This window comes from Diplotaxodon limnothrissa, linkage group LG20 (assembly GCF_057381915.1).
Source record: "Diplotaxodon limnothrissa isolate DT_005_m linkage group LG20, D_limnothrissa_male_GT1.1, whole genome shotgun sequence".
Classification (NCBI taxonomy): Eukaryota; Metazoa; Chordata; class Actinopteri; order Cichliformes; family Cichlidae; genus Diplotaxodon; species Diplotaxodon limnothrissa.
Genome location: NC_140615.1, coordinates 30,907,672 through 31,029,422, shown reverse-complemented (window position 1 = coordinate 31,029,422; position 121,751 = coordinate 30,907,672). Strand labels below are relative to the sequence as shown.

General features: G+C 41.5%; 3 protein-coding genes and 1 pseudogene across 4 annotated transcripts in view; 3 read left to right on the top strand and 1 right to left on the bottom strand.

Moving 5' to 3' along the window:
* The first annotated feature begins 13,516 nt into the window (after positions 1-13,516).
* vps13d (vacuolar protein sorting 13 homolog D) lies at positions 13,517-90,313 on the top strand. Of its 2 annotated transcripts, none has more exons than XM_085345290.1 (70): positions 13,517-14,009; positions 14,930-15,131; positions 15,544-15,621; positions 18,354-18,544; positions 18,943-19,023; positions 19,550-19,666; positions 22,415-22,519; positions 22,998-23,168; positions 24,390-24,490; positions 25,664-25,832; positions 26,248-26,349; positions 26,559-26,748; positions 26,906-27,088; positions 27,724-27,854; positions 27,963-28,017; positions 29,750-29,929; positions 30,114-30,244; positions 30,389-30,521; positions 30,627-32,918; positions 33,017-33,168; positions 34,928-35,980; positions 37,240-37,330; positions 37,456-37,582; positions 37,682-37,862; positions 38,379-38,561; positions 39,801-39,954; positions 40,609-40,825; positions 41,299-41,470; positions 41,810-41,925; positions 44,593-44,817; positions 44,904-45,202; positions 47,174-47,307; positions 49,878-50,033; positions 51,215-51,401; positions 51,960-52,034; positions 52,122-52,322; positions 52,684-52,773; positions 54,205-54,345; positions 54,445-54,570; positions 55,037-55,111; positions 56,596-56,698; positions 56,955-57,107; positions 57,487-57,622; positions 57,752-57,799; positions 58,254-58,404; positions 58,585-58,801; positions 58,886-59,136; positions 59,223-59,414; positions 59,508-59,634; positions 59,756-59,898; positions 60,265-60,395; positions 60,794-60,969; positions 62,825-62,948; positions 63,405-63,640; positions 63,724-63,826; positions 64,718-64,875; positions 64,994-65,102; positions 65,199-65,369; positions 70,795-70,899; positions 72,057-72,206; positions 74,252-74,401; positions 74,579-74,675; positions 74,754-74,902; positions 76,398-76,532; positions 81,662-81,829; positions 82,794-82,926; positions 84,002-84,197; positions 86,944-87,075; positions 87,158-87,398; positions 89,376-90,313. In XM_085345290.1, exons 2-70 carry the CDS (start codon positions 15,035-15,037, stop codon positions 89,505-89,507), a joined length of 13,179 nt encoding a protein of 4,392 aa, XP_085201416.1. In that variant the 5' UTR covers positions 13,517-14,009; positions 14,930-15,034; the 3' UTR covers positions 89,508-90,313. The 2 variants fall into 2 exon arrangements, with proteins under 2 accessions (XP_085201416.1, XP_085201415.1); XM_085345289.1 differs by having other exon boundaries at positions 38,379-38,603.
* Positions 90,314-93,861: 3,548 nt separating this feature from the next.
* Positions 93,862-99,449, top strand: LOC146611193 (E3 SUMO-protein ligase ZBED1-like). Its single transcript, XM_085345587.1, has 3 exons — positions 93,862-93,879; positions 98,009-98,610; positions 98,774-99,449. The coding sequence occupies exons 1-3, from the start codon at positions 93,862-93,864 to the stop codon at positions 99,447-99,449; spliced, it is 1,296 nt and encodes a 431-aa protein (XP_085201713.1).
* Positions 99,450-105,498: 6,049 nt separating this feature from the next.
* On the top strand, positions 105,499-106,838 carry LOC146611192 (18S ribosomal RNA; annotated as a pseudogene).
* Positions 106,839-112,068: 5,230 nt separating this feature from the next.
* LOC146611191 (immunoglobulin superfamily member 21-like) overlaps positions 112,069-121,751 on the bottom strand; it is a 24,972-nt gene continuing 15,289 nt past the window's right edge. The window contains exons 2-10 of the mRNA XM_085345586.1: positions 119,375-119,532; positions 116,054-116,175; positions 115,836-115,954; positions 115,361-115,476; positions 113,435-113,948; positions 113,227-113,327; positions 112,891-113,083; positions 112,774-112,812; positions 112,069-112,148 (exon numbers count right to left, since the gene is read on the bottom strand). Coding sequence (XP_085201712.1) covers positions 112,069-112,148; positions 112,774-112,812; positions 112,891-113,083; positions 113,227-113,327; positions 113,435-113,948; positions 115,361-115,476; positions 115,836-115,954; positions 116,054-116,175; positions 119,375-119,532 — 1,442 coding nt within the window. The remainder of the gene's footprint in view (positions 112,149-112,773; positions 112,813-112,890; positions 113,084-113,226; positions 113,328-113,434; positions 113,949-115,360; positions 115,477-115,835; positions 115,955-116,053; positions 116,176-119,374; positions 119,533-121,751) is intronic.

The window sequence follows — 121,751 nt, the reverse complement described above, 5'->3', positions numbered from 1 at the left end:
TTTTTCCTTTCCAGTCACCTTTCTCGCTCACTATGTATTAACAGACCTCTCTGCATTGAATCATATCTGTTATTAACCTCTGTCTCTCTTCCACAGCATGTCTTTATCCTGTCTTCCTTCTCTCACCCCAACCGGTCGCAGCAAATGGCTCCGCCCCTCCCTGAGCCTGGTTCTGCCGGAGGTTTCTTCCTGTTAAAAGGGAGTTTTTCCTTCCCACTGTCGCCAAAGTGCTTGCTCATAGGGGGTCATATGATTGTTGGGTTTTTCTCTGTATCTATGAAGCGCCTTGAGGCGACTTTTGTTGTGATTTGGCGCTATATAAATAAAATTGAATTGAATTCAGTTTTATTTACATTACCAGTCAAAAGTGTGGACACACCTCATTTAATATTTTTTCTTTATTTTCATGACTGTTTGTTTTGCAGATTGTTATTAAAGGCATCAAACTTATGAATAAACACATTAAATTATGTAGTAAATACAAAAGTGTGAAATAACTCAAAACATGTTTTATATTTTAGATTCTTAAAAACAGCCACCCTTTACTTTGATTACTGCTTTACACATTCTTGGCATTCTCTCCATGAGGTCGTCACCTGAAATGGTTTTCCAACAGTCTTGAAGGAGGTGCTGAGCCGCTTTCCCTTCACTCTGCGCTCCATCTCATCCCAAGCCATCTCCACTTGGTTTAGGTCAGGTGACTGTGGAGGCCAGACCATCTGGTCAGCACTCCATCACTCTCCTTCTTGGTCAAACAACCCTTCCACAGCCTGGAGGTGTGTTTGGGGTCATCGTCCTGTTGAAAAATAAATGATGGTCCAACTAAATGCAAACCAGATTGGATTGATTTTTGAAAATCCACAACAGTGTCACCAGCAAAGCCCCCCACACAATCACACCTCCTCCTCCATGCTTCACAGTGGGAACCATGCATGTAGAGACCATCCATTCATCTTTCTGGGTCACGGGTGGAACCAAACATCTCAGATTTGGACTAATCTGACCAAAGCACAGATTTCCACTGGTCTAATATCCATTCCTTGTGTTTCTTGGCCCAAACAAATCTCTTCTGCTTGTTGCTTTTCCTTAGTCGTGGTTTCTTAGCAGCTATTTGACCATAAAGGCCTGATTCACACAGTCTGCTCTGAACATGTAGAGCTGTGTCTGCTACTGGAGCTCTGTGTGGCATGTATCTGGGCTCTAATCTGAGCTGCTGTTAACTTGTGATTTCTGAGGCTGGTGACTTGGATGAATGTGTCCTCAGCAGCAGAGGTGACTCTGGGTCTTCCTTTCCTGGGGCGTCCTCATGTGAGACAGTTTCACATTCAAAGTTTTCTGGACTGACTGACTTTCCGTTCTTAAAGTAATGATGGACTGTTGTTTCTCTTTACTTAGTTGATTGGTTCTTGCCATAATATGAATTCTAACAGTTGTCAAATAGGGCTGTCAGCAGTGTACCAACCTGACTGCTGCACACACAACTGATGGTCCCAACCCCATTAAGAAGGCAACAAATGAACCCTGACAGACACACCTGTGAAGTGAAACCATTTCAGGTGACGACATCATGAAGCTAACTGTTATTTGACGGCTGTGTGCAGGCAGGAAAAGGACCCAAAGTGCAGACAACCGGAGACAAAAGATGAACTTAAATACAGCTTTAATGCTGAACTCCAAAAATGTAACAAAACTGAGACTCCAAGGTAAACCTACGCAAACAGAACACACAGCAAGATAAAGGTAGATCACGACACCAACAACCTGAAACACAGGGCTTAAATACATAGAGGGAGCAATCAGGGAATGAGTAACAGGAGGGAAACACAGCTGGGGCAAATCAGGCCTAACGAAACAGGGGAAGCAAAACCAGACACATTAACATAAGACATGCACCTCCAAAGTAAAACAGGAAACATAACACAGACTGAACTACAGACACAGGCTGTGTCCCAATTCAGGGTACACGCACTAAGCGTACTACGTACGGTGCGTACTATAAGTACAAGAAGGGTGGAAGTGAGAGGCTTGTGAAATGGGACGGTCTAGCCTTCGTCGCGCTGTTCAGGTTCCCTAGCAACCATGATACTAACCGCGAGAAACGTTACATACAGCATTGTTTGACAGAAATGAAGGAGAAACATGTTTTTTTGGTCATTAATTTTTGTCATGACATCCCTTTGATTAGTTGAGTATCTGAGGCTGAGACCACGGGACTGTAAAACATGATTGTTGGGCTTCATTTGTGTACTGAACAGTCATTTCAAGAGTAGTTAGTAAATAACAATTAGCTAATGTTGTTCATGAGACTAAAATTATCTCACTGTGGTAATGTAAATATGATATGGCCAATATTATAGTATTGTCAGATTATTCTGATATATATACAGTGGGGCAAAAAAGTATTTAGTCAGCCACCGATTGTGCAAGTTCCCCCACTTAAAATGATGACAGAAGTCAGTAATTTGCACCAGAGGTACACTTCAACTGTGAGAGACAGAATGTGAAAAAAAATCCATGAATCCACATGGTAGGATTTGTAAAGAATTTATTCGTAAATCAGGGTGGAAAATAAGTATTTAGTCACCTCAAACATGGAAAATCTCTGGCTCTCACAGACCTGTAACGTCTTCTGTAAGACACTTTTCTGTCCCCCACTCGTTACCTGTATGAATGGCACCTGTTTGAACTCATCATCTGTATAAAAGACACCTGTCCACAGCCGCAAACAGTCAGACTCCAAGCTCTGCCATGGCCAAGACCAAAGAGCTTTCGAAGGACACCAGGAAAAGTATTGTAGACCTGCACCAGACTGGGAAGAGTGAATCTACAATAGGCAAGCAGCTTGGTGTGAAAAAATCAACTGTGGGAGCAATCATCAGAAAATGGAAGACATACAAGACCACTGATAATCTCCCTCGATCTGGGGCTCCACGCAAGATCTCATCCCGTGGGGTCAAAATGATCATGAGAACGGTGAGCAAAGATCCCAGAACCACACGGGGGGACCTGGTGAATGACCTGCAGAGAGCTGGGACCAAAGTAACAAAGGTCACCATCAGTAACACACTACAACGGCAGGGAATCAAATCCCGCAGTGCGACAGCCCCAAAACATCACTGCTCTCGAGAAGATCTGCATGGAGGAATGGGCCAAAATACCAGCTACTGTGTGTGCAAACCTGGTAAAGACCTATAGTAAACGTTTGACCTCTGTTATTGCCAACAAAGGTTATGTTACAAAGTATTGAGTTGTATTTTTGTTATTGACCAAATACTTATTTTCCACCCTGATTTACGAATAAATTCTTTACAAATCCTACCATGTGGATTCATGGATTTTTTTTTTTCACATTCTGTCTCTCACAGATGAAGTGTACCTCTGGTGCAAATTACTGACCTCTGTCATCATTTTAAGTGGGGGAACTTGCACAATCGGTGGCTGACTAAATACTTTTTTGCCCCACTGTATATATATATTTTTTTGCCCCACTGTGTGTATGTGTGTGTATATATATATATATATATATATATATATATATATATATATATATATATATATATTAGGGGTGCAACGATACACAAAATTCACGGTTCAGTTCGGTTCGATACTTTGGTGTCACGGTTCGATATTTTTTCGATACAAAAAAAATGTTCATGCATTTTTAATTTGTCATTTATTAAAATTATAAATATATATTTTAACTCAAAAGTACAGTTTTTAAATTTAACCCTTGTGCGCATTTTTTATTTTGACAGCGAATGCGCACCTGCGGACCACTTATGTGCAGCCCTGGTTATTTAGCTCGTCATATTGTAGCCACAGAAATTCTTTTGTCCATGAAACCATAAAGCTGCACTTTCTTTTTGCCTTATAGTCTCATTTGTCATAACTTCTCCGTTTTGTGGTAAGCTTTTCTTTGGCTGTCACTTCTTCACCCTGACCTGTCTTATTTGGCTCAGCAGAACTAAAATATATATCAGAAATCAGAAAGGGTTTTATTGCCAAATGTTGAGCGGGTTTACAACATTAGGAAATTGCTGCGGTGCTTCAGTGCAAACATACTGTTATAAATACTGTTATAAATTAAGCTTAAATAGACATGAAAATAAAAATGAGAATAAGAATTAAAAGTGCTAAGTAGATAGATATATACATGATATATACATGAGTGCAGGTGGTGATCAGTGCTAAACATCCTGCTGCTTTTACACACGCACTCACATAAGCTCAGCGATTCTCTGCGCGATCAACCTCTCACATGTTTAAGCTTGCTGCGGGAGATTTCACTTGTCATGTTTGCGTAGTAAGCTAACGATTAATAAGACGATGTCAGAGGAATTGGTGCACAAATTATCATCACTCACAGATCAGTGCTGTCGCTCTCTATACACAGTTCGCACGATTGCAAAATGAAAGCAAAAAAACAAGCGCAAATTCAAACGCGATTTCAATATGTCACATATTGACAGTGTCTCACCGATGCCAATGACATAATTACCCAGCTACATTTCTGAAAGAATGCAAAAGCATTGACATATATTTTTCCTTCCTACAATAGCCTGACGGGCAGGGTAGCCCGTCTGAAAAAAATCGCTAGCCCCAGGACGTCGGGCTAGCGATTTTGCGAGCCCTGTATCTGATTGAAGAATCACTCATCTTTGGAAAAGAGAGTTTACTACAGAGAAATGTCTCTTTCCAAAATAAAAGCTATACTATCCGCTTCTTCTGGGCTATATTCTCAGCAGCATAAGTAGAATCATGTGCTAACAGCTGTCTAAATGACTCGGCTAAAGTTAGTAGCATGCTTGTTGTTTTTGTCTTTGCACTAGGATGATGTAAATGTGCAGTCATATTCGTTGTGTTCCCACTAGTGCTTTCAGGTTAATCTCGTTGAAATGACCTTAACGCCACAACACGGCAAATCTCCGTTAACGAGCTACCGCCGATCGCCCCGTGCATGGGGCTAGACGGCCAACACGTTAACGAGCTAACTGCGCTAACACACTAGTTCCCACCCATGTAATTGAGCATTGCATGGCACATCCAACATACTGTTTTACTTTAGTCTAGGGCTGCCACGATTTGTCGACTAGTCACGATTACGTCGACTATCAAAATCGTCGACGACTGATTTAATAGTCGACGCGTCGTTTGAAGCTTTGTAAGATCACAAAAGACGCAGGAATAAGTGGCAGGATTTAAGAGTGTAATAACGGACTGAAACAGAAGATGGCAGCATTGCATGTACAAGGATGCCAGCTACCGTTAAACCCCGAAGAAGAAGAAGAAGCAGCTGTGTCCCAGAATTCATAGCGTGGCCCAGCGCAGTTTCCAACAATGGCGGCAGCTAGTTAGTTTTAATGTTACTCTTATTATTCTTTCTGGGTCACAAAATAAACGTTTAACATATTTTCAGGCGAGAATGTAGCTGTGTAAACCTCAAATATCTGCTCAGTTTATCAGGACACCACATATTTTCAAAAGCGCTCAGACGTTTTCGGAGACATCTGTTACCCACTAGCTCGTTAGCGAGCCGGGGGCTAGGCTCACTAGCGCCGTGAGAACACCGGACTCCCCGCAAATCGTTTTCAAACCCACCGCCGTCTTTCGCTACTCAGGTTAAATATATATGAGTCACTTAGATAACTTAAAATGTTATTGTTTGGCTTTTTTTTTAAATATTTTATTTGTTCCTGAGTAAATCAGTTTGTCTGAGATTAAAGTTATAGTTTTTACACAGCTGGATAAACGTCAAGCAGACAACTGATTATCAGAAGTGTGAGATACTCGAGAATATACTCCAGTGTCCTGTTATATTTTAGATAGCAAGGAGTTTATTAAACTTCACCGAAACAATCTGCAAATTTCATTAAAATTTAATAAACTATCATCTTGTCTTTATTTTTAGTTAGCACAGACCTTAAACACTTAAAGCTGTAAGCTAATGATAGTTATATAAGAGCAGATGCTGCTGGTGCAATAAGCTGTAGTTTTACGTCCAATGGATGATGATCTGATTAGTCGACTAATCGCAAAAATAATCAGTGACTAGTCGACTATCAAAATAATCGTTTGTGGCAGCCCTACTTTAGTCCATGACTCGCTTACCTTCAGGGTCATACGTCACATGAAAACCAAAATAATTCCAAACGCCAGATCTGAATGAGAGTGGGGGAGGTCCATGTTGCAAGGAGAGCTTAACTTCTGTCTTGCTAGCTTGCCCTGCGCTCTTCCTTCTGACTATGCTGTCTGTGTTGAGCGCTCAGTGGATCTGCGCTCGACAGTGCAGCCTAGGCGGAGTAGTCGAACGCAGATTCACTGAGCGCTCAACACAGACAGCATCGTCAGAAGGAAAGTTGATAAAATAAATTACAAATGTTGTATTGTTCGATACATATGCGTACCGAACCGAAAGCACTGTATCGAACGGTTCAATATCGATACGAATATCGTTGCACCCCTAATATATATATATATATATATATATATATATATATATATATATATATTACAGCAGTGAGCTTGAACTCTGCGTCAAAGATTCAAGTTGCAGTTATTTATATTTCCTATCACCTTAAATCTTCACTCAAAGACAAGTATCTGTGACAGTGTATATACAGATGTATTATACATAAGAGACAAATATTGTTCGTTTAATATGTTGGAATTATTACATTTGGCTCAATGCTTACATATATGTGTAAAAAGGAAAATGTACGAGCTGTGAAAACTGTTTCTGATAGAATGAAGAGTAAACTGATATATGAAATATTCCTTTATTGGGTGAGAAAATCATACCATGTCATAACTGCTTTAAGTCATACAGAATAGATATCAGAGCCTTAAACAGGCTGACTTCTGCTAAATGGGTCAAACTGGGCAGAAAGTATACAAACACATAACATCCTTATAGAATATGATGTAACACTATAGATCAACTTACCTCAGGATATATAAAGCATATAAACAATTACAGCAATATGATGCAGCAAACACAGCAGTACTACTAACCGAAAATACTCAAAGCTTCATAGAACTGAAACAAACATTTATTTTTAGGTCCATTCTGCTGCTGATACATACTTTAGGTTTCTGAATATTAAACTTGTTTCTGCCTTTCATAGTGTTTAACTTGAAGGCCCTGAGTATTTTCTCCCACACTGAAAACACTGGAATGATAAAATTGTTTGAACATTACCTAATACGACTGATTCAGGACAGACAATTAGTTATTTTAAACTTTTCTAGCAGTCCTTCACAAACAGGGAACAGTTGTCACACATGGAAATCAAATGTGTGATAAACTGCAAGATTCAAACACAAGTGTAACTTATAAATACATGTTCATACTTTTATTCCACAATCAGAGAGAAAGAAACAGAGAGAGTGCAGGACAGACAGACAGGTGACAGTCTCAGATGTATACACTGCTACAAAACAGCACAAGAGAAGGAGGATTTAGTGTTTGTGTTATTACGAAACAAGAAGAGTTTCCAGATGGTACAGTGGACACATGTGTGACTCCTGTGATTAAAGCATCTTTCCTTCAGCTTAACGAGTGAACCGTCAGCTCGTTCAAACACACGTTAAAGTCCGTTTGGCTCGACACCACCGAACAGAGGCAGCAATATAACATAGCTAACATTAACAGTGCAGTGAATCCTGCTTGTGCCGTGATATTCAGGACTACAAACCAAGCAGTATCACAGACTTTCAGCTTGTTGTGTTTGTGGATATATGACTGACTTTAATTATCCATAAAATCATCACATTCTCTGTAAGATTAAGGTATAAAGGTTAAGATGGTTTAAGGTTTAAAACCAAGTTAATGCTGAAAGTACAAACATCACTAATGTCACACAACTTTGCCGACATGTGGTCAACTGTAATGTTTTAATGTTCTTCGTTATTAAACATTAGCACATAAATAAGTGACATCATATTCAGTACTTACTTTTGACAGTTCACTCTTCGGCCGCTCCCTTCTGCCGTATTCTTACGGCAAAATTATCCACACCCACCGCCGCGCTATGAATTGTGGGATATATGGAACCACGAAGCGTGCACCGGACCACGCTTGATATTTGGGGAAATCGAGCGCATTTGGAGTACACTTCGAATTGGGACAGCCGTCGTTGCGTGGCGGTGACGTAATCGCACTTAAAATGCGTACTTCAAGCGTGCAGAACCTGAATTGGGACACAGCCACAGACTCTGACTGGACACAGGGAGGCAGCAACTATGGAACAGAACAGAAACCAGAAGACACAACTCTGACAAAGAAACCAAAAAACTAGAAATGATAAATAATATAATAAACTCAAAACTCTGGGTCAACGACCCAGGCAGCCTAACACTCACTGAGAGAAGACCGAGGGTTTGCAGCACTGTCAACAAAGCAAAGGGTGGCTACTTTAAGGAATCTGTGATATAAAACATATTTATTCTTATTATGTTTATTCTTGTTATTTATTCTTTGCTACATAATTCCATATGTCTTGCTTCATATATTTGATTTTTTTCAGTATGTATCTACAATGTAGATGGTAGGGGTAGCTGTCATCTACTGATCAGGTTAGTGGTTTGATTCCTCGTTCCCCCAGTTTGCATGCCAAGTGGTTGCTCTCTGCTGCATCCATCAGAATATGAATGTGTGTGTGTGTGTTAGCTAGGAAGTCTTGATGCACGCTCAATCATCCAGGTAAGCTAGTTAGCTAGGAAGCACTGAAAAGCATAGAAGAAAGTGCTTGTGTGAATGGGTGAATATGGGATGTTGTATAAAGCGCTTTGAGTGCTCTGGGAGAGTAGAAAAGTGCTATAACAGTCCATTTACCATTTAGTAAAAATAAAGAAAAAATATTTATTGAGAAGGTATGTCAAAATTTTTGACTGGTAGTTTATATAGCGTCAAATTACAACAACAGTTGCCTCAAGGCGCTTTATACTGTAAGATAAATCCAACAACAGGGGATTTTTCTCGCTCTTAAGTAACTGAAGCCTTCCATTGAACTACCAAATAAACAAATTGGTACTCTCTTTCTGGCCAGACACGTGGCAGCACTTCTGCTATACTTTTGCTTTGTATTTAACAAAATAAAAATGCAGACATAAGTGTACACATTAGTTTTTGCCTGCGTGAAAATTGTTTTCTTTACAAATAACAATAATAATTTGTACTCTCTGCTCATATCACCTTCATATTAAATCATGTTTTGCTTTTAAAAAAAAAACATTTTAACATTGCACTCAACAACAACCAAATCCTCCCTAACAAAAAACGTAATTTCAAGGGTCAAATCGCATATTTCACCACGTCAATATACGGGGCGCAAATAGGGATGACGGGTTGGGCTCCAAGTTCGAGACCTACAATAATACAAAGAAAACCCAACAATCATATGACCCCCTACTTCCTACTGTCACTTTGGTGACAGTAGGAAGGTAAAACTCCCTTTTAACAGGAGGAAACCTCCAGCATAACTGACTCCTTATCAATTGTCATTGGCTCCACCTCCTCTAAGCAGCATATCAAAGACATTACATTCATGCAAATTAATTACGTGCTAAGTGGTCATATGTTTGTGCACGTTGAAGGTATTTCCCCTCTTTGTTGTGATCAATGTACCCCAACATTGATCACTCAAAAAAGTCATTATCACACAGAATGTTACACAGAACATTTTTCTTAAAGGTAATGTAGTGCGTTACTTATTTACACACAAGAAAAAGACATCTGTATCATTTGCGAGCATAGGTCTTGTAAACCAAACATTTCTAGTTCTCACAGTATGCTGGATCCCAGTACAGCTGCAAGAGATGTTTCTTTAATTGAGCTGTCCTCCAGAGCTAGCCAGCTGAATTTGGAAACAGCGCCATTCATCCCCCCAAACAAGCAATGGCCAATGTTTGTTGCCTAATAACAGAACAGAAAATTTGGACGGGATAGGCCGCCAATTTTGCGTTTCATGGTTGTTTTTTGTTCCATACAAACCGAGATACCTGGCTATTTAAGTTGATAAACAAGATTTTTTTAGGAAGATAGGGAGACATTGGAACAAGTACAGGACTTTAGGGAGTATGCACATTTTTAAAAAGTTGATCCTGCCTCCTAGAGCAGTGGTTGGCAACCTTTAACACCCAAAGAGCCATTTGGACCCGGTTTCCACAGAAAAGGAAACAGTGGGAGCTGCAAATACTTTTTGACAACTAAAATGAAGATAACACGATATATATTATTTGTTTGTTTTTTACCTTTACACTTTGTATAAACAACTATAGTGTGTTGCTTATGAAATCCATGAAGTGCTACAGAGAAAATTACATTATATTTATGTAATGAACACATTTTAAACATTTTGAACTCTTAAAAAAATAATAACAAAAAAGAAACACACCGAGTTGAAGGTGTCTTTCAAATGAATTAAAAAGCTGAACTCAAATTATCCATGTAGCAAACAAAAAAAAATTGTGAGCTGTCATCTTTATCACCTTTGGGCTTTCGAAATTAATTATGAAAAATAAATATTTGCTAAATATTTATTTTACCTGGCTAATGAGGCTTCTGCTCATGAACCTCTGCGCACAGCGTCTGCAAATCAGGGCTGTACGAAGTCACTTTCATCTTTTCACAGGACTGTAAGCTGTCGTCTGTGAGGCGTGAGCAGTGTTTGTTTTTAACATAGTTCATGGTGGAGAATAGCTGCTCACATACGTATGTGGATTCGAAGATCGACAGACATCGTGGCCCTCTGTAAATCCATCCATCCATCCATCTTCATCCGCTTTATCCGGGGCCGGGTCGCGGGGGCAGCAGCCTAAGCAAAGAGCCCTCTGTAAATCTCTGGCTAAAACTGTCAGTTTGTCAGCTCAAACACTAACGTGTTGCCTCCTCTCCCCTGAAGAGTTGTATTCAGCTTGTTCAGGTTTGCTGTCATGTCCACCATAAAGTGCAGCTTTCCAGCCACTCTGGCTGTTCCAGCTCAAAAAAGGTGAGCCCTCTGCTGCTCATGAAAGTTTTCACCTCTCCCAGACATGCAGCAAACCGTTTCAGCACCTCTCTTCTGGAAAGCCACTGGACTCTGTTATACAGCAGGAGATCAGAGTACGTGCTCTCCACCTCATCCAGTAACGTACGGAACTGACGGGGGTTTAAATCTTTTGCTATGATTTTATTGATAAGTTGTAGGGTCTACCTTACAATATAAAGCGCCATGAGGCGACTGCTGCTGTGATTTGGTGCTGTATAAATAAAACCAACTGGTTGGTGGTCCTCCACCAACCAAGTGGTGGAGGATAAGAAGAGGAAGGAAAATACCCTTTGAGCAATGGAGAATATGCAAAGATAAGGAATGGTGACAAATGGAATCCATGTGACAGTTTTTTTTCTAGGTCATGAGTAGTGTTTATAGAGCAAATATTAAGCTAACATTAAGTAGGACAGTGTTTTCCCAGGTCAGTAGCCAGGAGCAACAATCCTATGTCAAACCTGTGAAAATGTGACTCGCTACACTACAATATTCAAGCAAATAATCAAATGTCTTTTGAAAAAGGTGTACTCATTTCATCCCAGTAGTTCAGTTTGTTGGAATTGTTAGCTCGCTTGCCTATCGAGTCCATTAATCGGTTCCACTTGCACTACAATCAGCTGATTTTATTTTGTCTCAGAGGAGACAGTGGCACAGTCTCCTCCATAGATATGAACATTACTTTTATTTCAATTGCACAAAAGCTTGATGGCAAAGTGTATACTATATCCAGAACAGAAACAACCGCATTATGCTTGTAAAACAACTTTGGCTCTTTGCAAGTATCTGCACAAAGCCTCTGGTAATATGTTGTGCACAAAAAACAACTTCTCACCTGAGAGTTATTTTTAAAAGATTTTTAAATTCATTGAATGCAGTACCACAGCTCACTTAAAGAATGGTATTTTATTGGACTAAAAACTAAAACTGCTCATAAACAAAAAATGTAATGATTAATGTGTGATTACTTCTTGACAAAATCCTACCTTTGCCACTGCTCGGGAATCGCATTCACTCAATAAAATGTATCACACTTTGTTGGCGATAAACTAGTTTCCAAATCAGGCTGTGGGACAATGTCAGACTTGAAACAGAGTAAACTTTAACCCAATGCATTTAAACATAAAATGTTTTAACACTGATGAGCAGCTGTCAGATTAGAAACTGATGGCAGCACCTGGAGCACAGTGAGCAGAAAAACAGACTTATATAAATTTCACTTGCATCCCTCAAACCCCCACTTGCAATTAACAAAAAACAAGTTCTCTTTTGGATTAATATCAACACATTTGCTGCAACAGTGTTTCATTTTACTGTTTAATGCAACATTGTGAATTCATAAGGCCAATAAAGATTCACTTCATCTTTTCAATCAGAATGGTTATCAGTTCCGAATCTATATGCCATCTATAAAGTATGATGTGCGATTTATTTCGGGGGGTATCCCACCTGTCTATCCACGATATGCAATCCTTATGCAGACCTATGTAATTCCATCTTCTTCCTTCCCTATAGCATGATCACGAGTTGGAATTTCCATACTTTCTTTCATTATCAGTCAGTTCCCTATGTCCGCTCACTGCAACTTGGATGTCTCTTTTAGTGGCAGTAAATGAGCTCACCCAGTTGTCAGTGTTGCATGCTTTCCTCACCAGGTTTCTCTGCAGTTCCTCTCCAACACCTCCTCCTTTCATAAACGTCTCCACCATCTGTTTTGCTTGCTTTAACTCATACTCTTCTATGATGGGATCCAGGGCACCGAGGTAGCCCTCACATATTTTCCGTAGAGGAGGGACAGGTACCCTGGGAAGTCCCTTCTGGTGGTTCAAGTATCTGCCACGAACAAGAATCACTTGTACAGGCTTCAGAACCCCTCCATGAATCAGTTTGTGTACTTTATTTATTTTTTTGTTTGTGTTTTATTTTTTCTTCACACGTGCTTTATCAGTACTATCTGATTCCGTGTAATTATTAATGTACAAGTTGTTTTATTGCCTTCAGGAGGACTTTTACTTTGAAAGATATAAACGGAAGTTATGAGGTAGAAACGATTTCGTATGTGAAAACACGTCGTCATGTGCGGATGCTTGTGTTTAACTATGTTTTTATATTCCTGCACACGGGATTACACAGACTGTTGCATAAAGCATATTTCTTTCTTACGATATGAACCGGAAGTTCAGGTATTACTCCAGTATTGCCAACTTACCTAGTACCGGAAGTGCTCGTGTTGTGTTTATGGTCTCTTTCCTTTGTTAATGACAGCACACGGGATTTACATTTTTTATACGCCAACACTTTAAATGACAGCTAATATCAACGAAATACGGGAACAAGTGTGCTGTACGAAGATTAGTTTTTTGGCTGTACATCATTAACAAATACTTGTTTATCGAAATTAGTTTTGCGACGAGATATTAGTATCATTCATTTTCCCCGTGGTTCATCAACGCCACACGAGAAGAATTGTTTTTGTCATGTGACAGGAAGTATACGTGAAGTTCGACATTATTCGGAAGTGTGTTATTTACAATGTAGCGACACATAACTCTAACGCATTGAAATACGACAGTTACAGGTTGTTGTTTTTTTTTATTTTGAGAAGCTCAGCAGTGTTGCCATCAGTTGCTTATTAGATTAGCGGGTTGTGAGCTCTGTAACATGCTAGATTTAGCATTTAGCATACTGGCTACCTTGCTATCACCCGTCACTACAGCCATCTCGACTTGGGTGCTCTCTTTTGACGAATAACGCTTGTCAATAAGTCCGCTTTCAGTTTCACTTTTTCCCTTATTTAGCTAGTGCCCCTTCCTTAATGCCGGAACATATTTGACTACCTTGGGTTGCTGTTGCTGTCCCGCTAAATGTTTCTAAAGTCCTGTCCTGAGTGCTCTGACATGACATGGCCACCCACTGATAGTGGCAATAGGCTGGTACTGACAAGAACTCAAGGATGGATCGATAAGGCAGCTGTCGTCTTTGGCGGTGAGTCAGTGGCACTGCTGTCCGTGAGAGTAACATTTGACCGATGTTTGTTGTAACACGCATATGATAGCTAACTGCTGACTTTCCAGTTGAGGAATTTCCAGTTAGTCCTTCTGTGCTAACACTGGATAAATCAAAACATTGCCGCTAATCCCATATATATGACTATGTCGTTGCTTCATTAATAGTAGCCGTTTCTGACGACACGTGATTGGATAGCTTTAGCCTGGTGCCTGCCGTGAGTATTTCGGTGATGAAACCAGCTGCAAAACCGCTGATTTGTGAGGATACCAGTTTGCAGAGAAGGTTATCACAGCCTGGCTGCTACATTTGGCTAAAGAACAGCAAGCCTACACCCCCAAAACCGCACCGCAGTTGCTTATAAATAAATATGTGTGATTACGAAACGAATTTCGGGTCTCTTAGTGGGGCACTGCACAAGTGACACGTTAAAGGGCATTTCATGGAAAACCTGTGTTAGTAAAGTGTTCAGCCACCACATGCTGATAGAGTAGCTTCAGTCCTTGGATCTTACAGGAGGGCTAAACATAATTGCTCCAACAGACACCATACTTTAATGTTTTAATGGTGGTGTTGGAGAGCATTTTCTGACCCCTCAGGAAAAAATCTCCCATAGTAGTGGTATGATGATTGTGAAGGTTTTGGCATATGAATCACACAATTTTCATTCTCGTACAATTCAGTGTGTGCCCTATTGACCAAGTAGTTGAAATCCCACACGAAACCAGTCCCATTAAGACAAAATGTTTCATTTTAGAGTACAAGTGCTATCTCTGAACCACTACAGCTTGATTTCTTTAAGCTGTCATCTATCTGTATCTGACTTGTAGCAATTTACTAGAATTTTGTAGGAACATTATGCAAATGGTTAAAAGAAATTTGTTTGCTATGTTTATTAGACATTTAACGGCTCCCTCGTAAGACCTGCAATCAAGAGGGTCAATCTTTCATCATCACAATTTTCTCCCACCGCGGGTGGCTCTCATCACCCCCGAGCCATCAGGATGTTGGAGGGCCTTGTTGCCTGGGTGCTGAACACATACCTAGGAAAATATGTTAGCAACCTAAATACAGATCAACTTTCCATTGCTCTTCTGAAAGGTAATTACACATGCTGAAATTGTACAGGCGAGTAACTTCACTTCTTTCATATTTGCTTGTGTTTCTTCTTGTTGTCTTTGTCCATTTTCCTCTCACCCTAGTCTGTTGTACTAGATGGCTGCCACTCCACTTTAACCAGTTTATGAATATTAGTTCTAAGTAAAATTTATTTCAGGGGGATGAAGATTGGCACACCTCTGCTATGCCGGTGGACTAATAGTGGTTTGATCTGCTGCTGTTTTAATGATCTGCAGCTCAATGTTAACTGTGTGTGGTCAAAGGGAGTGTGCTTGGAAAATCATTTAAAGACAGTGTAAAAACTGTCAAGGTCAATCTGAATTCAGACACTTTTAAAGGAGTGTGCAGCAGCCCTAGTAAACATGGTGTTTATCTGTTTGTTGTTATTCCTCAGGTGCGGTGGAGTTAGAGAACCTCCCTCTGAGGAAGGATGCCCTTCGAGAGTTTGACTTACCATTCGAAGTCAAAGCAGGTGAAACACATTCACTGATATCTGCACATAGTGTAGAGACAACTACTTTGTTTAAACAGATCTGTATCTGTATGAATACACAGAACTACTAGTCACTTATTTGCTAAGTGAAATCACCAGCAGTCAACCAAGTAGTTTGTCAGACTGGCTACAGAATATTTTCAGAGTGCCTACATGTTTTCATAAAACAATTGATTTTGGGCATCAGTGTATCAAAAGAGGCAGTGGATATAATATATCTCTGTATCAATATTTCCTTCCACATTTATTTGGTACCAGAAGCCTTTTGTGTTGTGTTTGTAATCCAAGTAGTGTCATATAGAACTAAAGAAACGTAATCCTGATGCCATGCTCTATTGGCAATTGTTGCCATATTTTGAATTTGCCCTTTGTTAGGAAATTATTTTTAAAAAGTTGGAAAGTCAGTTCAGATCTTTATTATGCAAATGGCAGGTTTTTCACCCTTTTCAGTGGGATTTTCAAAAGCAGTACTCGACTTTTGGAGGTCTATAGTTATCTTTTGATAGCTTTCGATGCAGGGAACTGCTCTGGATTTTTTTTCTACAGTATCAGTCATTGATACTGTTTACCATAAATTCTTACCTAACATGCTTAAGGCTGTAGTGGATATCTTTGGCTCTGCATTAAATTATTTTTTTCCTATTTGTCTGATAGGACTTTCTCTGTTAGGTCAAACAAGTTTTTCTCTATCATTGCCTTTCTAACAGTGGGGTGTTATGCCGACCGTACCCTGCTACATACCTTCTGACCGGCCGGGAAGCCATCTAGCCCAGTCCAGCAGCAACATCTGCTGTCTGGGCCTGTGTGATACGTTTGTCACAATGAGGCAAGGATGGAATGGGTGAATTAGGCACTTCCAGTCCCAACCGATCTCTTTAACCAGGCTCACCAGAGAGGTGATTTAGCCTCTCTCCATTCTTTCAGGAGGTTGAGGTGATATATTTGTGTGGCACCCCCACTATCCAACCGTACCGTTGCATAGTGAACATCCCCTACTGGCTGTATGACAACAAAGGGCCATTGTCACTTGGCGAGTAACTTTGAGCTGAATGAAGGGAGCAATGAGTGAAAATTGTCTGCGCTGACATTCCTGAGCCTGGAGCGGATTTTCGTGAGATAACCTCACCAATGTGTGAAGTTCAGCTCTCAGGTCCAGAACGTATTGAATTTCGTTCTTAGCTGGGTTTGGACTTTTCTCCCAGTTTTTTTTAACCAGATCCAACACTCTGAGCGAACAGTAACTCAAAGGGAGAGTCTAACCAGGATTCTAATTGCGTTCATCCCTGTGAATGAACTTACAAAGCATGAACTTCAAGGTGTTATTCAGCTGCTCCACCAATGCCTCAGCAGATGGTAGACGCTGGTTCGAATAGACTTGATGCTTAGTAACTTGCGAAGCTCCTTTAACCCTCTGGGGACGACAGACACGCCAACAAATTGTTGTGGCTCTGTTGTGGCTTCTGCTATCTTTTATGGTGTGGTCTGCTGGGGCAGCAGCATCTCTGCTGGGGACAGGAAGAGACTGAACAGGGTGATCCGAAGGGCCAGCTCTGTTCTAGGATGCCCTCTGGACCCAGTGGAGGTGGTGAGTGACAGGAGAACGGCGGCTAAGCTGTCATCCCTGTTGGACAACATCTCCCACCCCATGCAGCAGACTGTGACAGCACTGAGCAGCTCCTTCAGTGGGAGACTGCGGCACCCACGGTGTGGGACGGAGAGATTTCGCAGGTCTTTCCTCCCCACTGCTGTCAGACTCCATAATAAAGACTTTAACTGATCAAGCACACACATCCATACATATGCAATAATACCAAGTGCAATAATCCTTTCTGTCATCGTTGTATTTTTACTCAGTTGTATATAGTATTTGTATTTGTATTCTATTTTTATCTTATTGTATATTTATTTTATTTTATTCTACTGTATATAGTATTTTATTTTATTCTATTCTGTACAGTTGTGTACTGTATTTATTCTTATTGTATTCTAATTTTTGCCTCATAACTTTTGCACTGTCCACTTCCTGCTGTGACAAAACAAATTTCCCACGTGTGGGACTAATAAAGGTTATCTTATCTTATCTTATCTTATCTTAAATCCAAATCACATGACCGATTTAAGATGACATAGCATCAAAATGCAGCCCCGCTAAGTCTCTATTTTTCCAGTTTGCAGTTATTTCATGATTCAGGCTTTAAAGGGTGGCGGCAAAAAATATGACAAAGGATACCTTTTGGATTCAAAACTGCAGCAATTACTCTCTTCAGTTTCAAAGCATTACAGCATTTTGGTAAAAGAAGAGGTTGTACAACACAGTGTGAATAATTTTTGTTGCAACTGTTTTTGAAAGGTGTTGCTGCAGTCAAGTGGAATAAGTACAAATGCTGTAAGGAGTCTTTGGTGGGTTGTGGTTTCTGGCTCAGCTGGGGATGGTTGGAGCAGTGGGTTCAGCGGTGGTGTCAGGGGAGGCATTGCTGGTCTCCATCGTCCAATCATGGCTTTCCGTTGGACCTTCTCAAATAGTGGGAAAAGCTGTGGTGAACAAAGTGCAACAAAATAAACTTCCACAGCACTGCAGTGCCTTATGTGTCAGGTTCTTTTTGTGTTACTGAGTGATTACTCAGTAGGGAGTTTAAAAGCCATTTCAAGCCTTGCAATGCATGATTAACAGACATGAATTTAAAAAGTACTTGTTCTGTTTCTTTTACTAGGCTTCATTGGAAAGATCACTCTCCAGATCCCTTTCTACCGGCCTCACAGTGACCCATGGGTCATCTCCATGTCCCAGCTCAACCTGATTGTTGGCCCTGCCCAGTTGCAGGAGTATGATAGGGAGAGGGACATAGACGAGGAGAGAGAACGCAAAAAACGCCTCCTCAAAGCTCTCGAGGACAAATTCAAAGTAAGTAGATCAAAAGTGTTTTGTTTTTTTCCCAGAAATGGTGGAAATAAAAAATAACAATGTAACAATAAGTTTGTCTTGCCATTTAATTGTCTGGTTACTAATGAACTTTGCCACGCAGTGAAAACACCGTTGTAAATTGTAGATGCAGGCCACTGCATCAGTTCTCGCCTAAACAATTTAAGGTTATCTCACCTAACTATTATTTTTGATTGTGATAAAATTATTTTCTGTCTTATATCCAGACGAGCTCATGACATGACAAGTTGTCTGTTCGTCTGTCCATCCAGAAGTCACAGGAATCGCTTTTATCTCATACAGTGATTTTATGATGTCTGGCTTTTCTACTAAGCACAGTTATCTTTAATGTATTTTTCGTATGTCTTTGGCTCTTTCAGAATGAGTGTGAACAGACAGGAGAGTCGTACTGGTACTCTGTGACTGCCTCATTAGTCACCAGAATTGTGGAAAATATTGAGGTAAGACATGAGATACCAGTTGAGATTATATCAAAAACAAATAATAATATAAATAATTATTACAAACAGCCCAACGGATAAACAGAATTTTTAGTAGATCTCAGCGGTGGTTTTGTCTTCAGCAGTTAAAAATAAATAAATAACCTCCTCTCTTCCATGAAGCAGCTTTTAAAAGAAATCTTCCTGAAAAGTCTCTGAAAATAGAAACGTGCATGCGTGTGCAGTCAGCTTGTGATCTTTTTTGAACAAGGAGCAGGCGGTGACCAGAGGGTCATTTTGGCCTGTTGAGAACACCTGACATGTGAATGAATGGGTTACAAACTACACAGAATACACACATCAGGCACAATTCTCTCAGGGTCACATTTACTGCAGACTTTGAATTTCTTCATTTATGAACAACGACACAGCTGGTTTGCTTCATTAAAAAGTTATCTTAACTCTTTGGTACTAAGGTAGTTCTCATTGTCTGACCTTGAGTTACAGATTGAACTGTGACTAAATGATGTTTTTTTTATATGTCTAGCTGAAGATCCAAAATGTGCATCTACGATTTGAGGATGACTTTTCCAACCCAGAGAAGCACTTTTCCTTTGGTGTTTGCATCAAAAATATATGTGCTCAGAACCCTTCCAGGGAATTGGTAAGTGTTAGTTGATTTCATAAAATCCAATCATTTGTTATATTCATGAGAACAGATGATACAGTAGTCCATTTGTTTTCTGTTCTTCTTGTAAGACTAGTTATTGCTACATAAAGATTTTCTGATCAAAGCAGTTCAAAAACACTGTGTGCATCATTGTAAACAAGTTCTTCCATTGCATACTGATTTATGTATTGACATTTTCACTTTATAGCTTAGCCCAGACCTGTAAACTTATTGCATCTCATACTATTGCTACTCTCAGTTTGGACTGGCAGCCATCATGACATTTTGCGGTTACAAACAGCAGCTGTAGCAATGAATGAGAACTAAGGAAATTGAAAAGACAAGAAGGAAATTACCTGTGTTTGTCTGAAAACAAGAACAACAAAAAAACATTACCATAAGACGTTCTTCTCATCTTCCTACAGCACCATAACCAACTCACCCCAACCAGTCATGACAGATGGCTGCCTTTGTCTGAGCCTGGTTCTGGTGGAGGTTTCTTCCTGATAAAAGGAAGTTTCTCCTTCCCACTGTCACCAAGTGCTTTTTCATAGAAGGTTATCACCCCATAGTTGGGGTTTTCTCTGTATTATTGTAGGGTCTTTAGCTTATAGTGTAAACATATATATTTGTATTAGAAAGTTTAACTGATGTGGATTAATATGTCATCTATTCTTGTTCTGATCATTCTCAGCCTCTTTCATGAAATGGGCAGTCATTACACAGGGATGTTCCTGGTGACTAGTCTGAAACTAAGAAACACTAAGATATTACTGCATTATTATATATACTCAGTTACATCTGAGAACCGTTTAATGGAAAATGTCAAAAACTAATAACAAAGGCATTTTAAACTATTAAGGACATTCTTAATAATAAATCATGTTGGTGGCAACATTACACACAGCGTAATGTTGATAATGCACGACATGAGGTTTTGCACCGTTAAGTAGCAGACGAAAAACAATTAAAATAAACCAACATGTTACTATAAAAGATATCACTTGGTATTACTAAAATGTGATCAATTAAATTGCAACTGAAAAGAGTGGAGCATTATGCCGTGCATTATGATTCATGCGGTTTGAAAATTCATGACAACCACTTCAATGTAGGTTAAAATCTAAAATAATAAATCAATAAATCATCCAACTATTTTCTTCCGCTTATCTGAAGTCGGGCCGCATGGCAGCAGGAAAGCCCAGACATCTCTCTCGCCAACTCCTCTAGCTTATCCAGGGAAACGTCGAGCTATTCGCAGGCCGGCTGATAGATGTAATCTCTCCATCTTGTCCTGGGTCTACCCCTGGACCTCCTTCCGGTAGGCCATACCTGGCCGAAGCACCTTACCCGGGAGGTGACGGCCTTAGGTGTCTCATTTCGATCCAGGATGAGTAGTGGCTCTACTCTGAAACCCTGCTGAATGATTGAACTCCTAACCCACCTTTTGGAGAAAGTTAATTTCCGGGTATATCCGTGATCTCAGTCTGATAGGGTTAGCAAAAACAACAGGCCTAGATTAACAGATTTACGCCATTTTTCAACAACAGTGTGCCATCTCGTGGCAGATGTCTGCCTAATATTTAGGACAATAACTTACCGGCATTGGGCATCAATTCAAATTTGAACTATTAGATTAAAAGACTATTATGTCTGTTACCGATAGAGGTGGGAATCACCATACATCCCACGATACGATATTATCACAATACTTAACGCACGATACGATATTATTGCAATTTTTTAAAAATATTTTGCGATATTCAGATTCTGTACATAAAGGTAAACTTTATCAATATTCATTTTATCTGATATCAAAGTCTCGCACTCAGTCTTTCTCTCATTTCAGTCAGTTTTATTGTTGACAAACTGAACGGTTTGTATTACAGTCTAGTCCAACTTAACTGAATGCAACCATCTGGTACAATTATAGCTATTCTGAACTATGCAATTTATGAAAACTATGCAGCCCATTCAGCAACTGAAGAATTTGAAAGTAAATTAAAACAAAATATAATTTTACATTAAATAAAAAAGTTTTAAACGTAATTAAAATAAAACATGTCTTAAATTAAAATAAGTAAACAGTCATGTTTATTGCTGCCAAAAATAAGTTAAACACATTTGGACAGTGAAGGAATGTCAGGATTCTTGCTCAGAAAAAGGATCAACATGCTCTGAAGTCAGAGCACAAGAACCTTTTGTGTAACAAAATATCGATTTCTGCTGTCCCTGTATCGATACATTATTAGCAAACAAAATATCATGATACTACACAGTATCGATTTTTTCCCCCACCCCTAGTTACCGACCAGTGACAACACTGACAATTAGTCGGCTAGTCAACTAGACGTGCAGATGCCTAATCACAAGTCATCCTCCTTAATGCTGTGTTACATTAATGCAAAATTTCCCTTGAAAGCACTAAATACTGTTAACTATTTAAGTATTAAGTATTACTGATGAGCAGCAGAGTATCACAAAAAGAGATTCTGTGTGCCTATTCATTTTTTTCTGTGGAAAATTAGAAGCATTATCAAACACTTCCATTAAGAGCCATCAGTCTGTTAATCTGTCAGCTAACCCTGAGACATGCCCTAAAATGACATCAGTCAATCAGTCAGTTAATATCAGATGTGCATCACATTTACAAAAGAGGTTAGAGGGTAAACTGCTCCTTTTATTGATTAAGGACTTGGTTTGGTCTTTGGATTTGAGGTTAGTGGTGGTTTTCTTTTGCAGGTCCAGAAGCTCTTCAGACAAAAGCAGTTGGAGATCGAAGACTTCAGTGTCTACTGGGACACTGAGTGTGAAATGCTGGGAAAGCTGCCCATTAACCAGATCCAGGTCAGTCATAAGGTGAACTTGGTGGCAAATCACTGGAGTATTACAGCTCAGTTCTGAAGACCACCTGGATGGCTTGTCTTTAAAATTCAGTTCACTAAAACGCTGATAGAATGAACAACAATCTTCCAAAATACATTCACTCTTTTGCTGTTTTGATGATGATGAAACGTGTTTGGGTTGTATCAAATAACTATAATTTCCATAGCATTACAACACATTCAAAAGACGTTTATTCTGATGACCATAGTCCTCTAGGGACCCAGATGATGCCCACAGCATCACAGGTCCACCTGATTGTTATACTGTGAGGATCAAGGGTTCATGATTTTCTTTTACTTTGCCACCCCTCTTTTTATAGTCCACCAGTTAGAAATCCTCTTGGATTCTGATCTGTGATTATACAAAGATAGATCAAAAGTAAAATTTTCTCAAAAGAGATACCCCATATGAGTAGGCTAATTGTTTTTCTAACTAACAGGATGCTATGAGCCAGTGTATGCAAAGCCGTGAGCATCAGTACATCTTTGAGCCGGTGTGTGCCTCTGTGCTGCTCCGAAGAAACACCTCCAAGGAGCCTTTGAGGTCCCGACACACCCCACGAATCGAAGGCCAGGTTCAGCTGGAGTCTATGTCTTTACGCCTTTCACAGGTCTGTATGAAAACCTAAGCCCTCTTTTTTTAAACAGTGACAACTGTTTTCGTAAAATTATATATGTGAGGGTTTCATATCCCCAAGGAATAATTTGAGGATCTCCATAATCCCACAGTCATGCTGTGGGGATGTATGATTGAAGCAGTGTCTGCCCATAACTGGGGCTGAGATAACTGATGTAGGTAAACAACTGTACAGTGGGCTCCTGGGATGGATAAGATTTGCCCTAAAAGTTCCTGAAGGCTCTGGATGTTGTAGGGCTGTCCTGGCTGACACGTTTCTGCAACGTTGTCTTGAGCGATACCTCTGGATTGGCATACTGGGTAGGTGGTTCCCCTGTTTCAGAAGAGGGACCAGAGGATGTGCTCGAACTAAGGGGATCATCTAGAGCTACCCTTTGTCACTGATTTTTCATAGTTTTTATATACAGAAAATCTAGGCATGGCCAGGTAGTGACCTCCAGCTTTTAGCGGAGTGATTTGAGGCTGAGCTTGAAGTGGTGGAAATGAGAATCAGCACCTCTTAAGTCTGAAACCATGGCTCTCAGCTGGAAAAGGATCAAGGAAAAGTTAGAACCCCAGGTGAAGGAGGTATCGGGGTCTTGTTCGCTAGTGAAGAGAGAGCAAAGCGTGAGATTGACAGATGGATTGGGGCTGTACAGATCTGTTCTGGTGAGGAAACAGCTGAGCATAAAAGAGCTGAGCTACTGGTCAATCTGCATTCCTCACCTGTGGCGCCAAGCTATGAGTAGTGACCAATGAGATCATGGATACAAGCGGCAGAAATGAGTTTCTGGGTAGCTGGGTTCTTCCTTAGACAAGAGCCGCTGCTCCTTCACCTCGAAATGAGCCAGTTGAGGTAGTTCGGGGGGGTCTGACTAGGATACCTACTAGACGGCTCCTAGGTGTCCTACAGGGAGGAGGCCCCAGGGCAGACCCAGGACTCACTGGAGAGAATGCATTTCTTGGCTGGCTTGGGTACGTCTCAGTGTCCCACTGGATGAGCTGGAAGAGGTGGACTAGGTGAGGGAAGTCTGGGCTTCTCTGCTCAGGCTACTTGCCCCACAATCTGACCCCTGATCACCAGTAGAAAATGGATGCATGGATTTTCCATTGAAGCATTCCTTGTATCCTTAGGAACTGAACCTAATCTAGAGCTTTCACAGACCAAGGCTAGAATTTTGGATGATGTTTGTTGTCTGTGTGTCTTGCCTCTTAGGTGCAGTACCAGCAGATCATGGCCTTCCTTAAAGAGCTGGATCGCAGGGAAAGGGAGATGTTTTACAGAAAGTGGAGACCAAAAGTACCTATTTCAGGAAAGTAAGTTCACACTTAAAGGTACAGTGTGGAAGATCTCACTGCTGGATGTCAGTAGATTGCAGACTGCAGTCAACTGAATTCCGTTTTCTTACCTCTCTTGATTGAACTCCATAACACTAGCGACTGTAACCAAAGACATTTTAGCTTTTGAGTTATAAACTATTACTTTCTCTTAAAAAGTTGATATTTGCGAATAGGAAATCAGGAGGTGAAATTAGTTTTTTATGACAAAAACATGAACCTTTGTAATCGGATTACTTTATCCCTATGCTGGTCACGTTGTCCCTTTCTTTCATGTTTTGCTTCTTTGGTGAAGGACACTTTGTTCGATGATAAAACATAGATGTGATTCTTGATAGCTTGATTTGAAGGTATATCTTGAAGGTGTACACTCAAATCAAATTTGCCCCCACAGCACACGAATGCCTACAAGTTCTTTTCTCCACCTGTGGTTTACTGTGTATCTGCCTGGCCCGTAGCTACATGCAGACACACAAACACTGATCACCAAACTTCCAGCCTCTGATCCAGCATCCACTCTGCTCCGCCTCAGTCTGCAGCTGCCTCTCCTCAGCTCTGCTGCTCAGACCTGAAACTATTTGGGTGGCTGTAGCTCAGGTGGCAGAGCAGGTCAGCCACTAATCAGAAGGTCGGTGGTTCGATCCCAGGCTGCCTCCTGGCTGCATGCCAAATATCCTTGGGCAAGATACTAACCCCATGTTTGCCTACTGGTGGTGGTCAGAGGGCCCGGTGGCGCCAGTGTCCGGCAGCCTCGCCTCTGTCAGTGCGCCCCAGGGCAGCTGTGGCTACAATGTAGCTGCCATCACCAGTGTGTGAATGTGTGTGTGAATGACTGAATGTAGTGTGAAGCGCTTTGGGGTCCTCAGGGACTAGAAAAGCACTATACAAATGCAGGCCATTTACCATTTGGCCATGGAATTTCCTCTTTATTTCCTCGGATTAGTTTTCCACACTCTAAAGTCTCTCCTGAGTTCAGCTACCGTAACCCCGCTGCTCAGAACAGTCAGTAACCCAAGTGTTCAGTCACATTCTCCCCGCTCTGCTACGGGTCAAAATAATGTCTGTTTTTTCCTTTACCAGTAGACTTGATAACATGCTGTACTGTATTTTAATACTCGGGTTGTTGTTTAATAAACCTTTGAAATCATGCAGCTGCCGACAGTGGTGGATGTTTGCCATCCAAGCCAACCTGAGTGACATAAACGAGCAACGGCGGCGAGGCAGTTGGGACTTTGCCCTGCAGCGCGCCCGGGACTCCCTAACCTACACCAGCCTCTACTTCAGAAGACTCAAAGGAGTTCCACTGAGTCCTCAGGAAGAGGTACTTCAGTAAGAGAAAGACGAGATGAATAATAAGCATTCAGTATAACATGTTGCTAATATGAAAAGAAAAAATCTATTACTAATAAAAACTGCCAAAAGTACACAGTGTTGAGTATTTTTGAATGATGGCTAGATCCCTTAACAGATACTCCTGTTGCCCACATCTGTACCATTTTCTATAGATAAGAAAGATATTTTTGTATACAATCCTGCTTAGCTGAACAGTGATGGCATGAAAAGTGTGTGAAATTGTTGGATTTGTTTCCAGCTAAAACACATTAACCTCATTATCTTCTTAGATTCACTCTTGTTGTCTGTCCAAGTGCATGGATAGGAAGGCAGTTAATTTGTACTGTACTGATCTTTCAAGATTATATTCTTCTGAGAACATTTCCCTGGACTTTTTCATCTAGAGTGAGCTGGAGCGGGTTGAGGAGGAGCAGACTTTTGAAGAGCTGCAGCTTCTCAGAGAAGTTGTCCATGAGTGGTTTCGAAAGCAGGAAGTAATCGCAGAGGTATTCTCAGGTTTTATTCATTTTAAACAAAAAACACATTATTGTGTCATTTCCCAGCCTTACGTAAATGCCTTTCAGATATTGTGTTGTCATTAATCACCCCCACCCTTAAACTAGTCAGCCTACAAGAAATGCAGCCATCACTCCTCAGACGGTCATTGATCGTTGTGAACGTTCCAGTCATCTTATTTCCGTGTCACCTCTGTCAGAATGCACGTGAGCCCAGCAGTGAGCCCCAGACGTGTTCATCTACAACATCTGTTCCAAAGAGCGGGAGTTCAGGAATGATCCAGTACCTACAATCGTGGTTCCCAGGCTGGGGGGGCTGGTATGGAGAGTCCCAGGATCCAGATAGGCCACAAGAACTCCTGCAAAGTCCATCCTCTTGGAATATTCTTGGTGAGCTAGGCGATCGTGGTACCTTTGACAAATGCCAGCTGCGAACAGTTTTACATCTATTTTTCATCTGTTTGTAAACTCTAGTTGTGGTAGTGCACACATGTCTTGTGAAACAATCTTCTGTTTAAAATAATGTAAACGTTTAATATTTTTCCAGCAGAAACAGAAGACTTGTTCGACCCCTTGGAGGACTCTCACACTTTGAACACTTTCACCAGGCGAGATCATCTGTTTGGCCGGTTGGAGTTCTTACTGGAGAAAGGTGGAGTCACCCTCTTCCACCAGGACAAGTGCGGAGACACGCTACATGAGAGTGGAGTCATACAGCTGGAATTCTCTGGTATATCAAAGCAGGAATTGTGTCTTTTAAATGTCTAAACTCAAGCATCTCAAGTGAAAAACCAGAGTATTTGCACGTCTAATCTGCTGTGTGTGGAAGAGTTGGATTGAGGAGGCCGTGCTTTGGTTAGATTTATTAGAGAACCATTAATACTCTCTCAATGATGGTAATTTTTCAACTTCTTCCACTCGGGCAGTTAATCAACCCTAAATGGACCCAGCAGCTCTGATAAACTGTAACATGTTTGTTCACTTGTTTTGTGGCTTCATTCACCTGCAGGATGCAGGATGGAAACATAGTTGAATACAGTCTGCATTGAATATCAAGAGAGGGGGGTACCCTGGGTGAACAAATTCAAGTCCCCCTAAAATATTTTAGTTGAGATGGATGATCTCACGTAAAACATTAATGTCCTAGCCTTACAGATAAGGACCTGTTAGAGAGAAACCAGGCAGTTAAGAGTCACATGACTGATGCCATCAAAGTCTTTGTTCCAACAAGTGACTGATGTTCACAATCTAGCTGTAGTTTAATCTACCTACAGCTGTTTTTCCCATAGACTGATGGGAAAATGTAATAAACTCAAAACCTGTGCACGTCTGTTAAAATCCAAATGACTGTAACTGTTTCCACAGGGGTGAAAGTGATGGTGGAGTCTCTCCCTCGCTCAGAGTCCTCCTTATTGTCTGTAAAGCTGGGAAGTTTGTTCCTTCGAGACTTGACCACTCAGGGCACCATCTTTCCTGTCCTGGTGTCGCCCAAAACGGTAAGCAGTGATGGCAGAGCAGGGAGTTCATCACATAAAAATATTGAAAAAGTGGATTGCAGTTCCTCAAACACACAGTTAATTATATTTTGCTGTTACATGTTATAGGGGAACGTTGTTGTTGTAGCTAACCAGTCATCGAGCCAGTCCAGCACTACTTCTGGTAAGATTTTTGTTTTGTGTTAATGTTAATGACCAATTACAGTTATGAAGTAAAGTTTTATGGAAACGGAATAAAATAATTGGTTCGCTGAGCTTGTGGCCATGCTGTATGTGGGTGAGTATTAAATTGTGCACAAATGGTTGGGGGAAGTTTTTAAATTCAGTGTGTCGATATTTGTGTCCTGCCAGTGGATTAATTTAGACCATCTCATAATTTAGTCCGGAAAAATAGTTTGCTGCTTTTATTAAAAAAGCCCTTTGTAAAGGTAGAACGTCTTACTTTTCATCACTAATTGAAGAAAATAAAAGCAACCCTAGGTTCCTCTTCAGCACTGTAGCCAGGTTGACAAAAGGTCAAAGCTCTGTTGTGCCAAGCATTCCTTTAACCTTAACTAGTAATGACTTCATGAACTTCGTCAGTCTTTTGCAGTCTTCTTCCTAGAAGTCCTACTATTAATTAATGTTTCAATCTTAAATATGATCAACCTATTTCGATTAATCCGCTGTGTACCAAATGTACCAAAGATCTTCAAGCTGGCAGTATTTAAACTGTTACTAAAAAACCCATCACTTGACCCTTCTCTCTTAGCTAATTACATTCCAATCTCCAACCTTCCCGATCATCTGCAGAGGAAAGGTTTATTTGAGTTTCAGTCAGGTTTCAGTACAGAATGTGGTCTCTGGGTGTGGATTCATCGTTGTGCTTATTAGAGCATACTGTAGGTATTACAGGAACTGTGCTATAGTGGTTTGAATCATATATGTCTTCTACTTTGATAAAGTGTATAGTTAGAACTGGATCAAGTGACCCTGAACCCCCTCTTAGTTACACTGCAATAGGTCTAGGATGATGGATTGATTGATGATATTTATCCCGAGGGAAATGCTGAGGGATTCCCACAATGCATTGAGTGTTTCTTCTTCATTCACCTTTTTCACTCACTGTGTTTATACACCACTCTGCATTAATTATTATTAATCTCTGGCTCTCTTCCAGAGTGTGTCTTTGTCCTGTCATTCATTGCCCCAACCGATCATGGCAGATGGCTGCCCCTCCCCGAGGCTGGTTCTGGAGGTTTCTTCCTGTTAAAAGGGAGATTTTCCTTCTCACTGTAACCAAAGCATTTGGTTGTATTAATTTAACTAATCTCTTTAAATTACAGTATTAAGCACCTCAAGGCGGCTGTTGTTTTGATTTGATTTGGTGCCATATAAATAAAATTGAACTGAATTGAATGTCGTCTGTGAGATGGTTATGAGTAACTTCTTCTCCAAAGAGCAAAATTTTGTTTGTGGATAAATTCATAAAGCTGTTGCTATTTAAGGTTGCTAGTTAAGATTTAAAGGATTGATTGGTTCAACAGAGCTCTTATTTTTTTGTGAGCATGGCAACCGTGCAGAGAGAAACCTAGGGTTGTTCTCCTTTACACAGTATCCAGAGTCATATGCAGTGAAGATGTAAAGCTGAGATAATCAGCCTACATGTGAGAGCAGAGTTCAGGTTGCTGTTCTGTTCTGTGTTGGCTCATGGCAGTGAAGAAAATAACAGTAGAGGAATTGTATTCTTAAACTTAGTTGCAGCACTTTCAGAAAGACACCTGCTGTGATGAAACTTATCACCCACTGCTGTGTAATGGAATTGTGCTTTTATTGCATACTACCAGATTTGAGTGACTATTTCCTTTTTTAACATAACACACTTGAGAACACTTTGTTTGTTATGTTTCTGTCAGGATGCAATGTGGAATGCGTTTCATGCCCAGTGTTTGAGATGATTTACGAGCGTAACCCTGTGAGGTGCAAGTTTGAGAGAAGACTGGAAGTAAACACTAGTCCACTGAACATAATCTACAACCCACAAGCAATAAAAGAAGTGATTGAATTCTTTTATAAGGGAAGAATTCACACCTCGGGTAAGTATATTTAAAGTGGATTTTATACCTTGCTGGTTTTCCTCTGTAGCATGTTTTGCAAGCACTGAGACCAGAAATGTGTTCTGCGTGAGTGGTCATGTGATATGCAATTACAAGCAGAGTTGACTGAATTGAGACTGTTTAAAAACAGTTTACTGTTTAAATAAATGTCTTTCAAACCCAGGTTTTGGGTATCAGTCAGAACTGGAGCTGAGAGTGGCAGAAGCTGCAAGGAGGCAGTACAACAAGCTGAAAATGCAGACCAAGGCAGAAATCCGACAAACCATCGATCAGCTGCTTGTGGGAGAGTTCATTGTAAGAAACAGACTCTGAATTCAATTATATTTTTCAGTCAATTCAGTTTATAGTGTCAAATCACAACAACAATTGCCTCATGTTGCTCATGGTGGTATGAAAAAGTTAAATCACCATTAAATCTTACTCATGTCTGATTCGTAGGAGAACAGTAAGCGCTGGACAATGAAATTGGACATCTCTGCACCCCAGGTGATTTTTCCTGATGACTTCCAGTCAGGAGACCCAATGCTTGTTGTTGTTGATTTAGGCAGGATTCTACTGACAAACTCTCAAGGTAAATTAGCCATTTCACTAATATGCCTCAGTGTCTTTGTTATTTTTCCCACTGTTAAGAGTGATATCTGACTTACCCCTGCTATTGTATCCATTGTTTTTCAAGATGACAATAAGTCCAACTCAGTGGCTACTCAGCCAGAAAGAGAAAACATAAGTGATGATGAGTACCAGACTCCTCTTGCAACCCCACCAGAATCTCCCCCACCTGAACTCGATGTGCCTTTGAAAGCACAGGTGAAATACCCTGAGTTTACAAGCTTCAGGTCTCTGGAAGGTACTCAGGCCTACAGACAAAAGCTTTATGAAAAATATTCCTTGTCCTTTAAAGACCTCCAGATAATGGTTGGTCGCTATAAAGACAACTGGAAGCATCTTCAGGAGAGTGAGGTAGGGCCTACACACGTGGTGGAGAAATTCAATGTGCTCTTGCAGCTTGAGCAGAGACTGCGCTACACATCTGACCCCCAGCTCCCCGGTGCTGTGCTGTCAGGAACCCTACCAGACCTCAAGATCCATATGAACCTTGAGAAGATGACTGCTCTCAGGAGTTGTCTGGCTAGACTAAACAGTCCAGCTGTAAATGAAGGAAACAAAGGCCAAGAGAAGAGTCAGACTGTCAGACCTTCTGATCCTCTTACCCTCCGCCATGAAAAGATATTTCAAAGAGAAGAGAGCTCATGGAAGCTGCAGGGTTCAGCCAAAAATCTTACTCAGAGCGTGATGACATTGGAGCAGCATACACGTGAAGTCTTGGTGGAATCCCGTCTACTGTTAGCTGAATTCAACATTAACTACATGCAGCTTGGTGTAGAGAGTGATGGGCGGTACATATCTGTTCTTAAAGTGTTTGGCACAAATGCTCATTTTGTCAAGCGACCATATGATGCAGAAGTTGCTCTAACTGTCCATGGTCTTCTGCTGGTGGACACCCTACAAACTTACGGCTCAGACTTTGACCTCCTTGTTGCTTCTCATAAGCATCTCAGTTTTGACATACCCACAGGCAGCCTAAAAGAAAGCCAGCCATCGTCTCCTGTTTCAGCTAATGGCAGTTCTCCTCCACATCAGCAAAGCTATACTGAGCAGTCTTCTCACCTGCCCTCAGATGGACTCTCCCCCTTCAGTTCCTTTTTCAAAGACCAAGAAGCCCTGATTAAGCTTGAGTACCAGTTTGTCAGCTCAGACTGCCCCTCCATGAATTTGGAAAGCTCCCTTCAGGTTACAAGCATGCAGGTTAATAACCTGGATATCATTCTCAACCCTGAGACTATGGTAGAACTGCTCAAGTTCCTACAGAAGTCTTTCCCCAAAGAAGAAGGCACCTGGACGTCACCAGTGCAACACGATAAAGCACAACAACATACAGAACAGGACTGTGGTGAGGAACAAGATGGGATATATCAGTCCACCTATGACCAGAACAAAGAACTGACTGTGGAGATCCATCGCCTCAACCTGCTTCTCCTCCGTACAGAGTCTACCAGCACTGTTTTAGGTACTGAGAAGAAGGGTTTGAAGATTGCCACTGCCAGCATTACTGGTACCAAGGTCAATGTGTCCATGGGTAGCCGGTTGGACATTAATGGTTCACTTGGATGCATGCAGCTGGTGGACCTAACCCAGGAGGGAGGCCGAAGCCAGTTTGTGGTCAGCATCGGTAGTGTTGAAGACTGCTCCCCAAGTCTTGATGGATTAACATTCCTTCCCAATACAGGAGAACGTTCTCCTGCAGAAGCTTTGAATTTCCGCCTTATGGAGAAATCCCAAGGAGAGTGTTCTTTGAAACTTCAAATGGCATCATTGCACTACAACCACTCAGCTAAGTTCTTAAAGGAACTCAGTCTGTCAGCCAATGAAGTAGAAGACAATTTCCGCTCCATGTTGAAAAGAGCTGCCACGAAAGTGTCAACAGTTTTAGCTAACAAAACAGCAGAGTATAGTGGGATGGTGTCACTCTTTGAGACGCCGTCACGGAAAATGCGATCTTTGAGTCAGAGCTGGGCCTATCCGTTTGAGGATGAAGAGGACGTTCCCATGGAGGAACCTGAATCCACTTTAGATACATTCTTAGTAAAACTGACCCTCAACATTAGCATTGAATCACCAGTTGTGTCCATTCCCCGTAAACCTGGTCACCCAGAACTCTTGGTTGGTCACCTGGGAAGCATAACAATCCAGAATTTTGTTGCTGGGCAAGACTCAGAAAAAGAAAAGTTGCAGGTGTTGGTGAAGGACATTTGCCTCTATTCACTCAACATGAGTAATTTAGTTGTGAAGAGGCTAGGCAAGGGGGTTAATGCTGGCAGCGTGTCACCAACTCGCAACAGGAGCAACACTCAGGATGGACCACAGTTCACACGTCATGACTTCTTTGAATCCTTAAATGATGGAAAAGGTGAGCACGCTTAAAATTTCTAGGATAGTTGTATTTCGGATGGCAGATTCTCTCCATGGTAATGCAAGTATGTTCATATAATTTCTTTCTTTCATTAGCTTTCCATATACTGAAAGACACCACTATACAGTTCACCCTGGAGAAAGTTCCTGTTGATGGAGATGCACAGTTTACTCTCCTCACCACAGAGGAATCCTTCAAGAGCACAGGACTACTGAGAATTGAGGGCAAATTTGTTAATCCTGTTAAGGTATATAACATAACTATATATGCATTCTAAATATAAGTCACTATTCGTGAATGAAGGACTGGTTACTATGGGGTGGCTGTAGCTCAGGTGGCAGAGCAGGTCAGCCACTAATCAGAAGGTCGGTGGTTCGATCCCAGGCTGCCTCCTGGCTGCATTGCCAAATATCCTTGGGCAAGATACTAACCCCATGTTTGCCTACTGGTGGTGGTCAGAGGGCCCGGTGGCGCCAGTGTCCGGCAGCCTCGCCTCTGTCAGTGCGCCCCAGGGCAGCTGTGGCTACAATGTAGCTTGCCATCGCCAGTGTGTGAATGTGTGTGTGAATGGGTGAATGACTGAATGTAGTGTGAAGCGCTTTGGGGTCCTTAGGGACTAGAAAAGCGCTATACAAATGCAGGCCATTTACCATTTACTTCTAAACACATAAATAGAAAACACAGACTGGTGGTTTTTGCCTTTACAGATCACATAGTACATTAAGGAAAGCACAACAGTGCTTGCACATCAGTATTACAACAGAGCTGGGCCCAATTTCACTTTTTAACATAAATGCTGTCCTTACAACAATTCAAACCTGTACTTTACCTTTCTTTCTTTAAACTACTGTCAGTAGATGTTTCTGTAAAGTGTCCTTCACATCAATACTGAACAAAGAACCATGAAGTAGAACATTTTGAATTCCTTATAGTTGGAAAAATCTGTATTTCTATAAAAGAAAAATTCTAAACAACAGTAGTCTGACAATTACTGAATATTAATGTGTGAGAAGTGTAAACTATATTTAAACTAAATTTATAAACAAGATTACAAAAATAACACAGATAGCTTGATTTCCTCCATTAGTTTCTGAGCTGGTCTGTAACATGTAGTAAGTCATGTAATTTATCATATACAAAAGTTGCACCAACACAGAAAATGTTGGTCTAAAGGTCTAGTTCAGAGACCTGAGCTAAAAGCTGTGGACATCTATGAAGCAGTATTATGACCACAATAAGAAACAAATATAGCATTGATCATTTTAAAATTAAAGTGAAAGTGGAAGTTTGCCTAGAAACAGCTGTAATCTCCACATTTTGAGTTTTTTCTTAAAATAGAATTTCAACTTTATTCTCAAATTGATCTGTATTTGTTTTTTTTCTTAATGTGGCCATAATACTCTGTCGTAGACACCAGATTCCCCAAACAACTGATTTAAAAAATTCACCGCCCATGCATGTTTTTAATATAGAGAAAACTATACATAGAGACAAAAAACATTTTTTATTGTAGGCTATAACACGCTGCTGTAGAGTTGTGCATTTTAAGATAAAAATGGAATTCAGCTGCCAGCCACTCGTGTAACTGCAGTTTGTGGCACATCTGCATCATTTATATTTTTCAGAGGTGGAAAGGTGGAGAGTATTTTGGATTAATCTTCCTAAAATATACTTGTAAAAAGTTAGGAAGTAAGACTTTTGTAATTAAAAGCAATAATTTAAAAACCACAGTTTTTGTTTAGATGTAACTACCTCTCTTTTTTTCTAGATTTTAAAGATACAAATTTTAAACTGACTCTATTACTTTAATAATTTTGGCTTATCACAACATCACATGGTTACACCAAGACTAGCTTGACTGGCTTCACCTTTCTCTTTTGAGAATACTTTATTCCAACACAGCTGCACCATCTTCTGCTTGAGATGAAGTCTGATATAACATGCGATGGCTGTGCAAGTCTTACTGCTGGGTTATTAATTGCTTTAACATTTCATTCTGGTGACAGGTGTTCCTGTGCAAGCCTGTGTATGAACAAGTCCTCCAGACACTGGACAATTTGTCTCTGACTGAAGAGCAACATGTTACACCGAGCCAGCCGCCCACACCCCCACCACCAACACCTTCCTGCACCAAACCTCACCGCTTTCCCGACCCCCAGGGAGGAATGTTTGCAAGGGACCCTCCTCACTTCAGCTTCTCTCACATGTCACTTTCATCTCCTTTGCCTCTACAGTCAAACAAACATACAATTGACTCTTCCTCGTTCACTCAGCTAAAAGTCACCTTACATGTGGCAGAATTGCAGGTTCATCTCAGTGCTGATCTAACACAGGGGTCCCAGGGCTTAGTCAGTTTGCGCTTCCAAGATTTGGAGGGAGACTTTACCAAGGATCACCCTCATTTACTGGAAATCCAGCTGGCTCTTCGTTCCCTGCTCATGGAAGACCTTTTGGAGCAGAATCCCGAGTCCAAGTACAAACATTTGATGGTGTCGCGTGGAGCTCCCAAACCTTCCACCTTTAGTCCAAAGGAGTACCTTTCTCAAAGCTGTCCGTCAGCATCTAATGCTCTGTACCCAGTCATGCCTCGGTCACTGCCCGCTCACATGGAGGAGGCTCAGAATGTCTTCCAGCTGTACCAGAGGCACCCCAGCAACCCTTCATCTAGCAGTCGCAAATCCAAGAGGGGCCCGGACTGTCCCTGCACTCCTCCTCCTTCTCCGAACCACCACACACCCTCTCCTAACCCACCACCAGATTTTGATGAGTCATTAGTCCATATCAGTGTACAGCTGGTTGACCAGAACCATCCAGAGTTCAGAACGCGTTATGGGAGCGTAGGCCGAAGTGTGGACGTTGACTTTAACTGCCTGGACGTCTTGATCACGCTGCAGACCTGGGTGGTTATTCTGGACTTTTTTGGTGTTGGCTCTACTGCCAATAATCATGCAGTCAAGGTGCCTGTGACACCCCAGCCCGCGCCAGGAGAGCCTCTCTATGAGCCAGACAGCAGTGAGAAAGACAAAAGAGAGCCTGTCAACACCAAAGTCGACCTAAAGGTATGTCACATAGCCTGCTAAAAGTTATCAGACCTTATGCTGAATGCATATGGATTCAATAATTAAGAGATCCTGTATGAAAATATAGTCTGTTTATCATTGATGCAGGCTACATTGCTCTAAGGATAGCAATGTAAGGCTGTCAGATACAATTTTAGTGGTTTGTCCTTTAATTGGGCTCACCTGCCAAACGAATGATCATAGGTATCCGAGATTAATTTCAGTGATACAAAGAGCCCTGAGACACAATTCCATCCAAGAGTTTAATTGAAAAACAACTTATTTGATCTTTATGCCACTTAAACACAATTTGCATAATAATTTGGAATGTGGTGTACAGCATGTAGTCAAGTCAAGAACGTACTTAACAGGTAGGTGTATTATTTTCAAAGTCTGCAATCAAGAGATAGCATAATAATTCAAGAACATAAACTTCTGTCACGCTGCTAGAAATAAAAAAAACAGAAGGAAAAGAAGGACTTTGTAGCACAATGATAATAGGCGAGGGGGTTGCTGGGGAAAAACAGGGCTTATGATCTAAAGCATACCATGTCATTTGCTAATCATCTAGTAAACATACTAGCAAATTCATCAAGTGTTGGTTCATAACAGTCAGTCATGCTGTGAACCAACCGGAGAGACCTCCACAGTGGAGAGATTACACCTGGAACATATAGCCTTGCTGCAACCCTGATAATCACACATGAATACATGGGAGTGAACTAGTCGCATAGGCTAAAGCAGCAGAAGACCATGCTGGGTGCCACTCCTGTCAGCTAAGTAGGGGGTTAAAAACTGAGGCCGCAGTTTACAAGGGCTCTCCAAAAATGGTCAGAAGATTTGGGGGAAAAAAATGTTGGTCTTATGAGTTTCAGTTTCTCCTGCAAGATTTGGATCGTAGTCACAATTTGATCCATCCTACGTTTTATCATTGGTTCAGGTTGGCGGTAATGTAATGGCTAGATACTTTGAGCACCTTTGGGCTCTAGTGCAACAGGAGAATTAAAATCATGGATGCAGGCAAAACATTTGCAGTAACTGTGTGATGATGTCATATCAGCATGGACATGGATCTCTGAGGAATGTTTTAAACACTTTGTTCAATCTGTGTCAATAAGAACTGAGGCAGTTCTGAAGGTGAAATGGGGTCCACCCTACTACTAGCAAGGTGTCCTTGATAAAAGTGGCTGGTGAGTGTAAAGTGGCAATTCTGAAGTGATTTTTGTATTGCTAACCCCTTTCCGTGTTTTCATTCATAGGTTCATTCTTTGTCTCTTGTACTGAACAAGAAACTCAATGAGCTTGCCAAAGCAAGTGTGTCCAAATTATCTGCTCATCTGGAGATGTTTGGTATGAATGAATCTTTTTTATTTTATTTTCCATATTGTAAAAGCAAAAAAACAAACTGTGCATATTCAGATTTTATCTTATTCACCAAAATGTATATTGTTGTTATATTTTGTCTGGTATTTCAGATGGTGACATGGCATTACAAGGAGCTTTAGGAAGTTTGTCCCTGAGTGACCTGACCCCACATGGTGATCTCTACAGAGAGCGTTTCACTACACAAGGAGGGGAGGCACTGATCTTCAATATTCTTAAGTATGTATCACTGCAGTGCTCGAAAGACTGTTCCTCTGTGCTAAAGGAATTAGAAGTATCGTGCTGTTTTTAGTCACCTGTGTGCTCTGTTCTCCTCAGGTATGGCCAGCCTGACCCCGACCTGGAGCGGGAATGTGACATCAAGGTGTCTTTGCAGATGGCGTCAGTGCATTACGTGCACACACAGCGCTTTCAAGCTGAGGTGGCAGCCTTCATCCAACACTTCACTCAGCTACAGGATGTGCTAGGCCGGCAGCGGGCTGCAGTGGAGGGCCAGCTTGTGAGTGCTGTCTGCTAGGGCTGCCGTCATGGAAAGAAAACAACATGATTTCTTTAGGCTGTAGTTTTTACAAACCAAATGTTAGTGAAGTTGGTGTCATTGCCTGTAGCCCCTTGTAAAGTTATGCATATGTTCTCCAGGCTGCATTTCATTTGGTTAGATGTAAAGACTCTTAACCAAGGAAAGACTTCAGTTGTCCTCTGTGGTCTTCAGGCCGTTTAGTGTTCTTGAGAAGGTTCGTTCCTTCTTTTGGAGAATGGACCACATTGTCAATTTGACCACTGCTAAAGTGGCACAGTTCACTCTTGGGCAGAGCAGGCTTTGTCAGTAACTACACTTTGCATGACTTTTTTTAATTGGAGGGGCACTAAATAAGCACAGGTGTTTACTTGTTAATTTTTTAATTAGATTGTGTTTTTCCATTACATTTCATGATAAATCACTGGAGAGATTGTGCTAACCAGTGGGGGTTTTGTTGCATATTGCTCATTCCTTCCTCCCTGTGTCTGTCAAAAGGTACGAGATCAGCCTCAGAGGGCATCCAGACTCCTGCTGGATATTGAGGCTGGTGCCCCAGTTATTCTCATCCCAGAGAGCTCCTGGTCACCAAGGCTCATTGTAGTCAACCTTGGTCAGCTGAGGGTGAAGAACCACTTCCTTCCTGCAGGGGCGTATGGGACTTTTTCCCTCAGAGACAAGGTAGAGAAACTGACCATGGCACATGCCTTTTTCCCTTCTCTGGTGAGTCATGCTTCTGGTTTCATCCATGCATGGAGTGATGCCTGCGCCCCATTTCTCTTCCAGTCTTTTCTAATTTCACCACATTTATTATTATTTAAATTATACGTTTAAAAAAAACAACATGTCACTTCACACACTAATGTACTATAAGTTAGTGATTGTCAAGTGTAGTTCAATTTCTGATTGGCTTTGGTGTTTAACCAGCTATTATGATGACTGTGTGCACATCATCACTGTTTTTTTGGAATGATGCTTATCTACCTGTGTGTGTGTGTGTGTGTGTGTGTGTGTGTGTGTGTGTGTGTGTGTGTGTGTGTGTGTGTGTGTGTGTGTGTGTGTGTGTGAGAGAGAGAAGAATTAAATCCCAGCAAATTCAAAAACAAGGATCTGAAATGGGACAATGCTTTTGATGTGGAAACAGGTTGTACTGTTTTTACAGTGCCACAAGTCACCATACTATAAATATCTGAATGATGATGTAAAGTAATGCCGATATGTCAATGATCGGCATATATTACATACTCATTTGCCTCACAAAGCTGGTTGTACAGTTATTGTTACATGTTACACTGACTAAACAGAGGTTACTCCTCCTGTCATAAATGTATAACACAGGGGGGAAAAAATACTCTTAAGGACAAATACATGCTTGAATGTATAAGTTTAACTGTGACCTAAAGAGATCCACAGATTAAATTATATAAAAATAATTAAGAATATTGTATTGTATAACCCGCCTGAAGACACGTCTTTACTCCCTAGGATTTTTTTAAATTCTTTTTTTGGTTTGTGTCTTGTCTCTGTTTTTGTTTCAGTGTTTTTCCCCCAGTTTGCATGACACTTTGGTCAATCTGTGTGTTGTTTTTAAATGTGCTTACAAAGAAATAGACTTCACTTAAAAATTAACAATTGGTGTTACTAAATTTTAGGAATTATGTTAGATTTAGGTTATTATGATAAAGTATTTTGAAAATTGTATTTGTTTTTCGTGTATATTATTTTCTAAGCTCTTGGTAAGCTTTTCCACAGTCCCATCTCATAAATATATATGTAAAACAGTTTATAGTGTCTTTTGCTTTTAGTTATTTTGGCATTTAACAAAAATATGATTTACTATTTGTGTGTGTATGTAGAAATCAATTTTAAAAGTACTTGGTGTTCAACTATACAGCTCTTTTCTTTTTCTTTTTTTTAAAGGCGCATGTCCAGAGTGCAGCAGAGAGGTGCAGTGATCAGGAGACGTGCAGAGTCTCCACATCCAGTTCGACCTCATACACAGGTTTCACCTCTGGGAGGCCACAAACCGTAAACACAGAGAAGACACCTGAGAAGGATGGCCCTCGCAGTTTAGGTCAGCATCTCTGTAGCTACTGTACAGTCCCAAAAAACAGTGAATGCAAATGCTCGTTAGCAAGGTGAGTAATTTCTGAGTTCTTAAAGCCCTCGATAAGGATGCACGGCCATTTCACACATCTCTAGCAGTCCTTGGTGTTTCATAGTGTTTGCAGGCCGTCATTTATGATAAGCTCTCTTAAGGTCCTACCACATCATTTTAATCTTGTTGAGGTCTGGACTTAGGTCTTAGACTGCATAACTTATGGCAAAATATCTCCACTTTCACCTCATCTATCCAAAGGACATAATAGAAGTCTTGTGCTTTGTTCAGCTGGAGCTTTGCAAACTTTAGCCCTGCTGCTGTCTTCCTTTAAGAGCGAGGAGACTTTCCCTAACTCCAAACAGGCCATATTTTCTGTAATTATACTGATATGAAACGTAACATTTAACATGTCAGTTGAGGCCTGTAGAGAAACAACATTGGACTGATTCCCATCATTCTGGTACAAGATTAATTTGTATCAGAATGATGGGAAGTGAAAAGAATTATGAAAGTAAGAGCAGCCAAAGGAAGCCATGTCATCTATTGAAGATGGTAAAGGCAGTGTTATAGAATTTGTCCAAAACACTATGAACCTAGCTGTATGTGGTGTGTCTTTATCCCCATTAGAAAACCATGTGTGCTTGTTGGACTGCATTGCATTGGACCTGCAGGAGATGGATATCTTTGCTGCAGAGCGTTTGCCAAGTCAACCTTTGGACAGTGGTGGTAAACCTCTTGAATATTCAGACCTGGTCTTTCCTTCCTATTGTGTCCGTCGCACCGGAAACAACCTGCTGAAAGACTGCTGCCGCCTCGAACTTAAAGTGGAGCGCAACCTGGACAAGTAAGCCCTGCTTTTAAATGCTCATAACAGACTTTCTTTTCTTTTTTCTTTAGCAGTGGAAGCACCTTGAGGTGACTTTTGTTGAGATTTGGCACTAAATGAATAAAACTGAATTGAAGCTGAATTGAAAATCAGTTTTCAGGGCATATTTTCACTGTCCATCCATTATTTTTGTGTTGTTTTGCCCCCCTACCGTAAAATAAGTCAGTTATAACTCAGGGCTATTAGGCTCACGAGCACCCAACTTTGGCTTTGTTGGGTTCTCCTCCAACTTCGAAGGATACTGAAAAGTACAGGCTTTCAGTACATCAAATATTTTAATCCTACACTCATTGATATGCTGAAGTTTTAAACATCAGCAACTCTCACATGAATAATGGGATAATGTTTAGAGAAAACCTTTTTCTGTAGCACATGCTAGAATTGTTTCAGTATATGACCATACTCATAATCCAAACCTGGTCCTAACTCAGAGAGCTCAGCCATGTGGTACCCGACATGTCCATCCAAGGCAGCCTGTCATCGGTACACTGCTCTCTGGATGTGGACCACTACCAACTTGTCAGAGGGCTACTGGAAAACAACCTGGGAGAGCCTATTGAAGAGTTCCTGCGACCCTACAACCTGCAGGATCCCAGCACCTATGTGAGAAAGCACACATACGTACACCTGAGCAGTTTACAGTGCATTGTAGTACATTTTTAAATAAGGATATGTCATATATCCTACAAAATATAGCATTTGCTGGTTTTTGATGTCTTAAATACTGCAGAACATTTACTCATTTTAAAAGCTGTAAAAAGGAGGTGATGTAGAGCGTAAAGCTGACATTGGAAAGTGCAGGGAATTCTTCAGGTGAGGCTACGTGGTGGGTAGTGAGGACAGCAACTACAATTATAGAAGATCTCATTGCCAGAATGGCAAAACAGATTAGCTCTTTTTTCATATTTCAGTTTGCAGACTGACTTTTTTCTCTCTCCCTAGACGGTGTTGAGTGGAGATGTTTATACCAACTTTTCATTCTTGTTGAACATGATGGATGTCAGTTTGGAGCTACTGTACAATCCCCAAAACAGTGAACATAAATGCTCACTAGCAAGGTAAATCCTTTCTGACTTTCTATATAGAAGCATTTACAGCTATTTCACGGCTCTTTAACATATTTCGGGCTGGTGTTGTTGTGGAGGAGCTACAGCATTCCTTCACTTCACTGAAATTTGCAGGCAGTCATTTATGCGCAGCTCTCTTACAGTCCCGCAATAGCACTTCAGTCAGGTTGAGGTTTGGACTTTGAGTCATTGTAGCACCTTGTGGGCGGGGTTTCAGCCATGGTGTTATACAGCAGGTAACATAGGTATGGTCACCATTTTTCTAAGCAAATATATTTCTAAAGGTGCTATTTTCACCAGATGTCTGTAACAACCCATCCAGTCCACACATGCAAAGAAATCCAACCATAGATGTCCAAAAATTATGCGACGGAAATTTATTTATTTAAAGCATTTATTGGTGATGACAGTTTCAAGAAAGCTCCTGTATAGGGAAACTAGTCGAATGCACTCCTCAAGTGTGATTTTGGCCCATTCTTCCACAGAGTCTCCAAATCCTAAACTCTGAGCTTTAGCATTTAGATTTTCAATTAGATTCAGGTCAGCTGATTAGCTGAGCCATTAGAGCAGCTTTATTTTCTTTCTCTAAAACCAGTTGATTATTTTCTTGGTTGTGTGTTTGGGATCATTGTCCTGCTGAAATGTCCACCCTCATTTCATTTTAATGGCAGCAGATTTTTAACAGGAATGTCTCTGTACGTTTTCCATTCATCCTTCCTTCAGTTATATGAAGTGGTGTGTGCTGAAAAACAGCCCTACCTCCAGACTTCATGGTATGGTGTTTTTGGGGTGATATGCTGTGCTTTTAGACCTCCAAACATCTTAGCAGGCTATAGTTTCCCAGTATTTCACAGGCTTTCTTCAGCAATGGAGTTGTGCGGTACAGGCCATGGAGATTGAGTGTGTTACTTGTTGTTTTCTTTGAAACAATCATACCTTCTGATTCAGGGTCTTTCTTAAGCTCTCCACAAGGGGCCCTTGGCTCTTGCACAGCTATTGCGATAATTCTTGGTGGATGTGGAAGGATGTGTGCCTCTGTGCAGTTTCTGTGTGTGTATCTGTTTGGCCAGTCTTGGGTCCCTCTGGGACATGGTTTAGAACGGTAACAACCCCGTGATGTAGGTGCTTAGTGGGTGGTTGCTAGCCTGCTCCCTGGTTCGGTCACTTAGGCCTCTCTGTTGTGAGGTGAGAGCTGCGGCAGGTGTCAGGCAGTTCTTGGGTGGCTGGTGTCTGGGGCCCCTTCCTTGGCTCATGCTGGGGACAAACGCTCATGCACAGACAGACACATTCTCTTGTATGTTTGTTTGTTTACCTCTTTTTAACTTGTTTTGTGACTTTTGTTGCCCCTTAGTATGTTTTGCAATAATAAGGTCACAAAGGTCTTGAGGGTCATGGCTTTCGTTGTCATGACCCCCTGTTCTGCGTGTGTTCAATACTTTTTCCGTGTCATTTCTCATTGCTAATTGCACTTAATTTATGGACATCTACAATTTGATTTCATTGCTCGTGTGGGTTGTATGGGTTGTTACCACATCTATTAAGAAATTCATGTTAATAGCACCTTTAGACATATATTTACTTCGAATATCGATGAGTGGTTAAACATTTATTTTACCAACTGTAGATTTCCTGCTGTGCTTGGGACCATTATCCTGATGGATGACCCGGTTTAATTCAAGCTTTTATCTGTGGGAGACGAGGCCTCACATTTGGCCCTAGAATTTTTGGTACTGAGGTTCGTTTGTTTGCCATTTTGGACACGTGACAATGTGGGATCAAGTGAACCCACATTCTCTAAGCCTGTGTAACCTCAGTTACACAGTTCATGCAGGCTGGCCAGTTACTCTCTGAGCGGAAGTGAAACTAAGGGTGCCTCAAACTGGAAATGGAGACTGTTTGTCTTCAGAGTAAATGCTGTGCCTAAGGAACCATGTTGGCTGCAGCACAAAGGCACAACTTTTATTTTGAGATCAATCTTCTTAATCTCTGGTTTGCGTCACTCTTTCTCAAGATGTACTACTGCTTAACTCGTAGTTTGCAGACAAACATAAAAAGCTACCGGCAACTGTGGCAGTCTGCTAGCAATCAAATCAAACACTTGGCGCTTTTCTGGTACAGTACCTTCTTTGCATTCAAGGTCACCTACCAAAAGCCAGAAACCTCCAAAAACCTCTGCCAGCCTGTGGGGGAATAGACATTTTTCCCTAGCAACTGGTGCTTTTATCATGTCCATTATGGTGGACAGTGCTTGAGATATGTGCACAGATTGTTCATGGTCTCCATACTTAGTGACTGCAAGTGGCTGCAATGTAGCCCATCACCGCTCTAGCATTAAGCTAACAGTTGGCATGAGGTGTGTTGATATGCTGTATTTGGTTTTCTCCAAACGTGGCACTGTGCATCATAGCCAAACTTCTCCAGAGAATTTTAAATCATTTGGTATCATTTTAGTTTGTGCACCAAGAAGAAACAGAAGCTATATGTCTTCTTTGATTTCCTAGAAACATCAGCTAAAAGTTGCAACTTGGGTTTGGTCATCTAATATTCGATGGATGAAAAACTGTGGTGGTGTTCGAGGGATTTAAATTGTTAATTTTTTTTACAGGGGAGTCTGAAACTATTCCATTTCACCCTTTTGTTTTTATTTTTCTTGCAAAGGTTCGACTTCCTTAAATCAAAGCTGCTCTTTGAGAGTCTCTCTAATGGATCCAAGTCTGTCAACCTGGTGTCTCATTCCCTGCTGGCATATGACACTCGATACACCGGGTTAAATAAAAGAGCCGGTGAAGATGATGGGGCAAGGCACAATGTATTTGATTGCATTCTCCAGGCATCCAAAACAGGCACCAACCGGGCATCCTTACAGCTTGAACTGCATTATAGGTAACACTGGAGAACATCTTTGAACTGGAAGAAGTGGACATTCTAGATAATGTTAGTCACTTACATTATGATCTCCCTTTCTACAGATCCACACGTGAGTCTTCCAGCTTCACAGTGGTCCTCAACAACCTCAGGGTCTTTCTCATCTTTGACTGGGTCCAGCTGGTACAGGACTTCCTGCAGAAGCCGACTGAGAAGATACCCAGTGATGCCAAACATCATCAGCGCTGGCCTAGTAACACTAGCACAGATTCAGGTTCCTGTACCATGGCCAGTACAATAGGAACTGTTATGCCAAAGACAGTCAAGAGTGGGGTAGTCACCAAGAGGTCCACAGTGTCGGTCACCCAGGAGCGCTGCCTTGAGATCAAGATCAACGTCACAGGTCAGACATGAAGAACAAAGAAAGAAAACTGTGTGTGCTCTTATATTGAAAAGTAGTCAAAGTGTGGTTGTTGGCACACCAAAATGTAGCTTAAACTTCAGATTACAGTGGCTACACACAGTACTGTAACTAATGCTACTAGCAGTCTAACAGGAACAAGTTTGTTGTTGTTTTTAAAGATAGTTTTATTTTTTAATGAATTCAGAAATACTTCCATTCAGCAGTTGTATTTTCACTGCATCTACAAATGAAAAGAACTGCAATGAAAAGTGATTGATTTTCCTCCACTCATTATATGGAGCTAACTACTTCATAAGACTGTCCTTTAGTGCTTGTGACATATTGGGAAAAGATTGCTTGGTCTCTCACAGTCAGGGGAGAAATTATTTGAACCCCTACTGATTTTGTAAGTTTGCCCACCAGTAAAGAAATGGCCAGTCTGTCATTTCAATGATAGGTTTATTTGAACTGTGAGAGAAAAAGAAATCCAGAAAAATGCATTTTAAAAAAAGTTGTAAATTAATTTGTATTTTGAAGGAAATAAGTATTTGATCCCCCATCAATCAGCAAGATTTCTGGCTCCCATTTATATTTTATACAGGTAACAAGCTGACATTTGGAGCCTTCTCAGCTTGTTACCTGTATAAAAGACAGCTGTCCGTAGAAGCAATCAATCGACCTGCACCATGGCCAAGACCAAAGAGTTTTCCATGGATATCAGGGACAAGATTGTTGACCTACACAAGGCTGGAATGGACTACAAGACCATCACCAAGCAGCTGGGTAAGAAGGTGACAACAGTTGGTGTGATTATTCGCATATGGAAGAATCATAAAATAACTGCCAGTTTCCCTCGGTCTGGAGCTCCACACAAGATCTCACCTCGTGGAGTTTATAAAATAAGAACTGTGAGGAATCAGGCCAGAACTACTCGGAAGGCCAGAACTACTCGGAAGGAACTCCATCAAACATGGAGGTAGAAACATGCTTTGGGGTGTTTTTCTGCCAAAGGGACAGAACAACTGCATCACATCAAAGGGAGGATGGATGGGGTGATAATCACCTTCCTTTAGCCAGGGTACTGATAATGGGCCGTGGGCGGTTATTCCAGCATAACAATGATCCAAAACACACGACCAAGGCAACAAAGGATTGGCTCAAGAAGAAGCATATTAAGGTCTTGGAGTGGCCTAGTTAGTCTCCAATCCCAGAGAAAAGCTGTGGAGGGAGCTGAAGGTTAGAGTTGCCAAACATTAGCCATGAAACATCGATGAGTTGGAGAGGATCTGCAAAGAGGTGTGGGACAAAATCCCCCCTGAGGTATGTGCAAAACTTGTGTCCAACGACAAGACACATATGACTTCTGCAGTTACCAAAACAGGTTTTGCTACGAAGTACTAAACCACGTTTTGCAAAGGGATCAAATATTTATTTCCTTCATGAAGATGCAAATTAATTTTTAACTTTTTTGAAATGCATTTTTCTGGATTTTTTGGTTATTGTCCTGTCTCTCACTGTTCAAATAAACCTGCCATTAAAATTATAGGCTGATCATTTCTTTGTTAGAGGGAAAACTTACAAAATCAGCTGTATACCCCATCTCCTTTACATGACGTGCTGTATTTCTCTCACAATCTTCATGCACAACTTAGTTGCTGTATACACTCCCATTTTAGAATGCTATGTTGTTAACAATTATTTTGCATAGTGTTAAAAAAACAGGACTTGCACATCGGGCAGTCACTGGTCAGACAACTAAAACCTTTTTTTTTTTTTTTTTACATTTATAGTTTAAAAAAAAGTCACATAATAACTTAAATCTCACTGAAGAAAAATATATTTGTGTAGCATTTCATCTCCTGCATTTGTAAATTATGCCAGGGCTTAGAAATATTTTGGGTTATCCTAAAATACCTGACCTGCATATTTTACTGAGTTTGCCATTTTAAATATTTGCCATTTGATTTACAGGAACAGAGTTTGTGGTTGTGGAGGATTCGTCCTGCCTGGATACCAATGCCATCATTTTAAAGGGCACCACTGTCCTTACCTACAAACCCCGTCTGCTGGACCGACCCTTCTCTGGCAGCCTGGCAGGAATAGAGGTGACAGCTGAGACTGCTAGTTGTTGTACTGCTGCTCATTTATCACAGTTCTTTTATTCAGTTCAAAGAGATGATGTTTAAAAATTAAAATTCATTAAATGATCTAATTGTGGTATTAGTATTATGGCTCTACCAAAAAGTTCATCTGGATGTAGCGCCTTCAGTGGGAGAAGTGGGGCGACCGTGGGTCAGGGGGGTGGGAAGCGTATCTGTAACTGGAAGGTCGCCGGTTCGATCCCCGGGCTCTCTGTCCTGGTCGTTGTGTCCTTGGGCAAGACACTTTACCCTACCGCCTACTGGTGTTGGCCAGAGGGGCCGATGGCGCGATATGGCAGCCTCGCTTCTGTCAGTCTGCCCCAGGGCAGCTGTAGCTACAACCGTAGCTTGCCTCCACCAGTGTGTGAATGTGAGAGTGAATGAACAATGGCATGGTAAAGCGCTTTGGGTGCCTTGAAAAGCGCTATATAAATCCAATCCATTATTATTATTATTATTAAGTGTTTCATCACTTATCCACCCATCAGTAACAGTCAAAGAGGCTATTTGCATGAAAAGGGAAAGACAATCTCTGAATTGAGGAGGGGGCTTTAGGGTACATCTGTCACCATCTTACAATGCTGTGATTGCAACTATTCCCCAGCTCTCTGTGAATGGTACTCATGGACATTAATCAGTTGAGATTGATCAATGGTCTTTGATCAGTATTTGCTGATCAATGGTCATGATGCATATTAATGATCAAGAAACTACCTCACAGCACATTGTTAGTCAGTGGTGCTAGTTTCAGTCAATATACAGGGTGGGCCATTTAAATGGATAAACCGTAATAACATGGGAATGGTTGGTGATATTAAAGTCCTGTTTGTGGCACATTAGTATATGTGAGGGGGCAAACTCCTCAAGATGGGTGGTGACCATGGTGGTCATTTAGAAGTCGGCCATCTTGGATACAACCTTTGTTTTTTTCCAATAGGAAGAGGGCCATGTGACACATCAAACTTATTGGTAATGTCACAAGAAAAACAATGGTGTGCTTGGTTTCAACGTAACTTTATTCTTTCATGAGTTATTTACAAGTTTCTGACCACTTATAAAATGTGTTCAATGTCCTGCCCATTGTGTTGGATTGTCAATGCAACCCTCTTCTCCCACTCTTCACACACTGATAGTAACACCGCAGGAGAAATGCCAGCACAGGCATCCAGTATCCGTAGTTTCAGGTGCTGCACATCTCGTATCTTCACACCATAGACAATTGCCTTCAGATGACCCCAAAGATAAAAGTCTAAGGGGGTCAGATTGGGAGACCTTGGGGGCCATTCAACTGGCCCACGACGACCAATCCACTTTCCAGGAAACTGTTCATCTAGGAATGCTCGGACCTGGCACCCATAATGTGGTGGTGCACCATCTTGCTGGAAAAACTCAGGGAACGTGCCAGCTTCAGTGTATAAAGAGGGAAACACATCATCATGTAGCAATTTCAAATATCCAGTGGCCTTGAGGTTTCCATTGATGAAGAATGGACCCACTATCGTTGTACCCCATATACTACACCAAACCATCCCTTTTGTTGGTCCAACAGTCTTGGAGGGATCCATCCAATGTGGGTTAGTGTCAGACCAATAGCGGTGGTTTTGTTTGTTAACTTCATTCACATAAAAGTTTGCCTCATCACTGAACAAAATCCTGTTCCAATTTTTGTTTTGCCCATTCTGCAAATTCTGTGCGCCGATCTGGGTCATCCTCGTTGAGATGCTGCAGTAGCTGGAGTTTGTAAGGGTGCCATTTGTGAGTAGCTAATATCTGCCGAAGGGATGTTCGACCAATGTCACTCTCCAGTGACATGCGGCGAGTGCTACGCTGTGGGCTCTTGCTGAATGAAGCTAGGACAGCCACTGATGTTTCTTCATTAGTGACAGTTTTCTTGTGTCCACATTTTGGCAAATCCAACACTGAACCAGTTTCACGAAACTTAGCAAGCAGTTTGCTAACTGTAGCATGGGAGATGGGTGGTCTCGTACGGTGTCTTCCATTGAAATCTGCTGCAATGACCCGGTTACTGCGGTCACCAGATATCAACACAATTTCGATCCGCTCCTCATGTGTTAACCTCTTGGACATGTCAATGGCTGTGAACAAAGAGAAACTTGTAAATAACTCATGAAAGAATAAAGTTACGTTGAAACCAAGCACACCATTGTTTTTCTTGTGACATTACCAATAAGTTTGATGTGTCACATGGCCCTCTTCCTATTGAAAAAACAAAAGTTGTATCCAAGATGGCCGACTTCTAAATAGCCACCATGGTCGCCACTCATCTTGAGGAGTTTGCCCCCTCACATATACTAATGTGCCACAAATAGGACTTTAATATCACCAACCATTCCCATGTTATTACGGTTTATCCATATAAATGGCCCACCCTGTACAAATGTTCTGTTTATAAGAATGAGGAAACCAGCATTCAGCTGAAACTGCAGAAGTAACTTGGATGAGTGAGTAGGTTAGCATATGAAAACTGCTATCAACTTCAACTCCTTTGATTCTGACGAATTTTGTGACACCAGGTGTTCTCATGTCGGCTGGGCAGCGAGCAGGAAACTGCACTCTCCATCATCGACCCGGTCAATATCCAGCTGGAGCTGTGTGGGAGCCCCACATACCAAAGCAGTTCAGGTCTGTTGGACGCCTTCAATGTAGAGGACATCCCACCGCTGCTGGAGGTTAGAGGTTTACAATCAACCTATGTACAGTAAACTAAGGTTGGGAGTTACTTGCAAGTTCAACATATTTTCAAAAGAGACATAGGATAAGATATTGCATTACATTGGCAGGACGCCCCGAAGATTATTAACTCATTCACTGCCAGCCATTGGCAGTGAATGAGTTAAACCCACTGACTCATTCACTGCAATTGACGGCTATAGACGTCAATGGCAGTGAATGAGTTAAGAAAGCCTTGTTGTCCAGGCTGCCTGTTAGTGCATAGAAATGGGCAAGATTCAACTTTAATGACAATGGCTTTGGAATAATGATGACACTTGGTGATTAAAGCTGGTAACTCGAAATGCACATGAAGCTAGCTGTACTGTATTTTTGGACAATTTCCTTAATCTCAACTCAACCTTTGCTGCCTCTATGTCAATTGTCAATGGAAAATTGTATTTAGTAGTCAGTATAATCTTTTAGTGATATAAGTTTGCTTATGGTAGGATGCTGTTTGTAGTTATTTGGTAGTGACAGGATGTGTGATTTTTAGCAGGCTTGGTTCACCCCCACATCCTGGGAGCATGGGAGAGGTCGTACCTTGTTTTATTGTTTTAACGTAGCTATGTCTGTTTTAGTCTAAGTGCTTTAACTGCTGGACTTCCTCACCGTGCCATCTAGGGTGGGGGAGACTACCCTCTTTATGACCAAGGATGTACCTTTTGTGCTTTCATGTTATATGACCCTTTGATCAACACACACACACACACACACACACACATACGCTCAATGGAGTATAGATAAAGACCGGGGCAGTTCTCTCACTGGAGTCTCTTAGAGTGGAGGCTGCCCTTGCTAGCAAGAAGTTCTGTGTGTTTCTCTTCTCTGAGTCTTTACTGAAGAAGTGTTTTAGAACATTTTCCCTAACATTTCCATTCATTGTTTATATTTTTGTTAATGTTTGATAGCTTCAACTAGTAACTACATAAGTTTGTGAAAAAAATATCAGTGACGCTGAGCATGGCTGGTAAAGACTTGTCCTACGATTGAGGTTTTAGTTTTGTCATAAAATAGTTGAAGTTAGAAGACATACGTTAAAAAGAGCTTTGAAAGCAGATATGGAGTATTTCCCAGTATTTCTTCACAGAATGTAACATTATGGATTACTAAGTTAGCTTTGGATCTGATTTTCTGGCAGATTCAGTTTCCAGCTCTAGACATCCGTCTGTCCTACAACGACATACAGCTCTTCTTGGCCATCACCAAGTCTCTCCCTACTGCCAGTGCCCCACTGCCTCATGTCTCTGACACCACTGCTCCCCCCACCAAAGGAGCCAGCCCTGCACCCAAAGACATCTTCAGGCAGAAGACTGAGTCCCTTATAGGTATGCTGTACAGATTTTTAAGTCTTCATAGATCAACATAATGCATTTAAGTTTCTTGAAGACATTTCATCTGACAAGCTTCATCAGTTCTAAGGTCAAATGGAGGAGAGTCCCAGATTTTAAGCCCTATGGGAGTGTCCCCCAAGAGGGTCAAGGAGCCCCTATTGATCCTCTGCTTAATCACACTAAGCCAAGGTGAGAAAACTTGTGTGGGTCACAATCAGCCAAGGTTTTGGGTGAACCCACTGTGAAACCTAGCCCCACCCTATCATGTGATTTCCTGAGGTCAAATGGCCCAGGATGTGAGTGGGCGTTAAGACTGGAACTCTCCACCAGTTGCTATTAGAACTGAAGAAACTTCTCTGATGAGAGGTGAAACGTATTCAAGGAAACTTAAAGAAATCCACACGCTTTTCTTTTCAAGCTCCTTGGATCAGTGTGCATGTATACACATAATTTTTTACATTATTACCTCATTCCTGACTTTTTAGATTGTATTTTTAGTTGCACTGATTACTGATTATATGCTGTTATTCCTCTAAAATATGTTTCCCTCAGAGGGTCAGCTAACCCACTTAGAAGACCTTGGTTTCAGGAAGGAGGACTGCAAAACAGCCCTGATCCACTGTAAAGGTGAGTGAGACTATTAAAACTGGAAGTAGATGAAATGCTTAACAATCTGTGCAAACCTTCCTAAAAATCCAATTATTTGTCCATCAGGTCAGCTGGATCAAGCTGCAACATGGCTGCTGGAGAATGCTGAGAATATAGCAGGTCATCATCGAGCCAGGGCTAGCTCTGGGACCAGCAGCCACTCGGCTCCTTTGTCAGGAGTGGAGGTGAAGGCTGATAGCATCTGCATCTGTTTCATCGATGACTGCCTGGACTGTGACATTCCGCTGGCAGAACTAACCTTTTCCAGTAAGTCTCTCTAAATAATGGTTGTTACCAAAGACATTTAAAATTGATTAGTCAGCATCCAGTAGTTTAAGCTCAAGTGGCACATTTTAATCTTACCTCAGCAACTGCTGCTGAGCAAAGCCATTTATTAGATTCACTTAGAAGTTACTGTTCTCGTGCCCACTAACATGGGCTGCTTGTGTTCCAAATAATGTTGGACAACAAAATTGAAAGCGCTTCTTTTATGTTATTGGAGAAAATACTTTAGTATTAGAAATTTTAGACCTTAAGCATAAGATGAAACAGGTAAGCACCTTCACTAAATCCAATGAACAGCATCCACCTGTTTCTCAGCCTGATCTCAGAGTCTTTGTCATTAAAGGACTTTACGTGCTGCAGCGCATTGGTTCCATCCATGAAGGCAACGCTAGCTTCACTCTGTCTGGAGACTACTACAACAGAGAGCTGTCAGGTAATAGGATTTACTTACTGCATGTTTACACAATATGGTGAACATTCTTTGTTTCCTACATCTGTGTTTTTATGTTTATGCAGATTAATCAAAAGTAGTCTCTCAGTAGACTGTTATTTTCAGAGTTTGACAAGAGTTTTAATGGCATTGTAAAATGTATTAGGATGTTTCACAACAGAGTTCAGAACAAGGTGACCTCAATCGATCTCTCTCTAGATAGATTGAGAGAATCTATCTCTCAATCTCAGACAGAGCCTTGCCGCCAGCTAGCTATCAAGCTAGTGGGTAACAGACGTCTCCGAAAACGTCGGAGCGCTTTTGAAAATATGTGGTGTCTTGATAAACTGAACAGATACTTGAGGTTTATACAGCTACATTCTCGCCTGAAAATATGTTAAACGTTTATTTTGTGACCCAGAAAGTATAATAAGAGTAATATTAAAACTAACTAGCTGCCACCATTGTTGGAAACTGAGCTGGGCTGCGCTATGAATTCTGGGACAGAGCTGCTTCTTCTTCTTCGGGGTTTAACGGCAGCTGGCATCCTTGTACATGCAGTGCTGCCATCTTCTGTTTCAGTCCGTTATTACGCTCTTAAATCCCACTACTTATTCCTGCGTCTTTTGTGACCTTACAAAGCTTCAAACGACGCGTCGACTATTAAATCAGTCGTCGACGATTTTGATAGTCGACGTAATCGTGACTAGTCGACTAATCGTGGCAGCCCTAGTGTGAAACTCGTGTTTACTTATTTTACAGCCATTAGAAAAACAACGGCTCTTCATTTTCATGTTGTCAGCAGGTTTGTATAACAGAATCATGTGCACCACGATCAACAAAGTGAGTCATGTCAAGTGCAGCCCCTGTAGGCAGGCCAGGCCTCTTCTCTTGTCACTGCACACTTTGCTCACAGGGGGGGACTGAGGCCTAGTGGAGGACCCAAGAGTCCATTAGGGTGGAGTTCTAAAGGTATAGAGCTACAACCATCAAAGCTCATCCTCCTCTCTGATCTGAGAAACTCAGATTCCTTCTGGCTGCTTGTTTTAAGCAGCTCTTTAAAATGGGCACGTTACTGACAACAGAATGCTCTGAATGCAAAACCAGGATTTGTGAATTATATTGTGTAAATGAGAGAAAAACATTCATTCACCCAATCATCCATTTATCGAGGAGCAAGGGCTTGACTTTAACATTGTTCCCGAGATGAGAGAAGCGACTTCCACAGACAGTCCAACCTTATAGTAGAAAGGTATAACAGAAGAATATAGAGAGCCAAGAGTTGCTATAAACTTTGACATAATGCTAGATAAGCAGAAATAGGAGCTTCAGTTCAGGCAGTATTTAGCTCTAAAAAATAATAAGAAATTAATACTACCATGATACTGCATACTGCACAGTGTTTTGCTAAGTTGATCTCTGTCTGCGTGCCAGGCTGGGAGCCCTTTATTGAGCCCTGGCCCTGCATCCTTTCGTGGCAGCAGCAGGCCGCCGGTCGTCTCCATCCTCCACGTCTTAAGATGGGGATTCGAGCCAAGCAGAGACTGGACATCAACATCACGTCTGTCCTGCTGGGTAAGTAAGGAGGGACTTTCACACAGTGTTTCCAGTTACATTGTTAAAATTGTCCCACATGGCAGACCTGTGGCTCATGTGTATGTCTGGCCTTTTCAGAACAATACACCACCACCAAGAGCTCCTGGATAGCTGACTACTGTAATGAGGAGGACCAGCCCCCCCAGACGTCGCCCCCTATGCCCTGGATAGGCTCTTCAGTTGATCCACCCAGCTTTGGGCAAAGTAAGTTACAGCAAATCGGTAACACCTAATGGACTCTAGAGCTTTTTTTTTTAAATGCGTAAAAGAGAAAATCCAAAAACCTGAAATCGCCTGAAAATCACCTGAATGGTAAAGTGGCCGTTTCAGGTGTCATCAGCACTCAGGTGTCATTATCAGTACAATGCTAACACTGCACGACAAGTTGCATGACATCTCCAGTCTTGTAACTTTGTAAAGCTGAATGAACAGTTACATTGTGTTCTTTGAACCGTTTTTATTTGTATTGTCAGCTCAGACAGTACTATGTAAGATTGTTGCCAGGGTAAGAAAACAGAAGCCCGCCTGTTATCCTAGTTTAGAAGCTGGGTGTTGGTCGAGAGATGATTTTCAGTGCATTGCTGGTGTTCTTGTTTGAAGGATAACACTAACCCTCTTGTGTGTTCCCTCTGCATGTGTCTCTGTTTCAACTATCTGTCTCTACTATCAGGTGCGCCTCTTGCTCACCTTAGAACTAGGAGCACAGCCAGCTTGACTTGCCTCGAGCAGCAGATTCATTCCAGAGGTACAGTTCAGATTAAGCCACCCACTCAGCTTCCTCAGTAGCATCAGTACCACAGTTAGGGATTTTTTTTTAACTATTGGAGTGCTGGTGAGGTTCTTGTTTTGCATGCCTGTCTCTTTTAGGAACCACATACCCCATGTGTTTCCACTGGTACACAAAGCCAGCTTTTTCCTAAGCTCTGCAGACCTTTTGTTCTTCTGAGTAGTCTCTTTATTTCAGTACTTGTAATTCGCGTTAGTACTTGTACTAAACCTGTGAAGCTGAATTGTAGCTGACCTGATGTCAGCATCGCCATGATTTCACTGGCACCTGCTTCGTGCTGGGAATCTATTTTAGCTACTAAACCCAAACTGTTTTTGCTCAAAATTGCCACAAGTTGTTTAGAAGTGAGAACAAAATGACTTCTGTTGGATAGCCTCACTTCATCCATTGATCTGTCCATTCGTTTTCTTAACTACTTGAGCCTATCCCAGTCATAGGGCAAGAGGCAGGGTGCACCTTGGACAGGTCCCCGGTCTATTACAGAGCTAACACTGACAGGCAGAATCACATTCGCAGCTGCAGGCAATTCAGAGTCACCAGTTAACCCAACACGGTGTCTTTGGACTGTGGGGAAAAGCTGTCGTAACCAAACAACACAGAACATGCAAATTTTGCAAAGCTGGCCGATGGGTTTGAATCTTCTTATCACTGCATCACAGTTTGTTGTGTGTTCCCTTATTATACTAGGCTCAGTCAGATTCTGACTAGCACCAAAATGATCGTACTCTATAAATTATGTCTGATATCAGTATTAAAAATGCCAAACTACAGACAAGAATAACCAAGAAGCCGACTTACAGCAGAGCCGCTCCATCTGTTCATTCTCTCTCACTCTCATTTCTCCTCATGTCTGTTACCTAAAGCTTTTAAATAAAAAAATGTGATGTTTCCAGCTTCTAAGTGAGTATTGTTAAGTTTTTTGATACCAAGTGAAATGCAATACTTGGTGCATTTCAGTCTCTGGTTGTGGATGAACTGCTAAAACCTGTTCTGGATGTAAAACTCTCTTGCTTGCACACATCACTCCTTTTGGCCGTTGATCGTTAATTGTTAATACTGTTATAGTACTCAACCATACAAACAACATGCATACAAAAAAATAGAAATGACTTGGAATGGAAAAAATGTGTCTAAATGTCTGCATTTAGAGTTCTTAACCAAAAAATAAACCCATTTAAGTCTAGCTCTATCTGCTCAGCAGCGCTACAAACATTACTGAGGGATTCAAAATAATACTGCAGTTGGTATTAGGATGAACCATTATTAGTTCTATGTGTTTTATTTATATATATTTAATTTTATTGTTATCCTTTCTGCTCCCTATTCTCATCCGTCATCCACTTAGACCTTCTTGTTCCAGTAACCCATCTGAATATCTATCTTTCTATCTGTCTGTGTATATGTATATACACAAACTCTGTTTTTAATTCTGTTTCTGTCAGATGTCAAGTTGTCTAAGAAGAGGCAGCCCTTTGTCCCCTATGCTCTACGCAACCATACTGGATGTACTATGTGGTTTGCCACTATGACTACAACACCCACCAGGTAGGTGTAACCATAACGATCTTAATGCATACAATCTGCAGAAACACCATGTTTCATAGAAATGAACTGCCAACAAGTGAACACTGACTGTACTCTGACAGTTCTGTTAATGCTGAGTGCATCAGTTTGCTAACACCACAACTTTCTCCGTTTGGGTTTAATTTGTATCTAATGAAGCATGAATTTACACAGCAAAGAATTGCCTCAGCCACAAAGAATAGACAAGTACCTGAAGCTCTTTACATGTTTCCCACAGGGTAGCACTCTCCCACAGCAGTAGTGCAGACTCCATTTCTGATGTCCACAGTTCAGGATCTGATGACAGCCACAATGTGAGCCAGTGGAGAGAGGTGCTGCCTGGGGAGGAGATTCCCTTTGAGTTTGAAGCCCATGAGAAACTCCGTCATCGGTACTGCTCGGCTTCACGTTGCATCCAGTGACTCTGTTGACTGTCTTAATCTTTATTCCTCCCGGTTTGATTATTTGTGATAACACAGCAGCTTAACTGTGCTATTAATAAGCAGCTGTCTGAAATTAAGATGTTGTTAAGAAGCTGTCTACTTTGCTCAAATGATGATATGCAAGAAGAATCTGAATGATATTTGGTTAGTGTAAAGCATTTCACATTTGCCTTTTTAATCAAAAGAAAATTATCAGTACATTAACAGGGTGAATAGCAATTTGGTTGAGGTAAATGAGCTCCAACACGATGCAGCTCATATTTTTAGATGGTTCATCTCTATAGAGCTACGCACCCTTACTGTGTATCACTGCCTTTTTCAATACAGACACACTCATGAGCTGAAACTGCACCAGCTGCTGGTTCGTGTATGTGGATGGGAGCAAGTGAAGCCGGTGTCTGTGGACAAAGTGGGCATTTTCTTTCGTTATGCAGCTCCAGACAGGAGCAGCTCTTCCAACACTGTGAGCGCAACTCAAAAACAGAATTCATATTAGTAATGCTAAGGTTTTCTGCCTTCTAGGGTTGGATGTTTTTTTGTTGTTCCTTTTTTTCTCATCTTAAATATTTTTTGCTCCTTTACTTTCCCACAGGTTGGCAGCCCTATCAGCAGGACCAACATTATCCACCCACACGTTTACGTAAGTATGCCACATCTTGTTTCCAGATTAGTGAACAGCAGAGAAGGCAAGCATTTTGAAGAGACTCTAAAGCTACAGTAACAGCGTAATGCTTGTTACGCAGCAGGAAATCAGACTGTGAACAGCTCTGTCAGTCTTTAGTCTAGTCAGGTTTTTCACAGTTTTCAAATGACTGGCAACAAATAGCAGCCCAGTATAATACATGACAAAGGATGATCTAGTATAATGTACCTTGTATATTGTTGATTATGATCTAATACTACAAATAAAAAAAAATGAAGTTCATTGGAGTTAAAAGGACAAAGAAGCTGAAGACAAACTTCGCTGCATTTGTCAAAGTAATTACAAAGGTTCTAAGCTGTTCTCAGAAGTTAAGAGACTCTGAGTGTGAAGAGATGGACGACTTTGACGTGACTGTTGCTAATAATACACCTCATACTTAATGGCTCCTCAGTTCTCTGCCCTGCCTCCTGTGAGAGTGGTCTTCTCCATCACAATGGAGGGCAGTGCCAGGAAGGTGGTCACAGTCCGCTCTGCCCTCATGGTCAAGAACCAACTGGATGTTCCTATGGAGGTCAGACTGGATAGCCCCTCCGCGCCTGACAGTAAGACGCTGCTCAATTTCCCATCTACTGTAGGGTCATTTATTTTATCAACTATCCAATCAACCACTGATTTATCCTATTTTTAATTATGTTTTATTGTATGTAGTTTGGGTTATTCTATGTTATTTTCTTGTCTTCTGTCAAATCCTTCTATTTGTGTGTGCGTGTGTGTTTTGACAGAACCAGTAGTGTTGCCTCCAATCCTGCCTGGCCAGGCCTTGGCAGTCCCCCTCCACTTGACCTCCTGGCGGCTGCAGTCTCGGCCTAAAGGCCTGGGCTTGTTCTTCTGTAAGGTTCCTATCCACTGGACCACGGTGGAGCGGCCTGGAGAGATCAGCAGCAGTAAGAGGGAGTGTCAGTCAGCAGACTTTGATGACAGCCTCAAGCTCAACTTCAGGTAGATCTGGTCAGATGTTTTTGCTCTTTCTTCTTGTCTCGCCTGCGCTCAATACCATTCTTAATGTTTCTTCCTGTCTTGCAGGTTTTGCGTGGTCATAAAAAAGGAGAACTACCCAGACCAGCAGCCTGCCAACAAATACGTTTCTGGCAGTACAAAGCAAATCTATCGACAGCCAGGGCACACGATCTACCTTCTGCCTACCATGGTGCTGGCCAATTTGCTGCCCTGTGACATCAGCTACTACATTAAAGGAATGTCCATTAAAGGCTCATTGAAGCCGGGAAAAGAGGCTGTGCTCCATGCTGCTGACACCTCACAGAACATGGAGCTGGGTGAGCATTAGCCAAACATCAGCTGGTGTTTATGTCATAAACTTGTATTCTCAGTCTCCATGTTGATGATGTGCATCGTTCTTTAGGAGTCCTGCTGGAGAACTTCCCTGTGTGTAAAGAGCTGCTGATTCCTCCGGGAACTCAGAACTATGTAGTGCGCATGCGGCTGTATGACACCAACAAACGTCTTCTTTGTCTCACCATTCGCATCATTTTACGAGCACAAGGAGCATTAAAAATCTTGATTTCTGCCCCCTACTGGCTTATCAACAAGACTGGTAATGTTTTCTGAACGCAATAGTTACTCTGATTATTAAAAGCAAACATTTTCCCGGAAGCTTCTGTTCTCTAAAGCCGGTTTTATCCCTCAGGTCTGCCATTAATTTTCCGTCAGGACAATACCAAGACTGATGCAGCAGGCCAGTTTGAGGAGCACGAGCTGGCCCGTAGCCTCAGCCCGTTACTCTTCTGCTACACCGACAAGGAACAGCCTGCCATGTAAGTGTGTGCCATAAACAACAGGGATTCCACAGTAAGCCTCAAGTTCTACCCAGCAGGTATAGAATTTGATTCCTTCATCCTTACTTTCTATTTATTTCCCCATCTATAATGATCCCAGGTGTACAATGCGGATTGGTAAAGGGATCCATCCAGATGGAATTCCTGGCTGGTGTCAAGGCTTCTCCCTGGATGGAGGAAGTGGAGTCAGAGCAGTCAAAGTGATCCAACATGGAAACAGGCCTGGCCTCATTTACAACATAGGCAAGTTGGTCTATTCACAATCGGTGTGAGCTGAATGATTGAATGATGTCCGGCAGATTTTATCATAGTGTGTTCGTGACCTCTCTGGATGATTTGCTGTCAGTACTGATGCAACAAATTCATGGTTACATTTTAGATGAGTTAATATTTTTTCTCTAATTATTTTCTTAGTATTCTCCCTCATTTTTTTGATCAGTTTTGAGTTATTTTGTGCCTTGTAAATAGTGGCCTTTTGCCCTGATTCTATAGTTCTGTGCAACAAGGATCTTTCTCCTGTTCCTAAATGTCGCCTGTTACAGCACTCTCTTCTCACTACCCCAAAATATAATGTCAGTTCATTAACTGTTCCCTGTCTCACTAACACAGGTATCAGTGTGCGCAAAGGAAAAGGACGCTATAGAGACACACACATCGTAACCTTTGCCCCACGCTACCTGCTGGACAACCGATCTACACACAAACTGGCCTTTGCTCAGAGAGAATTTGCAAGAGGAAAGGTGAAAGAAACTCTGGATAATACTTATTTTATTTTTTATTTATTTTGCACAGGTGTTTTAGAGTAGTGGCAGCTTAGAGTGATCTTTGTTTCATACTCCTCTCTATCATTCCCTGTCTACTTCTTTACTCTGACCTGCAAAGATACGATACGCAAACAGGAAAAAAAACTGTCCATATCCTGTCCCTACATAAACAAACCAAACAAACAAACCAACCAGGTTCAGCCTTGACATCCCTGTCACTCTGGACTTTTACTTTTCAGGCCCAAAGACTAAAACAGTGCTTATTTTTGCTTTGCTGGTTGGTAACTAAGTAAATAATTAAAGATAAATAAAGTAATAAAGTGATTCCAGGGAACCAGTATTCCCATAACAACAAATATTCATGTGTGTCCTAGGGTACGGCCAACCCGGATGGTTACATCTCCACCCTGCCAGGCTCCAGCGTTGTCTTTCACTGGCCACGAAATGATTATGACCAACTGCTATGTGTGCGCTTCATGGACATCCCCAATTGCACATGGTCAGGAGGTTTTGAGGTTAACAAACCCAAGTCTTTTCATGTAAATATGAGGTGAGCTACCTACTGTATGAAGACACATTAATCTTTTAGCAAATGTCCATGTTGTCTTTCCGTGATGCCAAAGTCCCTCTAGGAGCACGTTTCCCCACTCAGCAGCCAGCTTGATGAAATTCACATGCAGTTATTTAAAGAATGTGCCATTTCTATTTATGTGTAGCGTGGCCTCTAAACAAAAAATTCAAAAGCTGGAATGATATACTACTGTGGAATTGCTATGCATATGTGTAGTCTGGATTATTTGATTTCCATGTCCCTCTCTCATCTGTGTCTGCTATGACTTGATTAGGTCAGGTCATGGCAGACAAATTCATGATAAACAGCTCCATCTGTCACTTGATGAGGGGTATCGAATGTTGCATTGAAAGCAATCTTGTTACTGGCTGTAAAAAAAATTCTCATGAATTTTGTTTCTCTAATAATCTGAGAGAATATTTTATGGATAAAATCTCTTAAATCTTGAGATCTGATTTTCACCCAGGTGTCATCCACATACCTGAGACAATGACAATGACCAGGGTAGGATAACAAAGCCCTGTTTTTCCATTCTTCCATGTACAAGTTGCCACATTGGCTGAAACTGAGGAACCCATGGTTAATTAATGGCAGGACATCTTTTAGCAGTTTTGTAGGAAGTAGTAGTTTTGTGGGGTCTAAAAGACACATTGATGGTTTGGAGGAAGTAATTACTGATGCTAACTCAGAAAGATCAATTGGAGAAAAGAGTCTAAATTAATATCAATGGTACTAAAAGTAGCTGTAGATAATATTACATCTGTGAGATGATTATGAGTAATTTTTTCTCTAATGGTTAACATTTTATTTGTGAAGAAGTTCATGAAGTCATTACTAGTTAACGTTAAAGGGATGGTTGGCTCAACAGAGCTCTGACTTTTTGTCAGCCTGGCTACAGTGCTGAAGAGAAACCTGGGGTTGTTCTTATTTTCTTCAATCAGTGAAGAATAGAAAGATGTTGTAGCTTAACGGGGGGACGCTTTTTAAAATTTAATTTTGTTTATTTATTTATTTTTATAAAGCAACACACTATTTCTCCAGGCTAAATGATGATTTTCTAAATTTGTGACACGCCATTTCCTCTCAAGCTTATGAGTCATCTGCTTTAGGCTATGTGTTTGAGAATTATACCACGGAGTCAGGTACTTCTGATTTGAGACTCTATATTCCAGAGGAGTTACAGTATCCAGAGTCATACGTAGTGAGGATGCAAAATTACTATCCACCTCTGTTGGAGTAGTGTTCAGGTAGCTGCTCTGCTCTGTGTTGGTACAGGGCATTGAAGATGATAACAGTGGGTGGATTATATTCTTAAACTTAGTTACAGCACTTTCAGAAAGACATCTACGGGAGGAGGGATGGGGAATAGTTAGTGAATAATGAAGAGGATTTTTAATGAAAAAGTGAGTTTGGCTATGAAGAGTAGAAAAGTGGTTCGTGTAAATACCTGCACAGGTAGGAAGATGTCTCGGAAAAAAGGACAGTGGATGTTTTACTCAGATTGTTTAACACAATCTTGGAAATTGAAAGAAATGCGCTGGTATCAATTTTCAAGAACAAGGGTGGTGTGTAGAGCTGAGTGCAAGTTAGAGAGATGGTTTGCACATGGGCAACTGAGAGATGGTGGATACATAAGACAAAGAGTTTGAAGATGGAGCTGCCAGGCAGGAGGAAACCTCAGAGATGATTCACAAATGTAGTGAAGGAGGACATGAGAGGGTGATTGAGACAGAGAAGGATACTGGGGAGCAGGTGTTACAGACAGACAAACAGAAACACATTTCACAATATTTTATGTATTTATTTGATTTTATTTGTATCTTATTTTAAAAAGGGACACACTGGGGAATTGTTTCTTCCTACGGACAGAGATCACCCTCAAGGGAGCCACCTACCAGATCTCCTTTACTGACACTGACCAGCTGCCTCCTCCTTTCCGCATTGACAACACCTCTGAGGTTGGTCCTAACTGTCAGGTGCTACTGTGTTAGTCAGATAAACAACGCCTGTACTCAAAACACTGGACAACAAGTGCTTTTGTCTAACGTTCATGCACACTCTCACACATTAGGTAAACCAAGGGTTCAGTAACTTGCCCAAGGATACTTTGATGTGCTTTGTGTTAAACGACCTGCTCTACCTCCTGTAATGGATAGTATACCAGAGACAAAGGGTCTTATTATTAATTTGCAACTTGGGGGGTGTTGTTCTGAGAGGAATTCAGAATCTTTTTTTGAGATCCATAGCAGTTATGGTCTGGTTATTTGTTATTTCTTATCTTTTTGTGTCCTTCACATGCAAAAGTGTCTGGGTTGGCTTTATTATCTGTTACACGTCTTCAGTAAAAATGAAAGACAAATGGAGCATGAGGTAAATTGTTGTTAGAATAAACTCCTTTGTTTTAATTGTTGCAGGTGCCTATTCGATTCTGGCAGCATGGTGTAGTTGACATGCAGCTGCACACTGAGGTGAAGCCAGGCGCAGTGCTAGACTACGCATGTGATGAGCCTACATTGCCCCCATGCCTCATACTCACTGTGAAGGGAGCTGGATCTTCTGAGGTCACAGCTGACATGAACTTCTTCCGAGAATACAACAAACTCTACTATGAGAACTTCATCTACATCGCAGCCACGCACACTTTCTCACAGTATGGCTGAAGGAATTAAAAAGGACATAATTTTCTTTGTTTTCCTTTTTTTTAAAGTTCAAAGGTTAATTTTGTATCTGCAGGATTGTCGAGAGACGACTTGTTGGGAAGAAGTGTTTGGTGAGCTGTGCTGAACTGGTTCTAGATGTGGACACTAAGACTCAGAGGGTCATCCTGAGGAAGAAGGTAGTATATTTGTTAGGTTATACATTGTAAAATGTAAAACAGAATGCACTGATTTACAAGTCATTTAAGATAGTAATTGATTTATTTATTAGTTATTACCTTTATTTAACCTTAAAGTCTCACTGAGATAAAATCTCTTTTTCAAGGGAGACCTGGCCAGGTTAGCAGCCATATAAACTCAAAATGTCTCAAAATGAATGCAATAGAAAAAGACAAGAGCTACAATATGACGTAGATCCACATTCCCACAACATAAGACTAATGGCCTCTCAAGAAAAACGTACAAGTCTCCTCCATCACATTGCTTGTGATAAATTTAAATCTATCAATAGATGTAGCAGCTCTACTTGGAACCCCTCCCGAATTGCTAAGCTTCTCCCCCTGGCTTTAACGAGGGCCAGCCACCCTTTGGAGAAAGCTCATCTAACATCCAAGATCTAATTCTTTCAGTCACTAGCACTTGTCTATTGGTGAGTGTAGCGACTTAGATTGACCGGTCCTTATACAACCGTGCAATGGCTTGAATCTCCAGTCATAGGTGCCCTCTTTTAAAAATGGTCACATTGCTAATATCACACTTTAAATACTACCTGGAATTGTGTTAACGCATTCATCTGTGTGCAGGCTAGCTCTCCACTACTGTGAATAAGCAGCAACCCAGCAGCAAAACTTGCCATCAACTCAAGTTTTATGCACGTGTCAGGCTGATCAGAAAACCTGTTGCCATTATCTTTTCCTGTGTGTGTGTGTGTGTGTGTGTGTGTGTGTGTGTGTGTGTGTGTGTGTGTGTGTGTGTGTGTGTGTGTGTGTGTGAGAGAGAGAGAGAGGAGAGAGGAAAAAGGAAAATTATAGAAAATTCTAATCATTCTGTTTACATGGGATATTGTGCAGGAACCAGGAAAGCGTTCCCAGCTGTGGAGGATGACTGGGACTGGCATGCTTTGTCATGAAGGTTCATCTCCACCACAGAGCAAACCAGCTCAGCCACGCCCACTGGACTCCTCTCTTGTACTGGACATCGCTGGACTTGCAGCTGTTAGTGACAACAGGTTTGTTCTCTGCAGTTTAAGAATTCTCTCTCAGGAGTAATTTTCAGTAATTTAATGACCCCAGACCGTAAGCTGAGATGAACTCTGGGTGTAAGAGGTATTTCTTTACCTCTCCCAGTTTTGAGCCACTAATGCTGAGGAGGCCAGACTCACGACGCAGCACCACCCAGACATGGTACTTCAGCTCAGGCATGCTGACCTGTGGCCTGCCTCGACTGGTAGTACAGGTAGGTGCACCACCAGCTTAGCTTATTATTGTGCTTGTGTTTTTCCTTTCATGACTTTCTTCAGTTTTACACTATTCGGTGACTGGTACTCTCCAGGTGAAAGGTGGGGTTGCGGGTCTGTATGATGGAGCAGAGGTGGTTCTGGGACCAGATTCTGGACTTCTGGAGCCTAGTCTTGAGCAGCAGTTCATCAACCAGAAGATGAGGCCGGGTTCTGGGGTTCTGTCGGTCCAGGTGCTGCCAGATGGACCCACACGTGTCTTACAGGTGAAAAACCCAAAACAGGAAAGTCTAAAGAAATGACAAAAAGCTGCTCGTAAAGAATTGTTTAGACCAGGGGTCGGCAACCTGCGGCTCTTTAGTCTTTATACTGTGTATAGAGTTTGCAGTTCGTCTTGTAATCGGAAGGTTGCCAGTTCGAGCCCCGACCTGGACAGTCTCGGTTGTTGTGTTCTTGGGCAAGACACTTCACCCGTTGCCTACTAGTAGTGGTCAGAGGGCCTGGTGGCGCCAGTGTCCGGCAGTGTCTCGCCTCTGTCAGTGCGCCCCAGGGCAGCTGCGGCTACAATGTAGCTGCCATCACCAATGTGTGGGTGGATGACTGAATGTAGTGTAAAGCGCTTTGGGGTCCTTAGGGACTAAGTAAAGCACTATACAAATACAGGCCATTTACCATGGTGATCTTGAAAAAATATAAAATGATATTTTATTATTTTTCGTTGCTCAAAATAAGAGTCACACTCCCGGCTTCCGCGAGTGTGACTCGGGACTTTCAACCCCAGGTAGGCCAAGTATGGAGAAATGTAAGAAAAGAAAAATATCTGAAGAAAATAGAACATTTAATGATGCCTGGGCAGATTTATTTGCATTTACTTCTGACGAGGCCTGCCAGTATGCCTAAATTCGGACTTCGGATCCACATACGTATTTGAGCAGCTATTCCCCACTACGTTAAAAACAAAAACCGCTCGCGCCTCACAGATGACAGCTTACAGTCTTGCGTAAAGATGAAAGTGACTTCATACAGCCCCGATTTGCAGACGCTGTGCGCAGAGGTTCAGGAGCAAAAGCCCCATTGTAAACATACCACGGCAGACCCAACAATGTTTGCATGAACATGCTTTTTAGCATCTCTTTATTGACCACTTTTCACACACGGTTGCTGTACACATGCAGCTGGCTTTAGCTTTCCAGCACAGAGCCCGACACATAACACAACAGCAGAGAGAGCACAGACTTTAAGGTGGCAAGGCGTCATTGCGGATGATACTCAGGTGCGTCCACCTCTTCTGCAGAGGCATTGCAGGCCACGCCCCGCCATACACATTAACCATTTTTTAGCAGCATAGTGCTTTTTTCCATCCATCTATCCATCCATTCGCTTCCGCTTATCCTTTTCAGGGTCGCGGGGGGCGCTGGAGCCTATCCCAGCGAGAGGCGGGGTACACCCTGCAGGGTTCTCAAAATTTCAAAATTCCTGGTAGCCCTTCGGGCAGGGACTCTTCAGTTTTTGGTAGCCCAAAATAAATGTAAGTAGCCCGAATAAAAAAGAGAGCAATTTTTTTGTTTCCTTTACAATATTATACATTAAAGTATAATATTGTAAAGGAAACAAAACATTAATCAAAAAATTGTTGAAAAACCAATTACAACATTGTATAAAAATTACAATCATCAACTCAAATACTTGGTTCTAATTGAACAGAAATTTCTATGAACTTGTAAGAACTGTGTAGGACATGAATCAGTCTGTGTCAGATCCTGAATTTGAAATTTCCGCTGAAGTCACAGGTAAGAGACAAGTGGAACCAAGATCTAGGCCATTTGCTTTTTGAAGTTTGCAAAGACTGCTAAATTTTGCCAGTGGTAGTTCACTCTTTGCAACATAGTACGCTGTTCTAAACAGATTTTTCAGGTTTATTTTTAGTATGTTATTTGCAATTGGTGTTTGTTCTGGGAAAGATATTGCAGACTGAGCAATAATGCATTTCTTGCATTTCTCATGGGTTCTAATGGGGGCCTTTCTTAAAATGACTGGTCCCAGTAACAAAGGCGCTTGTCGACTCAGAAATCGAGAGAAAACCAACAACACACCCGGCAGAACATTATGTTATTTACACGGGTGCACATAAGTGGTCCGCATGTGCGCATTCGCTGTCAAAATAAAAGACGCGCACCAGATAAGGAGTTGCAACGCGCGTTTGCGTCCATATAAAAAGCACTGTTTTTGTCCGCTAGAGTGGGATTTTCACGGCGCATTCCACACCACATCTCTGTGCGTTCATCATTTGTTTGAAGCCAGCTCACCTCCTGCAACCACTTTTCCGAGAATACGTGCTTCTTTTGTGGTTCGGACTCCTTCTGACATTTCTTTGGAGGTAGAGGAACACCAAAGTAATTGCTTAAAGGAGCTTCTTCGACATCTTTAAGAGTTTTAAACAAATGTCTGTCCTCCTCCAGAAAATCTTATGTATGCAAACACGCGTTGCAAGTTCATATCTTGTGCGCGTTTTTGTTTTTTTTTTTTGACAGCGAATGCGCACCTGCTGACCACTTATGTGCACCCCTGGTTATATAGCTCGTCATATTGCAGCCACAGAAATTCTTTTGTCCATGAAACCATAAAGCTGCTTGTGGTAAGCTTTTCTTTGGCTGTCACTTCTTCACCCTGACCTGTCTTATTTGGCTCAGCAGAACTAAAATATATATCCTGCTGCTTTTACACACGCACTCACATAAGCTCAGCGATTCTCTGCGCGATCAACCTCTCACATGTTTAAGCTGCGGGAGATTTCACTTGTCATGTTTGCATAGTAAGCTAACGATTGATAAGACGATGTCAGAGGAATTGGTGCACAAATTATCATCACTCACAGATCAGTGCTGTCGCTCTCTATACACAGTTCGCACGATTGCAAAGTGAAAGCAAAAAAACAAGCGCAAATTCAAACGCGATTTCAATATGTCACATATTGACAGTGGCTCACCGATGCCAATGACATAATTACCCAGCTACATTTCTGAAAGAATGCAAAAGCATTGACATATATTTTTCCTTCCTACAATAGCCCGACGGGCAGGGCAGAGATAGATTTTGGTAGCCCGACTGGAAAAATCGCTAGCCCCAGGACATCGGGCTAGCGATATTGCGAGCCCTGCCCTGGACAGGTCACCAGTCTGTCACAGGGCCAACACACAGGGACAGACAACCATTCGCACTCACATTCATTCACACATTCACACCTAGTGACAATTTGGATTATCCAATCAACCTATCCCCACAAGCTTGTGGGGATAGGTTGCTTTTTTCCAATTATTTTTAAAATTCAGAGCAAGCCCAAAGGTGATATAAGAATGACAGCTCAGTTTTTGTTTGCTACATGGATAATTTAAGTTCAGCCTTTTAATTCATTTAAAAGATGATGTCATTCTTTTTTGTAATTTTTTTAAGAGTTCAAAATGTGTTCATTACATGAATTAAATTTTATTTTCTTTGTAGCACTTCGTGAATTTCATAAGCAACACTTTATAGCTGTTCATACAAAGCATAAAGGTAAAAAAAACAATGTATGCAGTGTTATCTTCATTTTAGATGTGAAAAAGTATTTGCGGCTCCCAGTGTTTTCTTTTCCGTGGAAACTGGGGCCAAATGGCTCTTTGGGTCTTAAAGGTTGCTGACCCCTGGTTTAGACAAATAAAAAAACACAGCAATTACAAACAGTTTCACCTAACAGGCTCTTCAAAATAATAACTAAGAAAATGCGTTCTGACAGCTTTTGTTCATCTTAAAAGGTCATACCAATAGTTTAACCTGCTTGTTTGTTGTAGTTTATTGTTGTTTTACCTGGTTTACTAGAAACCACAACGTACCAGGGAGTTATCAATCTTTTCCTCCCTACATGGCAAACTCGCCTACCCTGTAGATTAGGTGCAGTACTCTCTTCTCAAGCAACTTGGTATGTATGCTTTTTCTTTGAGTCTTTAACATACTGTTATAACATCATGATATTGACTTAATGAATGCTCAGTCATCCAGGCAAGAAAATTCCAAAAAGTTGATGCTGTTCATCCGGAGGTTTCGTCAATCATCCAAGTGTCTTCTTCTGTCTCAGCTGACTGCAGGTTTCCACAGCCTTATAAACAGTAAATTTGCACAATGAGTAAAACTAGCACCACTTGCGAAAGAGGAGCGGATCCAACAGAGACTTACAATGCGGCCAGAAGAGAGAAGGATGCCACACCGAAGGGGACAAGTGGGTGAAAAATATGTCTAACAGACGACTCATCCAAGCAGAGAAAAACAAAAGGGTTGAACTTTGCTGTGACACAGAAACAAATCCCTCTAGTGGAACTGATCACAGCCACAGAAACGGCAACATTGCAGACGTGGAGGACGTGTCCCCCGACACAAACAGAGTAGTATACTGTACACTGTTAAGTGCCGGGAGAATTGCCAGAATTTATACATCGGGGAAACCAAACAACCTCTGGCGAAGCAGATGGCACAACACTCAAAAGAGTTAAGTTGTCAGGCCAGGACTCTGCAGTCTATCTTCACCACAGTGGACACTCTTTCAGTGATAAGGGTGTACACATCCTGGACAGGGAGGAACGCTGGTTTGAGTGGGGAGTCAAAGAGGCCATTTACATGAAAAGGGAAAGACCATCTCTGAATCGAGGAGGGGTCCTAAGGGTACATCTGTCACCATCTTGCAGTGCTGTGATTGCAGCCATTCCCCAACTCTCTGTGAACTCTCTGTGGTACTCATGGACACTGATCATTAGTCATTGGCCAATGATCAGTGGTCAGTGACCAGTGGTTGTTCATGCGCAATAATGATCAAGAAACTGACCTCACAGCCCATTTTTCACAAGTGGTGCTTGTTTCAGTCATTATGCAAATGTACTGTTTATAAGGTTGGGGAAATCTGCAGTCAGCTGAGACTGAAGAAGTCACTTGAATGAGTGACGAAAGGTTTCTCCCACTGAAAACGAGATGTCTGGATGAACAGAATCAACTTTTTGGGATCATGTTATTGGGAGCAGGTCTTGACTCATTATCCTGCTCCTGAATATGCTATGGTCAATAGGACACCCCCCAGTAATTGTGTGAATCAGAAGCCTTGGGTACACTACCAACTCACTCATGTTTCCACCCTAGAGACTTGTCAATGTATTCAAGGGGCCAGAGCATGCAACACAAAACAAGTTAGAAACCTCTGACTAACATTCCTAAAAACACTGGTAGCGAACAACTGTGAGCAACAAAATGATGCACGACAGGCAAATCACTTCCTGTGTGAGCGTGCCTTAAGACAAAGAATTGAATGTTCTTGAATGATTTTAACCCATCTGAGCATGTGTTTTTTGTTTTTTTTTACTGAAGGTGGGATGGTAGAGTAACACATTTGATGTTGAAAAAAAATTGCAATTCCATAATACAGTTGTTTTTGCTTTCCAGTCTTTACTTCAGTCATTTATATTTGACCTGACTCCAGATGTTCCAAATCTGATATACAGTCTCTTTGGTTTTTCTTTTTTGTTCACACACTATAAATCTGGTAACTGCTTCTTTTATGATGTACCAGATATTTATCACTCTAATGATCCAAAAATACTTGTGAAAATATCTGAATTTCATATCTGTGAACCTCCTCAGTATTGATTTTGGTTTAAACTGCATTTTTTGCAGATCAGTGACTTCAATCAGAGGAGAATGATGAGGAGCTCACCTAGTACAGAACAGGATCGGGGCAAAGATGACGTGAAGAAGAGAGAGGCTGAGCAGGAGCTGGAGGTAAAATCATTTGAAATGCATCTATTATGCTGTAACAAAAATCTTTCACTTCAAGTGTTTATTTGTAGTGTATATATACTTCTCAATTTGGGGATTCAGATATTCTCACAGTTTAAAAAAGTGAATATGTTCTCCCAGCTCTTCATCTTTAAGAACGAAGACTGGAGGCTGTGCTTAAACTACTGGGGGATCACTCTCCACAGCCTCCCTTGAAAAATCTGTTCCATGGTACTGGATAGGAGCACAGCAGAGTGTGACGTACCAACAATGAGTCCCCCTTCCCTCTTCTGAGCTGTTTCTCTTTCCCTCTTTCTTTCTCCCCTTCTTTCCCCCAGTCAAGTCTGTCCCGTATTCAGCAAGTGAAAATAAAATAAACAATAAAAGGTGAATCAAATGGACCATTACGGCAAGGCTGGGATGGTCAATTTGGTAAAGTAAATCTGTTGGGCATCTTTCTTTGCCTTTAGACAATAATTCTGATGGCAAAAGAGCCAAACGGGACAGGCAAAAGAAAAAAAAAACAAAAAACAAAAAAAAACTGAGTATTAGCACCTCCAAATTTGAGGCCATGGCCCTTAGCTGGAATAGGGTGGAGTCCTCCACGTGAGCTGCTGCGTCATGTGAAGGAACTTAAGTATCTCAGGGTCTTGTTCATGATTGATGGGAGAAGGGAGCAAGAGACCATGGCTACAGTGATGCTCTCTGGTCTCTCTTCCTTAGAGATAGGATGAGGAGATAGTCATTTGAGAGAGTCTTAGAGAAGAGCCCCCGTTCCTCGACATCGAAAGGAGCCAGTTGAGGTGGCTCAGTAATCTGGCAAAGATGAAATGGGTGAAATGTTCCAAGCATGTCACACCAGGAGAAAGCCCCTGGATCTGCTGGAGAAATTACATCTCTTGGCGTGTCTGGGAATCCCTCAATGTTCTCCTGGTTATGCTGGATGGGGTGGGGAGAGGGTTGTCTTGCCTTCTCTCTTCCTAGCCCTACAACTCTGCCCTGAATAAGAGAAAGATGGTGAATGTGTGGATGAATATTATCTTATTATTTTCTAGAATTTTTTACATTGTTGCACTGGTCTTGGTTAGAATAGGCTTTCTAGAAAACCTTAAAATGGTTCATCTAGGAATCATACACTTCTTCTCTGTAATTATACCCAGGTGTTGGTGAACTTGGAGGAGGGGCTAGGGCTGTCTCTGGTCAACAAGGTTCCTGAGGAGCTTGTTTTTACTACGCTGTCTGGTATAGATGTCCACTTTACTCGCACTGCTGCCAATGAAGTGTTGGAGCTGAGCATCCACAATATACAGGTGAGCTTACTGCACATTTGAAAATATTTACAGTACTTAATAAACGCATTGGAGGACCACGCAGTGTGAGGTTTATTCCAGAGCTACTTTAAACGAACTGTTTCACATGCTCAGGGTAGCTTTCCATTATCTGGACTCACTTACCCAACACTGACAGTCAGGATAAGTTTCACACAAAGCTGGCTATCAACGTTAACACAAGGTTTCACTAATCTGTTTTTTTTTTCTCTTAGTTGTAGCCTCTGTGGTGTATGATAGTCTGGGAGGAAGCAAAAATTACCATGGCAACATACTGGTTTACAGTAGGAATTAAACCACCTTCGTAATACATAAAACCCAGCTTACATAAAACCCTAGAGTAAAACAGTTTTCCAGCTTCCTCTCTCTAGTACAGGACACCGCTCTGCAGTCAGGTCTCATGCCTCCCCTGACACCACACCCTGAACCCACTGCTCCACTTCTGCCCTGCAGCTGAGCCATAAATCACTTAAATTTGAATTCATGTTATTAAAAGATGCATAAATGACTTCAATTAAGCAACCAAGATTTTATTGAAATGTGTACTTTCAGCTTAAATGGGTGGCAGAATGATACAGTGGTTAGCATCATTGCCTCACAGTAAGAAAGTCCTGGGTTAGAGTCCAGACTAGGGCCTTTCCATGTGGAGTAAATGGGAAATGGACTGATTCTTATATACTGCTTTTCTACTCTACCTGAGCACTCAGAGGATTTTATACAACTTGCCTCATTCAGCCATTCATACAGGCACTTTTTTCTATGCTTCCGTGCTTTCTATCTAACACATACATTCATAGGCACAAGCCCCACATGACCTTGAATTCGAATAGAGCGGTTGATAATATAGATAAATGAATGCAAAAGATGCTTCATTTTACATTCATGTGGTATACATGCTGAAAGTTAAGAAGGAAAATTGTTTGATCCCCCTCTGAATTTGTAAGTTCACTTACAAACAAAAGAAAAGTCTCTAAATTTTGTGGTAGTTTAATTTTATTGGAGAGAGACAGAATATAAACCAAAAATCCAGAAAAACACTTCATATAAATAACAGTCAAGCACAGACGTGGATGCTTTGGAGTTGTTTCTCTGCTAAGGGTACAGGGTGACTTTGTTGTATTGAGCGGCCAATGTATGGGATCGTGTACGGTAAAATCTTGGATGAGAACCTCTTTCCCTCGGCCAGAGGGCTGACGATGGGTCATGATGGGTCTTCCAGCATGACGGTTATCCAAAACATACCAACAACATAACCTAACAAAGGAACAGCCAGATAACAAGCACATTAACATCATGGAGCCAGTCTCCAGACCTCAGTACTAGAGAAAATGTATGGAGGGAGCTAAAGCTTCAAGTTGCCAAACGGCACCAAGAAACCTAAAGGAATTAGTGTTTCTGTGGAGATCCCCCATCTCCACAGAAACACTAATTCCTTTAGGTTTCTTGGTGCCGTTAGATGTTTAATAAGATGTTTCTTGTAGGATTTTGACCCCCCCAGCCAAAATCCTACAAGAAACATCTTATTGCTGTGTTTGTGGTTTCTAAGTCATTTTAGCTTAGGCATCAAATACTTAATTCACTCAATGACATACAAATCAATTCGTAACTTTTTATGAAATATGTTTTTAAATCAAAATTAAGCTGCCATAAAAATGAGAGATTTCACATCTTTGTATTGTAAGTGAGCAAATTTACAAATAATTATTTAACTTGCTGTACTTGTGAGTCTGATAAGTGCATCTGGAAAGTATTCACAACATTTAACCTTTTCCAGATGTTGTCATATTATTCCAAAATGGATTTATTTATTTTTTTAATTTCACATTTTTACACACATACCTTATAATGACAAAGGGAAAAAGTTTTCTTGAAATTCTTGTAAATTAAAATCTGAAAATAAAAATATAATATGTACATAAGTATTCAGTCTGACACTGTGCTGTGAATGCTTTCCTCATGAACTTGTTTATGTAGTAAATGTTTCGCTAACTCTATAAATACTCTTTCTGTCACATTGTGGTTATCAGGTGGATAATCAGCTCTTGGGTACCACTCATCCTGTCATGCTGTGTGTGACTCCCAGTTCCAGTGAGAGCAGTGTAAGTGACAGTGGCCCAGCGATGCAAGTCAATTCAGTCAAGGTTCCTAGCAGCCTCATGCTTACTGACCTCTACAAGGTGAGTACCACACAGTGCTCCATCACAGGTGATCACTGGGGACTGTAGAAAAGTAAACTGATGAAACTGTCATAAAGTATATTTTTTAACTTAATCTTGATATTTTTTTTTAGAAAACATATAGCTTTGTTGTACCAGAATCTTGTGACTAAAGATGTAACCATGATATATACGCAGCACCTGATGGTGACAGCTCGTCGCTTCACTGTCATAATTGAGGAGAAGTTGCTGCTCAAGCTGCTCAGTTTCGTTGGATATGGACAGACAGATGCTGGTGGGTCTTTGTTTCAGCATCATTGTTAATAGTGGTAAGAGGCTCACCGCAAAACTGATCATTTTTATCCTTATCCAGAGCTGGAGAAGTTGGATGAAAACCTCCGTGACAAGCCCAACGAGGACACTGGACCTCACAAACGGTACTACTTTGAGAATTTGAAGATCAGCCTTCCTCAGGTCAAACTGAGTGTCTTCACCTCTCACAAGCTGCCTGCTGAACTCAAGGTAACCAGACACTGATCTTTTTTTATAACCAAGCTTGAAATCATTCTGATAATGCAAAGTGGTGGTGCCTTTGATAGAGAGCAACATGTCCAAAAACCAAAGCTTAATGGTAGACATAACCACTCAAAAGTTTTATTTTCTTAAAGCAGTTGCTCAGCATTTTGAGAATATTTTCTTCTTTTCCTTAATATGCTGTTTACATGTAAATACAATTTAATTAACCTAACCAAGTATAAAAATTGGAGTAGCTTGGATCTTTATAAATAATAAAGCTAAATTAATTGTTTAAAGTTGAAAACGTCTTTGTAGGGCAGATGAAATCTTAAAGGATTGATATAACAGTAGACAGGCACCAGTTCTGTGTAGCTCTCACTCGTGCTGCCAACAGCAGCAATATTTAGGTGGGAGATATCCACATGAATACTAGGACACAAGGTTTCCAACCAGAACATCGTATTCTGTCACAGGAGATCAGTGCTTTTCATTTCTTACATTAAATACTTAAATACTTATAATGTTATGTGTGATCAGCTGGTTTTCACACCATAAAATTGTGACTTTGCCGATTATTAATTAATTAATTTTAAAGCTGTCACCATATTGGGTTTTGGAGCCTGGAGAGTACATCTGGAGCTCGATATGGAGTGCTACGTTATCAGCTAACAGTTGGTAGCTCATTTACCAAGGGGCATCTATAAACTGCTTGATGCAACACATGCACACACACACACACACACACACACACCTGTGCATATCTGCTGATTAGATAAATCTGTTAAAATAGTACCAAATGGCGCCAAAAACCCAAACGTTGTTAAAAGGTCCAGATCATTGACAGTTAGCCGAGGTGAAGTCAGACAGCTGCTAGCTAAAGCACTACACAGGTACACCTGGCAATCCAAGCAGCCAAGCCACTGACTAACCAACGTCCAAATGGGAGATTTATCGTAAAAAACACATTACTTCCCATATAGTTGTTACTAGGGAGAGATGGACGGCAACATATTTTTTTACCAAGCTGTTTTGTATCAGGCTGTCCGTGGGCCCCTGAGGCTGCCTTTTGTTTCAGACCACCACTCCCAACAAACATAGATGTTTACATCAGCGCTGTAACTTGCACTATTTTATCAACCGATTCACACTATAAACAGTGTTTGCCTCTTATCTGTATTTAATTATTTAATTTAATAACGGTACAGTACTCTTGGTAACCATTGTCCTTCATGTAAATATGTAAAAATTGTGCATGTTTCTGTTCTTTGTCATGTGTACTGTTTGTTTGTATATGTGTCTTTCTTGCTGCTGTTACACCCAAATTTCCCCTTGTGGGACAATTAAAGGATTATTCTATTCTATTCTAATGTGGTTAAAGCCTGACTTTGCAGGCACTCTGCATTTGTGGCATAAAACAATTCAAGTATCTGAGAGCTGCCATGCTACTGCCTCATATTATTACATGATTTGTTTTTCTTTTCCTTTTTTTTGGTCATTTTAGGCCCTGAAAGGTACCCTGGGCTTTCCTCTAGTTCGCTTTGAAGATGCAGTCATCAACATGTACCCATTCACAAGAGTGCATCCCTATGAAACACAGGAGATCATCATCAATGACATCCTTAAGCACTTTAGAGAGGTAACAGGCTTTATATACGTGTGTGTGTGTGTGTGTGTGTGTGTGTGTGTGTGTGTGTGTGTGTGTGTGTGTGTGTGTGTGTGTGTGTGTGTGTGTGTGTGTGTGTGTGTGTGTGTGTGTGTGTGTGCGCGCGCGTGCTTAGCATAGTGGTAAGAATGTCTGTATCAAGTAAGGGTCCCTAGGCTAGAACTCCCATGCTAACCAATCCTACCTCTGATATGAGCGAGAGACTGAAGCCATACCGGCTCAGACGTCGCCCAGATTAATAATGTCCCGCGTCAGGTGTTGAGGAACCAGGACACACTGATGAGAAGTGAGCTTCTGGAGCAAGAAGGTGCAAGTAGACAAGAGATGAGAATAGGACACTGTTGGAACACTACTATACAAGTAACTCCAGTGGAAGTGGTCACATGAACATGATGAGGGACCTATGGAATCTTCGATATCCAGCATCCAGTTTGATGGCAAAACAACTAGTAGCTCAGTGTTCCAACATTCAGAAGAAGGTAACTGCTCTCACTGTAAGAGACTGACGAGGTACAACAAAAATGCTACACCAAGGACGACAGGTCAGAGGGGAGATATCATAACCCCCATCTGACATTTGGTACCAAACCCCAAGTATGAAGGAAGAAGGAGTGTTGAGTGTGAGAGGTGCTGACCTGAAAGATAGGATTATGGCAAAGCTGGAAACTTGGACCCTCCATAGCCGGTTACCAAGACCACGTGAAGTACCCTCTGAAGATCTACTAGATGATGGACAATTCCTACTGCAACCATCACCACAGCCTATCAGCTGATCTACACCACCATAAATAGAACAGTTGAACAATGGTAAACAGGGATTTGTGTTGTTGTGTGGAACTGTAACTTCAGGTTTATATGAAATGGTAATTATGAGGCAATATGTTTTAGGTCATTTTACAGATAAATGCAGTAGTATTGTAATGAATAGTGTAGCAAAGTATTATCCTGCATTACTTTTAAGAAAAGTGTTCTGTGTAATACTTTTTTGAGTAATGATCCCAACGCTGATAGCAACAAAGAAGGTAAATCCCTCCAACATGGACAAACATTTGACCCACAGCATGTAATTAATTTGCATTAATGTAATGTCTCAGTGGTGACTCTCAAAATGTAGCAAATGAGAATCGATAAGTAATAATGATAATGGAATAACTACATTCTTATCAATTCTTATTCCCATCCCAAGCTGCCTAAGACAGTTCAGGCTGTGTTGAAAAATACCAAATATAGACTTTCAAGCTTTGTGAAATTGTACAACTTCTGTTCTTGCCTTATATACTGCATTTTTATATATATATATATATATAAAAAAAAAAAAACACCCAGCACGCCCCTGCGGGCGGTTTATCCTTCAAGCTCGGGTCCTCTACCAGAGGCCTGGGAGCTTGAGGGTCCTGCGCAGTATCTTAGCTGTTCCCAGGACTGCGCTCTTCTGGACAGAGATCTCCGATGTTATTCCCGGGATCTGCTGGAGCCACTCGCCTAGCTTGGGAGTCACCGCACCTAGTGCTCCGATTACCACGGGGACCACCATTACCTTCACCCTCCACATCCTCTCGAGCTCTTCTCTGAGCCCTTGGTATTTCTCCAGCTTCTCGTGTTCCTTCTTCCTGATATTGCTGTCATTCGGAACCGCTACATCGATCACTACGGCCGTCTTCTTCTGTTTGTCTACCACCACTATGTCCGGTTGGTTAGCCACCACCATTTTGTCCGTCTGTATCTGGAAGTCCCACAGGATCTTAGCTCGGTCATTCTCCACCACCCTTGGGGGCATCTCCCATTTTGACCTCGGGACTTCCAGGTTATACTCTGCACAGATGTTCCTGTACACTATGCCGGCCACTTGGTTATGGCGTTCCATGTATGCCTTGCCTGCTAGCATCTTGCACCCTGCTGTTATGTGCTGGATTGTCTCTGGGGCATCTTTACACAGCCTGCACCTGGGGTCTTGCCTGGTGTGATAGACCCCAGCCTCTATGGATCTTGTACTCAGAGCTTGTTCTTGTGCTGCCATGATTAGTGCCTCTGTGCTGTCTTTCAGTCCAGCTTTGTCCAGCCACTGGTAGGATTTCTGGATATCAGCCACCTCCTCTATCTGCCGGTGGTACATACCGTGCAGGGGCCTGTCCTTCCATGATGGTTCCTCGTCTCCCTCCTCTTTCTTGGGTTTCTGCTGCCTGAGGTATTCACTGAGCACTCAGTCAGTTGGGGCCATCTTCCCAATGTATTCTTGGATGTTCGTTGTCTCATCCTGGACTGTAGTGCTGACACTCACCAGTCCCCGGCCCCCTTCCTTCCGCTTAGCGTACAGCCTCAGGGTGCTGGACTTGGGGTGAAACCCTCCATGCATGGTAAGGAGCTTTCTTGTCTTTATGTCAGTGGCTTCTATCTCCTCCTTTGGCCAGCCTATTACCCCAGCAGGGTACCTGATCACGGGCAGGGCGTACGTGTTGATGGCCCGGATCTTGTTCTTACCATTCAGCTGACTCCTCAGGACTTGCCTGACCCTCTGCAGGTACTTGGTGGTTGCAGCCTTTCTAGCGGCCTCTTCATGGTTCCCATTTGCCTGCGGGATCCCCAGGTACTTGTAACTGTCCTCTATGTCTGCAATGTTGCCTTCTGGTAGTTCAATCCCCTCAGTTCTGACTACCTTCCCTCTCTTTGTTACCATCCGACTACACTTCTCCAGTCCGAACGACATTCCAATGTCATTGCTGTATAGCCTGGTAGTGTGGATCAGTGAATCGATGTCTCGTTCACTCTTGGCATACAGCTTGATGTCATCCATGTACAGGAGGTGGCTGACAACTGCTCCGTTCCGTAGTCGGTATCCGTAGCCAGTCTTGTTAATGATCTCACTGAGGGGGTTCAGGCCTATGCAGAACAGCAGTGGGGACAGAGCATCTCCTTGGTAGATCCCGCACTTGATGGTGACTTGTGCTATGGGCTTGGAGTTGGCCTCTAGTGTTGTACGCCACATCCCCATTGAGTTCCTGATGAAGGCTCTTAGGGTCCCATTGATCTTGTACAATTCTAGGCATTCCAGTATCCAGCTGTGGGGCATTGAGTCATAGGCCTTCTTGTAATCAATCCAGGCAGTGCACAGGTTGGTCAGTCTGGTCTTGCAGTCTCGGCTGATTGTTCTGTCTACCAGTAGCTGGTGTTTTGCGCCTCTGGTATTCTTGCCAATTCCTTTCTGTGTCCCACTCATGTATTGACCCATGTGCCTGTTCATCTTAGCCGATATGATGCCTGACAGGAGCTTCCATGTAGTACTGAGGCAGGTTATTGGTCGGTAGTTGGAGGGGACCGGTCCCTTCTTGGGGTCCTTGGGGATCAGGACCGTCCGACCTTCGGTTAGCCATTCCGGGTGTCTCTCGTTAACTAGCAGCTGGTTCATTTGTGCTGCCAGACGCTCGTGGAGTGCAGTCAGCTTCTTTAGCCAGTAGGCGTGAACCATGTCGGGCCCTGGTGCTGTCCAACTCTTCATACTGGAGACCCTTTCTTGGATATCTGCCACTGTGATGGTTACTGGACCCTGTTCAGGGAGGTCGCTGTGGTCTGCCCTCAGATCCACTAGCCACTGAGCATTGCCGTTATGGGTTGCGTCCTTCTCCCATATGCTCTTCCAGTATTGCTCCGTCTCCAGCCTTGGTGGTGCTGTTCTCTTATTATTGTTCCCTTGCCACTGAGAGTACACCTTTGCTGGTTCTGTGGAGAACAGCTGGTTTATTCTCCTGCCTTCTATCTCTCTGGTGTACCTCCTCAAGCGGCTGGCCAAGGCTGTGAGTCTTTGCTTGGCAGTTTCCAAGGCCTCAGGTATGGACAGCTTGCTGTATTTCTTATGCACCTTCTTTGTCGCACCTTGCTGCAACTCCGTTAGTTGGCTAACCTCCCTCCGTGCTACTTTGATCTTGCCCTCTAGCCTCCTTCTCCATGGAGGGTACTGCCCCTTGTGGCTGTTCAACTTGTAGCCAAGCATCTCACTGATCACTGCTGCCGTATTGTAGATCAGCTTGTTAGTGTCGGTAATCGTGGTTGTAGGTATTGCCCGTAGTGCTGCATTAACATCATCTAGCAGACCTTCTGAGGGTACTTCACGTAATCTTGGTAACCGGCTACGGGGGATCCAGGTTTCAAACTTGGCCATTATCCTATTTTTCAGGTCAGTTCCTCTCGCACTCAACGATCCTTCTCCTATCGCACTTGGGGCTATGTACCCAATCTCGGGTGGGGGTGATGATATCTCCCCCCTGACCTGGCGTCCTGACTCCTCCTTGCCGTAGCATTTGTGTTGTACCTCGTCAATCTCTAGCTGTGAGAGTAGTCCCTTCTTTCGAATGTTGGAACACTGAGCTACTAGTTGTTTCGCCGTCATTGCGGATGTTGGGTATCGAAGAATCCATAGGTCCGTCATCCTATTCATGTAGCCCCTTCCGCCAGGGTTACTTGCGTAGTAGCATTCCAACAACGCCCTGTTTTCGTCTCTTGCCCACCGATGCCTTCTTGTTCCAGTAGCCCACTTTTCGTCAGGGTGCCCTGGTTCCTCAACACCTGACGCGGACCTTGTTGATCCGGGCGACGTCCGAGCCGGCATGCTTTCATATTTATCTGTCTCGCTCATGTCTGCGGTAGGCTTACTTAGCATAGGGGGTCTAGCCTTAGGACCCTTACTGGATACAGACGCCCCAGGCAGGAATCGAACTTGCGATCCTGGGTTCCAAAGGCGTGGATATATATATATATATATATATATATATATATATTTTTTTTTTTTTTTTTTTTTTTTTTTTTTTTTTTTCAATGAAAGGCTGCAGCTATTATATCCCATTTTCATAGCAAACTATAAAGAAATGTGGTGGGCTCAGGAATTTTGCACAGTACTACATGTCAACAGAGATTTCATTTAGAAGAATTTAGTAGAACAACAAAAAATATATAAAAAAATTAAAACTGCAACAATTCTAAGCTGTTAAAGTGTTTATAAAAAAATGTTTTTAAATCCACTATAAGTTATCACATAGACAACTATGTCATGTGCTGTGGTAGACAGTGTAGCTTGTGTCAGAGCCTTACAGTGCAGTGTTGTCTTTATGTAGGAGCTCATCAGTCAAGCGGCTCAGATACTTGGGTCTGTGGACTTCCTGGGGAACCCCATGGGCCTCCTAAATGACGTCTCTGAGGGCATGACTGAACTCTTCAAACATGGCAATGTGGGTGGTCTCATACGCAGTGTAACCCACGGTGTGTCCAACTCTGCAGCCAAGGTATGTATATCTTAGGTTTGTTTCACGGTGCCTCTCACTTTTTAGGTTTGGTTAAAATCAGATAAACTTTATTCACCCCCAAAATTCAGGGAATTCTGTATTTCTGTGATATTTTTATATAGTTTATATACCCTGGTCATTAGGTATGAATGTCATCTTTTAATCATTTCTTTTAACTTTCTTTTTCCAGGTTAGAATGATTGTGCAGCATCTCTAATGAGATTAAAAAAAACAAGATTCGGATACACAACTTCAAATTTATTTAGGATTTTCTGCAAATCCACACATGATCAAAAATATACATAAAGCCTCAAATATATACATAGACATTAGAAGAGTTAAGTAAGTTTTGTTGTTTAGGTGTATAATGTCCAGCCAATGACAGCAGATCGTCATTTAGTTTTAGTCATAATTTAGGCATCTAAATTCTTTTAATTCGTTTTTGTTGATTAAATATTCTAAGATTATAGTAGATTAAATCTGAAATGATTTAATCATTTAATCAAGCTCTGCCCAGGTGTCACTGTGGATGATTCAAATTCGGTGGCAGCATATTCACCTTGTGGACGTAGCACCTGGTTCATGAGCTGTTGGAAAGTGGCTGGGGCTCCGAACAAGCCAAAAGGAGGTGTGAAAAATTTGTACAAACCATATGGAGTAGAGAAGGCCATTTTTTTCCTTAGACTGCAGAGACAAGGGAATGTGCCAGTATTCCTTGGTTAAATCCAGTGTTGTAAAAAAAAGTGAGCAGTGCCTAACCGGTCCGTGAGCTCGTCAACCCAGGGCATGGGCTACGCATCAAGCTGTGACATTTCACTTGTGCGAGACATGAACGATGTGCCCTGGTCGATCAGTATGTCTTTCTGGAGATGACCTGAAACGGCACCTGCGCCACACTCTTTGCAGAAATGGTGCATAGAACCAGTCCATTTATAGTGTGGTGGGACTCTACTTTGTTTGTCAGTTTGCAGGGACTTTATCAGATGGGCTGGGAAAGACTATGGACAATCGGCACCAGAATGAACGAGAGTACATCAGATACCACGGAGCCACCAGTGGAGAGCACCTGGTAGCAGGGATTCATGGATTGGCTCACGGTACAACTTCAAAACTCTTCTTTGTCTGGTTAATGCTACCACTAGTTGATAAAAGATTCATTTAATTAGTGTCTGAATGAAGAGCCTCCCAAACCCTTAAAAATGTAATTTATGTAAATTCTGTTGTCCGTATGCTAAAATGCTAAAAAAAAAAAAAAAAGTGGTGGGGAGAACAAATTATTGTTGAAACAAAAGATTTAAGATCAAACAATACAGATTACTGAATGAAAGATGACACTAAAATGATAATTGTTAATAGAAAATATTTGAGCCCTTTGGAATAAGTGATGTTTCAGAATTGATTTTTACATAATTTGAGCTGATCTTCAGATGACAGAATTATTAGCCCCCTATGGAAATTGTGAAAAGTTGAAAAGTGCTGTTTAATGGAGCAAGGAATTTTTTAACTATTATCCACTGTCAGGGTTCCTGGGTCGTTGACCCAGTGATTTCAGTTTGCTCATGTTCAGTTTAGTTCGCCACATTAATGTTCTCACTTCCTGTTTTTTCCCCGTGTCAGCTTGTCTCCCATGTCATTAGTCAGATTATGTTCAGCCCTGTACTCACCTGTTTCCAATCATTGTCATCATTCAACCTGTGTATTTAAGTTCCTCGGTTTCACCAGTTTTTTGTCATGTCATTGATGTTATGTCGTCGTTCCCGTTAGTGCTCAGTTATTTAGCCAGCCACTCAGTCTTTCAGTCAGCTAGTCAGTTCTGCCGTTCCTGCGTTGTTCATTCACCCACTCCAATAAATCCTCATCATTTCTGCACCGTGAGTCCTGCGTTTGGGTCATCTCTTCCACGCCTCCACACACAACCTCTGACATCCACAAAGGGCGAAAATATGGAACAGTAGTGAACCTTCCCAAGAGTAGCTGGGCAACCAAACTTACACAGCGCAGCAACGACTCATCCAAGAGCCTCAGAACAACATACCAGAAACATTACTCACATGAAATATCAAAGTTACGGATTGCCTACATTAAACTAAAGACCCACTGCCTGCTCCCCTTGAAGCTAGCATTTTTGCAAGTTTGTACATCCTTTTAAATACACGTTCTGTCCTCTCTCAGGTATCATTGGAGGCATGACGAGCATCATCACTTCCACAGTGGAGGGTGTGAAGACGGAGGGTGGGGTCGGTGGCTTCTTCTCTGGCCTGGGTAAAGGCCTTGTTGGTACTGTGACCAAACCGGTGGCTGGAGCTCTGGACTTTGCATCAGAGACAGCCCAGACAGTCCGTGATATGGCTAGTCTAAGTAATCATAGGTGGGTTAAGTCTGTTCTCTGTAGTATTCGAATCCAAAACATTCTTTTATTTTGTTAAAGTCAGTTTTATTATATAACCTCAACCTGAACATGCACCAGCTTATATTTTGACCATGTGCACACGGATTCTCTCCAAGCAGATTAGGCCACTCTGCGGTGGGGAATACTCTTCATTTCAGTAGATGTTTTTCTGATAGTGGTGAAAGTAAGTTTAAGGATATTATTCCTCCACTATCCACTATCTCCTTCAATGCCTTGTGCCCACACAGTGCAGAGCAACTACTTAAACTCTATGCCCCCAGACATCAATTATCTTATTAAATGTATTACATGTTTGGTGCATACAAGTCTGGATACTGTGGCTCCTCTGAAAAGGAAAGATGTAACTGAAATGTGCAATCTACATTTAGCCTGAAGATACTTTGAAATACTTTGTTACTCTATAAAAAAGCTCCCTGTGAAGCTAGAACATCTTACTGTTCATCACTGATTGAAAAAAAAATAATAGCAACCTTAGATTTCTCTTCAGCGCAGTACAGCTTTCAGTATCACTGAAGTTTATTTAGACTCTTTTTCTCCAACCTCAGTAATTATTACTTCAGTAATTCCAAAACATCAACATGTGTTTTAGACCATATTCCTACAAGACTGCTCAATGAAGTCCTGCCATCCTACAATCTTTCACTCTTAAACATGCCTATCTCTATTAATGACCTCGGTACCACAGACTTTCAAGCTAGCAGTGATTAAACCACTACTCAAAAGCCATCGCTTTACACATCTGTCTTAGCTAATTATAGACTCTCTAATTAAAGACAATCTCCAACTTTCCTGTTATCTTAAAAATGGTTGAAATAGTAGCTGTAAAACAGCTAACAGATCATCTGCAGGGGAATGGTTTATTCAAACAGTTTCAGTCAGGTTTCAAAACTCATCACAGCACAGAAACAGCTTTAGGCTACGTTCACACTGCAGGTCTTAATGCTCAATTCCGATTTTTTGATCAAATCCGATTTTTTTGTCTCCTCGTTCACACTACAAATAAAATGCGACAGCAAACGCGCTCTAGTGTGAACGCTCAAAGCGGCCCGCATGCGCAAAAGAAGATGTCACACACAACGCGCTCTGTTTAGACCAAGAACAAACAGTATTGTTTGACTGATGGCCGTTAATATAAAGACTTCGGACTTTACGTTTCCCAATTTTTGCTTTAAGTTATTTTGTTATTTACATAATAATGTAAATAACCTAATAATGATCCTTATTGCTGTTTAAGAGAGGAGCGGTGCTTCAAAGGATAGCTGCAGATTTCTGTCAGAATCTGCAGATTATACAGTACAAATAAAATGTTTACGTTGTCTTCCCAACAGTTTCACTGACATCTACACTGGATGGCTAGGAAGCGTTCGCGATGTCTTCTCGGGCGCTGATAATTGGCTTCAGTCTTGTGTCGGTGACGTAAAAGGCGGATTTAATGCGACTTGACCGTTCAAACAGCAGTCGCTTTCTAAAACATCGGATATGTATCGGATTCAGTACCACATACGAAAGTGACCCAGATCGGATTTGAAAATATCGGATTTGCGCCGTTCACACTGTCATAGCATGATCGGATATGGGTCGCATAGGGTCAAAAAAATCGGATTTGATGCGCTTTCGCCTGCAGTGTGAACGTAGCCTTAGTGGAGGTTACAAATGATCTTCTTATGGCCTCTTACAGTGTGCTTCTTCTTTAGCTACTCCTTTGTTGCCTTGGTGGTATGTTTTGAGTCATTGCCATGGTGGAAGACTCATCCACGATCGGTCTTCACTGTTCTAGTTGAGGGAGGGAGGTTCTTGTTCAGGTTTAAATGGGTTAGTTGATGTCAGAAAGTTGTTTTTTGGTTTCATCTGACCACAGCACTTTCTCCCAAGCCTTCTCTGAACCATTTAGACCAGGGGGGCCAAACCTACGGTCAGCGATACAATTATATCTGGCACGCAAGATCATTTCATATGTCAGTTGTTAATGGTCCATCGGTATGTGGGAGCCAATCTTCAGCCCTGCTGAGAATCAAGAAGAAATTCCTGCTAAGTATTACCAGCATGTAGACTTTCCAATGTGCGGCCATAACTTCCTGGATCAAATTTACACCTCAACGTCTCCAGTCTCCCTCAGAATGCTGTTGAAGTTCTGCCATAGACCTGGCAGCAGGCGTACGTTTTATGTGTGCCAGGTCTGTCCAGCATCCTCCCCCGCCACCTGATCCAACTCACCACCAGGTGTTGATCAGTTGACAGCTCAGCCCTTCTCCTTACCTGAGTGTCCAGAACATATGGCTGCAGGTCTGGTGATATGATTACAAAATCAATCATCAACCTGCGACCTAGGGCAGCTGCGTGCACTTATGGACACCCTTATGTTCAAACATGGTGTTTGTTATGGACAAACTGTGATTTGCACAGAAGTCCAACAACAAAACACCACTCTGGTTTAGATCCAGGAGGCCGTTCTGCCCAATCACGATGCTCCAGGTCACTGTCGTTGCCTACATGAGCGTTGAAGTCTCCCAGTAGGACAAAAGAGTCCTCAGGTGGAGCACCCTCAAGCACCCTGCCCGTTCGGCGCATAAGCACAATTGACAGTCAGGACCCGTTCCCCGACCCTAAGGCACAGCTTCATTTTTGTCTAATGTTCTTAGAACTGAAATATCCTGAATCGTTCTTGTTCTTGGAAGTGTTTACATTCTGCTGCTATGTCGTTCAGGCTCACTGTGCAGCGTGTGAGGAAGCCCCGCTGCTGTAAGGGACCCCAGGGTCTGCTGCCTCGATACTCAGCCACACAGGCGGACGGTCAGGAGCAACTGTTCCACCTCACAGACAACATTCACTCCGAGTTGTGAGTGTAACTCAGTTCATTGTGTGTTCTTACAGTTGATTGCCTGCAGATTCAGCAAAGCTTAATGTTTTATTTCCTACAGCTTCATTGCTGTTGAGCCCATCGACACGTACTGCGTACTCATCTCCTCGAAAGTTGTCTACTTCCTGAAGCCAGGTGACTTCGTGGATCGTGAGGCCATCATTCTGGAGGTCAAATACGATGACCTCTACCACTGTCTGGTATCTAAGGATCATGGGAAGGTATATGTGCAACTCACCAAGAAGGCTGAGAATACTAGCAGTGGAGTGGCAATTCCCGGTCCTTCCCACCAGAAGCCCATGGTGAGTTTTCGGTGACATTTTTGGATTGTTCCAGTGGTTTTGATTGATTCAAATTAGACAAAAATACTGTCTCATTTCTCTTTAAGCAGATAGTTTGCATTAGACCAAGCAGGACAAATAAAAGCCAGACACAGATTCATTCACAGAAGAAGAAACCAATCCACTATGTTTTTTATTTTGTGTCCTGTGTGATACTCAAACAACTACACCCATCAATATGGTTTACTGCAGAAAAAGAGACTCCTAATTTCCCTTTGAACATCTTCTGCAGTATGTTTGGTAACTAAGAATATAACTTCATCTTAGTAGCCATGTAAGTGTCTGGTGCTTACCCTCTGATCATGTGTCATCACAAGTAGGGATGTTCCTGCCGACTAATTTCCTAAATCGACTAAGCAAGTGGGAAAATGAGACTAATAGACCAATTTAAAACTAAGAAACACTCATATACAGGGCTCTAGACAAACTTTTTGCCACGGTTGCACTGGTGAGCACTTTGCGCACCAGTGTACTTTTTGCGCACCAGCACAAAAGTTAGGTGCACCCAAATTTTTCAACCGCATTGCTTAACACCACAGTTTTACATGTGCACTTTTTGGGGGGGGGGGGGGAATTGCTGTCCATACAGACAATTGATTTGTAAACAATTAATTAACAATCTTGTCAACACAAAGTTCTTTATTTGGAGCACATTTCTACAAGAAAGATAAGTTACTGAAAAAGCAGTGAGCCACCTTCTCCACCTTATCTGGGAAAAAACACTTCATTCCCAATCCAGTGTGTCCTGGGTCTACCCCGTGGCCTCCAGTTGGAACCCAGGAGGCAACCGCATCAACTGGCTCATTTCGATATGTAAGAGTAGCAGCTCTACTGTGAACTCCTCCCAAATGACTGAACTCCTCACCCCATGCTAAGGGAGAGCACATCCACCGCCTGAAGAAAGCTAATTTTCCCATTTCGATTATCATAATATCAAGAACATTGATATAACTGCTTTCTCCCATTTAATTGAGTCTTCCTAGCAGAGACAATTTATCTACTCCTGATGAACTGGTGTCTCACTGCAATTATGGACTCCAGTCTTATGGATATTTTTGCTCCTTTAAAAACCCAGTGTCTCCTTTATCCACTCTGCTGGGTGGAATTTGACCCACTTCCCACTTAGGAGGCTAAATCCTACTTATCCTTACTCTTTCCTTTAATAGCAGACATTATTCATTCTTCCCTAATCTCTGCTTTTTTCCTTTACCTCTTAAAACAGCTGTGATAATTCCAACTCTCAACAAACCTGATGCAGACCCTTCCAACCTAAATAATTTGTGTCCAATTGCTAATTTACCTTTTCTTTTGAAAACTTGCTGTTTAGATCTACTCTCACCTTCCTAACAATCGTCTGTTTGAGCATTTTCACTCTGGTTTTTGGTCACTTCACAGTAGTGAGACAGCCCTGGTCAAAATCACAGATGATACTCTTATGGCAGCTGACTCTGGGCAGACACCCATGGGCTTCAGAGCTGTCAGCATGCAGTCAAGTCTATAGAGTGTTGATCTACTCATGTTATTCAGGTGTGTTGCAGCAAAAAAAGTAAACGTTTGGGGACACCAGCCCTCCAGGACTGGAGTTTGACACTTTATAATAATGGTTTGGGGAAGCCTGCAGATACAAAATTCAAGGTCTTAGAAGTACTCCCCACCTACATAATGTGATGATAACATTGCAGAGGTCAAGTTGTGGGTTAGAAGACCAAAATAACTTTCTTTAATCCCGAACCTTCATGAGCTAGGATTCTTTTTCAATCAGATAATGAGATACACTTCAGCTGAATTTTTAAAATCCATGTCATTTTAAATTGTAAGAAGTTGTCTAATTTAGTTCTCCAATTTCAGTGACTGGTGGCTTATAGGACCAGTTTTCATTCAAATTGTTCTGTCTCTTCCCAACTTCAGTGTTTTCATTCTTTGACGCTCCTTCCGTAGGTCCATGTGAAAAGCGAGAGCCTCGCCATCAAAATATCTCAAGAAATCAACTACGCCAAGAGTCTGTACTACGAGCAACAGCTCATGCTTCCTTCCACTGAGAATGAGGACTGCTTACTGCTTGAATCCTGATCAGGACTTTTGGAGATGGTGTCTGCAGGATTGTGGGGCATTTAATTGATTTTTGCAGATAACAGTTTTTTTAAATCTGTTTTGACAAACAGCAGTAAAGGGTACTGGGTACAGATACGTGACCTGATGTTTCAGAAAGCACAGACATGTACAGGATAGAAAAAAAATAAAACTTGCACTGCAGTGTTCTTTTCACTGTGTATATGTAGAAAGCCCTTGTACTGCATTTGGCCTTTGCATTTATGACTTTTATGGCTGTAGTTGTACACATTCCACAACAGTTCTATATATTTGTGACTAGACTTAAATGTAAATAGAGCTGCATACCAAGAGTATAAATTGTTGTACATACTCTATTATGATGAAATATAGAAAGTCACAACTAAAGTGGATTATGTAAGAAACTGCCTTTACAAATGTATTTTGTGTAAGAGTCTATTAGAGATGGGGACATTGATTTGCACTGACATTGGGGTGGGACATGCAGCCCCCTCATCCTTTCAATTATACACACTGGAGTGTCCGTCATCGCCTACACTGCTTTTTACAATCATAAATCTAATGTGTCTAATTTTATTTAGCTACCCTTTTTTAATGACCTCATAATGAGACTTCTAACCAAACTTTAAAGCAAAGTGAGGGCTTCCTTTTTACCTTTTACTCTGAGCAGCCCCATACGATAGGAAGCCACTGTTTGCAGGTGTGCGTGCGTTATCACAGGCCTGTCAGAGAGATGACACACTCGGTCTGTGATCCTGTTAAAATGGTAAGATTTAAATAGACACTACTTCAAATAAAGCACCAGATTGCAGTACTCACTGTGGGGAACGCATTATTTTCCGACTCATTCAAAACACACATTTCCATTGTTGACTTCTTGCTTGTCCAGTGGTCTTTACTTCAATGATACACAGGGGCCACTACTGTCCTGTCTCAGGAAAACCAAGACCAAAAATGTGGAAGAAAGAGCTGGCCAAGTCTACAATCTCAGTGTTTTTTCCCTATATATTTTTTTTGTTTTTCTTTTTATTACCGGAGCCACAGCTGAGGGGTTGCAAAACCCTGAAATTAGACAGCTGGCAAGAAAGATTACTGCTGCTGTCACTCCTCTTCCTCCTCTGCCTGTGCTTCAAGGATTCTGAGAGTTAGTATGATTTAGGTATTGATTCATTTTAACTATTGCATTCTGCCTGCTCTAATCAAGTTCACTTAATGTTTAATAGTCCACATTTAATCTATTTAGTCATATGCAGTTGAGGGTTTCTTTCTTTTACATAACGTTTGTATATAAAGGTATAATGATATTTTTAAAAATTACATACATAATCTATACATTAAATTAAATCCCTAAAAAACTGATATTAGTCTTTACTACCTCATTTTAAGTAAATTCCACCTAAAGTTGGGGTCAGCTTCATAACAGTTAATGTACATTTAAGGTATTTTTGTAGTTTAACATTTAAACCTTATACATTATATCACTGGACAGCAGTTTATTCATTTTCTTTCTTCTGAAAACTCTAATTGATGCTCTATTCCTCCACTGTCAAGCTCAAACTTTGTGAAACTTGTGCTTCATTTATATAGCACCAATTTACAGCACTTTACCCCTACAATATTAGAGAGGAAACCGCAACAATCAGATGACCTTCCAATGGGGAGCACTCTGTGACAGTGGGAATGAAGAACTCTTAATAGGACGGGATGTGATTATTTGTAACTTTTTCAGTGATGACTTTTGCTGGGCAAAAAAGTAAAACAGGCAATGTTACTGGAGAAGAGCTGCAGGAGCATGTAACTGATGCTGAGAAAGTGGTGGTTCAATATTATAGAGTCGATCCTTACTTCCAACAGTGAAAGGACCGGAAACGTGGAGTGGCAGTTATTACGAGTGAAAATGTGCAGCTGTCAACCATCAAAGTGAAAAAAGACTGGGCCCTCCAACACGGTACTGGAAGGAGATGCCAGTCAACCAGTAAATAATCCAAAGCAAGACCTCAGTATCCACCAGCTACTTGAACAAAAAACAAAACCGATATAGATAAATATGCTCAGTGAAAGCAGCCCAAAGCTCCTCAGAATATGAAAACGATGAAAAATCAACAAACACTATATGGATGCTCCCAAAGTGGCAAAAAATGTTTAAAAATCATCTGGTCCTTAACAGGTATAGTAAATCCAAATGTAGAAGTAGTGTGAAACAATTAAGTAAAGCCTTATTTAGGCAAATAAATGGAAAATGGACTGGTTCTTATATATCACTTTTCTATTCTACTTTTCTACACATTCCAATGATCAGAGAGCAACTATGGGTATCAGTGTCTTTTCCACAGATGCTTGGGCATTGTTAGAATATACTTTTTATGTTTAATGCTTATAAACCTCATTACTTTATATTTCAAATAAACTCATAACACATTTATGTTTTATCTAATCTCACACATTCAAATGTTATCTTTCCAATGTGGGTGTTGGGTTGTGATACCTACAAGAAAACAACTCTGGGTCTCCTGAACAACCTAAGAGGCATGGTGTTTTTAACTTGAACCTTTTAACTGCTTAATAAATTTAAGAAAATGTACTTTGGGCATATTTGTCTTTCATCTCATGAAATGAATCTGACAGCGTGCAGACTGGAGCAGCCACAGATCAAACCACCAACCTTCCAATTAGTAGATGGACTATACCTCCTGACCTACAGCCAACGTTAGCTGTCCAGCCAGGTGCTGATTATCAAATGCACTTAAGCGCTCCTCAGTAGCCATTTTTGTAGTTTCAGGCCTTTGCTACTAACAAGCTCCAACAGGGATGACTCCAGAGGGACTGCACACAATGAATGAGAAAAAAAAGGGTTCCCAGTCATCCAGGTCATGGTAGTCTGAGGAGCTTTGAAAGAAAGCAGCTGGAATTCTCTAAGTTTCTTGAAGACCTTTCACCCCTTGTGAGGAGAAAATTGTTAGAAGGCAAAGAAACTCACAACTCAGAGACCGTTAACTTGTCTGTTAACACAGGAGGTAGTATCATATGTCACAGCATTCTTCTACACATATGGCTTCACTCTCTTTTCCTGTGGTGGTTCCAATTCACAAGCTCTCCTTCCTTTAAATGAAGCTACAACTAAACATAATCACAAAACTAAAAAATCTTTCATCATTCCCTCCTGTTGTAGCGAATTTAAACAGATACATCAACGTGTTTCAGACACAGACCCTACATTGTGAGTGCTTTCGGTCTGGTCGTCATAAAATGTGTATCATTCAAACATAATCATTCATCACATTAGTTTCATACTCATCGTCTTCTCCTTCTTCCTCGTCTGGCACAGTGACATATGCAACAAGAGATTGAGATATCATTCTTGATACCATTCCTCTTACACTGGGGATAATGCATGTAGTAAAGATATAAAACATGATAAGTATTAGGCCAATAAACATCAAAACCTTAAACATCAATGTTCTCCATGAGCCGCTCATAAGCCAATCCCACCAATTACTTTGTGAATTTGCCCAATCGGTTACCTGTGCCTGTTGAACGTTTCGAAGTAATTGTAGATTATTTGTCATATTACCAGAATGCACATTGTCTGGAATATATGTACAACAAGTTGTATTAAACAAAACACACAGTCCACCCTTTTCTGCCAAGATCATGTCAAGGGCAACTCGGTGTTGCATAACAGTTATTCTTATGGCATCAATTTCCTGATTTTGCTCTTTGTTGATGCTGGTCGATGCATTTAAAAACAGCCCAAAACGATAATCCAATAGTCAGGGGGTCGCTGTGGTTTAGGACAATTCCTGAATATTGATAACCTAGACTGGCAAAGCTTGCTGCGCATGTCACTTGAGTCATGTTCATAGGTCTGCCATATAATGTAGCATGCTGTGTTGTAGCAGGCATGTGTGAGTATATATAACAATCTTTGCCTTCTGTGCGATTATATATGTATCTATACCAGGCCTTGTTCATCCAGGGATGGATGTGGTCCTGTGTCACTTCAGCCAGGTGTGAGTTGTCATATGTCCATGCCCTTCTATGCAAGTTGGCTTCTTGATCCTTTAAGTGCATCAGAGTCCATGCTGTAAGCAGCAGGGCCAAGGTGGTAAACAGAATAATCTTCATGATGACCAGACACACCGATTTACTCTGGTGAGTGGACTACAGGCGAGAAGTAGAAGGCGGGATATACCCAATCAGCCCTCCCTTCACCTGTAGATCACCAAAGAGTCGGGGTGGTGGTGTCTTTAGGTTGTGCTGTCACTCACTTCCACTTTTTTGCAATGGCTCTGGTGGACCCAAGAGGGCCTCTCAGCGATTTTGCAAGCTGTTGGTGTCGTTAGGAGTACTTGGTATGGACCTTCCCACTGAGGTGAGTTCCAATTCTTTCTCTGGAGTACTCGTATAAGGACCCAATCGCCTGGTTTTAATCTGCAAGAGACTTGAGAAGCGTCGCACAGCAGTTCAAAACAATATCTCTATTTTCTACTAAAGTTGCCTCTCTAACAGATTTATCTATTGGTTCACTTGCATCAAATCATGCATCTTTTCACTGAGGTCTGATTCAAACTATCTTACTTCTGATTCTTTCCAAAAATAATTTCACATGTAACAATTTACTGTATATATGTGTGTTTTCTATTTTTGTTTACCTCTTTGTTGTGATCTGGTGGACATCTCTAAACACCATCATGAGTTCAGGCTTCAATTTCAACCCAATTATACTCCTCTGGGCTTCACGTTCACTGGCCCCTGTACCCTTCTCAAAGTATCCTTCGTTGTCTTAAATCTCCAGCAAACATAATCTGTTTCTTCTCTGTTTCTTTTCAGTATTTTCCTTTTAGATTAAGTCCCAGCCAGGCAAAATATCACATTCAGTGCCTTTAAACAGTTATGTCACACTGTTCTTACCAGCCTGCTGTTAATTCTTCAAGTCCACGATGTTCTGTTGGTCTTCATCAGGAGATTGACTGTCCTTTGAGCTTCTTCTCAGGATCGGGACAAGTGGGAGGTCAAGCTGTAAAAATTTAAGCCAAACTTTGGCCTGTTTTCTCCCAATTATGTTAATCTATGGTTTTGCTGCTATGCTCAAAATTCTAGGTTGAGAAAAGTCCACCTTTATTTATTTGTGACCTATATTGACACACTAAACCATAACATTAATATCATTTTCATTTCTTTTCTTAAAGCCTCCATTTGCTTCATCTGGCTAGAGTCTGTCTCTTCTGTTTTTCTCTCTGGGTGCTCACTCCTTTTATGGGCATGCAAAGGTCCTGTCACACACACACTTCCTGTTACTCTCTTTTGTGTTTCTACAGGCTAATCAAACTCATTTTGTATTTACAATCTACAAACCCTCTGTAATTCTACTAACTTTTAATCTAAAATGTAGCATCATTCACACAATAATTTCATAATCCTCTCACACACACTGCCTTTTAAATAAACTAAACTCTTTGCATTTTTATCTATTTCAGGCATTTTCTGGGTCTCTGTTTTATGGTGCCGTTAGTTCTCTCTACTAACCCTGCACTCCATAGATGATAAGCACATTGATTTCTTATGCTGAATCCTAGTGCTTCAGAGACCTTACTGATCACATCATTGACAAAATGTGTCCCATTGTCTGATCTTATCAGAGAAGGGATACCATATGTTGGAATAAAATGATTACATAAACATTTTGCAATGGAGATTGCCTCTGCTTTTTACTGGATATACAGTGGGGCAAAAAAGTATTTAGTCAGCCACCGATTGTGCAAGTTCCCCCACTTAAAATGATGACAGAGGTCAGTAATTTGCACCAGAGGTACACTTCAACTGTGAGAGACAGAATGTGAAAAAAAAATCCATGAATCCACATGGTAGGATTTGTAAAGAATTTATTCGTAAATCAGGGTGGAAAATAAGTATTTGGTCACCTCAAACAAGGAAAATCTCTGGCTCTCACAGACCTGTAACGTCTTCTGTAAGAAGCTTTTCTGTCCACCACTCGTTACCTGTATGAATGGCACCTGTTTGAACTCATCATCTGTATAAAAGACACCTGTCCACAGCCTCAAACAGTCAGACTCCAAACTCCGCCATGGCCAAGACCAAAGAGCTTTCGAAGGACACCAGGAAAAGTATTGTAGACCTGCACCAGACTGGGAAGAGTGAATCTACAATAGGCAAGCAGCTTGGTGTGAAAAAATCAACTGTGGGAGCAATCATCAGAAAATGGAAGACATACAAGACCACTGATAATCTCCCTCGATCTGGGGCTCCACGCAAGATCTCATCCCGTGGGGTCAAAATGATCATGAGAACGGTGAGCAAAGATCCCAGAACCACACGGGGGGACCTGGTGAATGACCTGCAGAGAGCTGGGACCAAAGTAACAAAGGTCACCATCAGTAACACACTACAACGGCAGGGAATCAAATCCCGCAGTGCCAGACGTGTTCCGCTGCTGAAGCCAGTGCATGTCCAGGCCCGTCTCAAGTTTGCCAGAGAGCACATGGATGATACAGCAGAGGATTGGGAGAATGTCATGTGGTCAGATGAAACCAAAGTAGAACTTTTTGGTATAAACTCAACTCGTCGTGTTTGGAGGAAGAAGAATACTGAGTTGCATCCCAAGAACACCATACCTACTGTGAAGCATGGGGGTGGAAACATCATGCTATGGGGCTGTTTTTCTGCCAAGGGGACAGGACGACTGATCCGTGTTAAGGACAGAATGAATGGGGCCATGTATCGTGAGATTTTGAGCCAAAACCTCCTTCCATCAGTGAGAACTTTGAAGATGAAACGAGGCTGGGTCTTCCAACATGACAATGATCCAAAACACACCGCCCGGGCAACAAAGGAGTGTAGAAGCAAGAAGCATTTGAAAGTCCTGGAGTGGCCTAGCCAGTCTCCAGACCTCAACCCCATAGAAAATCTGTGGCGGGAGTTGAAAGTCCGTGTTGCTTGGCGACAGCCCCAAAACATCACTGCTCTCGAGAAGATCTGCATGGAGGAATGGGCCAAAATACCAGCTACTGTGTGTGCAAACCTGGTAAAGACTTATAGTAAACGTTTGACCTCTGTTATTGCCAACAAAGGTTATGTTACAAAGTATTGAGTTGTATTTTTGTTATTGACCAAATACTTATTTTCCACCCTGATTTACGAATAAATTCTTTACAAATCCTACCATGTGGATTCATGGATTTTTTTTTCACATTCTGTCTCTCACAGTTGAAGTGTACCTCTGGTGCAAATTACTGACCTCTGTCATCATTTTAAGTGGGGGAACTTGCACAATCGGTGGCTGACTAAATACTTTTTTGCCCCACTGTATCTCTGGTCAGTTTGAAAACACATCTGTGATCACTAAGGCATATTTTGATCCTTGACATTCTTTCAATTTGATAAAATCCATGTGGATTGTGTGGAGAACTGGCCTCTCTTAGGTCTTAAGTTTCCTTGTGAGTTGTGTTTTTGACAGAATAGGCATGTTCTTACAAATTTTTTCGCTGAAGTTTCAAAATTTATAGTGTAAAAATTTATAGTGTAAAAGTGTGTATTGTTTATCTATACTATATTTCCCTCCTGTTGACACATGTGTTACTTCATGTGTCACTACAGCCGCTGTCCTGTGTAACGACTCTGGTAATATTGGTTTTCCATCACAGACCATTAAGTCATCTTTCAGTTGTGCTCCACATTTCAGCCACTTGTTTTGTTCAGTGATTGTTGCAGCTTTTTGTTCGGTTTTTAGTATGTCAAGTGGTATTTCTGGGCAGTAGTCGGATACTAGTAGCTCTGCCGATTGTTGTGCAGCCTGTTTTGCTGCTTGATCTGCAAAATTATTTCCTTTTGTGACAATAAAATTGTCTTTTTGATGTGCTGCACATTTGCAAAGTGCCAATTGTTTTGGCAAGGTGATCACTTCCAATAAGATTTTTAATAAGCTGCCGTGTTTCACTGGGTTACCCGTAGAGGTGACCATATCTCTATTATGCAAAATTTTTGCAAAGTGGTGCACTGCTGAAAAACAAACTGGCTGTCAGTGTATATATTTATATTTTGGCCTGTGTGCAATTCATATGCACGTATGACTGCATACGTGCAGCTGACTCTTTTACTGCCTCTGCTGCGGCTACACAGACTTGCACATGCAGGCAGGCCTGACGCAACAGAGTCTAATTTACACAAGTCTAAGTTTCACCAGGAATGTTAACAGGCGTTATTTTTCTCCAAATGCCTGTGTTATCACAGCTTTCATATAACCTGCTCCTCTATCTACACGTAAGTAGAAAGGCTTATCATAGTCAGGCAATGCTAAAACTGTATCTGTCTGTAATGCCTATTTTTAAACAACTGAATGCTTCTTCTTTCTTCTCTATAGATGCAACATTACATTTTCACTTAATGCATTTTTAGATAATTTCTAGTTTTTCAAAGAATTCACCCTCTCACACATCTTACATATTTCAAACTTTGAAGTTAGAGTTTTTATATATATATATTAGTGCTGTCACTGGACTTCGGTGAACAACGATAATTACTTGGGGGTCATGGCGCATTTTATTGATAACGACTGGACTATGCAATCGTTTGCACTAACAGTGAGTAAAACTGAAGAGAGACACTATGCTGAGGCGTGTGCTGACCATTTTCTGAATGTTGCAAACGAATGGAAAATCAAGGACAAGGTAACCACGCTTGGCACCTACAGTGCTCGTAACATGGTTGCAGCCGCCAGACTACTTCCATTTGAACACATGCCCTGCATGGCCCACATTCTGCAAAGAACGGTCACAGTTTCTCTTAATGACAGCGCATTTGAAAGGGCTCTGGCCAAATGTCGCAAGATTGTTGGACATTTTAAGCATAGTCCAGCAAACGCTCAGGAATTAAAGGCACAGCAAGCTGCACATGGACATCAAACAGAACCGCTTGTTCAGGACGTTCCAACAAGATGGAACTCCACCCTAGAGATGATCAAGCGGATCCAGAGAAACAAATTTGGGCTGACCACCATCCTGACTCAACAAAACAGCAAGGTGACTATGTTGACTGACCAGGAGCTTGACAGACTGCAAAAGCTGGAGGAACTACTGGAACCTTGCAGGTAAATCATTTTGTTTCTCATGATTGTGTGTCTATCTTTGCATTCTAGCTTTGTTTTCAAGTATGTTCTCCACCTCCACCTCTCTGTGTATTTTCATATGTGGTATTTATGTTTGTCTCTGTGTGATTAATAGAAAAATACAGACTTGATCTTTCTATTGCAGATATGTTACCGAACTGCTGGGAGGAGAGCGGTATGTCTCTTGTTCCATGGTGTTGCCAGCCTTGTGTCATTTGTTCAGGATTATGGAGCCCTCAGATGATGACCCAGTCTACGTTTTGAGGTTTAAGAAGATTTTTACCACAGACCTAGCTCAGCGGAGGGACAGCAGCAATCTCACATGGCTGAAGATCGCTACTGCCCTTGATCCCAGGTTTAAAGACCTTAAATGCCTTTCCAAAGATGAAAGAAGAGAGGTGTGGGCATCAGTACATGACCTTCTGATGTCAGAGACGGATGCACACCAACCATCTGCTCAGACAACAGAGGAACCCTCACCAAAGAAGAGCAAGATGTCCATCTGCTTGCTGGGTTCTCCTGATTCAGATACAGAGGAAGAGGAAGATGCTATAGACTGCTGTCTGAATCTGTACAAAGCAGAGCCCAAAATTGACATAGGAGAGTGTCCACTACAGTGGTGGTTAAAGAGAGAAGGAGCACATGCCAGGCTGGCACCTATTGCACGCAAGTACCTGTCAACCCCTGCAACCACAGTGCCTTGTGAGAGATTATTCTCACTCTCAGGTCACATCATTCAAAAGAAGCGTGCTTCTTTGTCATCAGACAATGTAAACAGAATAGTCTGCCTCAGTAACTGGCTGAGTGCAAAGAAGGACTAATCCAGATTGCTCCTTTGAAGTGAAAAATGTTCAACATTCTGGGTTTTCAGCCGTGTCTTTTTGTGTTTTAAATACTGAGTTTTGTGCACCCTTTATTGTTATGATATTCACTTTAACCTGTAGGCCTGGGTTCAGTCACTGTTGATGGCCTTAAAGGTTTTTTGTAAGTTTTCACTGTGTTAAAGATTGATGAAAACCATTAAAATTCTCTTTGAATTTCAGCATACATTCTTTGTGTTTATTCTGCATTTACTTCATTGTGTTGCATAAATGTCTGTTACAATCTTAAAATATAAAGAATAAAAAAATGTAATTGGAGCCAGGCTATTAATAAAGTAATTGAGATTAATCGCAATTAATAACAGAAAATTGTGAGATTAGTTAGTTGTTTTTTTTTTTTCTATCTATTGACAGCACTAATATATATATATATATATATATATATATATATATATATATATATATATATTTTTTTTTTTTTTTTAAACTTTGAATTGCTCACAGTTCTAAAACTGGGCATTTGTAAATCATATGCCTAATCACTATGTGTCACTGTGATCCACAAGTATGGTCACAAATTCGCTTCCAAACCAACAAAATAAAATAATCAACCAAAACAGAAAACATACATGAGTCAGGACACAAAAAGAAAAATGCTGCTACTGAAACAGAGCAGAAGTGTGAGGTAAAAACTGAGCTCACAGACAGCTGCATGTGTTGGCTTTTAATAGCATGCAGCCTCTGCTCTAAAAACAAATAAATAAAAAATAAAAGAAAATGTGTAACATGCTCATCAACTTAGCGGTGTCCACATATTTAATTCAGCTTCTCAATCCTGTAGCTTTAGCTGTTGTCTACAGGGTTTGGCTTATTAGTTGTTATTATAGATGTGCTCTATATCTCAGTAATATTTTATCTAGGATAAATGACAGGTTTTCAAGCAGGTTAAGTGCCTCTATGCACCTAACAGGGATGACTCCAGAGGGACTGATGGACGTGACGGAAGTGATGGGAAAAGGTAAGCGACCCATGTTGTAGGTGACATCAGACGCCGGAGATTTGGTGGAAAAAAGGGAATTGTAGCGTAGAATTTAACAAAGTTTCTTTAAGCTTCAGTATTACCAAATAAACTAATCAATTGTCATATAACTAACAACATCTCTCCTGTCATCTCTAACACCCTGGAGGACAGCTGGGAGAGTTTAGACGCTCTCCAAGATTACATCGACCGGTGCTTCCAAGATTTAGTAATGAAGAAGGCTCAGAGTGCATCTTCCCCGGCCAAAATTGAGACACCGTCATCGAGGAGATGTCGCCCGGCACGCTCCTCCGGCACAACATCACCTGTCGGCAAAGACATTGCAGACATCCTGGTGTCAATCGACAAGCGATTGTCCAGTTTTGATGTGAGGCTGTCCCTGGTGGAGATTTTACACTGGGAATTTAAATCTCGGAGAGAATCCCTGGAATTCAGCCAGCAGCAGGTGGAAACGCTTGCCACTGAAAATGCCACGCTATGGGAGTTGGTCAAATCTCTCACCGATAACGTGACCCAGTTAAACATAGAAAATAAAAGAGTCCGTTATCGATCTACAAGCCCGTAGCTGCGAGACAATCTTGTGTTTTCTGGTATTCCAGAATCTGCCGGAGAGGACGCGGAAGCAATGGTGAAACGCTTCATTAAAACCCACCTGAAGCTGCCGGAGGAACATCGCCTTCGAAACAGTGCATCGCTTGGGGGCTGTAAGGTCGCCGACTGGGAGACCACGTCCAATTGTGGCCAAATTCGGCCAATTCAAAAAGAAGGAACAGGTGAAGAGTCGCGGCAGGGAGCTGAAAGTAATGGACTTCAGCGTGAACGACCAGTTCCCCAAAGAGATCCTGGAACGACGCAAGGTCCTGTTCCCAGTTCGACGTAGCTTCATCCAGAGAGGCTCCCGCGCTGTCATCACCGTGGACCGGCTCTATGTGGACGGACAGCTCTACCGCAACCCCGGCACCACTCCGTGGTTATATTGACTGCACTCCAGATAAAAACCCACTACACTCTTTTCTTATTCATTCACACTCTCTCCTTTAACATGAGTCTAACCTTGTAATTGTCAGGGCTCTGTGTGCGGGCAGGCAGAGATGAGGATCCAAATGCAGGACTCGAACACAGAATTGTAACTCAAAAACCTCAGCTTTATTGCTGGCAGGAAAACAAACATGAAGTGAGGATGGACCACTGAGACCAAGGACACACAGGCATAATCTGAGGGTACGACGGGACACTGGGCATGGGAAAACACAGGGCTTAAATACACAGGGTAGTAATGAGGAAATGGGCCACAGGAGGGGGACACAGCTGGGAGAGATCAGGGCTAACGAGACATGGGGAACAAAGCTGCACACACTAACATAAGACAAAGACTTTCACAATAAAACAGGAAACATGAATCACAACTCAGAGACATGGACTCAACACAGAGACAGAAAATGAAACATGGAACTGAACTATACATGAAACCACCATTCCTAAAACATGGATAATAGAAACATGAAACTCTAATAATAATAATAATAATAATAATAATAATAATAATAATAATAAACATCACAACAAGAGAATGAGAAACAATCCAAAACACCAAGATAACTGAAACACAAAGTACCAGAGAAACAAAGAATAATCCATGATGCAAAAGTGAACCAAAACATAATAAACTCAAAATACTGGGTCCAACGGACCCAGAACCGTGACAGTAATATCAGTATGATGTCATAGCTGATATAACACCGTCACCCTCCGTCATTGCTGTAATTGGAATGTTTCCGTTTCTTTTCTTTTTTGTTGTTGTTACTCACCGTTCTCGGGGTTTTTTTTCTTTCTCTTTTCTTTCACTGCTGTGATCACCTACTTCCCTACTCACCTACAAACAATATTTCTGCATATTTACACACCACGATCACGCAAACACATCCACTCAACGGTAGCACATTTACAACAGCCTCACAGCACACACAGACTTATAGGACACACACGCAAGCCACGCTTGTTCATATTAGTGAATATACACACACATAATCAGACTTATGGAGCCTCTCACCACCCATTTTTTTTCTCTTTCTATTTACAAACAAGTGATGTTTCCACATTCTCTTCCCCCATTTAAACGAAACACCCAGCGTACATCATTAGACATACACACACAATTATGGGCATACTAAGGTTTGTCACATGGAATGTAAATGGAGCTGGCACCAGAGAAAAAAAGGTTAAAGATATTTAACCAGCTTAAAAAACTACAGGCAGATGTTGTTTTATTACAAGAGACCGGCCTGTCACAGGTTTAAACAAACTTAAAACAACTGAGTTTCTTAATGTGTTTGCAGCCTGTTATAATTCTAAACAAAGGGGCAATTTTAATACATAAAAATGTTAATTTTACAGTACTCGATACAGTTATAGATCCAGAGGGTAGATTCCTTATTATTAAATTATCAGTATTTAACAAAAAGCTATGTATTGTAAGTATATATGGTCCAAATGTTGATGAACCCTCATTCTTCCACGAATTTTTTAGTGCACTCTCTGAACACCTTGATTGCACACTTATTCTTGGAGGCGACCTCAACCTTGGATTAAATGAAGAAATGGATAGGCTCAACTCAACACAGGAACTCAGCGCAATTGGCAGTCCACAAATATAATCAAACAGTATATGAGCGACTATGGCCTTTGCAATGCATGGTGCTCCCTTCACCCCAACAGTAAGGAATATTCTTTCTTCTCACATGTTCATCACTCCTACTCTCACTGCTGAATGATATTTCAGACACTGAGATTCACCCTATAGCTGTCAGCGATCATGCTCCTGCATCTTTAACACTAATACATAAGAAAAACGCTACATCGCTGCTCAAAGATGAAGACTTTATTAAATATTTTTAAAAAGAGTGGACTGCATATTTAGACTTTAATGACACTCCTGGAACATCAGCTTCTGTTCTATGGGAACAGGGAAAGATGTGATGAGAGGTAAAATAATTTCTTTCTCATCACACAAAAAGAAAGAAGAAAACAAAAACATTCAGGAACCCCAAAAAAACCATCAAATCCTTAGAAGAAGCCTACGTGTGCGACCAAGTTAAAGAAATAATGAACAAAATATGCAAAACAAAACTAGAATTAAATGAAATTATTAATAAAAAAAACACAATTCCTAGTACAAAGACTTCGCTTGCAGAATTTTGAACACAGTAACAAATCAGGTCAATTTCTAGCTAACCAGTTAAAAATAAATAAAGAAAAAACAACTATATGTGCTGTTAAAGATTTATCTGGAAACACAATATATGACCCTGGAAGAATAAACAACATTTTTAGGGATTTCTATGAAACTCTATATTCACTAGAGATGGCACGATACCACTTTTTTATGTCCGATACCGATACCGATATCATAAATTTGGATATCTGCCGATACCGATATGAATCCGATATAGTGTGTTTCAACAAAACTGTTTTTTTTAAATATCTTGCTGCATTTTGTATAAGTTCATACTCAAGTTTAAAACAACAACTACACTAAAGCTATTCTGTTATACCTGTATGCAAAAAAATATATTTCATAGTTCAGCAATACTGATCAATCTAATAAACTTAAACCTACACCATCCTCCCTATTCTGGTATTTTAAAGAGTACTTAGCGTAAATATTAAGCAACCTAACTAATAGGGTTCAAACTCCCAGCAACAACAAAAATAAATAAATAAAAAATAGGGAACCACCCCTCACGCTCCACCTCATGATGCTCAATCGACGTAATCAACCTTAATTTGATGCAGTGTGAAAAAAAATGCACAGAAATCAATTATTTTTCAATATATTAAAATATTAAATAGATTCAACATCTTTCCTCAACAAAATTGCAGACTGCACAGATGGTACCTTCCCAAAGGAAAAAGTACTATAGCTTACTAGGGTATATATATTAGACTTAATAGTTACTATATACAGTAATGGACTTCTATTCATTTTGCATCAAATTAAAACTTTGGGTGTCAGATAATTATTTATTAAAAGCTAGACATTTTAAATGAGAATAAGAAAGAAAAGTATGTCTTTGTGCCCCCTTTTCCCTGTTAATGCCCTATCGGCCCCCCTGGCTAAACTTTGCTAGATCCGCCTCTGCACAGTTACCAGCGTCAGCTACTAGAAAAAGATCCTGGTGTAGAAACTAATATTAAATACATTCTAACAACAGCTGATCAAGCTTAAACGTGCTGCTGTTGTTTAGCCGCTGGTTTCCTCTTTCTGGTGCAAAGTGGGCCAAAAACAAACAAGAGAGACGGACTCGTGACAGAAAAGCCGATCAGCTGATCATTGAGCAGTTTCATGATTGAAGTAGCAGCAGGAAGAGGCAGTCGCTCCATATATCGTTTGTTAAGCTTAACGCAGGAATGCTTTACAAACATTCAGAGATGGACTTACACACTTGCTTTACTTCTCTCGGGGATAACTTTGTCGGAGATGAAATGCCGGGTTGCTAGCGAAGCTCCACATGCTATCCAGACCACGACAGGTCCCGCATGCGGCAGCCGCTCTATCACGTGATGCATACTGCTCCGACGTGCTAACGTTCTGAGGCGAGTTACGGCGTGTTGCAAGTTTTGCGAGGTGCTTTCGTGATATTTAATGGATCGGATTACATTTTTTATTTTTCTCCGATATCCGATCCAGTAATTTAGGTCAGTATCGGACCGATACCGATACGTAATATCGGATCGGTCCATCTCTAATATTCACCACAAATAAACCCGTCTAAAAATGAAATTAATCAGTTTCTTGACAACGTAACTCTTCCAAAATTACTAGACAGTCAAGCAATGGCACTGGATTCGCCACTGACGCCAGGTGAACTCCAGGAAGCCCTGATAAACATAACCCCCTTTTTATTCATCCTGACCAAACTGGTTTCATAAAAGGTAGGCACTCATCAACAAACGCACGTAGATTACTTAATTTAATAGACTACTCATACAGTAAAAACACTGAAACCACAATATTATCTCTAGATGCAGAAAAAGCGTTTGACAGAGTTAACTGGAAATTTTTATTTGCAACTTTACACAAATTTGGTTTTGGAAACTCTTTCATAAACTGGCTAAGAATATTATATAATTCCCCAACAGCTTGTTTCAGAACAAATGACCAGACATCCTTCAGCTTCTGTCTCCTGAGGGGCACCAGACTGGGATGCCCACTCTCCCCCTCACTTTTTTCAATTTTTATCAAACCACTGGCAGCAGCATTGAGACAGGCTACAACAATTAAGGGCATAAAATGTAAGAACATAGAACATAAAATCAGTCTCTATGCGGATGATGTGTTGCTTTTTCTCCAAAACTCACAAACAGACCTTTCGGAGGTAATTACTCTAATAAACTGGTTTTCAAGAGTTTCAGATTATTCAATTAACTGGTCAAAATCTACAATTCTTCCAATTAACTGCTCCTTCCATAATTCTTCTTCTGCCCCACTACAATCTGGAAATATTAAATATTTAGGTATTAATCAAGAACGAAAGTCGGAGGTTCGAAGACGATCAGATACCGTCGTAGTTCCAACCATAAACGATGCCAACTAGCGATCCGGCGGCGTTATTCCCATGACCCGCCGGGCAGCGTCCGGGAAACCAAAGTCTTTGGGTTCCGGGAGGAGTATGGTTGCAAAGCTGAAACTTAAAGGAATTGACGGAAGGGCACCACCAGGAGTGGAGCCTGCGGCTTAATTTGACTCAACACGGGAAACCTCACCCGCCCCGGACACGGAAAGGATTGACAGATTGATAGCTCTTCCTCGATTCTGTGGGTGGTGGTGCATGGCCGTTCTTAGTTGGTGGAGCGAGTTGTCTGGTTAATTCCGATAACGAACGAGACTCCGACATGCTAACTAGTTACTCGACCCCGTGCGGTCTGAGTCCAACTTCTTAGAGGGACAAGTGGCGTTCAGCCACACGAGATTAAGCAATAACAGGTCTGTGATGCCCTTAGATGTCCGGGGCTGCACGTGCGCCACACTGAGTGGATCAGCGTGTGTCTACCCTTCGCCGAGAGGCGTGGGTAACCCGTTGAACCCCGCTCGTGATAGGGATTGGGGATTGCAATTATTTCCCATGAACGAGGAATTTCCAGTAAGCACGGGTCATAAGCTCGCGTTGATTAAGTCCCTGCCCTTTGTACACACAACCCGTCGCTACAACCGATTGGATGGTTTAGTGAGTTCTTCGGATCGGCCGTGACCGACCCCGGCGGTACGCCGAGAAGACGATCAAACTTGACTATCGAGAGGAAGTAAAAGTTGTAACAAGGTTTCCGTAGGTGAACCTGCGGAAGGATCATTACTGGCTATACCGAGCGGCCCACCTGCAGTCCACCCGGTTGTCTCCCTTTTGCCGCCGAGGGTCTCCCGCCACCGTCGCGGATCTCCCGAGTTTGTCAGCTTGCGCGTCCCCCACCGGAGCTCGAGCCTTAATCTGGGCCTGGTCACTGGCCGGACGACCCGACGGCCCCGCCCCGCCTCTACGCCAAAGCGAGCCCGCAGCCCTGACCGCTTCCTTTGAGGGCCGACCGAGGAGAGTCGGGACTGTGGCTCGTTGGAGGCGGGCGCCGGGGTCCCTGTCCCTGCCACGAATGTGGCAACCCACAGTGAAACAAAAAAAACAATACGACTCTTAGTGGTGGATCACTCGGCTCGTGCGTCGATGAAGAACGCAGCTAGCTGCGAGAACTAATGTACAACTAATGTACAGTGATGTACACTGTCTTGTTGGTATATGTATGATTTCTATACGTTGTACATCAGATAAAAACTTTGGTTGTAAGATTCAGATAATTATTTAATAAAAGCGAGACATTTTAAATGAGAATAAGAAAGAAAAGTATTTCTTTGTGCCCCCCTCTCCCTGTTAATGCCCTTCCTGGCCCTCTGGCAAAGCTTTGCTAGACCCGCCCCTGCACAGTTACCAGCTGTCAGCTATTTATAAAAGGATCCTGGTGTTATTTGTCTCTCAAAAACAGTTCATAACTTCCCTTCAACTCATTCATATCACCTAAAAAGTAAACCTGTTTCTCCATCACCTGTTCAGCTCTGATGATTCAGTAAGGACATCTCCTGGTTTCATCTTCATGTTTTCCTCTCCCCAGATAACCAAACCGACATAATGACCAGCAGCTTTTACAGCTGTGGCTCCAGCAAACATCAGCTGATCAAGCTTAAACGTGCTGCTGTTTGTTGTTTAGCACGACAACCGCTGGTTTCCTCTTTCTGGCGCAAAGTGGGCGATAAACAAGCAAGAGAGAAAAGCCGATCAGCTGATCATTGATCAGTTTCATGACTGAATGAGAGAAGAAGAAACAGCTGACAGCGTAAAGACAGAGAAAAACTCCAGCTTTGTGTCTTTTTCCATTCTAGCTGAAGTATGGGACAAACTGTGTTCCTTTTCACCTCAATGCAAAACGCGTAACATTTTCTATGAATACGGGACAATTCCGTTTTTTACGGGACCGTTGGCAACTCTACTAACTAACCTTATGAATAAAATAAAGTTCACTATCAGTAACATAGCACCCACCCAGCTGTAGAAACTCCGTCATGCTAGCTAGTACGCAGTACGAGTTATTGTAACTGACGGTAAAAACTCAGCACAACGAAAATAAACTACACCTAAACTTGGTTTATATCTGACCCAGATAGATTGCTGGTCATAACTTCTTACCTGAAGTTCAGTTCACCTGACACATGGACCGGCGGCCGCCTCGGGTCTCTGCTCCTCCTGCCTCCCCTTTCCCTCATCCACCTGGCCTCTTGTGGCAGCTCTGCCATAGCCACCACCAAACAACTGAGTTATTTTTACACATCTGCCAGCATCTGGCCAATCCATCACCTTTCATTGTTTATACTGTTATAAAAAAAAAAAAATCATCGGCCCATAAAAACGAAAATTCACCATCGGCCCACCGGGCGAATGCCCGGTATGCCCGATGGCCAGTCCAGCTATGGATGAAATGCAGGTTTGGTAGAGGCTATAAATACACACAGCCGCTCTATCACGTGAGCACACTGCTCCAATGTGCTACGGTTATGAGCCGAGTTACGCCGTGTCGCAAGTTTTGTGAGGTGCTTTTTTGATATATAATGGATCGATTACATTTTTTATTTCTCTCCAACATCAGATCCAGCAATTTACGTCAGTATCGGACCGATACGATACGTAATATCGGATCGGTCCATCTCTACTTATTAGTGGAGCTAATGTGGCTGTAATTAAGGAATTTAATTTAAGACAGCACTACGAGACAAAACGTCAGGATATGCAGAGCAGAAACTACAGAAAGTAGAAGAGCTAAAGAAAAATCTGACATTTCAGCAGATGTTTTTCACCAGAGCAAAATCACAAAGTGAAGCTGTTGTGAAAGCAAGTTTTATTGTAGCAGAGGAGCCAAATCAGCCCGGTACCACTCTGAAGAGCTGCATGATGAAGCTGTGCGACGTCTTGTGTCCAGACAAAATGCAGATTTTGGCAAATGTGAGCCTGAGGAGAAATACGATTGCTGATCGGGTTTGTGAGATGGCCACTGATTTAAGAACACAGTTGTGTGAAAGAAGCAAAAGCTTTATTGCATACTCTCTTGCTGTGGATGAAAGTACAGACATGATGGACATTGCACAGCTGACCATCTTCATCCGTGGAGAGGAAATATTGAACATTAAATCGATGCATGGGACAACAACAGGAAAAGACATTTTTGAAAACATATGTCAAAGTGTAACCGACATGAAACTACCATGGGACAAACTTGTTGGACTTACAACAGATGGAGCGCCGGTGTTGTGCGATGAAAAAAGCGGACTAGTCAGCAGGATGCGAGTAAAGATGCAGGAGGAGAACTGTACCGTGAGTTAACAGCATACTGCATCACACACCAGGAAAGGCTGTGTGGTAAAGTCCTAAAAATGGAGCATGTAATGATCTCCGTAACGTAAACCGTAAATTTTATCTGAGCTAAAAGTTTAAATCACCGTCAATTTCAGTCTTTTATGTGGGAAATAGATTCAGAATTTGCCGACATTCCTTATCATACTGATGTCCGTTGGCTGAGTTGGGATAAAAATTCTCAATAGAGTTTTTAAGCTCAGCAAGGAAATCTGTCAGTTCATGGACATGTATGATGTGGTGAAGGCATTTCAAGTGAAGCTGTCACAAACGCACCAGTGCAACCTGCCTTACCTTCCCTGTTGCCAAGCAATGTTGAACCAAGTCAGCGGACTTTGCTGAACTGCACCTGTGCAGATTCAGATGGAGCTGCAGTGTAGTGATAGACTCAAGGGAAAGTATGACACTGAATGGCCCACACAGTTTATTAGTTCCATTCCTGAAGCAATGCCCCAGCTCCATCTACATGCGGCTCGAACCTTGTGTATTTTTTCTGGGGTTTTTGGCCATGTGTTCATATTTCTAACTTGCCTGATTTTGACAGAATATTTAAAGTTAAAGTTTTTTTTTTAAGTTTATTTAATCTGGAATAATATTCCTGTCCATTTTTATTCATATTTATGTTTAAAAAACATTGTTTTAGTTTGTTCAATAAATCTTTATCTTCTATATAATCTATTCATTCACTAGTTTGGTAAACTGCCGTCCAATTTAGAGACTCGAGGAAGTCTGAATCACTGTATCACTGCACAGTATCTTATTTTATTTTTAGTCATTTATTTCAGTTTTTGTTGCACTAACTGAAATAAATTTATGATGTTTTGAATATGAATCTTAACCAAGCAAGTATTGAAAAATAACAGAACCAGGACAATGAGGAACGCGAAAGGTGACCTTCCGCGTTGTTATGGCACGCGCCGGGTTATGGATTAAATCCAGTGGAATTACGCTCCCGCAGTAATAGACGTTCCAGCCCTGTATTGCAGCCCTAAACCATAACCTTATCCCTAAGCCTAACCATAACCTTATTTCTAACTGTAACCAGCACTTTAATGACATGAAATAGTGTTTTCCCAAGCGATTTTAAGGAAAAGAGCAAACATGTGTAGATTGAGTCCAAACGGTTCTCACATGTCCTCAGTTTTCCGATGTCATCATGTAGGAATGTGTTGGGTGCCCGAAAACGTAATATGTTGACGATTTGTCACCTAGCGTAGAATGTTACGCTTTGGGAGTGAGAACGTGTTGTAGAAAGGTATAGTAATCATCCACAACTATTTTCAGTTGCGGATGATAAAGGATTCAGAAAGTTTATTCATGCAGGCCCATATGACAGAGAATATGCATGTTCTTTTTGTTTTCATATTTTAATTTATATTTAATTGTGTTGTGGTTTGTAGTGTTTTATGTTGTTTCATTTTAAATTTGTTTAAAAGGAAAAAGCTGAAAATGTAAATAGTTAAAAGTTGAAATGTGACTAGTTGGTTTTTGTATTATATGATTTATTTATTACATTTTATGTGGAGTGAATAAATAAAAGTATATTTACGGTGGCCCCTAGAGACAGAGCACATACAAACTTCAAAACACGTACAAACCCTGAAGCACGTAAATCTCCAAAACACGTACAAAACACAACAGAAGTGCTCCAGAATGCTAGGTGCAGTGTTGAGCTTTTGTTACCTAGTGGCTACACAAGCCAGCAAGTACCAACGACCGCATTTGGTGTGTGGTAGTAACAGGTAAATGAACATTTTTTGTTTAATTATTTGAATATATATGAGTGCTTGTGTATAAATACACAAACCATACACATATGCTTTCAATTGTGTAATTTAAGTGATCTAGGTAGCTCTGTTTTGGAAGTTCAGTTAACTCTAGGAATGTGTTTTGGAATTTGTATGTGCTTTTTGGAGTTTGTACGTGCTTTGTCTCTAGGGGCCACCACATATATTTATATACAAACATATATAAATAAAACCACATTTTTTTACATTAGTACGGTAACTCCATTTGTGCATAATTTTATATTATTGTTTAAAATAAATAAATTAAAGCAACAAAACAACCTGAAGAGCCGGTTCGGAGCTGAAAGAGCCGGCTCTTTTTAGTGAGCCGAGCCTAAAGATCCGGTTCTCTAAAAAGAGCTGGAAATCCCATCACTAGAAGGAACAATCAGACCCCCAAAACATCAGCTATTTTATGTAAGAACGTTAAAGCTGTCCAGATTTGATGATTTCTAGAGAACTTGTTCACCAGATCTTTTTGAATAATAGCCCTAACTAATCAATATTTGATGTGTCTTTGAGTTGGCCTGGGTTGTGGGTTTTTGTTTTTGTTTATATAACATAAATCTGGCAGTCGGAGTGATGCTATGAATCAAAATCCCGGCAGCTGATAATGCTGACTTACAATCTATCTACTATTATCCCTATGGTAGTGGTAAATCTCAAGTATTCCCAAGATTACATGTAAATTGCCTCTGAAACTTCATTCTGTGTCTAATGCAGAATCAGAATGAGTCCTTCCTCCTAGGTGCTCAAGCAGAAGGACTGGTTGGAGGTTTAACTACTTGATGGTCACTGATGGTGCCTCAGGAAGTTGGGTAGTGTGTTTAGCAGCAGAGCAGAGCTTCGGGTCACGTCAGCTCACAGATGAATCTCAGCAGTAGAATGGTGGATAATGTGAAGGAGTGCCGACCGACTGCTGTGTTGATGGCTGCACACAAACAAGACAAAATTCAAATGCTGATGTAACAACCTCCTATCCAAGCATGTGGTATTTGTACTGTCAACCAGCCAGTTTGTCCTGTTATCTATCAATCCAGTACGTGTGTGTGTGTGTGTGTGTGTGTGTGTGTGTGCGCGCGCAAAACTCCAAAGTTTGAAAATGATCACAAATACATCAAAGTGTCACACTGACAAACACACTGTCCTTTCTTCTAACTACACACCTGGTGCATAAATACTATATAAATAAATAAAAACTGCAAACAGTTTCAAAAATAAACCTTGTACTGTAAATACTTTTGACACATTGATTCATCACTTAATTCAATGCCTTTAACTGTTTTCTATCATGAATTTGCAATTTGGGATTCAGTATCTTCACTCAGGGCACTGTGGACTGGAAGAGCCAGCGACTGAGCCACCGACCTTTGAGTAGCAGATGACCTGCCCTACCTCCTGGAGGTAATCAGATTATGTGTAGTTATTAAAATGTGCTGGGAACTCCCAAAAAGCCCACACCTTGAGGTCACTCTCTTTTTATACTTCTTGTTTTTCTTTTAGACTCGTGCAAAGTTGCCACCGTCACAGTTGTAGCTGTACTGAAACTGACGTACCAATGTAATGTTCTTTTCCTCTCTTCAGTCTTGGGTTGTCTGTAAAAACACAAGATTCGCTTTGAAAAGACCGAAAGCATTGACTGATCAGAACTAATCCCTACACAAACAACTCACCAAACACGATCAGGCGGGTGTGGGTATCTGTGGAGCCCAGAGGATTCTGGGCTGTGCAGCGAAACATGGAGCCATTGAGCTCAGCAGGGACTCTCTCCAGGATGAGTTCCCTTCCGTTATGGACTGCTCTGCCATCGAGCAGATCCCCACCAACCTTGGTCCAAGTGAACATTGGCTCAGGGAAGACTTCACTCTGTGGACACACAGGTGTGTGAGCATGAGAAGCATTTTAAATTTTATGCCATTGAAACTGTCACAGCTATCCAACAGAAGTACTACAAGTTCAGATTTTTAAACTTCACAATGATTTTTAGAGTCTCTGTGTTGAATACTCACTGCAGAAGGTCCCAGCTGGAAGCCCTGGACAGTGATCCGCACTGTATCTCCCACTTTGGCTTTACTGGGACTCATGGACAGCTTAGGTCCTCTGGGAGCAGCTAAGAGGAAAAATGTAAAAATAACACACTGGACACTGAACACATGTGACTGGATTTAAAAACAACTCTGTTTGCATGTTAGCTCAGCCAGTTAGTGAATGACTCACCCAATGTGACCTCAGCTTGCATGGGCATGGATAGAGCTGGGTGGTTGACCTCACAGCTGAATAGAGCCTCATTGTCAAGCTGGGGGTTGAGGCTCCAGGTTAGCATGGCTCTAACCTCCATGGTGCCATCGCCTGCTGCCTGCTGCCGGTGATAGAAGTAATAGAGAGGGTCAGTAGTCTGAACCCAGCGGGGAAATTCCCTGCTCACTATTGTCTCAGGGATAATCTCAGTGGTTTCCTCAGGATTCAGTTCGGACTCTTCTTCTTGGCCCTGAGAGTCAACAGGTCCATTATGGTCTAGCCTGGCCTGCTTCTCCTCTTGCTCCAGCAGGGTCCTCTGGAGTTTGGTGTCATCAACATCTCGACTGGTCAACACCTGGGTACTCCAAAGCCCTGCCTGGTTCATAGTCCAGCTCTTTTTGTGACCTGGGCTCTTACTTTGAACTCCTACTGAAGAAAAAGACTGGGCTGTTGGCACAACATCAATAAGCTCACCATCTCTCTTGAAGTATACCTAAACAGCAGAGAGAGAAAAACTTAGCTCACTAGGCATTTTGAAGACATTTAATCATAAGTCAAGTTCAGCTGGAGAACTCCATTGTGTGTGTTAAAGTTAGTAGGATAGTGCAGAAATGTGAGTCTCATCCACAGCTGTAAAATTTTTAAAAATGCTGGCAGCCACCAGTGCTACCCCTCAGGCTCCTCCTCCATAGATCTATGGTTTAAATCTGAAATCTTCCAGGTGATTTTCAGAAAAGTTGACCTTTGACCTTGACCTTGAAGTTGAGGTCACTGAGATTTTTAGTATTTGCACCTGTGCTATTAATTCATTTGGAAGTCCATGCCGCCTGTTTTCCCACCCGCCCAGTAGATAATAATAACTCAGCCTTTTACGGCTAAGCAGCAACCAGGAAAATCAAATAATCGTCAGGTTGTAATTTTTACAAGTCTATGATATAGACACCAACTTGGACATTATCAAGGTTATTGGCAGTTGCACTTGCTCCTGTTGTCTTCACTGATAGCAGACACTTCTCAGGGGTTGGTAGTGCTAAGACAACTTTACATACAGGATTTGTTCCCCGTGTGGCAACATGTTTAGATTTATCTTTGTTTTTAGTCATTTAGGTTTAGGCATCCAAACAGGCTTACAGTGCAGAAGGGGGAAATGAAATAGGAACAGGGTGAATAACAAAATCTAACCATCCTTTCAGTGTACATAAGAGCTTTTGCATTTTGCTATAAGATGGGTCTGCATTGTTCTTGCTCTATTGCTTTTTTATTTTGTAGTGGCATTTTCAGCAAGAATTGTATCCATCTATTTAATTCTGCTTATCTAGTTCAGGGTCACTGCCTGGGATAGGGCTGAAACTATCTCTGCTGAGGGCAAGAGGGGGGGAGGAGGGAGGGAGGGTAGCCAGAATTATGTTTCTAAAATGACATTGCCTCTAATTCTGTTGGCTTCATAAGTGGAAAACACGAAAGCATACTGTAAATAAAGGAGCTGTCACTGCACTGCTGATTGTTGGAGTTTTCCTGCTTACAGCCACATAATATTCTCCAATATTAATTCCCAATGCAATAAATTCCCAATTCCAATGTTCAAAAGAGGTCATCCAGGGTACAGAACACAGTTTTAAATAGCTTTTTTGCTTCCAAATTTCCAACTGCTGTAGGGTGCATCAAGTAGGGGTTATTGCTCTTTTTATGTGAGCACCAACCAAATCCAGCAGTGCACACTAAATTAATTCTGCAGTGAAAGAAAGAACACAGTTTTCAACTCTATCAGGAAAATATTTGAGTTGTTTCCATATTCATAAATAGGCTGATGATCAACAATTAAGTTATCCTTCCTCACATACTTAGCAGTGATGTAAATACCAAATCTTTCAAGAGAGATAAAGACATAAAAATTCTCCATCTCACCATGGGAGCTGGTTTTGCTCCTGTAACAATGCAAACCAGAGTGAAGTTTTGAGCCTCGTAGCGGCTGAATGGAGCTGGGCTGTTGGCCACCACCACAGAGATAGACTTTGGAGGTACTGGAGAGAAAATACAATGACCAAGGCAGTCAAAGAGGAAGGTGCTTTCATTTCATTGAAGGTGTGTTTAATGAAGCTGAGCTGACACTGGAGTGCAAAGACCTTAAAGAGCAAAAATTTCAAAACATTACAATAATGTTTTTTTTACTATTTTTACAACTTATTACCCCAGTGTAATGAATTCTTCCTGTAAAATATACACCAATGGCAAATTATAACCAAACTATAGCTATAATGAAATACTTTACAATACTTCCATAAATTACTACAGAATTTAGTAAAAGATATACATGGTGCCAAGAGAAAACCACTGATACAGCCAGAGATGTTCATGGGACAACATGAGTATGAATACATACCTATGACAGTGAGGGTGATACTGCTAGAGGCTAGAATAACTTTGTCTTTGGAATTTCTGTCATAAATCCCTACATGGCACTCATACAGGCCATCATCCTCCATGTGAACTTCTGGAAGTCTGTTCATGCAAAGAATGATTTTTATTAACAACTCAGATTTTCTGTGGAAAATTATCATAGAGCATAACAAAAACACTATTTCAGTGTACTAGTCTCACCGAACTGTTGACTGGTATACTAGGTCCTCCCGTTTGCGGTTGTCCTCCATGTTGGAGTAGCTAGTGTTGTACATGGCATTATAGCTGAAAATCTTTTGCTTGGCACTGGCTCCTTCAATAATCTGCCAGGGAGAAGTACATTAGAATTAGAATCAATTGAACTAGAGGAGGCGGACCATATAGATACAGTGGGGCAAAAAAGTATTTAGTCAGCCACCGATTGTGCAAGTTCCCCCACTTAAAATGATGACAGAGGTCAGTAATTTGCACCAGAGGTACACTTCAACTGTGAGAGACAGAATGTGAAAAAAAAAATCCATGAATTCACATGGTAGGATTTGTAAAGAATTTATTCATAAATTAGGGTGGAAAATAAGTATTTGGTCACCTCAAACATGGAAAATCTCTGGCTCTCACAGACCTGTAACGTCTTCTGTAAGAAGCTTTTCTGTCCCCCACTCGTTACCTGTATGAATGGCACCTGTTTGAACTCATCATCTGTATAAAAGACACCTGTCCACAGCCTCAAACAGTCAGACTCCAAACTCCGCCATGGCCAAGACCAAAGAGCTTTCGAAGGACACCAGGAAAAGTATTGTAGACCTGCACCAGACTGGGAAGAGTGAATCTACAATAGGCAAGCAGCTTGGTGTGAAAAAATCAACTGTGGGAGCAATCATCAGAAAATGGAAGACATACAAGACCACTGATAATCTCCCTGGATCTGGGGCTCCACGCAAGATCTCATCCCGTGGGGTCAAAATGATCATGAGAACGGTGAGCAAAGATCCCAGAACCACACGGGGGGACCTGGTGAATGACCTGCAGAGAGCTGGGACCAAAGTAACAAAGGTCACCATCAGTAACACACTACAACGGCAGGGAATCAAATCCCGCAGTGCCAGACGTGTTCCGCTGCTGAAGCCAGTGCATGTCCAGGCCCGTCTGAAGTTTGCCAGAGAGCACATGGATGATACAGCAGAGGATTGGGAGAATGTCATGTGGTCAGATGAAACCAAAGTAGAACTTTTTGGTATAAACTCAACTCGTCGTGTTTGGAGGAAGAAGAATACTGAGTTGCATCCCAAGAACACCATACCTACTGTGAAGCATGGGGGTGGAAACATCATGCTATGGGGCTGTTTTTCTGCCAAGGGGACAGGACGACTGATCCGTGTTAAGGACAGAATGAATGGGGCCATGTATCGTGAGATTTTGAGCCAAAACCTCCTTCCATCAGTGAGAACTTTGAAGATGAAACGAGGCTGGGTCTTCCAACATGACAATGATCCAAAACACACCGCCCGGGCAACAAAGGAGTGTAGAAGCAAGAAGCATTTGAAAGTCCTGGAGTGGCCTAGCCAGTCTCCAGACCTCAACCCCATAGAAAATCTGTGGCGGGAGTTGAAAGTCCGTGTTGCTCGGCGACAGCCCCAAAACATCACTGCTCTCGAGAAGATCTGCATGGAGGAATGGGCCAAAATACCAGCTACTGTGTGTGCAAACCTGGTAAAGACCTATAGTAAACGTTTGACCTCTGTTATTGCCAACAAAGGTTATGTTACAAAGTATTGAGTTGTATTTTTGTTATTGACCAAATACTTATTTTCCACCCTGATTTACGAATAAATTCTTTACAAATCCTACCATGTGGATTCATGGATTTTTTTTTTCACATTCTGTCTCTCACAGTTGAAGTGTACCTCTGGTGCAAATTACTGACCTCTGTCATCATTTTAAGTGGGGGAACTTGCACAATCGGTGGCTGACTAAATACTTTTTTGCCCCACTGTATGAATTTATGCACGCCTCAGCTTCCAAGCAGATACACCTATGGTATCAGTTTCAAAATCTTATGTGATTTCCGTCTCGAGTTATCGCTTTACAACATTGTGTGAATGTGTGCGTGAATGGGTGGATAACTGGATATGTAAAGCGCTTTGGGGTCCTTAGGGACTAGTAAAGCACTATATAAATACAGGCCATTTACCATTTTACCATTTACCATTTCAGAAAGCTTGACCTCTGACCTCTAACCTTCAAGTTGAGGTCACTGAGATTCAAAATCGCCTGAGAGTTTTAGTAGACACGCCTATGGTATCAATTTGAAAGTCCTATATCAGCCTTGACATGTGCAATTTGCCAACCCCAACATAAAAAAGTAAAAAATGTATTTCCAGTTTTTGTGTTGAGATTAGTTGACTAACGCAGCGGTTGAAGAATATCCCATTTCTTTGCCATGAGAAACTCTTAGGTGTATTTTGCAGCTGGCTTTGGGTCATTGTCCATCAGTAGTTTGAAGTACTGTCCGATCAGTTTTGCATCATTTGACTGAATCTAAGCATTAAATATAGCCCTGTGCACTTCAGAAGTCAGACTGACATAGCAGCCACATCAATAAATCCATCTGTAAAATTAGATAAACACACTGGCACATGCTGGCACATCATGGGCTGTTGCTTTTCCATTATCATATTTTTCTCTTCCCATGATTCTGGTATAAATTTATCTTGTCTATTTCATATCTGCCCAAAAAAAAATTTTCCCCCTTAACTATGCAGGCTCTGTTTTTTGGAAAAGTGTAATCTGGCCCTTCTGCTGAGTGTAACCGGTGTTTGCACTTTGTTGTAAATCAGAATCAGAATCAGAATACTTTATTAATCCCGAAGGAAATTATAGGTTACATCAGGCAGCACGCTAATGGTGCATGCGCACTTACAAAGGAACCTTCTGACCAAACTTTACACAAACATCACATTGGGAAGACATGTCAGAGAGGTAGGCTGATAGGAAAAAACAACGGAAATACAATATACTCAGGCTATAAAGACTTTGCACATCATTTCCTATCTACATTTTGCACTCCCCTCACTCATAATCTTACATATTTGTTAATTTATCATTTGTATTCTATAACTGTAGGTACTAGGTATTATATATTTCTTTTATGTGTATTTATTGTTAATATTTATACAGTGATGTATATATTACATATACTGTAAATACTTTTCACCATAACACCACAGCAAGATCCACGCACAAACTTGGAAATAAAAGTCATTTTGACTCTGATTCAGTCTGAGAGCCAAGTGTTTGGTTGGGGTGATGCGGTACTATTAGGTCTTCAAGATAAGATGGGGCCTTATTATTTAAGACCTTGTAATGTGATGACAAGGATTTTGATTCTGGATTTAACAGGGAGCCAATGAAGAGAAGCCAGTACTGGAGAAATCTGCTCTCTCTTTCTAGTCCCTCTCAGTACTCTTGTTGCAGCATTACACACGCAAGATCATCATTCAGCTCAAAGCTAACTAACTTTACCTGTTCGCTTTCCCGAAACCACACAATCTCTTTCAGGCTGCCATCTGTTTGGAAGTTGCACTTGAGTGTGACTGTATCTCCAATGACGACAGGAGGAAGAGATTCACTAGTAACGGTTAAATAACCTGCCAAGAAGAAAACAGAGGAAGATAAGACTCCTGCAGTGAATAGAAAGGTTCTGCACAGTCAATAGTCCTGTAGTTTCTTATACTATTCACTGCTGCTCTGTTGTACAGGGAGTGCAGAATTATTAGGCAAATGAGTATTTTGTCCACATCATCCTCTTCATGCATGTTGTCGTGCTCCAAGCTGTATAGGCTCGAAAGCCTACTACCAATTAAGCATATTAGGTGATGTGCATCTCTGTAATGAGAAGGGGTGTGGTCTAATGACATCAACACCCTATATCAGGTGCGCATAATTATTAGGCAACGTCCTTTCCTTTGGCAAAATGGGTCAAAAGAAGGACTTGACAGGCTCAGAAAAGTCAAAAATAGTGAGATATCTTGCAGAGGGATGCAGCAGTCTCAAAATTGCAAAGCTTCTGAAGCGTGATCATCGAACAATCAAGCGTTTCATTCAAAATAGTCAACAGGGTCGCAAGAAGCGTGTGGAAAAACCAAGGTGCAAAATAACTGCCCGTGAACTGAGAAAAGTCAAGCGTGCAGCTGCCAAGATGCCACTTGCCACCAGTTTGGCCATATTTCAGAGTTGCAACATCACTGGAGTGCCCAAAAGCACAAGGTGTGCAATACTCAGAGACATGGCCAAGGTAAGAAAGGCTGAAAGACGACCACCACTGAACAAGACACACAAGCTGAAACGTCAAGACTGGGCCAAGAAATATCTCAAGACTGGTTTTTCTAAGGTTTTATGGACTGATGAAATGAGAGTGAGTCTTGATGGGCCAGATGGATGGGCCCGTGGCTGGATTGGTAAAGGGCAGAGAGCTCCAGTCCGACTCAGACGCCAGCAAGGTGGAGGTGGAGTACTGGTTTGGGCTGGTATCATCAAAGATGAGCTTGTGGGGCCTTTTCGGGTTGAGGATGGAGTCAAGCTCAACTCCCAGTCCTACTGCCAGTTTCTGGAAGACACCTTCTTCAAGCAGTGGTACAGGAAGAAGTCTGCATCCTTCAAGTAAAACATGATTTTCATGCAGGACAATGCTCCATCACACGCATCTAAGTACTCCACAGCGTGGCTGGCAAGAAAGGGTATAAAAGAAGAAAAACTAATGACATGGCCACCTTGTTCATCTGATCTGAACCCCATTGAGAACCTGTGGTCCATCATCAAATGTGAGATTTACAAGGAGGGAAAACAGTACACCTCTCTGAACAGTGTCTGGGAGGCTGTGGTTGCTGCTGCACGCAATGTTGATGGTGAACAGATCAAAACACTGACAGAATCCATGGATGGCAGGCTTTTGAGTGTCCTTGCAAAGAAAGGTGGCTATATTGGTCGCTGATTGGTTTTTGTTTTGTTTTTGAATCTCAGAAATGTATATTTGTGAATGTGCAGATGTTATATTGGTTTCACTGGTAAAAATAAATAATTGAAATGGGTATATATTTGTTTTTTGTTAAGTTGCCTAATAATTATGCACAGTAATAGTCACCTGCACACACAGATATCCCCCTAAAATAGCTAAAACTAAAAACTACTTCCAAAAACATTCAGCTTTGATATTAATTAGTTTTTTGGGTTCATTGAGAACATGGTTGTTGTTCAATAATGAAATCATTCCTCAAAAATACAACTTGCCTAATAATTCTGCACTCCCTGTATATACATCAAGGCTGAGGCATGTTGTTGCTGAGGACTTTATTTATTTGAAAGCTGTACTCCCCAAAGTGCTCTACCAGGGGCAACAGGACACTGGACCATGTGCACAGTAACATCAAGCGACACCCCTCCCCCACCTCTGACAATATGACCACTCGTCTCTGCTCTTCATCTGTTTTTAAACCATCCTCAGGAAACAAACCCCTCCAAGCACCCAGGTCACTAAAACATGGCCAGATGGTGCTCTCATCCAGCTACAGGTGTTGATCTGACAGACTGATTCATCTTTGAACAGCAGGACCTGGAGAGCTTCACCTAGTCTGTCCTTTTCTACATTAAGTGCTGTGTTGAGAATATAACAGTTTTTCCTAACTGGAAACCTTGGATCACGAGAGAAGTACAGGCTCTGATCAGAACTGGTAACTCTGCCTTCCAGCTGAGGGAAAGTTTTCTGTACAGCACTGCCAGAGCCAACTCTAGGAGGGGTGTCAAACAAGCTAAGGAGGCTCACAGGAGGAGGATGAGGCCTTCAGTTTCACACTTAGCAGAGCAGCTCAACAACTTCTTTGCTCAGCGTCACCTCACCTCCCCC

Bases quoted from the DNA above. Each gene is read 5' to 3' on its own strand.
- vps13d (XM_085345289.1), top strand. From the start codon at position 15,035: ATGTTGGAGGGCCTTGTTGCCTGGGTGCTGAACACATACCTAGGAAAA. The intron at 24,491-25,663 runs GTAAGTTCACAC...GAAATCATGCAG, and splicing joins AAAGTACCTATTTCAGGAAA to CTGCCGACAGTGGTGGATGT. The intron at 37,583-37,681 runs GTATGTATCACT...TGTTCTCCTCAG, and splicing joins CTGATCTTCAATATTCTTAA to GTATGGCCAGCCTGACCCCG.
- LOC146611193 (XM_085345587.1), top strand. The intron at 98,611-98,773 runs GTAAATCATTTT...TTTCTATTGCAG, and splicing joins GAACTACTGGAACCTTGCAG to ATATGTTACCGAACTGCTGG.